The sequence below is a fragment of the Euprymna scolopes genome, chromosome 2 (assembly GCF_053919585.1).
Source record: "Euprymna scolopes isolate OS-2025 chromosome 2, ASM5391958v1, whole genome shotgun sequence".
Lineage (NCBI taxonomy): Eukaryota > Metazoa > Mollusca > Cephalopoda > Sepiida > Sepiolidae > Euprymna > Euprymna scolopes.
The window spans coordinates 203,958,341-204,080,236 of record NC_136483.1 but is presented as its reverse complement, the minus strand read 5'-3'; the positions used below and the strand labels follow the sequence as shown (position 1 = coordinate 204,080,236).

Sequence of the window (121,896 nt, the reverse complement as noted above, 5' to 3'; positions counted from 1 at the left end):
ATAATGCTAGAACTTTCAGATATTTATAGAAGCGACGGTCGTTCCACACGTAAGGCGTTTTCTAAACTCAAAAACTAAAACATTGAAGAGCTACGAAGAGAGGATTGATACTATTAAAATGAACGACTTTTTGTTCTCCAGAATTTATTTTTCTTGATAGTTATCACTATTCTCGATGCACTTTTACCAGCCTCTTTCGATGCCTCGATCGTAAAGTTCGGAGCGCGCGCTGTAATTCACATCTCACTGATCACTCTGAAATCGACGAACCCATTTCATAACTGTACTGATATCAACTGCTTCGATTTCGTAAATGTTCAACAAGCACCGGTAAATATTGATTGATTCAGCTTTTTCCTGCATGGAGGAATCTAAAGACGCATTTCTGCTTCTGGCGCACGTCCATGACGAGGATTGCTTTCTTAGAGTTGCTCTTCATATTTCCAGTGCTTTCCACCTCTTTCGATAATCTTGGCAAAATAACATAGCTGTTTACCATTGATTTCTCTCTGACACCAACGATTGGTCTTCACTAAAATTTCGGTGGCAATAAGCCTCCCCAATGCCAGTCTTCTTCACACTCAGCCAATGGAGATTTGTTAGTACTTCTTCTCTTGTTTTTCCATCTTCCTTGACCCTTCATGCCTATTTGGTGTGGTGCCAATTGATGCTGTTACTACATTGTTTGAAAGGAGAAGTTAATTTACAATTATACGGTTTCAATTTTCTTTATTTCATGTAGTATTCTATCCTTTTGTTTTATTTCTGTTACAGTTTCTTATAAAGTTTTTTTTATTACATTTTCCACCCCAAACAAGGCACATTGCCACTTTGATGTAGGGGGCTACTATCAAGAACCTAAGCTACAGGGATACTATGTAGGGAGTTGGGAAGCAAGATGTCAGTTCACGTTACACTTGAACTTCTGCCTGTTAGTACAATTAGGGAAGCAGGGACCCAGAAGGGAATTCCAAAGTTTAGCAGTTCTGGGGAAGAAACAACTGGAGTAGAAGGCTCTCTTACATCTAGAGATCTCTACTGTGAAGGAGTGGGATTAAGCTGCTTGTCGGGTTTGTCGGGAGTATTTACGTCGAGGGGGTACAAGTGCTTCCAGTTCGTCTGAGCATTCACCGTTAAAGTACTTGTAGAACAGGCAGAGGAATGCAACATTTCGTCGATGGGACAGAGGCTGAAGCTTAGATGACAGTTCAGAACCTATCAAGTTGGCGACTCTCTTTTGAACCTTGTCTAGGAGTGAGAGGTTTGTGGCCTTGTGTATTAATAACTGTATTCAAGAGTTTTCTTTAATATTTCAGCCGTTTACATTATTGTTATGCATTGTATCATCTCAAGCATACCCCTGGTTCAAATCTCTCACATTCTTTTTTCGTAGTTTCGGGATTGTTCCTTGTTCTCCTTGGAGTTATCTTGACTTTCTTCATCTTCCATATTAGTTCTCTAGACAGTTCTGCCTGTTTGTTTTGCTTCTCCATCTCCTCGATATTTACCATATGATCTGCTGGAACGGCGAAATCTACATTCTGGCAGGACTTTTCCTTCTTGTAAATTATTATGGCATCCAGTCTTCTTTTGGTACGGGTTTATCTGTTTGTATGTCCATGTCTCGCAGGATTTTGTAATTTTCGTTTTCAAGTACTGCTGCCGGTTTATGCTTGTATCATTTGTTTGGGTGTTCAACGTGCCGTTGTTTGCATAATTCCCAGTCTATTACCTTCCCCACTTCATCGTGTCTATTTTTTTTTTATATTCTTCATGGGCTAGTCTGCTACATTCACATATTATTTATTGTTTCCTTACTTTGTCCACAAACTCTGCATTTGCTGTTTTTCGTGTCTTGTTGATCTTTGCTTTGATATAGTTAGTTCTAATTGTGTTATCTTGTGCGACTTCTATTAGCGATTTAATTTCTATATTTAGTTATCCTTTTTGTAGCCATATCAAGTGTTTTCATGAATCTCATATTTTGTCATTCTTATGACCTGCCTATATAGCTGTTTCTCGTCCCAATTTTATTTTCTCTTTTTATCTCTTGCCTCTCTGTTCTGTGTCTTTTTGATTTTTTTATCATTTCTGTGCTCTGCATTATATATTTACTATTTCTTTTTTATGCCATTCACACGGTTTTCTACACGACCAGTTCTCTTCCTCCGTCTTTGTTTTTCTCGTAAGGCTCGTTAGCATCATACTTTGGGTGCATTGCATTGTGCATGATCATACGTTTCTTGATTTTCTGATCGAGATGCTTCAGTCCTTCTTTGGTTCGAAGTATTTTACAAGTAATCATGCCCATATATTTCTACTATGTGGTTTAGTTTCTAGTTTTCTTGTTCTTTTCTTCTCTTCATTTTTGTTGATTTGATGGTATCGTCTTTAGAAATTCCGAAATGTTTATAGGGGTGTCATGTTTACCTAGTGTCTTAATCTCTGCTTAGTTGAGTAGTTCCATACCTTCTCTTGCCTCAAGTTTTCCACTTGTTATAACTAGCAGTGCGCACTGTTCCATGCCGAATTCCATTCGGATATCTGACTGAACATTAGGTTGTGTTTATTAGCATCTCTAGTTCCTTCTTGTTTTTTTAAAATAGTTTCAGATCATCCATGTACATTAGGTGGTTTCATCTGTATTAGTAAACTTGTGTCAAGCTTAGTATTTCCTTAGTACATTGTTACGGACATCATGGCTATGATGAACAGAAATGGTGATAGTGAATCTCCTTAGAAGATACCTATTTGTAGTTTTTATTTCTTTTGTGTGTTATCTTTCGGCTGTCTGTTCAAGTCTCCATATTCTCATTGCCTTTTCAATCAAATTGATAGTCTTGTCTGGTATTTTTGTTCATTCTCAGACATTCTATTATCCGTGCTAGAGATATCCTGTCATATGCTTCCTTATAGTCGATCCATGTCATGGTTATAATATTATTTACTGACGAGGAATAGTCATACATATCATCATCAAAGATTTATCTTTAGGAAAAATCTATGGTGCTTTCTGGAGTCTAAGTGACAACAAGTCTCCCCAGATTTCCAGTACTCTCCATCTCTTTGGACAACCTTTGTAGACGAATTTGCGTCATCTTAACAGTTGTTTACCATTGATTTCTCATTGGTCTTCATTGGAATTTGGATGGCAATAAGTCTCCCCAAGGTTCCATTCCTTTTTGTATTCATCCAGTAGAGATCTGGTTAGTGCTTTCTCTCCTCAGTTTTTTCATTCTCCTTGATCCTCTACGACTATTTTGTGTGGTGTCAGTTGATGCGGACACTTTTTTAGGAGAGTTAACTTACAAGTATACAGTTTCAGTTTTCTTGATTCCCTGTGGTATTTCTTTGTGTCTCACTTCTGTAGCAGTTTCTATAAGTCCGGCTCGCAACTGTGTATTGGTCTCCGCATTCGGTTCTCCTTAATATTTCAGCTGTTTTCATTATCGTTATCCAGTATTATTATTATTATTATTATTATTATTATTATTATTATTATTATTATTATTATTATTATTATATTGTGAGACCAAGGCTGATTATGTGAAACGTATGGATAGAGAAAGGGCAGAGGAACTGGCTAGGAAGAAAATACATAGAAGGTTCTTCATGGATATAGCAGAAGTGGCTGATGAAAGATCATGGCAATAGCTTAGAGCTGGGTATCTGGCTAAGAGTACTGAAGCTTTTGTTTGTGCAGCACAAGAGCAGGCATTATGAACACGATTGTTCAAAAAAGTGGTTCTAGGAGGGAAGTTGCTGCAGTATGCCGGATTTGTGGTAAGACCTCAGAGTAAATTGCGCACCTTGCAGCAGGGTGTAGTGAACTGGCCCAGAGAGAGTACCGCAAAAGACACGATCGCATGGGACTCCGGATATATTGGGAGGTGTGTAAGAGGGTTGCGGTGAAGTGTGCTGGAAAATGGTTTGAGGAGGTGCCTGATGAAGTGAGAACAAGTGAGGATGGCAAGGTAGAGGTATGGTGGGACAAAAGTGTCATAACGACCAAACAATTTGAACATAATTGTCCGGATTTGGTCGTCATTGACAAGGTTTCAAAAAACTGGCAGATTGTAGACTTTTCAGTACCCTGGGACAGGAATGTGAGAGAGAAGTGGAGCAATTATGCTCCATTGGCTTTGAAGATAAGGCCTATACAAGGGGTTAAAACACAAATAATCCCGGTCATAGTTGGTACACTAGGAGTAGTATAAAGTCGCCTGAAAGGACAATTGAAAAAACTATAAATCCCCGATGTTTTAGGCGGCCTTAGGAAAACCCTTGATCTTTGAAGCTCCTGGTTTGAAGCAGGAATTAAGGGAAATCCTCTGGAAATGAATCCTAGAGAGACGTTGATAAACGAAATCAGAATTATTATTATATTTTTTTAGTAGTAGTAGTAGTAGTAGTAGTAGTAGTAGTAGTAGTAGTAGTAGTAGTATTAGTAGTTAAAGAATTTAGTGCAGCTCCGTGCAAGGAAATCCATATTATGCGTGTGTCGTATTTTCTTTCGCCGGGGAAGCCAATAAATGCCCTCTTTACCCACTCCTATAAACATGATCAGTTGCGGATGAAAGGTCGTCGATAAGACTGTAGCGTTTAATGTCTTATCTTGTTAGGTACATAATATCATTCCGATATGACCTTCATTTCAATAGCCAATGAAATAGATTCTTATAGTTCAAGCGATTTGTAGAACGAGCAACGCCCCCTTTTTTTTAGATTTGACCGAGCGAAACCGACTGCTGTGCTCTCTATTTTTATAAGAGGTGATTTATATTTACAAGTCGAGGTACGTAAAATCATTTCGTTATTTATGTCTTGTTCGCTGTCTAAAAGCGTGAATTTGTTCTCCCTTTCTTAGCTGTGTCCACGTATTTATTTGTTTTATTTGTCAATCAGTCTGACTGTCTGTCTGTCTGTCTGTCACGCTTCCATGTATTAGATGCGTCTTATAAGGAATGTGAAAGGCTCAGTCGGTCGGGCGATCATGCTTCAATCGAAAATAACATTTGCCCGTTTGGTACTCAGAATTGGATGACTCTGACGAGCAGGCTTATTCGACGTTCCAGATACAGAAGCAACAGATATGGGTTGAGCCAGCTTCCAGCTTCAAAGAGAAAGTTTCTAGGGAATAGTAATCAGGCAAACATCGCGTCGTCCTCTTACATAGAGTATCTAGTATTTCGAAATGGTCACCAGGCTGACCTCATTTGACCTCAGCGATCTAACGAGAATTTGTGTAAACGTGATATTGAAAGCGGTATCGTCTTTTCATTTCAACCAATAACATATAACATTATCATATGACCCTTTCTTTTTTAATCATTATTTGTAACATTTGATAATCATAATATTCAATGTTAAGGTGAAGCCAACGAATGTACTTTGCTTTGATTGGGTAGGAAAGGGCGTAAATAAAGCAAATAATTTTCAGTAAATTTAAAGTATCTTTCCCAATTATACTATTCTATATTCCGGGCATGTTATCGAGTCCGACAGAAAGATTCCCGAGTTTGACAAGATTGAAGTATGTCGAAAGTTAGATCGTCTGAAACGTTTCGAAAATAACGCTCCAGATTAAAACAATAGTCCAAATAATCTACATAATACAAATCTATAGTATTCCACACCTTTGAGGCACTCTGTGCATTCGTATTCAACCTTTGAAACCGTTATTAACTCTCACCTGATGATAATGTTCTGCTCTCTTTGATGAAACTGAAATACAAATATTCTGCGAAATGGTTATGGCGATATCACAAATTCTGAGAGAAGTACACAAACAAACAAACAAACATAGTGTTACTTTATATATTGAAGATTCACATGATCATTTCTTCTTTTTTTTCTTGTTTTTTTTTCTCTTTGCCAGTTTCAAGTTTGAAATAACACATGCATCAATAGTAACGTAGGTTTAATAGACGCGTCTTATGTTAATTGCGTCCAAGAACCTCGAAACTAGTTTTTATCCCAATATTTTCTGTTTATTTCATAGATATTCAGAATTATTATTATTATTATTATTATTATTATTATTATTATTATTATTATTATTATCTTGAATTTGTAGTCATGTTTAATTTCGGAAAAGTTTCCGACAGGTAACTATTCTATAATAGTCCTGAAGATTGAGAATTTTGTAGGCAGTTGTTCTTTTGGTAGCCAAAGCGTAAAATATCCTTCTCGTGTTGACACGAAAGAATTATGTGCTGGAATGCTAAAAGATTTAATTTTTATGAAGCAATTCTGGTTTCTGATTGGTTTACGAGGGGCGGGCAATAAGAAATGCCCCTGACCCACTTCCCATAGCAGTAGAGCTATGAAACTTAGCACAGTTATTAGTCTTTCTCTACATAGGAACCACCCAGAGTTATGCATTTTTACATTTGATACAGCTCTGGAGACTGTTTTTGTAGAACACCCCAGGTTGGTCCTCCAACCACGACGTGACTTCAGAAATCAAGGCTGCATCATATGGGAAACGCTTTCCATTCAAAAACAACTTCATGGCTGGGAAGAGGTGAAAGTCAGAGGGTGCAAGGTCAGGAGAGTAGGGAGGATGGGGAAGGATTTCATAACCACACGCCCGTGTTTCTGATCTGGTGACATGCAAGACCGGAGAGCTGTCCTGTAGGAGGAGGGTACCTTTGCTGATCTTGCCCCGCCTCTTAATTTTGATAGCTTCCCTTAATTTCCTCAAAAGTGAAGCATAATAGGCTCCTGTAATTGTGGTACCCTTTGCCAGGAAATCTGTCATCACTACTCCGTCCTGGTCCCAGAAGACTGTGAGCATGACCTTGCCAGCGGAGGGCTGCACCCTTGCCTTCTTTGGGGGTGGTGAGTCCAAGTGCTTCCACTGCATTGACTGGGCTTTGGTCTCTGGATCATAGTGATAGACCCAGGTTTCATCCTTTGTAATCAGTCTTTTGAAAAACTTTGACTCATCTTCTTGGCACATCTCCAAATTCATCCTCAAGCACTCAACGCGTTCTCGCTTCTGGGATGGTATGAGCAACCTGGGAATCCATCTGGCAGACACCTTATGCATATGCAAATGGTAACGAATGGTAGTTTCCACAAACCTTGTACTAATCTTGACATCTTGGGCTATTTGGCGAATAGTAATGCACCGATCTTCTAAAATGGCAGCCTCAACTTGACGGACAAATACCTCATCAATGGCAGAAGGAGGGCGACCAGGTCTGGGATCTGTTTCCACAGACTTTCGGCCATGTTTGAATTCACGATGCCAGCGTTTTACAAGGTCATATGATGGGGCATTATCACCATAAGTTTCTTTCATTTCATCAAAAGTCTCCTGTGGTGTGCGTCTTTTCAAATACAAAAATTGGATCACTACTCGACATTCAACAGGCTCCATTTCACACCTGACTCAGTTCAAACACCTGTAAAACAGAAACCACAATTAGTTCAGAGCTGTAATTTGCCACATAACCCGTAGAGATATAAATCATTGCACATGCAAAATTTCAGTTAGATCAGACAACTAGAATTGGATCACAGGCATTACTTATTGCACGTCCCTAGTATAACAGAAAGTAAATTGATTAAATTCGTCAGTTCCTATCGGCGGCATTTATAAATAGAATCTCGCATATTAGTTCATCTTCTTCATATCATGGATGTACATTTGTGAAATTAAACATGTTTGTGAATTTTACACATCGGATTATTTTTATTTTTTATTTGTCTGGAAAAGTAGGCTGGGCTGTTTTTATCATACCCAAGGAATATACTTCGATCGATTTTAATATTTAATTTGCTTTTCATATCTATAAATACAAAACAAGTTGAACCAAATACATGTATTCTGCTTGAATTTGGCTTTCTACCACAGAAAGCTTCATATGGGGTTCTAAATAATCTTTTGTTAAAGGTTTCGTACATATGAGCAGTCATTAGTGCGTACGTCCAGAAGTTTTGGGGGAGTTTTGATTCAATGAGTAGACATCTTGCCATTTCAAAACGTGTCTGCCATGATCTTTCCGCAGTTCCGTTTTGGTGAGGTGAATTAAGGGTCGATTTTTCATGTTTGATACGATGTTTAATTGATAAAAGTTCAAAGTTTTTATTAGTGAATTCTGTACCATTGTCAGAACGGATACACTTTACTGCACTGTGTGTGTGTGGGGGGGGGTATGTCAGCTAAGTATTTTTTGTTGCTAGCAAAGTATCAGATTTGTTTTTTGAAGAAATGCACCATTATTAAACTGGAATAATCGTCTACAAAATTTAATGAAGTTTTCACTGTTTATCGGTTCCACGGAACCGTTCAAGTCACAATATACCAGTGATAGGATTTTTATGTCTTTCTTATCTGCCATTTTGTTTTAATATTTTGCTATCTTTCCTTGTGTACAAACGTCGCAGTTTGTCAAATTTCTTGATGTTTTCATTTTCATTCAGCAACCGTTTCATTCGACAACTTTTTGCTATCTGGAATATTGCAGTGTCCAAGATTTTTTCCCTGTCTGTAAATCATGGCAGGTGGTTTTTGATGTGACTAAACTGTTTAAATAATATAGTCTTCCAATTTCGTTTATATCGAATAAAGTTCTATTCGATTACACCAGTTTTGATTTATTGGGGCTAAAATTCATATTTGCACCTTATTTAGTGGCGACTTCTACGGGATTAAAAGAGCGTATTCCAGAATACAGAAACAAGGTGCACCTTTATTATTCCTTACCGATATTTTAGCATCACCTTTCTTCAAAACGGTATCGTTTACTCGACTGCCGTTGGTTAGCTTTACAAAGTGACCCTGGGGGTTAAAGTTGGGATCAAAACTAAAAATTCCGAATTCTTCGTAATTGCATGTACCGTTCCACCATAACCTACGAGATCATTCGGCAACCTCTGAAGGACTATGGAGATTAACAGGCTGTCGCTAATAACTTCGCTAGATTTTTTAATGAATTTGCTGTTGTTTCAATCTTTATAATATAATCTGTAATCGTCTCGGCTCCCGTACGGTTTAGAGATGTCAGTTCAGTATATAAAGAGATAATTCCTTTCCTTTCGATAAATAATGCTCTTAATATGCTTAATTCTTTGCGCCCATCATCCAAGGCTTCTCGCATTACTAGAAATAGAATTAATTTTTTTTTGTTAAGTAAAATTAAAACAAAGCAAAAGGAGAAAATTGAAAATTTCCAGAAAATTAGAAAAAGAGTATTGTGTACAAAATATTAAGTCAATTTCAATTTATGCGCGCCATTAAATAAGCATGTTCGTATTGGAAGGAGCTGGGCCCATAACTTCTTTAATTGGAAGCCATGTTTAATTTCAGAAGTGTTTCTGATGGGCTATTTGGCAAATAGTAACGCGCCGATCTTCCAAAATGGCAGCCTCAACTTGACAGACAGATGCCTCATCAATAGAAGAAGGGGGCGACCAGGTCTGGGAGCTGTTTCTACAGACTTCCAGCCATGTTTGAATTCACGATGCCAGCGTTTTACAAGGTCATATGATGGGGAATTATCACCATAAGTGTCTTTCATTTCATCAAAAGTCTCCTGTGATGTGCGTCCTTATAAATACAAAAACCGGATCACTGCTCGATATTCAACAGGCTCCATTTCACACCTGACTCAGGTCAAACACCTGTAAAACAGAAACCACAATTAGTTCAGAGCTGTCATTTGCCACATAACCCGTAGAGATATAAATCATTGCACACGCAAAATTTCAGTTAGATCAGACAACTGGAATTGGGTCACAGGCATTACTTATTGCACGCTCCTCGTATAACAGAAAGAAATTGATTAAATTCGTCAGTTCCTATCGGCAGCATTTATAAATAGAATCTCGCATATTAGTTCATCTTCTTCATATCATGGATTTCCATTTTTGAAATTAAACATGTCTGTTAATTTTACACATCGGATTATTTTTATTTTTTATTTGTCTGGAAAATATACTAAGTAGGTTGGGCTGTTTTTATCATACCCAAGGAATATACTTCGACCGGTTTTAATATTTAATTTGCTTTTCATATCTATAAATACAAAACAAATTGAACCAAATGCATGCATTCTGCTTGAATTTGGCTTTCTACCACAGAAAGCTTCATATGGGGTTCTAAATAGTCTTTTGTTAAAGGTTGCGTATATATGAGCAGTCATTAGTGCGTACGTCCAGAAGTTTTGGGGAGTTTTGATTCAATGAGTAGACATCTTGCCATTTCAAAACGTGTCTGCCATGATCTTTATATACAAGTTTGTCATTATCATTATATACAAGTCCTGGAGATGAGGAATTTTCAGTGGGCAACTGTTTTGTAAAGGTTTTGGACTTTATAATTTTGAAGCTAAAGAGCAAAAGATCCTTCTCGTGTTGACAGGAAAAACGTACGTACCGGAATGTTCAAAGATTCAATATTTTTATGGATCAATTCTGGTTTCTAATTGGTTAATTTGATTCGTCAGTTCCTGTCAGCAGTGCTTATAAATAGAATCTCCGAATTTTCAGAGATTATATACCCATTACTATATAAAAAATATTGCAACATTATTATTATTATTACTATTATTATTATTATTATTATTATTATTACTATCATGTCAGCATTATCATCATCATCATCATCATCATCATTATTATTATTATAATCATCATCATCATTAATATCATTATATCATTATTATTATTATTATTATTATTATTATTATTATATTATCATTAGCATTATTATTATTTTATGATTATTATAATTAGAATAATTATTATTAATACAATCATTATTATCCTTTTTATTATTAATATTTTCATCATAAAGTTATTCTCATTATCATTGTTGCCATTATTATATTTTCATTATTATCAATAATATCATTATTATGATCATCATTATTACTATTATTATTATCATGATATCATTGCTATTATTATTATTATCATTATTATATTATTATTACCCTTATTATTATAATTATTATATCATTATTAAAATTATCATTATTATTATTATCATTATCATTTTATTATTACCATTATTATGATAATTATTATATCATTATTATTATTATCATTATTAATATATCATTATTATTATTATTACTATATCACTATTATCATTAGTATTATCATTATGTAATTATTGATGCCCCGATTTATTGCAGAGGGACCTATGTTTTCAGTGGCGTTCGTTCGTCCGTGCGTCCGTCCGTGCGTTCATTATTCCGGACGATTACCAGATAACCGTATATTAGTTTTTCCTGAAATTTTGCCACAAATTGTATTTCATTTAATAGATGTGCACTGTAAAACATTTTTTTTTTTTTGCGAAAATTCCCGTTGCGAACCCAGGGTCTCAAAAGAGGTCAAGAATGTCCCAAAATGGCCAAAATTTGCACATTTTGCCCCATGACTTTTGTTCCATCCATTAGATTTTTCTGAAACTTGGCCAAAATATGGAGCCCATTGTTCTTAATATAAATCCAGTATGGGTGACACTGGCAACATTCTGGTTCGCGTCTCCAGGAACTTTTAGTGCTAAAAATGCCCTTGATATGTCTGACTATATATTATTTATTTAACAGCGGTCAACTCAAATATACATGTGTTAAGGCCTGAAACTACACCGGTATCCATTTACACTGGGATTCGGCGTTCCCAGGGCTCAAAAGAGGTAAAAAAATATCCCTAAATGGCCCAAAATGACACTTTTTGCCCTATAGCGTTCGATCCATCAATTAGATTTTCCTGAAACTTGGCCAAAATGTGAAGGCGATTGTTCTAAATATAAATTCAGTATGGGTGACCCTGGCAAAATTCTGGTTCGCATTCATCTATGACTTTTAGGGCTAAAAAAAAAACGTGCCTTTTTTTTAGCTCTTTTTTCATATTACTCAAAAACTTGCTATGTTTTTTTTTGTTTTTTTTTTAATTCAATTTTCAACCCAAACAAGGCACAGTTCCACTTTGAAGCAGGGGGCTACTATCAGGGACTTAATTAGCAGGGTCAATTATGAAGGGAGATGAGTAGAAAGATGTTTGTTGACATTACACTTGAACTTCTGCATATCAGTGCAGTTGGGAAAGCAGAATCCCGGAAGGGAGTTCCAAAGACCCGCAGTTCTGAGGAAGAAACTATTGGAGTAAAAAGCTTTCTTGCACCTAGGGATCTCTACTGTAAAGGGATGAAACTTAGTAGCTTGTCGGGTTTGTCGGAGGTAGTTACGTCTGGGAGGTACAAGTGTTTGCAGTTCGTCAGAGCATTCACCATTAAAGTATTTGTAGAACAGGCAGAGGGATGCAACATCTCGTCGATGGGACAGAGGCTGAAGCCTAGATGATAGTTCAGGACCTATCAGATTGGCGACTATCTTTTGAACCCTGTCCAGGAGCGAGAGACAAGCAGCAGATGCACCAACCCAGATGTGACAACAGTACTCCATACACGGGCGAATGGAGGCCTTATAGAGGTATAGGATACTGTCAGGCGTAAGTAGTTTTCTAGCACGGTAGAGGGAGCCAACCTTTCTTGCAGCAGCCTTGGCAATAAGTACTTTCAGGCAATGTGTTCTTGGCCATTGCTATTGGTGGTAGAGAAGGTTTCTTGTAGTTATTGAAGGAAACAAGCTTAGTCTTGGCAGCATTGAATGTGACCATCCATTTTTGGCCCCATTCTACTACAGATTGGAGGTCATCCTCTAGTGTTTCTGCCATTTCCTTGGATATATGTTCATTTGTTTTCCCCTCATATCTGTTATAGAGAGTGGTGTCATCGGCAAATATACCCATCTCCGAAACAATTTTATCAGGGAGGTCATTTATGAATATCAGGAATAATAGAGGTCCAAGGATAGACCCCTGAGGTACTCCCGCATTTATGTCATATTGTTTAGATGTACGACCGTCGAGGACAACTTTGATTTTTCTCTTACTGAAGAAGGATTTAATTACATTATGAATTCTTCCAGTGATTCCATATGATCTAATTTTCCTTAGAAGACCATCGTGCCATACCCTGTAAAAAGCCTTAGATATATCAAGGGCTACCGCTCTACCCTCCCCTGTTTTGTCCAATGAACGGTATATACGTTCAGAAACTACAGTTAAGATATCTGCTGTTGAACGAGCGTGCCTGAATCCATATTGTTTGTCAGTCAGGAGTTTAGCGGCTATTAGGTGCTGGACTAGGGCTTGATTAACTAAGGACTTAAATATTTTGGCGAAAAGCGGGAGGAGTCTAATGGGGCGATGATTTAGTGGGTCAGTTCTTTCACCAGAATTCTTGAATGTTATATAGGGGTTTCATTAAAAGAGAGTCTTATTAAGAGGGATGTTGTTTAGAGACTTGGAGAGATGTTGTTGCGTTCTGTGTTCGTGTTATGACGCGATTCATATATATGAAAAATATTCATTACTTAGATGTGTTGAAGCTCTTAGAGTGAGGAAACAGTCTTCAGACAGTCTTAGTGTAGATATGAGATGTGTATGTCAAGACATTCTAAACCACATGATATACAAGACATATAATAACAATTTTCACTTTACCTTTTGGTAGAATTACAACACAAAGACGACGTTTATAAAAACACATGATGGGTTTATTTCTTCTCACGACCGGCCGTGGTTTTCTCATCAAGAATTCAAAGCTTCATTCTAAGTTTCAAAAGTGACCGTCTCGCTTCTAGACGTTCGAATCCCAAACTCACGACTATCGTATGTCGTCCTCAGACTCCCTCTGACTCTCCCCAGTTTCTCCTTGCTTAACTCTAAAGTTTTCTAACTATATCTAGAACTTCCCATTTTCCATGACGTCATACACATGTTAAAACATGTATCTTCTTTCACGTGTTCTGGACATGCGTGTCCAAAACTTTTTCTTTTGTTTACAAAAGGAATTTTAACCTATATTCCCAATAACCTATTTTTCCAATATGTTAAAAACATGTTTATTAAATTATCTTGTATAGTTGCATTCCTCAATTGAATTTTTCATAACAGACTTGTCAACTCACATTCTTTTCTTGAAACTATTTAATCTCTAAGCTAAACAATGGTTTGTTTTATATTCCATTTTCTAATTCTCTCTCGTAATCTATTTCTAAACCTAATTTACGAGGTTCGAATTTCGTCTATTCTATTTCATTTTCATTTTAACTAAATCTCTCTATTTTTATACTTACATGAAAAGGGGACAGCCCTTATCATGTAACATGAAGACTGGTACCACAGAGGCGGTTTTCCAGCAGTTGGGAAAGCAAGATTCGTTAAGGCATTTATTGTAAAGTTCGAAGAGAACAGGAGCAACCTCGGCAGAGCATTTTTTTAATAGCACAGCCGGGATGAGATCTGGTCCACATGCTTTTGAGGTGTCTAGGTGTTTTATAATAGCATGTACCTGAGAAGGGGTAATTTTAAAATCGTCTAGTGTGGCGTCTGTTCGCAGAGGAAAATCAGGGAGGGAGTGGTGTACCGAGTTCAGTGTGGAGTTTGAGGCAAACCGACTGGCAAGCAGATTAGCCTTGTCAGCTGCCGTGCAAGCAACCTGATGATTGTTTGATAGTGGGGGAATAATTGACTGTCCATTATTTACTACGCTGTTGTATATTTTCCAAAAATCCCGGGTTCCTAATTTCTGTGCTTCGATGCGTTTTCTGGTGGTTTCAGAATAATCTGTCTTAGCTGTCTCTATCACTTTCTTACAATTATTTCTAGCTTTTATAAACTTCTGTTTATTTGAGCTGGACTTATGTCGGTTGAATCTGCGGAACGCATGCTGCCTTTGACAAATGGCAGCTGCACAAGCAGAAGTAAACCATTGGGGAGAGTGAGGCTTGCTATAGAATTTCCGTGCGGGAACATGTGCTTCAATTGCAGTTTTTAACCATTCAGTCTCATTTGCACACTGTTCCGCTGGAAGAGTAAAGATAGTTTGCCATGGGGCATCTCTGATGAGTTCCTTGATGGCTTCCCAATCAGTCTTTTTGTAATACTTCGTTATTTTGAGTAGTGGGTCTTCAGTTTTAGGGCGAGAATTTAGACTGATTTCTACCATTATCACAACGTGATCAGCATTCCTGAGTGGGCTGTGGGCATTTGTTGTACAGTCATGTATGTCTATATAGTGGTTTCCCATGGTGCTGAATGCAAATATACATGTCTTAAGGCATGAAACTGCACCGTTTTTCCATTTTTGCTGGGATTCGGCATTACCTGGAGCTCAACAGCCCCCAAATTGCAAAAAAAAGTTACACTTTTTTACCCCATAACTTTTGTCCGATCCATTAGATTTTTCTGAAACTAGGCGAAAATGTGAAGGCAACGTTGGCCCTATACACTTTTCATATTAATCATTTCTTCACTATTTTTTTGTGGCGTCATTTTACATGCAGCAGCAGAGGGGGACCACGCACGCGCGACTTGTTATTACTATTATTATTACTATTATATCATTTTTATTACGATTATTATTATCATAATTGTTAAGTTTTCAGGTTGGAACAAGTAACGTAGAAAGCAATACAAATGACGACTCAACAAACAAAGGTAGATCAAATAAGAAGTGTATTAGGAAAAGGTATATTTACAGGATATTTACATAATGGTGTCAAATAAGAGAGTCTTTGCTGGAGAAACATATCTGCTCTCGGCGGCCTTCGGTGGCTTCTGGTGAACACACACCCAGACTAACTGAGTCTTCCTATTTATGTGTAATTACTATCCACATATGCAAATGAATGTGTGCCACCACAACAATAATTATTACTGTTATTCTTATTATTATGATTATTATTACTATTAATATAATTATTATCATTATTATAACTATTATTATATCATTATTATCATTATTATAACTATCATTATTATCAATATTGTAATTATTATTGCTATTATTATCATAAATATCATTAATATCAATATTATATATTGATATATCATTATTTTCTTTAGTATCATTATTATTACTATTATCATATTATCGTTATTATCATCATTATAATAATCATTACTATTATTGTTGTTAAAATGTTTTTGACTCCTTATGAGAGTATGACCACAAGGATTTGGACAATCTTATTTTTGACTTCGCGTTAGGACAATCCACCAAATGAGAAACCTCCGAGCTCATTACAAAAATATCGAATTTTGGATTCAAGTCACTTCGCTATCAGTCTCCGTCTTAACCACTGCTGACCCGGACTACAGTGATTCTTTGCTGATCTAATGCGCCATCTTTGTTCTAGAGAATTACTCAACACTCGAGATCGAGACTGCATTGATTCTTTACCGATTTGATGTACTACCGCCATTTTTCTTCAACGTAATGGCCCAACACTTACTAATTGTTATTATTATAATCATTAATACTATTATTGTTATTATTATAATTATTATTATTATTGTCTATAATTATTATATTTTTATTATCCTTATTATTATTATTATTATTATTATTATTATCCTTCTTCTTCTTCTTATTATTATTATTATTATTATTATTATTATTATTATTATCACTATTATTACGATTATTATTATCATTATTTTTACTACCATCATTATTTATTAATACCATTATTATCATTAATATTATTATATGAGAAGTCGTGTGACATTTTTATAGCAGAATTTATAAAACACACAATGGCGAGCATATTTCAGTTTAAAATTGTGTATTTCCTTATTTAGCATACAAACCTATTTTCCGTTAATGTAGATTACGTTTTTGTAAATCTTCTGCTTCCCTTTTTTTTAACTCTACTTAAATCTGGATAAAATATCTTGCTTATTTAATTTCCAGTCGATCAGAAAGCAATTTCACATACGGATATCCAACAGCATAAACATGTAGTGGCACAGGTATAACTACGAGTCTAAATTATTCTATTTATTTTTGTTATATTCATTGTTTCTTTTTTATTTCACAGAAATGATGAAGATCGTTTCGTTAATATTGGCTTTACTTTGCACGACGATTCTGGCCCAACATGACACCTCAGTATGCAAACCATACACGGATTCAGGTAAGGAAATGTGTTTTTATTATATTTCTCTTGGCTGTAAAAAAACTCTAACTCTAAATCTAACCCTAAATTACTGACTTAAATGGTTGCCTTAAATATGTTTATTTAATCATTTTACGATAACGCAATTTTAAAATCGTTAAAAAATTTAATAGACAATGATATATTGCTTTAGTTATATTTACTTTTAATGAATATATAATAAGCGTATAAATTTTAAAATGCAATCATTAAAGGTAATTGGATAAATTGTGAAATTGTATGGTTTTCGTTATTCTTTGATTACTTAACTTTCTCGACGAATCAAACTTGTGATTTTTGTTTCTATGAATTTATGACTGGTCATTATTAATGAATTGAGATTGTTACTAATAAAAAAATGTAGAGTTTTTATGTAACCTTTGTGACTTTATTGAAGAACTATTTTGTATTTAATCCACTATTCCTCTTATTAATAATCCAAGTTTTCGTTACAAACTATATATTATCGTAATAATTATTTTTGTTGCAATATTTTGGATATTTGAGGGTATGATCACTGAAAGTTGGGAGATTTTACTTACAGACACTGGCGATAGAAACTGACGAATCAAATTAAGGCACGTTCTGCTAGCAACTAATCAGAAACCAGAATTGCTTCATAAAAATTAAATTATTCTTTTTTGTTTTTACCCTTTCACCCCAAACAAGGCACATTGCCACTTTGATATAGGAGCCTACTATCAGGGACATAAGCTACAGGGGTACTATGTGGGGAGTTGGGCAGCAAGATGTCGATTCACGCTACACTTGGACTTCTGCACGTCAATACAATTGGGGAAGCAGGAACCCGGAAGGGAATTCCAAAGTCTAGCGGTTCTGGGGAAGAAACTATTGGAGTAGAAGGCTTTCTTACACCTAGGGATCTCTACTGAGTAGGGGTAGGATTTAGTTGCTTGTCGGGTTTGTCAGGGGTATTAACGTCGAGGGGGTACAAGTGCTTGCAGTTCGTCGGAGCATTCACCGTAAAAGTACTTTAAAGGCAGAGGGATGCAACATTTCGTCGATGTGACATAGGCTGAAGCTTAGATGACAGTTCAGGACCTATTAGGTTGGCGACTCTCTTTTGAACCTTGTTTAGGAACGAGAGACTAGTAGCAGATGCACCAGCCCAAATATGACAACAATACTCCATACATGGGCGAATGGTGGCCTTATAGAGGTACAGGATACTGTCAGTCGTTAGTAGCTTTCTAGCATGATAGAGAGAACCTACCTTTTTAGCAGCGTTCCTAGCAATGCTCTCAATGTAATTGTTCCAACTTATGTTTCCTGTGAACGTTAGGCCGAGGAGTTTAAAAGATATACTTTCAGATAAAGAGTCTTTGGCCATTGCTATTGGTGGTAGAGAAGGTTTCTTGTAGTTATTGAAGGAAACAAGCTTAGTCTTGGCAGCATTGAATGTGACCATCCATTTTTGTCCCCATTCCACTACAGATTGGAGGTCTTTTAGCATTCCAGCACACAATGTTTTCATATCAAGACGAGAAGAATCTTTTGCCCTTTGCCTTCGAAATGATAAAGTCCAAAACCTGTACAGAACAGTTACCTCCTGAAAATGTTTCATCTCCAGGACTTGTACAGAATTGCCATTCATCGGAAACTCTTCTGAAATTAAACATAGCTATCAATTCAAAGTTTTTAAGTAATGTTTAATTGTTTCAGACTATTAGTTGTATAGGCCGTTGATTCAAATAGCCTTTTGCATTAGCGACCTATAAAGTCAATTTAGCTATTAATTTTGTTGCAATATACAATCTAAATAAAATATAGAATCGTTTATATATGAAATATGTCAATCAAGAGTGTCGGCTCAGTATTTTACGTATTACTGCTCGAGAACTATATTTAAATTATGTCTCTTAAATGTAACTAACAATAAGAAAATGAACTCTCCAATCGTGAACTATAAAAACCACTTACTCTGTGCATATACGAGATTAGAAGTCGATGCTGACCCTATTTCGTGGCTGCGGTTTCAAGATGGATAAACGTGCTCCATCAGTTCATGGTTTGAAGACTGCCAAAATCATATTGCCCGATTTCGTTTCCGGGCAGTTTAGACGAGACTCGCAGACAGCTAACCCTTTCAGAATGACCCTTTTCTACTTATTGCAAAATATCCAGAAGAAATCAATTCGTTTTTACTTAGAAGAACTCATAAATTCTCTTTAATCTATAGCCTTGGAAATAGATTTCAACTATAGGGACTTATAACGTGGACTCTTCCGTTAAATTCTACGTAATTTTTAAAACTCGTTTCATTTCAGTTGCACACCTATATTTGAATTTTAACGGACATATTTTTTTCCAGAAAGAATATTAACTGTGTCATATCTTTTAAAAATATATTAACGGCTATATGACGTTATTAACCCTCCCCCTCTATTTAACAATGAAAGCTCCTCCCTCTTTTTGAATTTCCAACGTCTGTTTCCGTTTCTAAAACGGAACAGCGTCACACTTCTCACAAAAAAAAATGTCAAATATTTGTACTGGTGTTTTTATTTTCTTGATTTCATTCATCCAGAGGAAGTCTCGAAATAAAGACGAAACGTTGATGAAAAAGGAACAAACTCGGTTTGTTCCGTTTATTTCTCTGTTTCGTTCGAATACTATTTCCATTATTCTCTCATATATATATATATATATATATATATATATATATATATATATATTCCAAAATCGGAAGATGTATTAAATTCGCAATCATAATTTTTGTTCATTGTTTATAAAGTACGCCTTACACTTGTTTCGTTGAAGAGCAGAAGACCACTAAACAATTCCTCAGAGACAAATGTATGTTCCTAAAAAACTGTTGAAAAGCTTTTATATGTACTGAAAATGGGTTTCGAGAAGAATCGATAAAAGGAACTGAAGATACGTAAAGTATGCAAAACATAAGTTTGAAAACTTATTGTTGCGTTTATAGGCCCCCCCCCCAAAAAAAAAGGTGTTTCCACTATTTACCGAAAATATAAAAACTTATGGGTGTGACTCAAATACATTCCGTTTCGGAATTATAACTAACTAGCCTGGGTGCCCGAGTGTTTGGAGGTGTGTGTTGAGCATTTTCCCCACGAAAGCAAATTAGACACAAGGTCGTTTTTTAATGTGGGGGAAAACCAGCACCCCCAAAACGAGGCGCTTTGGCAGTGTCAAAATAGATAGTAATTATCTCGGTGTGAAGGATTTCCCCTAGATTGACCAAGGCCTAATTACTTAAGTGAAGCATCAGAACAGATACTACACTGTGATCTTGGACCGAAGGCTAGGTGTTGTATTTATTTGCTTCCCCACTGAGCAAATTAGGCACAAGGCCGTTTTTTAATGTGGAGAGAGAGAGAGGGTGAGGGGGAAGGGAAACGGGAACCAGCTCCCGAGAGGTGGGAAATGGAAGCTGGATAGTGATTTGCACACTGGCATGTAGGGTTGCCCTTACATGGACCAGAAGATTGCCACAAGGGCAATTGTCTTTGATTGCAGCATCTACCAGAACAGATACTACGCTTTGAGGTATTTATTTGCTCCCCCACTGAGCAAATTAGGCAGGAGTGAAGGGGAAATGGGAACCAACTCCCCGGGGAGTAGGGGAGCTGGATAGTGACAATTGGTATGAAGGGTTGCTCCTACATTGACTAAGGTCTTATATGTGGGATTGCTCCCACATATGTTCTTTCCTTACAGTATGTATTTATTTGCTTCCCCACTGAGCAAATTAGACACAAGGCCGTTTTTTAATGTGGAGAGAGAGGGAGGGGGAGGGAAAAGGGGACCAGCTCCCGATGGGTGGGAAATGGGAGCTGGATAGTGACAATTGATATGAAGGGTTGCCCCTACATTGACCAAGGTCTGATATGTGGAGTTACCCCGACATATGGTCTTTGCTTGCAGTATCTGCCGGAACAGATACTACGCTTTGATCTTGGCCCGAACGCCAGGTGGATATTTATTTGCTTCCTCACTGAGCAAATTAGGCGTTTTTTAATGTGGAGATAGGGGAAGGGGGAGGGAAAGGGGGATCCAGCTCCCGAGAGGTGGGAAGTGGGAGCTGGATTAGAAACTGTTGGTATGAAGGGTTGCCCCTTCAGTGACCAAGGTCAGATATGTGGAGTTACCCCCACATATGGTCTTTGCTAGTCATAGCTGGTCTTTGCTAGTCAAAGCTTGCAGTATCTGCCGGAACAGATGGTATTTATTTGCTCCCCCACCGAGCAAATTAGGCACAAGGCCGATTTTTAATGTGAGGAGTGAAGGGAGGGGGAAGGGAAAAAGGGGACCAGCTCCCGAGAGGTGGGAAGTGGGAGCTGGTTAATGGTCAGGCATGTGGGGTTGCCCCCACATCTGGTCTTTGCTAGTCATAGCTTGCAGTATCTGCCGGAACAGATGCTACGCTTTGATCTTGGCCCGAACGCCAGGTGGTTGCGTTCGAATAGTTTCGCTTTATTTATACCAAAAAGACAAACAAACACTGGATACGACGGCACGGTGTGAATTAAAAAATAATAATTGAAAAACAAAAAAGGAATCGTTGAAAATAAAGAAGTCATCGATCAAAAAAAAAAAAAAGAAGGATAGAAAGGATGTCCGTTTGCGAATGCAGGATATTACGATCTGGGAAGTATGTGAAAACTTCTCGCGAAATCTAACCGACGCAAGACGCCCGATGCAAAAAAGCTTTTCGTGGACATAAACAAACGCTTAGCCTATTTTGCCCTTTATATGATAGACTAGCGAAGGTACCTGGCTTTGCCCATGTGCGGTGAGGTGTGAGGGGGGATAGATCAAAACAATAATAAATTGGAAAATTAAAGAATAAAAAAAAATGAAATAAAAGAATACTTTATTTTCCATCACGTTCGCAATTTTTTTTTTCCAATTTTTAAAAATTTTTAACATTTAAACAGGGTTATTTCGTTCTTTTTATTCTTTAATTGAATTTAATGGAAAATAAAGTATTCTTTATTTTCCATTACGTTCGCTATTTTGTTGTTGTTGTTTGTTTGAAGGAAAAATGGCATAAATAATCCCGTTTAAATGTTAAAACTTCTTAAAATAATCGGAAAAAACAGCTAACGTGATGGAAAATAAAGTATGTATGGAGAATATAAAGGAAATATAAAGTATAAGTGAACGAAAAAAATGGCATAAACCTGTTTAAATATTAAAACTTTAAAAATAAAAAAAAAGTGCACTATGTTGGCGCGAATGTGCAACCTTAAGATAATGACGCCCTACAATCGCGTCAGCGAAGTAACGTCGTATTTTTTTCTTTTTAAGCTAATTCTAGAAAGAACGTTTTTTGCGCGTGTATACTTGGCTAAATTGTCATGAAGGAACAATTTTTCGCTGCCCTCCCGCATTGCAAACCTTTATTTCTATAGAGAAACCCGACGCAAAAGCCTTTCGTTGACACACAAACGCTCGCTTTCATTTTGCCCTTTATATAATAAACTAGCCTGGATGCCCGGCGTTGCCCGAATGTTTGGGGTGTGAGTTGAGCAAAAAAAGAAGTGATAGTAGGCAGACAGGCTCGAACCCATACCGCGAAGGATAAAAAGAAAGTAAAAAAAAAAACCGTTACGTCAAAATTCTCTCTCTCTCTCTCTCTCTCTCTCTCTCTCTCTCTATATATATATATATATATATATATATATATATATATATATATATATATACTAGCAGGGGTGCCCGGCGTTGCTCGGGTGTTTGGAGGTGTATGCTGTGCAAAAAAAGCAAAAAAACAAAAAAATGGTTAATTTTTTAAAACTTTGACCCCTATTATGACCCCTTAAAATTTATAGTTTCGGGCTCAAATCACTTTATTAAGTTAGATCTAGGTTTAAGGAACCTATATCTAAAATTTCAAGTGTCTAGACCCAAAATTGTCGGAGGAGTTTGGTAGAGTTCTTAAAGGTCAAATCGTTGAACTTTGACCCCTTAACAGCCAAATTTCTGGCTGACACCCGTCACATCGATTTTCCCAAATCTCAGTATCCGGTATTTCAAATTTCGAGTCTATAGACTAAAAATTGACAGAGTTATTGCGTAGGGAAATGTACACAGACAGACAGACAGACACACAGACAGACAGACAGACACGTTCACTTTTATATATATATATATATATATATATATATATATATATATATATATATATATATACTAGCAGTTCATCCCGGCTTTGCTCGGGCCCTATGTGCCCAAGCAAAGCCGGGCACATAGGGCCTCTTATAACTTTATGTGCATATATCTATATATATTAAAAAATTTGACTCATGTCCAGGTAACCTTAAATTTCAAGTGTTTGGACGCAAAATTGGCGGCGGAGTTTGGTAGAGTCTGCAAAGGTAAAGTCTTTCAACTTTGACCGCTTGGCAGCCTAATTGTCGCCCAAAAACTTATTAAAAAGCTTACTGCATGTCTGAATACCCTTTACATAAAATTTAAATATTTACACCCAAAATTGGCTGAATAGTTTGCTAGAGACCGCAGAGGTCAAAACTTTAATCCCTGGCAACAAAATTTTCGGCCAAAAACTGATTAAAAAGCTGGCCCTATGTCTGTTTTATGTAAAATTTCAAATGTTTTCACCAGAAATTGGCTAATTTGGTAAAGACCGTTTTTTAAACTTTGACCCCAATTTTGGCCCTTAACATTTATTGTTTTGGGCTCGAATGAAATTAAAAGTTTGGACCATGTCCAAGTAACCAACAACTTAAATTTCAAGTATTTAGATCCAAAATTGGCGGAGAAGTTTGGTAGAGTTTTCAAAGGTCAAATCGTTGAACTTTGACCCCATGAAAACGATTAAAAGATTTTCCCAAATCTCAATACGCCTTATGTCAACTTACAGTCAAAATTTCTCACCATTACGCTATACGGCTGATGCTGTGTGGGTAATGAATTAACGATGTTTTGACATCGTCCAAATGCCTCTGCTCGATTTGTTTACACAAAGAACGTCGCTTAATACACTAATGACAATTTGTATATCATTTCCCAATATGCTCAACCCCAGATAGGGAGCATTATTGTCATGCGGATTCATCACTTTATTATTATTATTATTATTATTATTATTATTATTACTATTATTATTATTATTATTATTATTATTATTATTATTATTATTATTATTATTTCTTCTTTGTCTTTTTCTCTTATATTTCGATCACGGGATAACTCAACATATTCAATATGGCGGTGGCCTGTGGAGAGGAAAAGTCTCAACACGTGCGTCGTTGTAAAAACGTATAAAATGGAATATAAAATATTAAAATTTTTAAATGTAATATTTCTACTCTATTTTACTTAACAGGAAAACAAATGCCGAAGTTACCCAATGGCTACTCTGTTCGAACTGAATGCAACATTGTGTCGGAAAATATGACTATCGAAGTTCATGAATATTATGACGGCTCCCAGAACATGTCGGCTTACGAGCAGGTTGAGCCCGATCTTGAGATATACGCCATCATGAATTTTAACACAAACCAGTTCATATACATTGAACCTGCAGAAGGTAAAGAATTTGTTATATACCATTTTTTATTATTCTTACATGCCATTAAAATCGCTGGGGAGCATTCCAGACGCTGATGTATTCGTGTAGCAAAATTATCTATCTATCTATCTATCTATCTATTCTCATAGTCTGGTTGACCTTAAAGGACGCCTTTGAAGAAACACGCATCAGCTCTCTTCAATCCCGTTTCTGCTATGCTATTGTGATAGTGCTGCTGAGCCTCATGCCCGTTCATTCCCTGATATTATTCTCCCATCTCTTCATCTGCCCTCCACGCCTTCTTTCTTCTCTTACTACCCACTGCATTATTGCTTTAGTAAGCTCTGTTGATCTCATTATATACCGCTGTAATTTGCGCTGTTTTATAGTGGCTAAAGGAAGCTTGCTTTATGCGGTTGGTTACTTCCTCATTTGTAATGTGGTATTTGTAGGAAATATCTAGTAACACCTCGTTCCAACTGCTTCTATCCTCTTTTAAGTCTGTGCTGTTAGGGTCTATGATTCACAAGCATATTATTATATTGGAGTTTGTAAAAATAATGTCAGAAACGGTATTTTTAATAGTAGCGGAAAATTCCATTAGAATTGAATAGTTTCAAATTTGGATTAGCTATACATCGACTGATGAAATCTCTTTAGTTTTTCTGGACTGCGAGAGTGACCGGTCGTGCGTTTGGAGAAGCTACTATCATTAACTGCGGGGAATGGAGATAAGAATGAGGGACGTTTGTACACTGTATACTAGAGAATGAAAGGAAAACTCTGAAAGTAATCAAAAACCCCACATGATTTTGCGCTGTTTTTGTCAATAACTGTTACAAACACTTTTATAAAAATAATACGAACACGATAAAGATGAAAGAACCAACTACTAGTATATATTACGTGTAATCTACACAACGAGAATTCAGCTGCGTACATAATAGGCTGCCGTCCGGATAATCCTTTAAGAGTTCAGGTTTGCTCATAGCGCAACAAGGTTTAGTTTGTTCGTAATATTTGCATTCTTCTTAAGTAAAACGATAGTCCGAAGAATCCAAAAAATATAAATACTCAATCTTAATCTAAAAATTCCAGAGAGATTTAGTTTTGTTATTTTCTTACTTAAAACGTTGTAAAAAGTCAATTTTTACAGTAACAACCCATTAAATACATTTTTAACAGTAACAACCTTTTAGATAAAACTTTTATAGCAACAACCAATTAAATATATATTAACAGAACTACCTATAAAATACAATTTTAATAATAACAACATATTAAATACCATTTATACAGTAAAAACCTATTAACTTCAATTTTAATAGTAACAACCTATTAAATTACATTTAACGGTAAACAACCTATGAAATGAAATTAAACGGCAACAACCTAAAAAATGACGTTTTAATTGTAACGAATCCTTAAATACAATAACACTAACAGCCTATAATATTAAATACAATAACAGTAACAATCTTTTAATACAATTTTAACTGTAACAATATATCAAATACAATTTTAATAGTAACGAACTATAACATAAAATGTAACAGTAACAACCTATACAGTTTATACAGTAACACCTTATGAAATATTATTAAACAGTTGTTATGTAATGGGTGCTATTATTAAGGAACGTATATTCTGTATTGTTGTTGTTGTTGTTGTTGTTGTTGTTGTTGTTGTTGTTGCTGTTGTTGTTGTTGTTGTTGTTGTTGTTGTTGTTGTTGTTGTGAGAGATTAGAGTCTTAGGAGTGTTCATGTGTTGAGTGTTCATATGTCTTAAGATGTTCATGCAGTAAGAGATAGCATATTGGAGACATAAACACGTATATATAAAGAGAGATACTGTTCTGTACGAACAGGAGTGTTTCTATAAATATTGATACATATATTTCTTACTTATATTTGAGATGATGATTTTCACAAAGTTCTTATAATATAAATGGACAATACATTTTCTGTTGAATCACAACACGAAGACGCAGATACACAAAGATGATGACGTCCTTTATTTCATGACCGGTCCATGATTTCGCTTGAGGAATTCAAAGTTTCTTTACATGGCTTTTTTTCTCTAACCTTTCGCTTCCAAGGTTTGACGTCAGCAGCTGCTTCTGACCTCTCTCTCTCTCTCTCTCTCTCTCTCTCTCTCTCTCTCTCTCGGCTCTTTCTCGCCGACTCTTCTCCTCTTCTCTTAGTCTGCATCTAAAAACTCTACCTATATTGAGAACTCGTCACGTCAACGCATGATTAAACATGTGCTCATAAAGCACGTTAGATGACATGCGTCACGTTGCCAAACTTGACATGACATCAAATAACCTCTTTACAAAATATGCTTACGATTTCAATTGACGATTAAATTCCTTATTTTAATGTTCACAGTGACAAATTTCATTATTACATTTCTTTTCCATATACAGATATGTAAGCTAAACAATTGCAATTCCACATTCTTTATTTCAATAACATTCTGTATTTATTTTAACTTATGATTGGAATTTTCAATTCCAAATCTAGCTTCGCAAGTTCGAATCCTTGACTATCCTATTCCATATTTATATTTAACTAATTCCCTATTTATTTACATGAAAAGGGGACAGCCCTTTATCATGTAATACAGTAACAATATATTAAATGCAATTTTAACAGAAATAACCTACTAAATACATTTTCATAGTAACACCCTAATTAATACAATGTTAATAGTAACAATCTATTAAGTACAATTTTAATAGCAACAATTTATTTCAAAAGAATTTTACAGTAACAACATATAAAATAGAATATTTATAGAAACAACCTATTGAATGCAATGTTTATATGAATAATCTATTAAATACAATTTTAATGGAAACAACCTACTTAATACAATTTTACAATGAAAACCTTTTATATAAAATTTTAATTGTAACAACCTATTAAATACAATTTTAACAATAACAACCTATTAAATGTATTTTTGATAGTAACAATCTATGTAACTGAATTTGAATTGTAACAAACTATTACATATAATTTTAATAGTAACAGCCTTTTATATACAATTTTAATAGAAACAATATATTTAATACAATTTTCATAGTAACAACATATTCAATGCCATTTTAATAGTAATAAGCTATTAAATATAATTTTTGTAGTAAAATTCTATGAAAACTGTTTAACAATAACAACTTATTACGTACAATTTTCAAAGTAACAACCTATTAAATACAGTTTTCAGAGTTACAACGTATAAAATACAATTTTAAAAAGAAATTTTATTCATACAATTATAAATTACCTTATATTAAATACAATTTTAATAGTAACAGCATATTAAATACAATTTAACAGTGACAATTTATTAAATAGAATTTTAATATAAACAACTTAGTAAACACAATTTACAATTTTAATTGTAACAATCTATTAAATACAATTTCACACAAGAACAACCTATTAAATACAATTATTACAGTGAGATTTGTAATAGTAACAGCCCGTTATATACTATTTTAATATTATCAACCTATTAAATACAATTTTAATAAGGAAAATATTTTAAATACGATTTTAATAGTAATATCCTGTAAAATGCAACTACAACATTAATAATTTATTAAATTCAATTTTAATAGTAACAACCTATTAATTACAAATTAACAGCTGAAATACAATTTTTACAGTTACATACTATTAATTACAGTTATGATAATAACAACATTTGAAATGTAATTTTAATAATAAAAATCTATTACACATAATTATCAACTTATTAAATACAATTTTAACAGTAACAATCTATTGAATACAGTTTAAACAGTAATAACCTATTAAATAGAGTTTTAATAGTTATGACCTATTAAAATTACTGTTGTGGTGGCACATATTCATTTGCATATGTGGATAATAATTACACATAAATAGGAAGACTCAGTTAGTCTGAGTGTGTGTTCACCAGAAGCCACCGAAGGCCGCCGAAAGCAGATATGTTTCTCCAGCAAAGACTCTCTTATTTGACACCATTATGTAAATATCCTGTAAATATACCTTTTCCTAATACACTTCTTATTTGGTCTACCTTTGTTTGTTGAGTCGTCATTTGTATTGCTTTCTACGTTACTTGTTTCAACCTGCAAACTTAACAATTACTATAACAGTTACAACTTATTAAATGCAATTTTTAAAGTAACAGACAATTAAATACACTTTTAATATTAAAAATCCTATTAAATACAATATTTATAGTAAAATACTGTTACATACAATTTTTATAGTAACATTTATTAAATACAATTTTATAGTAACAATAAATTAAATACAATTGAATTGTAACAACCAATTTACAATTTTAATAGTAACACCATATTAAATACAAGTTTATATATAACAACTTACTGAATACAATTTTTATATTAATAACCTACTTAACACTATTTAACAGTAACACGTCTTAAATACAATTTTAACAGTAACACCTTATAAAATACTATTTAACAGTAGTAATCTATTAAATACAATTTTAACAGTAACACCATATTAAATACAATTTTAATAGTAACAATCTATTAAATATATATTTAACAATAACAACTTATTAAATAAAATTATAATAGTAATAATCTATTAAATATATATTTAACAATAACAACTTATTAAATAAAATTATAATAGTAATAATCTATTAAATATATATTTAACAATAACAACTTATTAAATAAAATTATAATAGTAACAATCTATTAAATATATATTTAACAATAACAACTTATTAAATAAAATTATAATAGTAATAATCTATTAAATATATATTTAACAATAACAACTTATTAAATAAAATTATAATAGTAACAATCTATTAAATATATATTTAACAATAACAACTTATTAAATAAAATTATAATAGTAACAATCTATTAAATATATATTTAACAATAACAACTTATTAAATAAAATTATAATAGTAATAATCTATTAAATACAATTTTTATAGTAACAATCTATGAAATACAATTGTTACAGTAATAACCATTATATATAAGTTTTATAGTAACAACCTATTAAATAGAATTTCCATAGCAACAATCTAATAAGTAGAATTCAAACAACCTATTAGATGCGATTCACAAAAAAGTTATTGCACATATACGATATTCTTGCTCAAAAGGTCGTCAAGGTTTCATTTGCTGTTTTAATCATTATAATGCAAAATTTCCAAACATATATCTATATAATATATATGAACGTCTGGGTGTGGCTGTTATTTTGTCTGTACGTTAGTGATATACAGAGAACTTTATCAGAGCAGGTACTCAAGTTAAAAAATGCAAAACTATTGTAATGGTGGACTCAGATCCATAAGATATTCTTCTGAAAATGACAAACAGGAGTAAAAGCTTGGCCATCTTTAGCACCTCCTTCTACACGTTCCTGCTCTACATTTATAGGTAGAGTAAATCTTCGACGAAATTTAATTTATGAAATTTAAAACATAGTTTTATATAAAAGGGGTTGTTAGAAGCGTTAGACTTATTTTCAAAGGAAAAAAAAAAAAGCTAAACCTTGTGTCGGTATGATTAATCGGAATCGCATCGGGAATCGAAAAATCGGAACTTTTGGGGATATCGGAAAAATGTGTGTCTATTTTTGGATGCCAAAAACGATTATTTTAATTGTCCTTTTTTATTTGATTTTGTTTAAAGCAAAATCTTCCATTGCTGGTAACTTTAAAATGATAAATATATATATAGATATATAAATGTTAGGTTTTCTCTTATTTACTGTCTAAGCTTACGATTGTCCAACTCTGTATGTACTGAATGTTGATTTGTTTGTATATTTTATTTCAGAGGGCATTGCAAAGAAGTGTCAAATTACAGATCTAGACAAATTCGTGCCGAGATTTGACAAGCAAACAAAGGAATCGAACATTATTCGCCTCAGAGATTCATTGGAATACGGCAAAGGGAGCAATTTCTTATACAACGCAAACTCTGTTTTGCGCGGAGAGAAAGTACAGTCTTGGAAAGCGTGCGTTTACGACCAGGCATTGCAGTCGACGTTTGATGTCACTTGGTATTTCTCAGGTGAAGATTTTGGTATTCTCTTTCATTTGCATACGGATCCACTTGTATTGCCACAAACCGCTCGATTCTTTTGGACAGTAAAATTTGTGGAAGTTGGATTGTAATTGGTTAACATTCTAATTAATTTTTATTTCAATTTTTATCAAATATTTTTCTACTTTTGAAATATATTTCAAAGCTATGGACGCCATATTGAAAAATCACAAAGTTTAAAACTGGAAACTTTTGAAATGTTCTTCTTTACAGAGTAAAGGGTATTTTAAAACAAAATATGGTTTAGTGACTATTTTTGAAAAAATTAAAATCAACTCAGCAAGAAGTTGATATGGATGCTAATACCTTTCCGGGCTACACTGAATAGCACCGCTTGTATATATTAAATGAGAGTTGACATACATTTGGTCGTTTAAGGCTTTCTATATACTTTAATAACAAAAACTATGCTAAAATTCTGTTTTGTTTTAATTGGCTGTACTTTATAATTGACTGAACATCCATCTTTCTCCCTTAACTATCTAAGCATTTCTCTCAAAGTTTTCATTTTACATTCTACTCCTATCTGATATTTTTCATGTCTCTAATACGTGACCATCTGATTTACATAAGTGCATCTGCATACATCACAAACACGTACGTAAATTTACATGTCTCTTTATTTCTATATAAGAATAAAAAGGATTCTATACAATAATAATAATAATAATAATAATAATAATAATAATAATAATAATAACAACAACAACTTGCAAGACCTGGGGAAATTCCACAGCGGACTCATTCATATGTAATATATTGATGTTAACAATCTGTAGAGGTACAGTGTAAATGGAGACGCTCTGATATTATTGTACCCTTTTTGTTAAACTGCAAAAATATTTATCTAAACTTGTACGAACGCTCTGCAAAGCCCGGTCGTAAATTACGCTTAAATATGAGATTTAAATTATTGCAGATTTCGTATATATTATTACAGAGTTAATGTTCTATCGATATTTATATATTATAAAGTTTCGATTTCAAAAATAAGAAATATATCTATATGACTTGGGTTCATCAGCTTGAATCGAAACTAAATCAATAGCTTATATATATATATATATATATATATATATATATATATATATGTGTGTGTGTGTGTGTGTGTGTGTGTGTGTGTGTGTGTGTGTGTATACATATATATATATATATATATATATATATATAAAGGGGGTTACAACAGTAGTCTAAAGAGCAGAGTGTATTTTAATGTGATAGTAAAATTACTAATTTAATTAAAATACAAGAAGAAAAAAATGCTCGTTGTAATGCAGATATATAATAAGCTCGATAGGCAAATATCCTACTTTAATATTTAGTAACATGATTGATAATTTAAAATTAAAATTGAAATTAAAAAATTAAAAATCTGTTTCATAACTAGGAACACAACAAAGTCGATAATTTGTACGATCATTTCGGAAACGATGTTTTTATATATAAAAGGCACCATAAATACCTAGCAAGACCTGGGGAAATTCCACAGGAGACTCATTCATATGCAATATATTGATGTTGACAATCTGTAGAGGTGTAGTGTAAATGGAGACACGAAATATTCTGTGTAGCTTAATTGCCATATATATTTTATAACTTACTACCTAGCTCTACCTACGTATTGAGCACTGTTGAAGTAAATACTTAAAGTTTACGCAAGAATTCCAGATTTATTCTTAAGCAAGAATTCCAGATTTATTCTTGTTACAAAGAACACGATGCAATAATCATGGATGTTGTCGTTAAAAAAATGAATATCCGCTGTATTAACAGGAAACTGAGCTGTGAAACTTCTGAAATATTGTTGTTTTTACGCGCTGATGAAGCTCACGATGTGCAAATTTTAATTTGATGACCGAGTATACACTTATATTTCAACAATTGTACGCAAGGTATTACTCATAAAACACAAATTTTCTGAAAATGAGTAAACACTTGTGTTTCTATCATTTTAACGTAGTATCTCCATATATATATATATATATATATATATATATATATATATATATATATATATAACAATGCCGAATTTAGCACCACAATGCCTAATTTAGCCCAAAGAATATTAACATCTAATAACAAAAAAATTAAATCAGCCCCAAAAAACCTTTCCCAATTAAACCCAAAACTAACTGTAATTGTAATAACAAACATCTTTGCCCACTCAATAATGATTGCATCCATAAAGATGTTATATATTCATGCACAATTACTGAGCTCCTACGCAATCCTCCCATAACAGACACTAATATTTTATCTTCAAGTTATCCTTCTTCCCATCCTCCATCTGATAAAGTTACTAATCCAATATACCACTCGAGCAGCCACTCCATCTACAATCATACAACTAGCAATAATAATAATAATAATAATAATAATAATAATAATAATAATAATAATATTTCTCCTAACAGCCATCCTAACACTAACAACACTCATTATCTCCTCCGAAATAGTACTCATATAATCATTGTCCCACCCTTTGTTTAACACAATGAACAAAATTCCAACTATTTAACTAATACAAATCAGTAAATTAATATTAATATCAGACCTCGAGCTTTTAATAAAGTACATACATATATCGGCGCTACTTCAACATTAATTAAGAAAAGAATGTCAACCCACATTTCTTCTTTTAACAACCATAATTCTAATAATAACCAAGGAACTTCTCTAACCACTTTAATTAAAAACTCAACTCTAATAAATACCCCCTTCTCACTCAAATGGACTATCATAAAAAAGTTCAGTCTTATACTCCAGGCTCTAAGTCATGTCGCCTCTGCACAACCGGAGCTATAACTATAATTACTTCCTCTCAAAGTAACAATATAATGAATTCTAAAAACGAACTGATCTTTTTCTGTAAACATAAGTCCAAATTTAATTATGATAATTTTGAAATTACATAGTTATTACTTTAACCTTTTAGATAGATATAATTTTTCTTAAAAATTATGTATTGTTTTTTCCATACTTTCTTAATACTTTATAACTTAATAATCCTTTATTTTAATTCTTTATTTCTTCTTTGCTTGGCCGGTTTTTTATCTGCAATTTTCGTTTTAAATATTTCTATCAATCTATCTAGTATATCAATCTACCTACACATTCATATCCTGTATGTATATTTACTTATATTTTACTATATGCATTTACTTACATACTTACTTGTTTTATCCGGAATTTGCAGATACCAGCTATCCTCTCCCCTTTATTTTTTTATATATTTTTTACTTTATTTTTTATCTTTTATTATTTATTTATTTATTAATTTATTTATTTATTCCAGTTAGTGTCTTTAAATAACTCTTGCTGACATTTTCTTAAGTAATAACCTGTACATTTTAGTTGACCTCTTTTTGCCCTATATTTTTCGCGCCTTAACGTCATTTTGTCTGGTTCATTTTGACATTTGCTTTGCTAATTAATATTTAATTATATCACCATTTAATTTTTTTTTCTTCATTGATTTTCTCTCTTCTTCACTGATTGTTCTTAATTACATTTTGTCTCGGCAGCCGTGTTAAACGCATATCTTGTTTTTATTTTATTAATTTTATTGGAATTTTCACCCTTTTCCTTGTATATATTTGTGAATTATTCCATGGATTTCGGCCTTTTGGATTATTTTGGATCATCTTCCAATTAGATGATTTCCTTGGACTTTACTTGTGCGAATGGAAATTTAATTAACTTCTTTAGATCTACATTTTTGGATTTTACCATCATTGGATTATTTACCTTTCACCAGAGTATCCATTCACGTGAAATCACGTTTTTCTTCAACATATTCCCTCTGCTCCACTTTTTGTTATCAAGTAAGATATTTTACTTACTTGCAGTTTTATCAAATACTGTTGTTTGCAAAATCCGATCCAGCATTTTGCTAATTCCTACCCTCTGATGAGAAGGAAAGTATTTCTTCGAAACTCCGCAGATACAGGACTTATTAAGTGTTTCCTTTTCAGATTAAATATGTTTTTCACTCTTTTTCAAAGTGTTTTTTTAACATATTAACTATTTGCTCTTATATATATCTATATATATATATATATATATATATATATATATATATATATATATAAGAGAGAGAAAGAAAATAAGTAAGTTGACCTTATTAAGTGTTTCCTTTTCAGATTAAATATGTTTTTCACTCTTTTTCAAAGTGTTTTTTTAACATATTAACTATTTGCTCTTATATATATCTATATATATATATATATATATATATATATATATATATATATATATATATATATATATATATATATATATATATATATATATCAAAATTTATTCTTTGACTGAATACTCCAAAACCAATTTACAATTCCGCGGAATTTCAAAGAATGCTATTCTTGCTATTCTTCTCATCAGACGACAGAAAGAAGTCAACAAATTATATTTGTAGCAATGCTAGAATTTTCTAGTTATGACATTAAGTGAAACCGCAATTTATTGTAGTCAGAAATTGCAATGAAAAACAAGTGAAAAAATGTTGGATATGCAAAAAAAAATATATATATATAAATAAACCTCGCATAATATTTCAGCTTGCATGAAAATTATTTCAAGATAATCCGAAAGGCGAAAATATTTTCGCCTTTCGGATTACCTTAAAGGAGTTTTTTTGAATATTCAGTCGAACAATATATTAGAGGGTATACTTGGTAAAAAAAAACAGTGGAAAATATGCTCAATACGTTAGTAGAGCTAAATATATTTTTATCATTTCAACCTCGGGGATTTTTACTTAAATCGTTACAGCTTGTTTCAATAGACAGGACAATAAGGTATAATTTATATATCGGATAATTTATTATACTGTCTATTGAAACAACTTATAATGATTTAAGTAAAAATCCCCGAGATTGAAATAATAGACACACACACACACACACACACACACACACACACACATATATATATATATATATATATATATATATATATATATATATATATATATATATATATATATGGCAATTAAGCTACACTGAATATTCCGCGTTTCATCCACTCTAGGACTCTTCAGGCTTATGCGCGAATTCTGAAGAGTCCTAGAGTGGATGAAACGCGGAATATTCAGTGTAGCTTAATCGCCATATATATTTTATAAATTACTAACTAGCTCTACCTACGTATTGAGCACTTTTGAAGTAAACACTTAAAGTTTACGCATAAATCTATACTTTCGTATATTAATTTTATGTGAGTAAATTAAGTAGTTATATATATATATATATATATATATATATATATATATATATATATATATATATATATATATACGAGCAAACAGTTAATAAAACATGAAAAAAAACACTTTGAAATGAGTTAAAAACATATTTAATCTGAAAAGGAAACACTAGATAAGTGGATAGTCCTTAATCCGTGGAGTTTCGAAGAAATACTTTCCTTCTCATCAGAGGGTAGGAATTAGCAAAATGCGGGATCGGATTTTGCATGCAAAAGTATTTTATGAAACAACAAGTAAGTCAAAGATCTTACTTTAAAACTAAAAAAAGTGAAGCAGAGGGAATATGGTGAAGAAAAAGGTGATTACTCATGAATGGATACTCTGGTGGAAGATAAAAAATCCAGTGACGGTAAAATCCCAATATATAACTTCAAAAAAGTTAATTGAATTTCCATTTGCACAAGTAAAATCCAAGGAAATCCCGTAATTCGAAGAAGATGGTCCATAATAATCCAAAGGCAGAAATCCATGGAAAAATTCACAAAAATGTGTACAAGGAAAAGAGGAAAAAATTCCAATAATATTAATAAAAGTAAAATAAGATATGCTTTTCACTCTACTGCCGAGATATAAATATAAATAAGAAAGATCAAGGAAGAAAAAGAGGAGAAAAAATGGTGATAGAGTTAAATATAAAAAATAGAGAAACAAGTGTCAAAATGACCCAGACAGAAAATGTTAAAGGCGCGAAAAAAATATATAGGGCAAAATAATATAGGTCAACTGAAATGTACAGGTCATCACTTAAAAAAGGTCAGAAAGAGTTGTTAGAAGACACTAAATGGAAAATAAATAAATCAATCAATAAATAAATACAAAATAAATAATAAATAAACAATAAATAAATAAAAATAAAAAATAAAAAATAAAAATAAAATATAAAAAACAATCTTTTATTTTATTTTATATATATATATATATATATATATATATATATATATATAAGTACATTTGTGTGCGTGTGCCTGTGTGAGCTCCTTCCTCATAGGTTCTGAAACGGCTGAACCTCTTTATTGTAAAATTCATACAAAGCTAATTCATATCTCTGATAGTGTTCTTAGATATGTTTTGTACAGAAATTCATTCGATAAGTATCGAAAATCGGAAAAATCCCACCCTAAAAATAGTTTTTCTTTCTTATAGATAACAAATAATTTTTACGGGGAATATTTTACGTTACACCGGTCAAGGGAGATAATTCTCAGCAAATCAAGGGAGATTCACTTTTCAGAACACCATTTCTTCTTTAAAAAAACCCAGACTATTGTAATCTGAAGATATATTACACCCAAGTATCAGCTGACGTGACATTGTAAACAAACACAGAGGGAATTTGATGAACGATATTATAATTATTATTTATTTATTCATTCGAATTAGTCCACCGGACAAATTAGTCTTCGTAATATATAATAATCAAGAGAAGATTGATTCTATAATAATACATGCGCAATCTGCACAAATTAAAATATCATGTTTAAGCGTACCGTATGACCGAGCAACGCCGGGCGTCCAGCTTAATGTTTTATTTGTTTTTCAGCTGACGGATGGGAGACTAGTTCTGGGACGGAAGCTGTCCCGATTCGAATGCATCTTGTCGGCAACACAAAAGACGACAAAGGCAAAACGGTGAAACATGAAAGAGTCTATGACTTTTCCGAATACGACCCGAAAGTCCCAAATTATAAGGTTTTTGAGGTACGGATCTTAATTGTCATTCGAAAATTGTAAGGATAGGAAAATGAAAAATAAGAAATCAGTTTTAATACATGTTTTGTTATTTTAATCCATTGTCATAACAGAAAAACAATTAAGCGTAGCAGCTTGCCTTTTTATTACTCCTTAACTTACAAGTTTTATCATTAAATTCACTTGCCAACACACACACACACACACATATACATATACATATATATATATATATCTATATATATATATATATATATATATAGATATATATATATATATATATAGTGCAAAATTTTGTTGAAAATTCAAAGACTCACGTTTTCTTTTTTATAACCTTCGTTTATTTTCTGGATTTTTCCATTACAACTGTTTCATTAATGAGTTCGCAATTTTACGATTTATTTTTCCGTAAAAGTATCCTGTCCTTACCAACTTCTTCAGATGTTTATCCATTAGATTTTTACAACAAATGGTATATTTGAAACATGCTGGAGATCGTATTCGGGTAAATAGATTACCACAGCCATGCTTCCTCACTTCCTCCATCTTTTTGTGTTATGTAAAGATATTTTTCCGTTGTAACCCGTTCTTTCGTATTTTTATTTTTTATTTATTAATTATTTATTTTTGTTTTAATCGTCCCTGTTTTTCCTATTTGTTTTTTTTTCCAATTATCATATAATTTTATATAATTTTATTGCTATATTTATGCGTGTTTATTTTAATATTGTTTATTTTTTTGCTTAGTGTTTGAATTCGTATTATATTACGCGATACAGGGGAGGTCACTCTCGTGGTATCATTTTTTTATCTAGGATTACCTCCCTTACATTTTTCCTAATCTGCTCTAGTGCGTGAAATTAAATATTTGTTTCTGTGCAAACACCCGTGGATTACATGTAGTTTTTTGTTTAATAATTTTTCTTTTTATATTAGTATATGGTAATATATATATATATATATATATATATATATATATATATATATATATATATATATGAACACAGACATGACAGAAAATACTAGACAACTATAGAAAAAGTTTATTTTAAAACCATGTAATTTATAGAACTAAATCAAAAATAAATGGTCAGAAATTTAATAACTAATACTTGGTTGATATTCCTTTTGCTGTTTTTAATACTAGGACCCTTCTAGGCATAACGTTGATCAGCTGATGAATATCATCTTTGAGAATTTCTCGCCATGTTTGACGCAATAATACTTAAAGTCCAGGCTTAGAAGATGGCTTCCTTTTCTTTTTGCGAAGGTTCCGATCTAATATTTTCCAAAGGTTTTCAATTGGGTTCATATCCAGGGACTGACTTGGCCATGGAACTTTATTAATCCAATTTTGGCTCAACAAATGTTGTGTCGCCTTATCAGAGTGACAAGAAGCTCCGTCTTCTATAAATATGGAGTTAACTTGGTTTATTTTACCATTTGAGAATATTAGTAGGAGTCTTTTTATGTAATGTTGAAACATATTTAGTAGAATTGATGTTTCCTTTACACTTCACCAGGTCTGAGCGACCATAACTCTAAATTGCACCTGGTACCATAACCCAAAAATCTCCATGCTTCAGCGTAGGCTGCTGCCTTTTTAAGTCAAACTTAAGCCTCGATATTAATACCCTTCCACTGTCGGAAAATAATGAAAATCGTGACTCATCGTAAAAATTACATTGGTTCAAAATGTTATAGGTATATCCGTCTTCTCACGAGGTAAATCTTTTCAGCGCTTAATATTGTCAGGATGGAGAAGAGATTTCCTCCTCGCAGCTCCACCATAGTAGCCCATCTTGTGAAGATACCTGATAGTTGTTCTGGGACTGACATCAGCTTGTTTTGCAATGTCAGAGGCTTTGCATCGTGGATCCTTTTCAACATTTCTTTTCATAAGTGACACAAAGTTCTTTCAGAGGGCCTTTTGTGCACTCCTTGTCCTCTCTTGTGAATTGTACGATTACTCTATCAAATGTAGAAAAGTGTATTGAAAGATTTCCTGCTATTTTGCGTTGACTAAGAGCACCTTCATGTTAACCCACGATTTGTCCTCGCAGAAATTCCGGAAGGTCTGATTCTCCTTTGGTTCGTGACATTGCTTCTCATTAAAATTGTATCCAAGTTATTTTAGCACTATTCTTATCTATAAATATAAATAACTATACATTAATCTTAGGAAAAATATTTATCTTAGTGTTTATTCTTTTTTGTTATGCCTATATATATATATATATATATATATATATATATATATATATATATATATATATATAATGCTCTCTATCTTGGGTTGAGCATCTTGGGAAGTGATATACAAACTGCTATTAGCGTATTAAGCGACGCTCTTTGTGTAAACAAATCGAGCGGAGGCATTTGGACGATGTCAAAACATCGTTAATTCACGACCCACACAGCATCAGCTGTATAGCGCAATGGTGAGAACCTTGACTGACATTTGGGCGGTCAGGTTTCGATGTTGGCTTGAGGCAGTTGCCTGTCTATGTGGATGACTATATATATATATATATATATATATATATATATATATAGTCATCCACAACAGTACAGTATAATGTACTGTTGTGAATGACTATATATATATATATATATATATATATATATATATATATATATATATATATATATAGTCATCCACAACAGTACAGTTTCGCTGTTTCACAGATCATCAGTATATATATATGTATGTATATTTGAAAGTGTTATATTTAGGTAGCTTTTTCATTTAAACAAATGTTATTAAATACAGCAGAGATACTTTTCATTATGATTTTTTCCCGATTTTCCGTATAATATTTTTATATCAAAATCGAAAATAATAATGAAATTCCATAGCTATCATTATAAGTTATTAAGGTCTAATTTTGCGCTTGCGCAAAAGTAACACCTTGAGCAATATTTTATTCGAATTAACCTGCTATGGCCAACTGTTTTGTTTACAATTTTCGCAGTCAAAAGATTCAAATATGTTATATATCAAATTTCAACCCTTTAGACCAAATATTACGAGAGGGTTTTGGTAGAGCCTTTTCACACACATATCAACAAGGTCGCTTAAATATATAAGTGATATATATATATATATATATATATATGTGTGTGTGTGTGTGTATGTGTGTGTGTGTGTGCGCGCGCACGCGCGTGTGTAAGAATAATGAACACAGCTCTAATTTAGAACATATGAGTGTTCAATGAGATTGTTTCTTTTCCCATTTTCCCTTTTTTTGTCTTTGACTAGCTCCCTCGTAATTTATGTTCTTTTGACTACGTTTTTAAACAATGTTACGCTCGTTGCCGACGTTTATTTTGAAAAGTCGGCTGAAAGACGTCTTAATAGAATTTTTTCTACTCCACTCTTTATTTATCCTCCTTTTGTCTAATTTGTATTTTTTAAACATTGAATAAGAGTTTAAGAGAAAAATTTTTTTAGACGTATATTGTAGTTTCTGTTCACATTTTTTTTTTATTTATTTGATAACATTTGTTGAAACTATAAAAACACTGAAACAATTAATAATGATGGCACTGGGCCAGCATTATTCAAATGTTTAATATATATATTGTGTGTGTGTGTGTGTGTGCGTATGTGTGTGTATGTATGTGTGTGTGTGTGTTAGAATGTTATTATCTTAAATTCTAAGGCATGTTTGCTTTCATGCACCCGTGCATTCTATTTTTACACTCGCACGCGAAATTGCGTATTGTTTACACTGGTCGCCATGTTTGTTTTTGAATGCGCGTGCATTCAATTTCTGCGTGTTTATACATTAACTCTCTATACTCACTATTCCATAGTTAGCTACAACATATATTGACCCAACGGGTCACGAGTAGTCTAGTCTACACACACACACGCACACACACACACACACACACACACACACATATATATATATATATATATATATATATATATATAGTCTGTTTATTATACAAACATTATTGATCACATATAGCGTCAGTGAAATTCGGAATTAAAGAGACCACTTCATCAGGCAGAAAAGGAGCGATATAGAAACGAGAGTCAAGTAAAGAGTACATTCGATTTTTATAAGATGTTCCGGTATGGTTTACACTGTGGAATAAAGTGGGGCGTATACTTTGTGAATGTGAGAAGTTGGGCTTTTGGAGGGAAGTGTGATGAAAGAAGGGAGTAGGGGTGAGGAGTGAAGGAAGAGGAGGGAAGTACGATCCTATGTGGTCAAGCTGTAGCAGCGAGTATGTATTGGTATAATTTTAACTCATCGGTTGTTTATTGGCCTAAATTTTCGCTTTGATCTGAAGTAATATTATACCCTCATAGCCATTACTTCCCTATCGTATGCTTCTATGGTTGTTTTTCTTTTCTGGTGGCAACTTCATTATGCATCTATTTTATTGATAAGCTCTATTTATTTATTTATTTATTTTCTTCCTTGCTTTTCTATCCGTTTCTTTGTTTCTTGTTTTCAAATTATTTATTTACTTTTTTAAGTGTAGTATCTGTTCTTCAGATGCTACACTTAAATTTCTTGTTGTCTGTCAGTGGAGAGGAAATCCTTCACGTCTGTGACAATTTTTACTTTTTGTTCCTTCCTTCACATTAAAAAACGACCCTAGTGTCTAAATCCGTCCCGTGGAGAGGCAAAGTAAATAGGAACCCGAATATATCGTTCTCCCTTGCTAAACTTTCACTGAAAACACTCAACTATCTACAACCACTATATACGATTTCCCCCATTCTCTAACTGTACTTAAATCTAAACGCAGATTTCATAAAAAAGTTTATTTCCCAGAACTGCCCGTCTGTGGAACATTATTCCGCTGGCCTACTTCCCGGTTGAATACAACATGATAGACTTCAAGTCCAATGTAAACAAGTTCTTGTTAAGCCGTCCCCATAAATAATTAAATTCTACCCAATTTACACAACGATTACTGCAGTACACTTTGCATTCATTAATTCTTACCCTCGAGTGTCTTCGGGCCTTGGCTATTGGTGACTTCTAAGTAGAACAAAAACTTCGCCATAATATTTGTTCTTACATTTTCTTTTCTTCTGGAACTTACATTCACTCCAGATCTTAAATGGAAGACAATAAGTTTTTAAATTGGTGAGAAAATGATTTGATAACCCAAGAAAGTGCCTGAATTCTTGATGCAATCCTCTATCTATATAAGAGTCGGGTAATCATAAGATGGAGTACAGCTGCTACATCTGGAATGTACCACACAGAGTACTCTTTCTTGCCTTGATAAACTCGTGAAGATCTCGCTTTTTCTCTACGAACTCTATCTTACAGAAGGAACGTCACTAGTCTTTCTCTTCTTTATTGTTTTTATGTGGAAAATTCTCGACTGTTTACTTTTTGTAAGACAAACACGTGTAAGCCAATCAGGCCGACAGGTTATAACACAGTTGTTCATTTTACACTCTATACATTGTAATATGGAACAAGCCCAAAAACCTACCATTTGTGATAGGATCAACTTGCCTAATAAAAAAGAATCTTCAGAAATACTTAGAAGCAATCCTTGGAAGATCGAACTGTAACGAAATACAGATAGCAAACATAAAGGGAACAATATCTATCCTGAAAAGAGTCCTCGGATATAACTTTTAAATCTTAATGATTTCTTAAAACCAATTGAAGTAAAACCAATTGGAAGATTAATTATACCTCCCTGCAGTGACTTAGTCGACAATACATTGTAGTTTACATTGCCCTGTGGAGAACTATTATTGCTTTTATGAAATTATCTTTATATAATAATTGAATTAATGTTTAAAATGCAAAAGTCAATTATCATCGTTTAATTGTGCTCTAAACAAAAACATTCATTTCGAACGCGCCTCTGTCTTATTAAAGAGTCTTCTGTCGATTTTATACGCAAGGCATCTCTGTAGATACATCAAGTACATTTATGTGAAATTAAAAAAAATCTGACCCGGTCATTTCAGAATCCACAGGGAACGGACTCACACATATACATATGCACAAAGTGCCTTTTTATATATAACTAGAGATTATTAATACTATAACAACACTAATAAAATTAATTAAATGAAATGACTAAACATGAATAATTTTGTTATTTCAACACTTTTCCTGTTGTTTTAATAAACGTGTTTGTATTAATTCATTGTTTAGATTTGTGTGAATGAATACTGTTATGTATTATGTATGTATTATATATTCTATTCCAACCATAGATGAAATCTTGACAGGTCCTACCACTCCATATTCTGTTGGACACGGAAGTGATGGTATTAGCGCTAAATGCTCACTCGCGTTCTCCATATATTACAAATATGATCCTCATCACTGGTTGCAGGGACTAGCAACGTGGATGTGCCGTTCGAATCTAGTTTGTTTCACAGGAACGCTTTCATTTAGGGACATGGACAACCTTCATGTGGCACATCTTGTATTTTTCTAGAAAGAATCTTTAATAGAAAGATATCGGGGAAACGAACGCCAACTGTATCATCATATTCAACAACATCGAACGCAGTTCCCTGTCATATCAAGACGACAATCAAAATGAAAGCATCTTTACAGCAGATGTGTTTCTATCTTGTATCGACCATGAATTCATTAGCTTAAGATGGCAAAACCGTTTTCTTTCTTTTCTAGAAGTTTAACCAAACATCGTTCCAGTTCACGTTTCACATTTTCTTTTCAGCTTCACTCTGGTACTTACTGTAAAGACATAAAACAGAAGCAATCTATTCCAGAGACTCCGATCAGTTTTTCGTATGGATTGGAAGCAGTATCCCTGGGAGATGGTGGAAACATTAGAAGTGATCTTTACGTAAGTACAAACACGAGTCTTCTTTTCTTTTTCTTCTTTTTGTTCTCTTCTTCTTCTTCTGTTTGTAGATCTTAATGTAACTATTACTAAATTAACCATAAAACTTGCGTCGATTTTAAAAACTTTCGTTAAGGGAGCAAGATGATCTACACTACAAGTATAGTTAAGTAATTTAACATATTATCTGTCGGTTTGTTGATAATTCCAAAGCAAAATGCCAGATTAACACAAACTGTGTCATGTAAAGAAGAAAGCGATACTACTACTACTACTACTACTACTACTACTACTACTACTGCTACTACTACAACAAGCGCTTATAAGTCTTTTCACATTCGTGAGTTCAATTAATGCTTTATTACTTCTAATAACAATAAACACGATCAAAATAATGAAAATAATAACTATAATAATAATAAAAATAAATAATAATTATAATAATTATCAAAGATTCACAACCCTAAATGAAAGACTAACGCAAAAACTGAGAAGATGTGTCCATGCAATAGGCACGCTAGAATCATTAGTAATTACAAACAAATAACTTGTTTTTTAATCTTGTGAAAATCATGATGGCACAACTGAGAAAACATATCTACCAATCCTTAATAATCCTGAACTATTCCCTAAGAAATGGAAATGCTAGTAGAAAGGGAAAATAGGGCGAATAACCTGTTATCCATAAATCAAAGGATCCCGAAGGAATTAAAAATCGGGGAAAAAAACATATTTCACAACTACAAGAATGTCTGCGACAGGTTACTGATAAAATTTATTAATTCATAATGCACAAAGTATATGACAAGAAACAAATAGGAGCATGGAGACTAGAACTGACAGTTGAAAGATAACACCTGACCGAAATAAAAATACTGAATATTCCAAGGAGCCTCTATCACTACTACTGTTTATAATAGTTATGATGTTGGACTAGAAGGTATGATTCGCGTAAGCGACCGCATCTCCGTTTCGCCTGTCGGGTGACGGGATCGGGAAGTGAAGGAAGAAGGAAAAAAGAAAAACGCAATTTTGTAGATGGATTTTTTTGTTATTGTTTTTTTTTGGGGGGGGGTAGATAGTAACACACGTACCAGTAATTTGGATATGCGGCGACATGTTTGTCGATTAAAGGGACGAATTAGCGAGAAAAAATAACTCGAGTTTGAGACAAACAAGAAAGAGCAGAGACACCGGTTTACGTTGGAAAGAGTTAGTTCTGAATTCTGAAATTTTCGTGTCTGTTTGTGCTTTTTGGCATCGTTTCGTTCTTTCCGTGCGAGTTTACGATCAAATGAAAGAAAAGAAATGAAGAGTGCTGCAGACTAAGTGAATAAGCAAACGTTTCGTCGTGGGAGAAACATGACCACAACCTCGACGCCTTTTGTTCTCAACGCGAAAGAATTTACATGACTAAAATAAGAATTACTTAGAAGAAATATCGCTCGGATACGAAAAACTATAGACAATCTTTCAATTTCCCCGATATTTTTCTTGTCAGAATTCTTCTAGAAAGACATCAGGGATTACGGGATGGACCATATAAATGTTGCCAACTTCCTAAGTGAAAGCGATTTTGTAGAACAAACTAGATTCGAACTTGGGACACCCAGCTCGTCAGACAGTGCCGTAAACCACTAGACAGCAGTTATCCCCCCCCCCCAAAAAAAATGTTAAAAGCACTAAACATCTATTGAAGTAATCTTTTATGTATTTTTTCTTTTTAGATTTATTATGATTCCGAGAAGAAGTTGTTTCGAATGGATTATGTAGAACCTGATAAGGGAGCACCTGGTTATGGCAAGGGCCCCCTCTCTCAAATTCATGATTTTAACACGGGTAAGTCATTCTTTTTTTCGCATGAGTCAACATAGATGAAATATTATTCATTTGGGGCCATTATTATATCAGTTCTTGTATATGGAAGTATCACCCGGGCTTTCACCAAAATATTGGATATGAAAATTGACACTGTATACACAAAAAGTGCTAAAAGCTGTTCTTAATATCTGAAGACAACACTCAACAAGAGAGTAAGTCACCTTGATCAGATCTCAGCTTAAATCGCAAAGAAAAGAACCATATTTGATGGACACTACTTGAGGGCTAAAGTCGAAATCACCAGGGGTGTAACTCCTGGTGAAATAGCACACAACCTACATCAGCAACTAGCAGAATAGTCAGAATGCACTTATAAAGACCAACAAGGCATGGAAGATAAAGCGAACTTACGTGAGTCAGTCACAAGAATCCATAATAATACAACTGATGGTGATGCCCTAACGGTTTTTTTTTCTTTTACTAGATTTTTACCATATGATTTTATTTTCAAGAATTTTCTTGTTTTTCTCGATTATTTTTAAAGATTAATTTTTTTCATTTTTGTAAATTTAATTGAGTCTTCTTCCACAACTCCGAAATACCATGTTCATCAATCATTCTTATCTCTTCTTTGTTGGATAGTCCCATGCTCCTTACTGTCTCCAGTTTCAATTTTTCATCTCTAGCGATGCACACTTTTCCATTACGAATTTTATTTGAATGTTCTTGATAAAGATTCTAGTTGTCTTCATCAATTTTTTTTCAGTTCATTTTTGCCTTTTGCAAATATTTTAGGTCGTCCCTGGTTTATTCTTGTTCTGTGTATCCAAACTTTATAGGGCGTTTAATTTCATTGGTATGTAGTTAATCGGTATCATGGCTATAATAAACAGTACTGCTTATTTCGAATGTCCTTGAGAAAGCTTCTCTCTATTATTCTTTCGGCCAGGTGTTGTCATCCAATTGTCAGTTACAGTCTCCATTAATAATCTTGTTGGCTATACTGTACATTCTTAATCATTAAACTATTCACACCTGAGGGATGCTGTCATTTGTAGTCAATCTATTTCATGGTTATGTTCTTTTTCTGATTTTCACCGCCTTCAGGGTATTACGAACTATGTATAACAGATCATTCGTCCTTCTTTCCTCTTTCCAGCATCCTTTTTTGTTTCTAAGGAAGCACCCTACTATTGTTAGGGTAGTGATAGATGTCTTCTTTTAGTTATCCCGTTAATAAACAGTCTGTACCTTTTTACTATTTGGATTGTTTGAACTATTGGTTGTTTTTCTCAGAACGTTTCGACGATGTAACCTCCGACTATCTTCAGGTGTATACCCACACTAGATGTTATAGGTGAATGGTGAGAAATGTGTTTTTGTTTTTGTTTTGAAACGAATATAGTAGTTAGAATTCAAAACGCAAATAACGTGTCGGCAGATGTAGCCCCCGACCATGTTTGTTTCTGTATAAATCTCAAAAATGTGCAAACATCATACCACACAGTCTATAATTGCTTGCCATTTTTAGTGTCTTTTTGTATTAGCGTAGTCCTTCTATTGGCCATCCATCCTGATGTGTATGCTTTATGAATACGTCATGTCAGCATTTGCGTTAGTGTTTCATTTAGTTTGGTTCATTTTGAAACCTGCATGAATTCCTTTGTTGCCTTGCATTTTTCGGTTACCATTTTCCTTAGGCATGCCTTAATTGTTTCTTTATTAAGTTCTGTTCCTACCTTAACTTTCTAAAGTTCTTCTTTAATGTTTTTCAGAAATTTATAATTTCTGTTGTAGGTTTTCTTCTATCTTGCCTGGAAATTGTTTTGCTTTTGTCAAACCCGATTGTTCTACGCTTGTTCTTTTTCTATTTGCATTTTGGTAAAATTATTCTTCATTTTTTATGAAGTTTTTGTGTTGTTGCATTAATCAGCTTTGTATATGTATGGTGTTAATTTTCTTTCTTTTACTGCTAGTGTTGTATTTTACGACTCCTGAGCGTTATTGAAATGAAATATTTCAAGAGACTGTTGGAATTTGAGAAAACTGGAGTGATATCTCAATATGTATACAAGAATTTTAACTTAAGAAAGTAAGCTTTACTTAACAATAATAAATAAAATTTAGTTATCAAAACAACGATCGGGAATAAGGACAAACCTCGTTGTGTGACGTCAGAAGGTTAACTAACAAAGGAAGAATTTTCATATATTTGTAGAACAGAGCAGTGGGAGTTTAGGGTGAGATTCGGAGTTATCAGTCAGGGAAGCATTCGGCTGGGAAATTAGAGAGATGTAATCACCAAAAGAAACAGCGTGCACTCTGAGAGCAAAAAAAGGCGTAACAATGAAAATAAATGTTTTGTGTGAAATATAATTTGGTTTTCGCAGTAATAATGGTTTGCATTTTCATGAGCACATCAAAGAACGATAAGTCAAAGTGTTGCGACTCAGAAGGAGGCATGTGTCTTTTTGTTCGATGTGTAGGGATTGTGAAAAAGTATGTTTCTTCATTGTTTGGTGGCAAACAGACAAAGATGTTTATTCGTCCCGTTAAAGAACTGTCTCGTATTAAATGAATTCTATTTAACGTGTAAGCACCGACACCCACTCATTATGCATGCATGGGTTCTCGTTATATAGACGATACACTCAATTACATAAGCACGTAGAATACATGGTCTGTTATGTACACACTTATGCAACATATAAGTTTTTGATCCGCGTTACATATACATATAATTTCATATAATTTATACGTTTTGTTTTGGTTCTTCATGTTTCTCGCTTGACATTTTCTAATGAATCACATTTCTCCTCTTCCATTGTTTCATTTTCTCTTTCACTCTACGGTTTTATCGTTTGTTTCTAAATTTGGGGATACGAGTTTTCACATCTGATGCCCATCCGCGTTTGTTTGGTTTATTCAGTTTTTCTTTCTAATGTTTAGCTTCCTACTACTTACTGATTTGATCCGTGCATACATTAAGTTGTTAAAATTTTACACTTGTATCAATTGAGATGAATCCAAGATGTCTGTATACTTTTTCTACTTCGAATTTTATTATTATTTCTAATTTTAGGAATATTATCAAACAACTTGAGAATGGGAAGTTTTTTGTCTTCGTTCATAAATTGTTTAAGGTTTTCCGTTTCTCATGTTTCTTTCACGGTGAGTTTTGTGATTTCAAAGTTTTTGGTTTCTTCAGTTTGAGTGTTTATGCTTTGCAGGCTTGTTGGTTTTTGTTAGGTGCTATTTCTTGATCTGTTACATCATTTATTTTGTTCCAACGTTGAGAACCAACCTTTCTTGCATGACCTGCAAAATTATAATTTATATTCACTAAGAGTTCTCATACAAATCATCATCAGAAAATACACATTAACAACAACTGGTTATGTTTATTATAGTCTGGATGGCAACAAGTCTCCTCAAATTTCAAATACTCTTCATCTATTTCGATAACCTTTGCAAATGATTTTGCATTAACGCAAGAGACTCTTACCATTTATGTTTTGCTGATAATGATCAATGGTTTTCACTGGAATTTGAACGGCAATAAGCCCTCACAAGGATCCAGTTCTCTTTGCACGTATCCAGTGGAGGTTTGGTTAATGCTTTCTTTCCTCGGTCTCCTTCACCCTTCGACTATTTTGTGTGGTGCTAGCCAATGCTAGATTTACAGGGGTTTGGGGGGGGACGGTAATCAATTTACAACTTGGCGATTTGAGTTTTTTTGGTTACATTTTTTTTTATTTCACTTCTTGACATCTATGCTGATGACACGACCATCTATGGCAACACATCAAAGGTCGTAAATGACAAAGTTCTCCCTGATTCTCTCTCCTCTGATCTTGAGCGCGTGGTACAGTGGGGGAAAGTGGTGGCTGGCTACTTTTAATGCATCCAAAACCAAGCTTCTATCTTTACATCATCAACGCTCTAATCCCCATCTGGCATCAATTGAAATGGATGTCTCTCGACTAGGGAAAGCTCCATGCTTTGATAAGCTTCTGGGCTTAACGTTTACTCCTGACCTGAAATGGAACACGTACATCAAGTCTATTGCCAAGGTCGCTGGAAAAATAGTAGGCTCCTTGTACAGCTACAGAAGATATCTCACTGCTGAAGCAATTCTCTCTATATATAAAAGCCAAGTACGTCCAGGGATGGAGGACTGTTGCCACATTCTATCCTGCCTTGACAGAGTACAAAATAGATTTCGTGGCTTAGTGGGGATGCCCTTTTCTCTTCCCTGCAACCGCTCTCCCACAGGAGAGACGTTGCGAGCCTGTCTTTGTTTTATCCTTACTTCCATGGCAGGCGCTCGTCTGAGCTCCAATCCCTTGTCCCCCCTCGCCGATCTTTCACGAAAAACACCCGTCTAGCTGTAACCAGTGTCAAACATTTTCCCCATTCTTTATCTGTGTCAAAAGCAAAACGTAGATTCCATGAACAAAGCTTCTTTCTTAGAAGTGCACGCCCGTGGAACTCTCTTCCGTCTGCTTGTTTCCCACCTGACTACAACTTGGATGTCTTCAAGTCCAACATAAACAACTTCCTGATGAACCGCCCCTTAATAAGACACTTTATTAAATCTCAACATTAACGTACCGTACACGCAATAATCCTTATCCCCAAGTGGATTCCGGGCTTTGATAAGTGGTGACTACCTTGTAAAAAAAAAAGTTTCTCGTTAGCGTTTGTCGCCCATGTGGATTCATTTTCGAACTCGGGTGTTTTCCTTAAGATTTTGGTTGTTTTCGGCTTTATCGTTCGTTACATAGCATCAGTCCCGCCAATTACGATTTCTCCTAGCTTTTTATTTCAAATTCTTTGGGGCTGCTCCTAGTGCTCCTAGAGTTATTGGTATGATATTGATTTTCTTCATGTTCCATATTTCTTTTAATTTTCTGGCAAGTTCCGTATATTTGTTTTGATTTTCTGTCTCTTTGATCTTCGCCCTGTAGTCTATCGGGACTTCAAAATCTACAATTTGTCAGTTTCTTTCCCTCTTGTTAATTATAATAACGCCCAGTCTTCTTGCTTATATGAATGTGACTGTTTGTATCTCCATGTCCCAAAGGCTTTTGTGGTTTTCGTTTTCCTGTACTGTTTATGTTCGAACCATTTATCCGTATTTTGGAGGTGTAGTCGTCTGCATAGCTCCCAGTGTACTTCATTTCCCATGCAGTTGTATTTGTTTTAGTCTACTTTGCTGCATTCACTTATTATGTGGTCTATTGTTTCGTCTCTTTGTCTACAGAGTCTGCACTTACAGTTTTCTTGTGTTTTATCTATTTTAGCTTTAATGTGCTTGGGTCTAATCGCATTGTTCTGTGCAGCTGTTTGTAGTGATTCTGTTTCTCTGTTCATGTGTCCTTTTTTTAGTTACATCCAGGTATTTTCATGATTCTCTTCTTTTGTTATTCTGATGAATCTCCGATGTAGCTAAAGCTTCACTAAAAATGTGTCTATGATTTAAAAGTATAATAAATAGACGTTAATAAAACAAATATACATGTATGATGATTCAATTTCAATGATTTTACTTCAAATATTTAATCATTATTTTCAAGTTTTGTACCGAGATTTGAATTACTTTTTATTTCTAAAGAAAGTATTCGAAAAATAGATATAAAATCATATTAATGAATTTCCCAATAAACACAATCATTCAATTAATTCAAATTGTAACAAAAATTAATTTATCTCATTCGGATTCCTCTTTATCAACGACTTGTGCTTTGTTCTCCTGATTCTGGGATATTCACATTTTCATCGGCACAATGTACTGCAGCGCACAAGCGTAAAATTCGTGACAACATTTTGGCTGTCGTTGTAAATTCTGGGCCATTGCGGCATCATCATAATGAACTGGCTGATGTCCAAACCAAGAATGGGTCTGCTACAGACCCGACTAAATTCGACTACTATTATGAATTGCTCAAAGCGGTCATAATGATTCTAATGATTCGTCCGTATAGTTGTTTATCTTCCTACGTTTTTATTGTCTTATTGTTTCTGGTTTCATCGTTTTGTGTTGTTCTTGACGCTGCTCTCGCTGCGGTCATCACTCTTTCTGTATTCTGACTTGTCCCCTTTTCAGTATCTTTTTGTATTAACGTAGTTCTTTCTTTGGCTATCCATTCTGATACTTCCGCTTTGCAGTTACATATTCTCAGGCATTACAGTAGTCTATTATGTAGTGTTGTGAATTTTTCGAACCAGTATGCATATGTTTCGGTGCCGTCTGGTGCTTTCTAATTTGTCATTTTCCTTGTGGTCGTCTTGAGTGTTTCTTCATTAATTTCGGTTCGTCTTTTCTTTTTTTCTTTTTTTCAATTTCCTAGAGTTCATTTTTCATGTCATTCAGCCATTTGGTGTTTCTAATGTGGTCTTCGTCATATCTAGCTCCAGGCGTGTTTGGTTTCTGTTGGGTTTGGTTGTTCAGTTTTTGTTATTCTTCCGTTCACGTCTTCATAGAATTGTCTTTATTATTATTTCACTCACTAGGAGTTCTCACACATGTCATTATCAGAGATCGCTCACTTACAAAAACCGGTGATGTTCCCTGGAGTCTGGGTGGCAACAGTTTCGCCAGATTTCCAGTAATCCTGGCCTGTTTCGACAACCTTTATAAATAAATTTGCACCATCGCAACAGTCGTTTGCCGTTGATTTCTCACTGACAATGATCATTGGAATTCACTGGAATTTGGGTGACAATAAGCCTCTCAATCGTCCCAGTCTCCTCCGCATAGTGGAGGTCTGGTAAGTGCTTCCACTCCTCGATCTTTCCATCCTCCTTGGCCCTTCGACTACTTGGTGTAGTACCAGCTGATGAGGCACTATTATTATTATTATTATTATTATTATTATTATTATTATTATTATTATTACTACTACTACTATTACTATTATTATTATTATTATTATTATTATTATTTAGGTGTCGCCTACTTAGTGTACAAAAACAGAGGCTATTGCGCAGATCCGTTTCAAATCGGCGAGATTGGAGATGACATGATGGCAGTAGATTCCACACATGTTCGAATGAAAACCAGCAAAGAATTTTTCTGGTTAAACAAAAAGGGCATGATGTACCAAGGAGAGGTGAGTTGCTGTTTGTTTATTTGATTCGGTATTTCCTCTTTCTCAGCTTTCCATATTATTCATATCAAACAGTTGACAGGACTGACATGCTTTTGTGCCAGTCTCTTTCAACGCCTTGAATTTCATAAAGAAGTGTGTAATATCGCTCATATGCTAAACGAGATAAGGCTAACTGATCAAAGGCTTTTATAGAAAGATCATATCAATTTGGGATTGTTTTTATAGTGATATGCCACAGCAAAATGTATCCATCGTTGACTTATTCATCAAGCACACAGAACTTGTGTCTGTATAAAACACATAAATTGATTTACGTTTCTGATTTTTTTTTTTTTAGATGAGGATTGATTATTTGTATGATTTGGATTCTTCTGACTACTGTTCTCATGTTGGGTGTTATTTTCACAACCTTTCGGTCGATTTAAACTGTGACAGGCCTCAAGGATTCGTGACATAGTAGATAGAGCACTTGGTCGAATTAAGTTGTAAAAGTTACACATCTGAAAGTTGAAGTTTTTATCCTCAGTGCGAGCAACATTTTAGATACAATATGACTTCTACCCAGTTATGGCTGATGGAATGAGAACACGCTACTCTGTCGATTAAATACGCGGTTCCGTTCGAAATTCCGTGCATAATACCGAGTTCGGCAGCAAGATTCCTGAGTTCGGCAAGATCCACCTGAAGAAAGTTAAAAGGTTACATGGACCTAAACGACCAAGATGAGAACGGTAGTTTGAATAATGCAAATCATACGAAAGTAAATTAAATTTCACAAATTACGTTTTCAACGATCTATAACAGCCACACAATTTCGTGCGGCCTATTGTGGCCTACTACCTGCAGTTACATATTCAAATAGTAATTTTAAATATGGACGTTAATTGACACATGAATAACGAAATAACTTGTGGTTACGTCACCCGATAAATTCTTCCTGCCTCTGACGCAGTAGTGAATACATAATATTACCGTTTTCAATTACCCTCCAGCAGGAAACTAGTGGGTACTATAATATAATACAACTGCCTTTTCTTAAACAAATATATATCCAATTAATTCATTAAAAAAAGATATATTCAAAGTGGAGGATAATTATTATAATAAAATGGGATAGACAGTGGAAAGGAAGACATGTGCCGCCGTTACAGTTAAAATAATTGACGGTTAAAAGATAACTAACTTAACGTAGAAATGGTGGATTTATTAATAGATTATAATAAGAAACTTTTACTCTCGCCGGCAAAAGTCTCTTTATATATTTATTTGCATATGTATATATTAGTGACCCCCTGCCCAATAAACTGAAAACAAATCATCTTTACAAACGCAGTAATTCGCACTAACTCTGTAATCCCTAAAGGAAAATTGGCAAAATTCCTCTTCATTTTAACGGTAATTCACAACACCAACTCTCAACTAAGATATTTTTTCTCAGCTGTCAAAAACTCAACTGCTTGTCCTCCCCAATTCATCTTTCTTAAAGTAACTCTTCCTTTCATATGCAAATTAATGCCATATATAAAAAAGAATTCATCTACAAACTCATTTTTTGAAAGAAATTCACTGTTTGAAACACTCGATAATAGGTGGAACTCTGTTCCGTCTGCCTGCTTCCCACCTGACTACAACTTGGATGTCTTCAAGTCCAACGTTAACAAATTCCTAATGAACCGCCCCCTTAAGTAAACACTTCACCAAATCTCCACACTAACGTACTGTACTTGCAATAACCCTTATCCCTGAGTGGCTTCCAGACCTTGATAAGTGGTGACCACCGTGTAAAAAAAAAATATATGCAATAGTGCCTTTTTATTACAGACGCGTTCGACAGCCGCCGAAAAGTTGTAATCAAACAAACATCATTTTGACTTAACTCCAAACAGCTCAAGTCATGTCAGGGCTTAGCACCAGCAGTGTATCCAAGAGGAACAAAAACAAAAATAACAAGAAAAAAAAAAGAACAATTGTTCAATTTCCTGAAGATGAATATTTCACTATTAAAAAAAGTGAAAGAAAAAAATTTCGCTTCTATTTTTTATAAATAGCAATATTTACTAAAACAATTTCACACTCGTTTGGTCTTTCCGACCATTTAATAATAACAGATATATTATTAGATTGGATATAAGAAGTGTCGGACAAAGCATTCGGTCACGAAAGAGGATTACAATCTAACACGTCTGCCAAAAGATTAAAAGAACGATTAGAGCAGACAGCACGGCGATAAACAAACCTAAAATATTGATTAAATGCTTCAAATTATGTGAATTATTTCTTTGTTTTAATCTATTATCATTAAATCATATTGTAGACTTTAGATTATATGAAACATAAGTTTCGTTATTCTTTTTATACCACAATGATTGTTCATTGTTGTGAGCCAATTAATAAGGCAGAATAAATCGAATTAACGTTTTTAAAATGTGGGTAATAAAGTTGTTTTTTTAATTCAAGAATATTGAACGATTTGTAACAATTAGTAACAATGTGCGTGAGAAAATATCAGCAGGAGCTGCAAGATAGCTGCCTTGCAAGAATATTAGCAGCAGTAGCCGAAAAAGCACATACGCAAATTAGAAATGTGTACGTCGTTGTATTGTTAATAAAATGTGACGTTAAAAATGTACACATAATATTATTAATAAAATGAGACTTTACAAATATACACATGAACGTTACAAATATACACATGGACGTTACAAATGTACGCATGGTATTGTTAAAAAATGTGACATTACAAATGTACACGTGGTATTGTTAATAAAATCCGACGTTACAAATGTACACATGGTATTGATAAAAATATGAGATGTTACAAATGTACACGTGGTATTGTTAATAAAATGTAACGTTACAAATATTCACGTGGTATTATTAATAAAATGTGATGTTACAAATGTACACGTGGTATTATTAATAAAATATAACGTTACAAATGTACACGTGATATTGTTAATAAAATACAACGTTACAAATGTACACAAGGTATTGTGCATAAAATACTCAATATTTTCTGCAATTCAATAACATTCAGTATAAACTAACAAGCTGCCCGACTTTGTCCGAGATTGAATGAAGATCACTTTCCTTTACTTTTATTGTCCTGTAAATTGATGAAACGCCCATGTTTTCAATACAAACAGATCGATGCTCTTCTCTAGTAGGGATCCACCTCGGTGGACTGAGTGAAAGCTTCATATGCCTCTACATAGGGACTTAGTTCATAATACATTGTAAACTAAACTGCACTGTAGATAACCTAACTTTATTAAATTATTTTTATTTAGAGGAATATCCGTGGTATCGACTGTGACGTTTGGATTGATTCAAGAACTAATTGGCCACAAAATAATTCCGATGAATCCATTTGGGAATGGACGTTTTCTACGGTAAGTATTCTTTTAATTAATTTGACATCGACAACAAAAAAAAAACGTAGGAATAAAACAATTACTTTTAAAGATACATAGTTTATGAATTTAGTTGTTGATTGTAGAAAGATGAAAGAATGACGTATATTCTGTATATATAAATAGGTTTTATGTATAAATTGAAGAGGGATTATAGAAAAGTAGAAAATAAATCGTCTTAAGTATTTATTGCTTGTATTTTAAGTTTAAAAATAAATCTGAAGCATCAGGTTGCTACTATCTCAAGCCAGGAAACTCGATCGGCTAGGTGACAGCCAGCGATCCTCACCATTACGCTATTTGGCTGCTGCAAAATTACATTCTTTAAACATTGATCAAACGCCTAAGCTATATTTGTTTACACAAACACCATTGCTTCAGGTTCAAATCTTTCGACCGACAGTAAATATCATTTGCGACACTGAAGATTGTGTATTATAAAATAGGTTTAAAACATAAATCTTTAAATATATATATATATATATATATATATATGTGTGTGTGTGTGTGTGTGTGTGTGTGTGTGTGTGTGTGTGTGTGTGTGTGTGTGTGTGTTAGGAGAGAACCTCGGCAGAGTGTTCGATTATTAAGAAAAAGAATTAAATAAAAGCGTAATATTTATTTATAGATGTATTAGAGCAAAATCAGAACATCAGCACCGTCGCGTTCAAATCCAAATGAATGGGGCCTTTATATATAGTTTATATTTAAGTTAAAAGAGAGATATGTTGTTATTAAAAGCATGTGGTTTGTCGGTCGTTGAGAAGGTTTCTTGTAATTCCTTTATGATTTCTATTTCCAATTTCTTTGAGTTGTTGACTTTTGTGCACATTTTGTGATGAAATGCTTTTTTTTTTTAATTTGTTTGCGTTTGACATTTGTGCAAGTAACAAAAGTTACGAGGTCTACTGGCATCATGACAATCGTCTGATCGTAGAAATTAATTGTTAAAATTCTATTAATTTATATTTTATAAACAACAAATGTGCTTTTATCATTTTTGCTGAGTCATGTTTGCAATAAAACAGATCCTCCCACACGTTATTATAAAATCGTTTGCAATAAAACAGATCCTCCCACACGTTATTATAAAATCGTTTGCAATAAAACAGATCCTCCCACACGTTATTATAAAATCGTTTGCAATAAAACACACCCTCCCACACGTTATTATAAAATCGTTTGCAATAAAACAGATCCTCCCACACGTTATTATAAAATCGTTTGCAATAAAACAGATCCTCCCACACGTTATTATAAAATCGTTTGCAATAAAACACACCCTCCCACACGTTATTATAAAATCGTTTGCAATAAAACACACCCTCCCACACGTTATTATAAAATCGTTTGCAATAAAACAGATCCTCCCACACGTTATTATAAAATCGTTTGCAATAAAACACACCCTCCCACACGTTATTATAAAATCGTTTGCAATAAAACACACCCTCCCACACGTTATTATAAAATCGTTTGCAATAAAACAGACCCTCCCACACGTTATTATAAAATCGTTTGCAATAAAACAGATCCTCCCACACGTTATTATAAAATCGTTTGCAATAAAACAGATCCTCCCACACGTTATTATAAAATCGTTTGCAATAAAACAGATCCTCCCACACGTTATTATAAAATCGTTTGCAATAAAACAGATCCTCCCACACGTTATTATAAAATCGTTTGCAATAAAACACACCCTCCCACACGTTATTATAAAATCGTTTGCAATAAAACAGATCCTCCCACACGTTATTATAAAATCGTTTGCAATAAAACAGATCCTCCCACACGTTATTATAAAATCGTTTGCAATAAAACACACCCTCCCACACGTTATTATAAAATCGTTTGCAATAAAACACACCCTCCCACACGTTATTATAAAATCGTTTGCAATAAAACAGATCCTCCCACACGTTATTATAAAATCGTTTGCAATAAAACACACCCTCCCACACGTTATTATAAAATCGTTTGCAATAAAACACACCCTCCCACACGTTATTATTAAATCGTTTGCAATAAAACAGACCCTCCCACACGTTATTATAAAATCGTTTGCAATAAAACAGATCCTCCCACACGTTATTATAAAATCTTTTGCAATAAAACAGATCCTCCCACACGTTATTATAAAATCGTTTGCAATAAAACAGACCCTCCCACACGTTATTATAAAATCGTTTGCAATAAAACAGATCCTCCCACACGTTATTATAAAATCGTTTGCAATAAAACAGATCCTCCCACACGTTATTATAAAATCGTTTGCAATAAAACAGACCCTCCCACACGTTATTATAAAATCGTTTGCAATAAAATAGATCCTCCCACACGTTATTATAAAATCGTTTGCAATAAAACAGATCCTCCCACACGTTATTATAAAATCGTTTGCAATAAAACAGACCCTCCCACACGTTATTATAAAATCGTTTGCAATAAAACAGATCCTCCCACACGTTATTATAAAATCGTTTGCAATTAAACAGATCCTCCCACACGTTATTATAAAATCGTTTGCAATAAAACAGACCCTCCCACACGTTATTATAAAATCGTTTGCAATAAAACAGATCCTCCCACACGTTATTATAAAATCGTTTGCAATAAAACAGATCCTCCCACACGTTATTATAAAATCGTTTGCAATAAAACAGATCCTTCAACACGTTATTATAAAGTCGTTTGCAATAAAACAGATCCTCCCACACGTTATTATAAAATCGTTTGCAATAAAACAGATCCTCCCACTCGTTATTATAAAATCGTTTGCAATAAAACAGATCCTCCCACTCGTTATTATAAAGTCGTTTGCAATAAAACAGATCCTCCCACACGTTATTATAAAGTCGTTTGCAATAAAACAGATCCTCCCACTCGTTATTATAAAATCGTTTGCAATAAAACAGATCCTCCCACACGTTATTATAAAGTCGTTTGCAATAAAACAGATCCTCCCACACGTTATTATAAAGTTGTTTGCAATAAAACAGATCCTCCCACACGTTATTATAAAATCGTTTGCAATAAAACAGATCCTCCCACTCGTTATTATAAAATCGTTTGCAATAAAACAGATCCTCCCACACGTTATTATAAAGTCGTTTGCAATAAAACAGATCCTCCCACTCGTTATTATAAAATCGTTTGCAATAAAACAGATCCTCCCACACGTTATTATAAAGTCGTTTGCAATAAAACAGATCCTCCCACACGTTATTATAAAGTCGTTTGCAATAAAGCAGATCCTCCCACACGTTATTATAAAATCGTTTGCAATAAAACAGATCCTCCCACTCGTTATTATAAAATCGTTTGCAATAAAACAGATCCTCCCACACGTTATTATAAAATCGTTTGCAATAAAACAGATCCTCCCACACGTTATTATAAAATCGTTTGCAATAAAACAGATCCTCCCACACGTTATTATAAAATCGTTTGCAATAAAACAGATCCTCCCACTCGTTATTATAAAATCGTTTGCAATAAAACAGATCCTCCCACTCGTTATTATAAAATCGTTTGCAATAAAACAGATCCTCCCACTCGTTATTATAAAATCGTTTGCAATAAAACAGATCCTCCCACACGTTATTATAAAATCGTTTGCAATAAAACAGATCCTCCCACACGTTATTATAAAATCGTTTGCAATAAAACAGATCCTCCCACTCGTTATTATAAAATCGTTTGCAATAAAACAGATCCTCCCACACGTTATTATAAAGTCGTTTGCAATAAAACAGATCCTCCCACTCGTTATTATAAAATCGTTTGCAATAAAACAGATCCTCCCACACGTTATTATAAAGTCGTTTGCAATAAAACAGATCCTCCCACTCGTTATTATAAAATCGTTTGCAATAAAACAGATCCTCCCACACGTTATTATAAAGTCGTTTGCAATAAAACAGATCCTCCCACACGTTATTATAAAGTCGTTTGCAATAAAACAGATCCTCCCACACGTTATTATAAAATCGTTTGCAATAAAACAGATCCTCCCACTCGTTATTATAAAATCGTTTGCAATAAAACAGATCCTCCCACACGTTATTATAAAATCGTTTGCAATAAAACAGATCCTCCCACACGTTATTATAAAATCGTTTGCAATAAAACAGATCCTCCCACACGTTATTATAAAATCGTTTGCAATAAAACAGATCCTTCAACACGTTATTATAAAGTCGTTTGCAATAAAACAGATCCTCCCACACGTTATTATAAAATCGTTTGCAATAAAACAGATCCTCCCACACGTTATTATAAAATCGTTTGCGATAAAACAGATCCTCCCACACGTTATTATAAAATCGTTTGCAATAAAACAGATCCTCCCACACGTTATTATAAAATCGTTTGCAATAAAACAGATCCTCCCACACGTTATTATAAAATCGTTTGCAATAAAACAGATCCTCCCACACGTTATTATAAAATCGTTTGCAATAAAACAGATCCTCCCACTCGTTATTATAAAATCGTTTGCAATAAAACAGATCCTCCCACACGTTATTATAAAATCGTTTGCAATAAAACAGATCCTCCCACTCGTTATTATAAAATCGTTTGCAATAAAACAGATCCTCCCACACGTTATTATAAAATCGTTTGCAATAAAACAGATCCTTCCACACGTTATTATAAAATCGTTTGCAATAAAACAGATCCTCCCACTCGTTATTATAAAATCGTTTGCAATAAAACAGATCCTCCCACACGTTATTATAAAGTCGTTTGCAATAAAACAGATCCTCCCACTCGTTATTATAAAATCGTTTGCAATAAAACAGATCCTCCCACACGTTATTATAAAGTCGTTTGCAATAAAACAGATCCTCCCACACGTTATTATAAAGTCGTTTGCAATAAAACAGATCCTCCCACACGTTATTATAAAATCGTTTGCAATAAAACAGATCCTCCCACTCGTTATTATAAAATCGTTTGCAATAAAACAGATCCTCCCACACGTTATTATAAAATCGTTTGCAATAAAACAGATCCTCCCACACGTTATTATAAAATCGTTTGCAATAAAACAGATCCTCCCACACGTTATTATAAAATCGTTTGCAATAAAACAGATCCTTCAACACGTTATTATAAAGTCGTTTGCAATAAAACAGATCCTCCCACACGTTATTATAAAATCGTTTGCAATAAAACAGATCCTCCCACACGTTATTATAAAATCGTTTGCGATAAAACAGATCCTCCCACACGTTATTATAAAATCGTTTGCAATAAAACAGATCCTCCCACACGTTATTATAAAATCGTTTGCAATAAAACAGATCCTCCCACACGTTATTATAAAATCGTTTGCAATAAAACAGATCCTCCCACACGTTATTATAAAATCGTTTGCAATAAAACAGATCCTCCCACTCGTTATTATAAAATCGTTTGCAATAAAACAGATCCTCCCACACGTTATTATAAAATCGTTTGCAATAAAACAGATCCTCCCACTCGTTATTATAAAATCGTTTGCAATAAAACAGATCCTCCCACACGTTATTATAAAATCGTTTGCAATAAAACAGATCCTTCCACACGTTATTATAAAATCGTTTGCAATAAAACAGATCCTCCCACTCGTTATTATAAAATCGTTTGCAATAAAACAGATCCTCCCACACGTTATTATAAAGTCGTTTGCAATAAAACAGATCCTCCCACTCGTTATTATAAAATCGTTTGCAATAAAACAGATCCTCCCACACGTTATTATAAAGTCGTTTGCAATAAAACAGATCCTCCCACACGTTATTATAAAGTCGTTTGCAATAAAACAGATCCTCCCACACGTTATTATAAAATCGTTTGCAATAAAACAGATCCTCCCACTCGTTATTATAAAATCGTTTGCAATAAAACAGATCCTCCCACACGTTATTATAAAATCGTTTGCAATAAAACAGATCCTCCCACACGTTATTATAAAATCGTTTGCAATAAAACAGATCCTCCCACACGTTATTATAAAATCGTTTGCAATAAAACAGATCCTTCAACACGTTATTATAAAGTCGTTTGCAATAAAACAGATCCTCCCACACGTTATTATAAAATCGTTTGCAATAAAACAGATCCTCCCACACGTTATTATAAAATCGTTTGCGATAAAACAGATCCTCCCACACGTTATTATAAAATCGTTTGCAATAAAACAGATCCTCCCACACGTTATTATAAAATCGTTTGCAATAAAACAGATCCTCCCACACGTTTTTATAAAATCGTTTGCAATAAAACAGATCCTCCCACACGTTATTATAAAATCGTTTGCAATAAAACAGATCCTCCCACTCGTTATTATAAAATCGTTTGCAATAAAACAGATCCTCCCACACGTTATTATAAAATCGTTTGCAATAAAACAGATCCTTCCACACGTTATTATAAAATCGTTTGCAATAAAACAGATCCTCCCACTCGTTATTATAAAATCGTTTGCAATAAAACAGATCCTCCCACACGTTATTATAAAATCGTTTGCAATAAAACAGATCCTCCCACACGTTTTTATAAAATCGTTTGCAATAAAACAGATCCTCCCACACGTTATTATAAAATCGTTTGCAATAAAACAGATCCTCCCACTCGTTATTATAAAATCGTTTGCAATAAAACAGATCCTCCCACACGTTATTATAAAATCGTTTGCAATAAAACAGATCCTCCCACACGTTATTATAAAATCGTTTGCAATAAAACAGATCCTCCCACATGTTATTATAAAATCGTTTGCAATAAAACAGATCCTCCCACTCGTTATAATAAAATCGTTTGCAATAAAACAGATCCTCCCACACGTTATTATAAAATCGTTTGCAATAAAACAGATCCTCCCACACGTTATTATAAAATCGTTTGCAATAAAACAGATCCTCCCACTCGTTATTATAAAATCGTTTGCAATAAAACAGATCCTCCCACACGTTATTATAAAATCGTTTGCAATAAAACAGATCCTCCCACTCGTTATTATAAAATCGTTTGCAATAAAACAGATCCTCCCACACGTTATTATAAAATCGTTTGCAATAAAACAGATCCTCCCACACGTTATTATAAAATCGTTTGCAATAAAACAGATCCTCCCACACGTTATTATAAAATCGTTTGCAATAAAACAGATCCTCCCACACGTTATTATAAAATCGTTTGCAATAAAACAGATCCTCCCACACGTTATTATAAAATCGTTTGCAATAAAACAGACCCTCCCACACGTTATTATAAAATCGTTTGCAATAAAACAGATCCTCCCACACGTTATTATAAAATCGTTTGCAATAAAACAGATCCTCCCACACGTTATTATAAAATCGTTTGCAATAAAACAGATCCTCCCACTCGTTATTATAAAATCGTTTGCAATAAAACAGATCCTCCCACACGTTATTATAAAATCGTTTGCAATAAAACAGATCCTCCCACACGTTATTATAAAATCGTTTGCAATAAAACAGATCCTCCCACACGTTATTATAAAATCGTTTGCAATAAAACAGATCCTCCCACACGTTATTATAAAATCGTTTGCAATAAAACAGATCCTCCCACACGTTATTATAAAATCGTTTGCAATAAAACAGATCCTCCCACACGTTATTATAAAATCGTTTGCAATAAAACAGATCCTCCCACACGTTATTATAAAATCGTTTGCAATAAAACAGATCCTTCAACACGTTATTATAAAGTCGTTTGCAATAAAACAGATCCTCCAACACGTTATTATAAAATCGTTTGCAATAAAACAGATCCTCCCACACGTTATTATAAAATCGTTTGCAATAAAACAGATCCTCCCACTCGTTATTATAAAATCGTTTGCAATAAAACAGATCCTCCAACACGTTATTATAAAATCGTTTGCAATAAAACAGATCCTCCCACACGTTATTATAAAATCGTTTGCAATAAAACAGATCCTCCCACACGTTATTATAAAATCGTTTGCAATAAAACAGATCCTCCCACTCGTTATTATAAAATCGTTTGCAATAAAACAGATCCTCCCACACGTTATTATAAAATCGTTTGCAATAAAACAGATCCTCCCACACGTTATTATAAAATCGTTTGCAATAAAACAGATCCTCCAACACGTTATTATAAAATCTTTTGCAATAAAACAGATCCTCCCACACGTTATTATAAAATCGTTTGCAATAAAACAGATCCTCCAACACGTTATTATAAAATCGTTTGCAATAAAACAGATCCTCCCACACGTTATTATAAAATCGTTTGCAATAAAACAGATCCTCCAACACGTTATTATAAAATCTTTTGCAATAAAACAGATCCTCCCACACGTTATTATAAAATCGTTTGCAATAAAACAGATCCTCCAACACGTTATTATAAAATCGTTTGCAATAAAACAGATCCTCCCACACGTTATTATAAAATCGTTTGCAATAAAACAGATCCTCCCACACGTTATTATAAAATCGTTTGCAATAAAACAGATCCTCCAACACGTTATTATAAAATCGTTTGCAATAAAACAGATCCTCCCACATGTTATTATAAAATCGTTTGCAATAAAACAGATCCTCCCACACGTTATTATAAAATCATTTGCAATAAAACAGATCCTTCAACACGTTATTATAAAATCGTTGGCAATAAAACAGACCCTCCCACACGTTATTATAAAATCGTTTGCAATAAAACAGATCCTCCCACACGTTATTATAAAATCGTTTGCAATAAAACAGATCCTCCCACACGTTATTATAAAATCGTTTGCAATAAAACAAACCCTCGCACACGTTATTATTAAATCGTTTGCAATAAAACAGATCCTCCCACACGTTATTATATAATCGTTTGCAATAAAACAGATCCTTCCACACGTTATTATAAAATCGTTTGCAATAAAACAGATCCTCCCACTCGTTATTATAAAATCGTTTGCAATAAAACAGATCCTCCCACACGTTATTATAAAATCGTTTGCAATAAAACAGATCCTCCCACACGTTATTATAAAATCGTTTGCAATAAAACAGATCCTCCCACACGTTATTATAAAATCGTTTGCAATAAAACAAATCCTCCCACACGTTATTATAAAATCTTTTGCAATAAAACAGATCCTCCCACACGTTATTATAAAATCGTTTGCAATAAAACAGATCCTCCCACACGTTATTATAAAGTCGTTTGCAATAAAACAGATCCTCCAACACGTTATTATAAAATCTTTTGCAATAAAACAGATCCTCCCACACGTTATTATAAAATCGTTTGCAATAAAACAGATCCTCCAACACGTTATTATAAAATCGTTTGCAATAAAACAGATCCTCCCACATGTTATTATAAAATCGTTTGCAATAAAACAGATCCTCCCACACGTTATTATAAAATCATTTGCAATAAAACAGATCCTTCAACACGTTATTATAAAATCGTTGGCAATAAAACAGACCCTCCCACACGTTATTATAAAATCGTTTGCAATAAAACAGATCCTCCCACACGTTATTATAAAATCGTTTGCAATAAAACAGATCCTCCCACACGTTATTATAAAATCGTTTGCAATAAAACAAACCCTCGCACACGTTATTATTAAATCGTTTGCAATAAAACAGATCCTCCCACACGTTATTATATAATCGTTTGCAATAAAACAGATCCTTCCACACGTTATTATAAAATCGTTTGCAATAAAACAGACCCTCCAACACGTTATTATAAAATCGTTTGCAATAAAACAGATCCTCCAACACTTTATTTTATAATCGTTTGCAATAAAACAGACCCTCCCACACGTTATTATAAAATCGTTTGCAATAAAACAGATCCTCCCACACGTTATTATAAAATCGTTTGCAATAAAACAGATCCCCCAACACGTTATTATAAAGTCGTTTGCAATCCTCCCACACGTTATTATAAAATCGTTTGCAATAAAACAGATCCGCCCACACGTTATTATAAAATCGTTGACAATAAAACAGATCCTCCCACACGTTATTATAAAATCGTTTGCAATAAAACAGATCCTCCCACATGTTATTATAAAATCGTTTGCAATAAAACAGATCCCCCAACACGTTATTATAAAATCGTTTGCAATAAAACAGATCCCCCAACACGTTATTATAAAATCGTTGGCAATAAAACAGACCCTCCCACACGTTATTATAAAATCGTTTGCAATAAAACAGATCCTCCCACACGTTATTATAAAATCGTTTGCAATAAAACAGATCCTCCCACACGTTATTATAAAATCGTTTGCAATAAAACAGATCCTCCCACACGTTATTATAAAATCGTTTGCAATAAAACAGATCCCCCAACACGTTATTATAAAGTCGTTTGCAATAAAACAGATCCTCCCACACGTTATTATAAAATCGTTTGCAATAAAACAGATCCGCCCACACGTTATTATAAAATCGTTTGCAATAAAACAGACCCTCCCACACGTTATTATAAAATCGTTTGCAATAAAACAGATCCCCCAACACGTTATTATAAAATCGTTTGCAATAAAACAGATCCTTCAACACGTTATTATAAAATCGTTTGCAATAAAACAGATCCTCCCACACGTTATTATAAAATCGTTTGCAATAAAACAGATCCTCCCACATGTTATTATAAAATCGTTTGCAATAAAACAGATCCTCCCACACGTTATTATAAAATCGTTTGCAATAAAACAGATCCTCCCACACGTTATTATAAAGTCGTTTGCAATAAAACAGATCCTCCCACACGTTATTATAAAATCGTTTGCAATAAAACAGATCCTTCAACACGTTATTATAAAATCGTTTGCAATAAAACAGTTGTTTCCACAAGTTATTATAAAATCGTTTGCAATAAAACAGATCCTCCCACACGTTATTATAAAATCGTTTGCAATAAAACAGATCCTTCAACACGTTATTATAAAGTCGTTTGCAATAAAACAGATCCTCCCACACGTTATTATAAAATCGTTTGCAATAAAACAGACCCTCCCACACGTTATTATAAAATCGTTTGCAATAAAACAGATCCTCCTACACTTTATTATAAAATCGTTTGCAATAAAACAGTTGTTCCCACACGTTATTATAAAGTCGTTTACGACAAAATCAATGCAACTAGGAAGTTTCTTAGGAAAAGCAAAGCAAAACATTTTTTTTCAATTTCTTTGTGTGTGTATTAAAACTCCATGGAATAAGGATATAATTCATTTTATCTTCTATTCCATGTTTTTGAACAATAAATTTTGTAAAAGTTAATTTGCATAATTTAATTCCCATCACATTCATACTATATTATTGTATTATATATGTTTATATTATTGAGATTTCGTCTGTGGCTGTAAACGTTACCAGACGTGATTTTACTAGTCTCAGTCTTTTCTACAAATATTATTATGGTATGTTTTCATTAGATTTTCTGATCTATTTTCTGCTTCCTTTGTTCCAGCTCGTTTTGACTCATCGGTCTAGTAATCTCCATCAAATCGCGGTTCTGATACCTAATTGTAATACAGCTTTCTATTCCAGTAGCTTCTTTCCATGAACTGCAAGAATGTGACACTCCCTTCCTCCTCACTGTTTTCATCCTGCTTACAGCTTTGGTCTTTTCAAGACTAAGGTCAATAGACATCTTCTGTCTTTGCAATAAACATCTTTCGTTCTTGTTAGATCCTTGCATTAAGTGGCTTCATATCTTGTCGCGAGCAATTTCTAAAAAATGAAACATATTTGGAATGAGAACTAACATCACAATAAGAAAAAAGAACCGGAAACATCTTTTGAAATTGAAGTAATTTTATATCATGTACGGCGGAGTAAACGGTAGAGAAATGTGTTGTTGCAATTAATTAGTTTTGCCAAACTTAACTGTTTATGTTTCCAAAAATCCAAAGGAAGAAGAAAACAATAACTCAACATGCAGGCGCTCGTCGGCTGAACGTCTATTAATAAGCAGTCTGTAATTGTTTCTTTTCCAATGTACCATAAACATCACTAAAACCTTGTTCAAAAGGGGATAACTCTAATGTCTTAAAAGTTTTTTCGAACAGATTTGATAGATAAAATAGTAATTCTCTATATTTGTGCATGCATATATGTACGTGTATGCGCTTACCTTAATCTATTCATATTTTTCTATCTAACTAATTTTCTAAATTTTATAATAATTAGCAAAAACACATTTTACTAATTTAATAAATTGTATTTGTTAGTCGTTTAATTGGCAAAATACAGTTTTACAAACTTCTGTTTATGCCTTAAAGTGATAGTGTGTACACGTTATTATGTAAACGTGTCTCAAATACAAACGAAGTATCTGTTTGAGAATTGATGATTGCGTGTAGTTATAATAGAAATAGTCATCTTAGTTTAATAAAGTAAGATTAAACGGTTATTTCTTCTGGTAACAGAAAAAAATATGTCAAATGAAGACACATAAGCGATTCATCATGATGACTGCTTAGATCCCAATTAAATGATTTTTATAATTTTCTTATAGAGTCCAGGAGCGTATTGCTAATCTTATTAAGTTATCATAGTGAAAAAAAAAAACAACTAATATTTAAACGAAGGAATTTGATTGGTTGTAAATTACGAAAATAAATTTAAATGTTGCCTGATTGTGGAAACTTGTTGACATATTGTTTTGAATTAAACATAATATTTTAGGGTGAAAAATTATTGGTTTTCTATATTCTGATTTATTCATTTGTTCTTTCAGAACGAAGTATTAGCCAATTCAGGAGCGAATACCGAATCGAGCTTCCCTGTATCACTTGAAATAAACCAACCGGCGGTCAGTACATATTGATTTTTATTCGGTGATTTCTTTTTGCTGCTTAGGCTTCTTTTATTTCTATAAAACAATCTCATAATAACAAAAATCTCATCATCTTTTCTACCAATAAAAGAAAATATATCGTTATGTTTATGATTTACACAAAGAAAACTGTCTTCTCAAGCATTACCAAACGTGAATGGGAGAAGAATGTGTACATTGACATTCGTCTGAGGTGGGATCACTAGTGAGGGAGAGCTGACATAACTAATTATTAGCTTATTCACAAAAATGACGCTTTTAATACACAACTTTTATAAATAATATAAAACATGTGATAGCAACAAAAATTAGCATACATAATTATATGGATCCAAGGTTGGGACCACGGAAGGAAAACACGGAACACGGATTAGGCGTAAGAAAGATATATTAACCGCAAAGGTTACAAAGATAAAGAGTAAACGGAGCTTACTATTCGATGGTGTCCATTATTGGTAGTCGTATCTCACATTGTAATATCGTATTGGAAGAGTATTTGATGCAGGTAATTTTCGGTCTCACAATACATAAATTTGTGATTTGCTGTTTTGTTAATTTGATTTTGATGGGACACTTCGTTGAACATGTATCATCAAGGAATGAAAATTTTCGCCGATTGTTTACCTTCTTCGCTCAATTATTTAATGAAACAATCGCAATCGATAAGCGTTTACTGCGACGTTAGTTTTCAGTTTGTACATGTAAAACTATTGACATTCTGAACTCACAATTAAATTAAGCTGATTCTGTGACAATAAGATAACGGTAAGACGAGTTGTAATCGAAACTCTTAAATCAATCAGATAAAATTTAGAATTACCTGAACAAACTTCGAACGTTACAAAATATTACTAAATTACAAAAATCGACATTACTCCGAACATATTGCATTCTGTGTTGTCTGAGGTTGTGAATACTTGATGCGATATAAAACATGTATACTACTACTACTACTACTACTACTACTACTACTACTACTACTACGAATAATAATAATAATAATAATAATAATAATAATAATAATAATAATAATAAGTACATATTAAACACACAGACAAATGTTACAAGCACAAACCGGTAGCAGTACTTTAAAACGGAAGTCACAAAATCCTATGGAACATGGACGTACACACAGATAAACCAATCCATTCAAGAAGATCGGGTGCCACAATAATTAATAAGAAGGAAATTCAGATCGTAGATTTCGCCGTTACATTAGACTTGAGTGTGAATAGCAAGGCGATTGAGAAGCGGAGCAAATACACGGAACTGGTCAGGGAGCTCAAAGGTATATGGAAGATGAAGAAAGTCAAAAGATAACACCAATAATAGGACATAGAAGCATTAGGAACAATACGGACATTTTTTTTTAAAGAATGGAAGAAAGTAGAATCAGAAGTATGGCTGAGAAGATACAACGGATAACAATGATGAATGAGTGCGAAGAGGATTGGGACATTGGGGAGGTTTATTGCCACTCAAACTCCAGCGAAGATTAATGGTCGTTGATAATGAGAAATCAAAAGTAAACGCCTGTAGTGATTACGAAAATTCATTTGCAAATTTTATCGAAAGAGGTGAAGAGCACTGGAAATCTGGGTAGACTTATTGTCAGTCAGACTCCAGGGAACACCATACATTGTGCTTGAAAAAATCTTTTATGATGGTCTGTGTGAAAACTTCTAGTGACTAATAATAAGATATGTATCGTGATTGGCAGATGCTCCCTCGTTGTCTATACATCTTTAAGTTTATAAGTTGCATGAAGGAAACTAGCGTTCTAGGCATTACGTAATTCGAATTCGAAAGGAATGTGTACATTGGCATTAACCTGACTTTATGCTTCTCACGAGGAAAGGCCGACAGAGTTAATTATTAGATTATCCAGAGAGTAATAGCGCTTTTAAGGTTCAACTTTTATGATTTGGCTTCAGCCAAGTGACAGTAAGATTTAAAAAATAGAACCCATAAATTTCTGACTTGCTGTTCTGTTGATTTCTAGAAGCATATGTCAATAGGAGGGGGATATTTTCGGTGGTCTTTTGCCTTCTTCACTTGTACTGAATGTACTTTTAATCATAGTTATATCGTTAGTTAAATCTATATTGAACTGATATATTTTATTTTTCCGATCAACTTAAATATCCAGAGCTCGTGCATCAAATTTTATCTTAATTCCTAACATCACTTTGAATCATACTATAACAGTTTATCCTATTCTCAAAATAATATATGGACAATATTTTTATCATATAATTTATTCCTCTCTTTAATCAGCCAGATTCAAATCTAAATGCTTCCACAGCATGTTTTTTTGCTTACCCGCTCGTTTCCATTAACAATGAAATGGAAAGCATAGTAAAATCCTTTTCAATTATTTAGAGAGGTGTAACCTTTCAGTAGATATATAACCTTTAGTACTAACTCAATTATTTATAACTATCCATTCAGGGTCGCAGAAATACTTGGTTTAGAACTCAGACGCGGGACTAATCTTCTTACTGATGATGGACCCGTAGATCTTCTCAGGTACTCCATTGGGGAGAAGAAAAGCTATGAAGTTAAACCTGTGCTACTGACTTCATACTTCTTGGCACTAAATAAAAGGGAAGGGATGCCTCTTCAGTCCTGTTCGACAACCTTCCTAGAGCCGGTGAATCGAACAAATTACCGGTTTGCAAATCTAAACTGCTTAAGGAGTAGATAAGTTCTGTCTATCGCCCGGCTTTCATACTCCTTTTTTTTGCCTATTAGACAGGCGCAGAGGTGCGATCACAGAGACTCGATAGAAACACCCAATGTTTGACCTTGTTTCTTGACTAGGGAAATGAACACCGTTCCTCACGCCCGTCTCCTTTCCATCCCCTCAAACAGAGCATTTTGTGAGTGCTCGAGTACCATATATTCCAATGCAATTGGACGATACTGCCTTTATTTTTACTGGTTGAGGGTACTGGTTTGACAGTTTGTTTGGCTGCTGTATTCCGACTGACAGTACAGGATCCCCAAATTCTTTAGTAGAGATTAAAGCGGTTGCTCCATTATCAGATGTATAACATGAAGATGGTTGTAGTGACATGTCGTGTGTGGAAAAGAGCCCTGCACCCATCTACGATGGGGTTTCCCGAAGTCACAATCCTGTAGAAGAAAAGGCGGCTGATGGTCTACTTGTGTTGTGTGTTTGGTTTTCTACACATTCACTTTGTCTAGTACCTCTCACACTAAAACTGAAACTCTTAAAAAAAAATAAAACAGCTCCTCTTCTTTGCCAAAATCTTTGAGTTCTTAATCAATCAAGCACTAGTCTGCCACCTCATCGGCAATAAACTTTTATCCGACAGACAGTATGGAGTTAGACAAGCATGTTTTACTGCAGATATATTAACTGTAATCTCTGAACGTATATACCAAGCACTAGATAAGGCAAGTGAAGCTAGGTGAGTAGCCCTAGACTATCTAATCATTTGACAGGATATGACACAATGGTATTCTCTTGAAAATCAAATCGTATGGTATTGCTGGGCATATACTCAACATAATCACATCCTTCTTAAATAACAGAAAAATCCAAGTTGTCCTCGATAGCCGTACATCAAAACAATGTAATATATATGCAGGACTGCCACAGGGGTTTGTCCTTGGACCTTTATTATTCCTCTGTGATGTAAAGATTTCTACTTGAATAGCTTTTTCCTTCGGATTGCTGCACTTTGGAATTCCCTCCCGGGGCCCTGCTTCCCTTACTGTACTGATATGAAGAAATGCAAGTGTAATGTGAACAGACATCTCGATGCCTAACTCCCTAAATAGTATCCTTCCAAATCTGGTCCTCACGGCTAAGTGGCTCTGTGCCTTGTTAGGAGTGAAAAAAAAGAACCGATAAAAGTTTACAACGACATTGATTTCATGATTGTATGTGTAAAACTATTGACATTTTGTGAGTTACTTGAACAAACGTGAGATATCACAAAATATTAACAAATTACAAAAATCGGCATTACTCGGAACAGATAATATTCTGCGAAAAGTGTCATCAATTTAACGTTGTAAATACTTGATGGGATATAAAACTCATTTTATTACTACAATATTACTATGATAATATCATTCGCCGTCGTCTTTTTTTTTCTTCTTCTTCTTCTTCTTCTTCTTATTATTATTATTATTATTATTATTATTATTATTGTTTATTTTTATAATTACTATTATTATTATTTATTGTTATTGCTATTATCATTATTATTATTACTGTTATTATTATTATTGTTGTTGTTGTTGTTGTTTTTGTTGTTGTTATAGCAACAACAACGCAACAACGCGAAAATTTTACTTTGCCTATGAACTAAAAAAAAATTACAATTGAACAAAGATTCACATATTGAAAGACACGTCTGCTTTATTTAAAGTAAAAAAAAATGACTTTTAAATCAAACAAACATATCTTAACGTAATAAGTTTTATTGCATGAATATTAGTGTTACGTCAACTTCAAATACAATAGAAAGAGGTCATAAACACAAATTCTTAAAAATCACTTTGGATGGAAATTTGAAACACTATCTGAAAAGGTGAGTGAAAGTCGGTTAGACAGTTTACATCATTATTTAATGATTCATGGAACTTTTATTGTTCTCTGTTTTGACATCAGCTCATCAAAAACAGGTTTTATTTTCTCCATACATATGTATGCATGAATTAAGTGTGCCCAATCGTCTGTGCTTTTTGTATCCATACAGTTTACCAATGAAAATTACTTCTTTTACTACGTCGACAAAATCAGCCAACGATGCAGTATTTTTTGTGATGTCTTTTCCAAATTCTACAAAAATTACGACGCTGGAGTTGCTCCTTCGTTCTTTAGAGAAACGCAACCGATGCTCAACTTTCATATTTTACAAGACGATGTTCACTGAGTTTTAAGTCTCTAAATGCAAATAAAAGTCCTGGTTCAGACGGTTTTCAGCCGAAAATATCGCAGGCGCTCGCTCCATCCATTGCTGGTTCTCTTGGCTCCTTAACCTATTCATTAAAACTGATGACGATCTTAAAGATCGGAAAACAATGGCTATTTATTTCATGTTTTTTAAGTGACTATATTAATTGCATGCCGGTTTCACTCACCCCTGCCTGTAGTCTACAAGGTTTTGAAAACGTCCTCAAGTCAGCCATGATGTCCCATTCTCCTGAGCACAGCATTAGGGAGAAGACAGTGGCTAAATGGTCAATGACACAGACTGATAACTTAGGCGTGCCAAATTCAAATCCAGTTCCTTCCACAAAAAAAACTTTCACATGGATGTTGACAACCTTCAGGCAGTCTTTTCCCTAAGTACACGATGTCTTTGTAGAAAAGAATTATAATCAGAAAGATGTCGAGGCAACAAATGCCAACAATAATTATTTGATTTATATGAAATTAATTAATGATGCTCAACAACAACCTTAGCATAAATCTCTCAAATCCAACATGGTTTCGTACCGTAGAGATGCTGGTCGATTAATCTCCTGATTATGAAGGAGCAGGTCATCAAAATCAAGAATGATGGAGATGCGCCTGACATTGACTTGCTTGATATTGCCAAAGCCTTTGACTACAAGCTCCGGGTTTCACATGTAAACACAAGTAGTGGCTTGTATCGTAATCTAGTTTGTATGCTTAGCTTTCGATTGCATGTAAGGAACTCACAAACCTTTTTTTTAAATATTTATGTACGTTTTTTGTGCAAGACAAAAAATGTCAAATGTTAACTTTTTGGGAAAATTTAACATTTAAAATTTAATTAAAAATAGTAGAAAAAGTTTTACATTATTCTGTTTTCTATATGATAAAATTCAGGGTTTTATTTTTCTGGAAAAAAAGTTACTCAGAAATAATGGATTTTAATAAATGTAATTTCGTTTTAAAAAAACAACAACAACTTGATTTTTCGGCCATTTTGGCGGTGCCTAGATTGAACGATTGTTTATAAAGTCAGGGACTATTGTTTAGTTTGAATATTTCCTATGTTTGTAGGTCAACCTGCATATGACAATGTGAACCATCTCTCGCAGTCTTGTTGCAATGGATACAAAAAATAACAGAAATTAAAAACAAGATTCATCGATAAAGACTATATTTATGCTATCTTTTTTTATTTTGTGTTACTTTCAGACTGGAGTTCATTTAATGCACAACATTTACGGCATAGAAGAGTCGCAACAGGATTTCGAAAAATTTGACATCAGCCTATGTTTTGCTGATTTACACCGGCTCGACGCTCAGTTCGCTATCCACGGTAATTTTTTAATTCGATTATATTTTACTCTTATTCACGTGAAACAAAACACATTGCCACTGAAACGTAAGAGGAGACTATGGTTAGGGACTATTTTAATAGGGCACATTCTAAATAGGGAGTTATGCAGCAAGATGTCTGTTCACATTTTATCAAATTTATACAGTCAGGGAAACAGGGGTCGAGGAGGGAATTTCAAAATCACGGGCTTCAAATAAATAAATAATTAGAAAACTTTCCGGCATCTGTGAACCTCTATAGTGAAGGGGTGTGATTTTCGTATAAGCCAAGGTGATCTGGGATCTTTACTTTGAGGTGCAGTAAGCTTTTCGAAACAGTTTCTGTTTAAGTACTTGTAAAACAAGCACAGGACTCAATATTGCAATATTCAAGCGATGAGGCAGGGGTTAGAGCTTAGATAGTGCGGAACCTATTAGGTTAAAGACTCTTTTTTCATCCTTCCAAGAGTAAGATACGAGTGGCTGGTGTACTAGCCTTATTTATGGCAACAATACTTCATACATGGCGAATGGTGGCTTTGTAGAGATAAAGGATATGAAAAATGTGAACATTTTTAGTCCAATATATGGAACACAGTTTCTTTAAAAAAAAAAAAAAAGCAAGCTTGGTAGACTCTTCTATGTATGTGTTCATATATGTGGATATCAGAGAAAATTGAATCGGAAAACTCTTCATGGATCTTCAAAGCTCACCACTGATATATTAGGAAAATCGCCTACTTTTTAAAATTTTTATTTAGCCTACGGTTGAGTACTGTTGCCACATCTGGAGGGGTGTCACTAAGAGCACACTTTCTTTCGTCTTCGACAAAGTTTAAAATCGACTTCACAATCCAGTGGGGGTTCGCTTCTGTTCTATATAGTTCATTCCTCGCATAAGAGAAATAGTTATTCTTTCTATACTCGATCGTTATTTCCATAGAAAGTGTTCGACAACTTCCATCTCTGCTTCATCCTTATAAGACATTCACGGCAAGAACTCATCCCCCTACCACCACTGCAAAAAAAAAATAGCCGTTATTTATGTGTAACTAATATTCAACAGAATTCTTACAAACAGTGTTTCTTTCTAATAACATCGTATCGGTAGAACAATGCCAGATGTTTGCTACAGCGGTTAAAACATGTTTATAGTCAAAGTGTCTATAAAAATTGTCATAAATCGTCCTATAAAATTTTATTCATTCCCTTCATCATTTTCAATCTTCTCATAATATTCTTCATTATTCAATTTTCAATCTAACGAATTCATTAAGTTTTATCCTCGAGTAGATTTTTCCTTGATAAGTGCTGACTCATTATTTTTTTTATTTATACATAAAAACAGCTTCTGTGTGTAAGTTCGTACCCTATGTACTCTTAAACGGCTGCGTAGACTTTTACGAAATGTACTTTATGTGTCTGGGAGTATTCTTATATAGATTTTGCATAGGAATGCTTCCGATAAGTATAAAAAATCGATAATCAAAAAATCCAATTAAAGAAGGAACAGCCTGATTTTAACCAAAGTTAACACTTTTATACAGCTTAACATCGGAAGTGCATTTGAGGTTTTATCAGCACACAAGTAGAAATGGTCAGTGTATAAAATCAATAATAGGTTCTTTCATAAGACAGAGGCGCGTTCGAAATGAATCTTTCTGTTTAGATCACAATCGAACGCTGATACTTAACTTTTGCATTTTTAACTTTAATTCAAGTCATTATAGAAAAATAATTTCATGAAATTAACAATAGGTTCTCTACATTTCAATGTAGACTACAATATATTGTTTATAAAGTCACTGCATGGAAGCATGTGAGCTTCCTCCTGTTATATAGGGGGTTTCATTGAGAGAGTTTTATTAAAAGATGAGTCTTAGAGAGAGATGTGTTGTAAGAGTTCTAGAGAGGCTTGTTGGAAGAGACTTAGAGAGATTGTTCATGTTACTAGAGATTCTTATATATTAAAAGTTCATTCCTTAATTGTGTTGAATGGAAGAAGAAGAAGAAGAAGAAGAAGAAGAAGAAGAAGAAGAAGAAGAAGAAGAAGAAGAAAGCTCTTTGAGTGAGGACATATAGTGTTCAGACAGTTCGGACATGATGATGTTGAGACGTGTATGTAAAGACATATAACACAAATATATAATACAATTCCACTTTACCTTTTTGTAAGAATCATAAGACAAGACAAGCTTTACAAAAAACACTTGATGGTTTATTCTTCACACGGCCGTGATTCCATTATCAAGAATTCAAAGTTTCACATTTTTTTCTTGAAGTGACGTCTCGCTCCTAGACGCCTGACTAGACGACTGACTCCCTCTGAGTTTTCTCACTGACTGACTAACTCTAAAGTTTTTCTCTATTCCTAGAACTTTCTATTTTTCCGTGACGTCATACATATGTTAAAACATGTGCCTTCTTTCACGTGTCCTGGACATACGTGTCCAAAACTTTTCCTATTTCCCAGTAACCTATTTATCCAATATGTTAAAAACATTATCTTATAATCTGCATTCTTTCAATTTAAAATTTCATAACAAACTTGATAGTTAACATTCTTTCCTTGAAATATTTATCTATATTCTAAACAAATGTTTGTTTTACATTTTTAAATTCTCACACGTAATCTATTTCTAAACTAAATTACGAGGTTCGAATTTGTCTATTGCTATTTCATTTTCATTTTAAACTAAATTCTCCATTTTTATACTTACATGAAAAGGGGGCAGCCCTTATCATGTAACACTCCCGGTGCACCGCGGTGGGTTCCTGGCTAGAGAAGGCAGTCGATTTGATTAACGAATGGGCGATTTCACCGATTTTGATGTCAATAAAAGTATTTGGAATGTGGAACATTTGTTGATCCTCATTCAATTCCGGACGACGTCGGGTTTCCCTGCTTGTATTTTACAAAATTCAATAATATCATAAGCATAACAAGTTTTTGTCTAGTATTATTAGCATCAAAAACTAACTAATATTATTTTTTAAATAATAACCGCTGTAAACTGATTTTCTCCTGATTAAGCAAAAAGAAAACTTATTCATAACGAGTAACAGATTATTATATATTCTTTATGTATTAATTGTTAGAATATGAACGTTGGGTTTTCACATGAATCAGATGATTATTGTTGGCATTCGTTTCCTTGATATCTTTCTAGTTATAATATTTCCTCATTATTAGTACTGCAAACATTTACAATATTTTTTTCTGTTGGTCTTGTGTAACCACAAGCAAATAGATATTCACCTTCATCTTCTTTCTTTCACCTGCCCTGTGACCGGTTGCCGTTGGAGCGCTACCGATGGCTATCAACCAGTCCTCTTCATCCTTCCCTGTCCTCCGCACGTTTCAATCCTGTTCATTCTGTGATGTTGTCTTCTAGTCTCTACTTCTGTCTTCCTCTCTTTCTTCCTCCTTCTATCTCATTTCTGGGGTCTGAATCCTCTTCTCTAATTATGCTGTAAGGGTCCATGTTTCACAAGGATACAGGAAAACTGATTGGACAAGGAAACGCATGAGTTTTATCTTTGAGCTGAACTTGATTGTCTTGCCCTTCCAAATGATGATCAACTTAGCCAGTTCGCTACATTCTGAACAAGATTGCTGTTGACTAACCTTTCAAAAACTTTTGCTAATAACAGAGAGGAGACTAACAGGGTGATACTTAGTTAAATCACTCCGATCACTAGCATTTTTATAGAGACAACAGAGAACCCTTTATAAGAAGAGAGACAGGGATGAGACAGAGATTGAGTAATTTAGAGGATAGAACAAAGTTCAGGAGCAGGACATTTGAGAAGAACAGGAATTGAATCCAAAGCGGAAGCTTAAATTGGTCAGGGTCAGTAAGAACACTAGGAACCATTTTGGGAGTGATAATTACAGAATCGAGAGACTGGTCAGTTGTCAATAGAAAATTAGAAAGAACATCACAAGAATCATGAAAATAAAAAATGAGCTTCTCTGTATAAATTGATATTAGAGTAGTTTTATTATAACCAGCTCGGTGTTATACTCAATCAGAATATGTAAAGTAAAGTGAGATTTATTGGTTTTGAACTAGGCAAACGTACAGATATAAAATACAACATTCTGTAATAGATTACCCACGTAATTAAATGTTCGTTTTGGTTCATATTTTAAATTATAGACATTTAAAAAGTAAAATGGATATAATCAATACAGAAAACATATAAATTAAATATATTATTGTTATGTGATCGAAAAAAAAACTTGCAAAGACAATGGCGTTATCTTCTACAAATCGTTTCAGGAAGTTACAAATCGGTCGTACGGAATCAAGAAGAGAAACTCAAATCTATTATTCGCATGACATTGGCGATATACGCTGGAGTTTCTCCCATCAGAATTTCAAATATTAAAGTAAGTGCCCTTTTGTATAATTTTATATATGTATAAATATATATATATGTGTGTGTGTGTGTGTGTGTGTGTGTGTGTGTGTGTGTGTGTGTGTGTGTGTGTGTGTGTTATTGTTGTTGTGTGAGAACTTGGAATTGTTATACTTGCCGAGGGTGGGTAAGAGGGGCAGTAAGACACTCTCATGTGTGCGCAACGCTGGACCGTTTCTCTGTAATAAAAACCCGTGTTTTCTGATTTGATGTCTTATATAGACACTCTAGTCTCGTCAAATCTCGCTGAACGAGAGGTTGAGTGCATAAAATGTGCTACACACGGTGTCGTTGGTAATTAATGATCGTTTTTTAGAGAAGACATCAGTGTCTACGTTACCAGTTTGGTATTTGTAAAAGAAAAGATTGCTTGTAAGCAACGACGCCATTCCTTTGCAAGCCTTAACGTCTTTTTCTTTCTCCCCCGTACTCGTCGGTAAGATGATTCTGACAATTGTTTAAAAGTTGTAGTATAAATAGTAATAATAGTAATAATAGTAATAGTGATCTATAATAATGAGTAGTAATGTTGTACTTCTAAAAACAAAAATAGGTTTCAGGTTTCTAAAATTTATACTAGAATTGTCCACAAAGATAGTGGCGTAATGGATAAAGTACTAGATAAAATTCAGTTTTAAGTTACAGTCCCGCCTAGGTTGAGGGTTCAATCCTCAGCGCAGGCAACAACAAAATACAATTACGAATTACTTAGCATTCTAGCCGAACATGGCTGATGGAATGAGAGCATACTACCCACGTGAGTAGCATAATCTCGTTCCATTATGTAGCAAATAGAGCTCTGTTCAAAATTCCGTCCAGATTCCCGAGTTCGATAAAAAAAATCCATAGGTTGACAAGATACAGATGAAGAAGGTCGGAGATTGCATTGTCCAAAATGTTCTAAAAATAAAGTGTTTGTTATTTATTTTTTTTTATTTTTTATTTTTTTGCATTACTATTTCGATTGGACAAAGAATATTCAGATTATTAGAATTTTTTATAAACTTACTGTTTAATTTTTAGATCCGGGTGTTCAGTTTACTGCGAACGTTGAATGCAAAATGATCACTCTGAACTTTCGTAATGCAAGGGAAAAATGCAAAGCAGAGTTCGCAAAGTTACTTTTCTCTGTTTTTTTTTTTTTTTCGTCCGATCTCTCTCTCTCTCTCTCTCTCTCTCTCTCTCTCTCTCTCTCGCCTGAAAAGTGGAGAGTCCGAATAAAATTCCTTTTCTCAGAAAAAGTTGTAATCTCCTCCTCCTCCTCCTCCTCCTCTTCTTCTTCTTCTTCTTCTTCTTCTTCTTCTTCTTCTTCTTCTTGAATTAAAATTCATTTTCTCTGAAAAGGTTGTCAAGCTTCTTTTTCATCTGGAAACCTTTCCTCGAAAGGAGGATAAAGAAATAAAATTAATGTTGACGAATCTCTCTGTCAACGGTTTGGAAAAGGGAGAGATACAAATGTCCATGCTTTTTTCCTTTTCAATGAATGGTGTATTTCAGAACACCAATTTCAACCCGCTCCAATAGGGCTCTCTACCCTTAATAAAGTGGTTGAATGAATTTATATCATACAGTCTCCTACACGACGGAATCCCGGAAAACAAGTATTGCTCTCAAGAAATCTTAACTGGAACTGATTCGAAGGACGCGCGCGCAAAAAAAACAAAACAAAAAAAAAACAGGATTTCTAGGACTGTTTCCAAAACAGCCAATCATTAACAAGCTTCTTCCACTTTTCAGGGATCAACACACGGCAATTATCCGCGAGCGAAATATATATATATATATATATATATATATATATATATATATATATATATATATATATAAATGACCGCGAAGACTTAAAAGAGAAAAAAGGGAGAGAAAGAGAGAGAGTGACGCGCGCAGACACCCACAACAGGCCACAGAAAGGCCCTTCAGTTCATACAACGACTGCTGGACGAAACGGGGCCAAGAGAGAAGGAACGGGGTAACATAAAAGCCACAGGCTAACCAAAACTGCTGACCTCCCACCTCCCTTTGCACTGCTGAAGGCGACATATCGATATGAAAAATAAAATTTTAATAATAAAGACCAATTGAAAAAAATCAAGTCGATTGTCAACTTTACACTCTACTTACGAAAATAAACCCCTCTTGTAAATAATGAAACGAAATTTATTTTTATAATCGAAAACAAATTGGAACAACTGGATAATTCTGGTAAAAATAACCAATATATACAAAATGACGTTTCTGAATTTTTCTAGATGAAGATTGATTATTCCTATTATTTGGAGTTTTCGGACTACTGTTCTCAACTTGAGTGCTATTTCGGTCGATGTAAATTTCGACCTTCTTCAGGTGCATCTTGCCGAATTTGGGAATCTTTCTATCGAAGTCGAGAATCTTCGTTTATTTTCTAACGAAATGCTTTGTTTAATCCATGGGAATTACATGCGCGTTCTGTCAGTCATGACTAGGCAGAGGTCATATATAATTCGCAATTGTATTTTCAGTGTCGCTCGCACTGAGGATTGAACCTTTAATCTCGAAAAGAATGTAACTTCACAATTGAACTTTACCAAGTACTCTATCCACTATACCACGGGTTCTTTCGGGCAATTCAAGTTTGAATTTTAGGATTCTTAAACCTATTTACGACTTATACAGAATAGAGGCCGAGTTCCTTTTATATAGGATTTTCAAGTAAAATTCAATTTTTCGGGCTCTTTTGTTTATTAAATTGTTACGAGAAAGTACAAAATAGTTTAAAAAAAAAAAACTTCCCGTGTTACAAATAGGTTTCTAAATAATAACTCTATTCCAGATAAGTGCCAAATAACTATGTTGTAAAACTAAGTTGACCATAATTTATCCAGGATTATCATTCCGAAATAATAATTTATTCAAATGATATTTTTCTATTCTTTACGAATTTCGTATGATTTGTGGTCAGACACATCCGCCATTTTTTTTTTCTTTTCAGCTCGATTACGATTCGGAAGATGTTTTGGTTTCATTCACTTTACTTGATCTTCCGGCCATAAAAGGTGACATCAAAGTCGCGCTTATAGGAAACAATCTACAAGACGCCGCCGAAAAAATTGTCTTGGGCATCTCAAATCATGGACTTACGATCGATCTTGGCGTAACGTTTTTTTTGTTTTGTTTTTTTTCTGGCAAATTTTTGGTTGCTTTACTGAAATTTTGTTGACTTTTTTAGTTGATATTTTTTCATTTAAATTTGATTCTTTTTAATCTAAAGTTTTTTGGGGGGTTTTTCTTAATGTTTGGTTGATCTTTTAACTTGAACTTTTTGGCACTTGGGCACTTTAGATTTTTACTGATAATTATTTATCTTCAGTTTATGAAAAGTTCTACACAGAAAAAGGGGAGACGATCTATAATGTTAATGATTTTCAGCGGAATTTTATAGGTAAATTTACGGAAAACAAATTACTAGAAAAGTTATTGAATTAAATTAATTTAATCGTTTAAAAAGAAACAGAAAATAAATAAATTTCAAAATATACTAAATTGACTGTTATATTTCATGATTTGGAAATATTAATTTATTTAGAAGTGTTAGTCTTACATGTATTTTTTTTAATAAAGAAACTGTTGATGTTTTTTAAAAAATGAAAACAAAATTGATTTAATTTAATAAATCTTTCAGTAATTAATGTTTTCCATTGTATTACTGTGTTAATTTTATGAAAAACCTTTCGCTGAAAAATCATACAACTTCTGTATTGTCTCCCCTTTCTCGCGCAGAACTTTCCTGAAATTAGAAATCAATAATGAGCATTGGAAATCTAAAGCTCACAAATGTCCGTTTTTAAATTTAAAGTAAATTCTTTTTAATCATGGCAAGTGCTCGTCTAAGCCTCAACCTATGGTTCCCTCATAACAAACTTTCACAAAAAGCACTTGTCTAGCTATAACCACCATCAACAAAGTGTCTCAACCTAAACGCCAGTTCCTTGAACAAAGTTTCTTTCCTAGAACTAGCCTCCTGTGGAACCCTGTTCCGCTAGCTTGCTTTCCGATTGACTGCAAGATGGTTGTTTTCAAATCCAATGTAAACAAATTCTTGTTGAGTAGTCAACTAATATAGTCAACTTCTATCCAATTTCCATCACCGTACACACACTAACATTTATTCTTGAGTGGCCTTCGGGCCTTGATAAGTGGTTACTTCTCTGTAAAAAAATAAAGTTAATAACATTTTATGTGAAAATAACATTTTTTTATGTACTTGCACTATTTTGGTTTTATTTTATTTTTTTATTTTTTTAGGATGGAAAGCCGATACCCGTAAAAGACAGGAGCTTTCATAAAGTTAACAAGATCCCTGCCAAAGCCAGAGGAAAATACAGACCTGGTAAGATTCCACGATACTTTAGATGACGAACCTTTTATTAATGTTAGAAAATCCAAATTATGTTGTAATTTTACAAATATTTTAATAGCATATTTAGCAAAGTTTACATTATGCTGTCAAAATTTTAACGATATTATCGATCACTTGTAACTACTTTTTATTTCAAACTAGATGGGGGTGTCGTAAAATGCGCTTAAATATATTTTCATTCATGCAAATTTCGTCTTTATTATTACAGAGTAAATTGTCTATCGAATGTTATATTATACTTAATATATAGTAGTGATTTCAAAAGTTAAAAAATGGCTTGCGTGCTATCAACTACAATCGAAACTAAAACATTGAGATGCGTTCCCTATCAATGTACTTATCGAGAGATAGGTAGGAAAGCTTTAATATGAAACGACTTGAAGAAATGAACTGGATTTGAGCATGCGCAAAAAGAAATAGACATATGCCGGCAAGTTGAAATGAACATTTTACATTTCAACTTGCTGAATTTTGTACGCATTATTCATTTATCCAAACAAAGATTTTATTTGTTACTAGTAAGACCCGTTTACTGGCGTTGCCCGGTGGAAGTATGCCCTTCACCCCACCCGTAAAAAAAATTAAAGTACGGTTGTTAGTGGGAGCCACTGCCAGCCCAATAAAATAGTGGGCACTGGCGCCCGGGGAACAAAATTAATGTACCGTGCTGAAGTAACAACGGTAGTATCTATAAACCCATTCTTAACATAGGGATTTGATTATGTGCTGTACTTTCACCTAACGTGTCAACATTGAAACAGCCAAGAAACACTGCTGCAGACCTGAGTAATGATTCCCCTAGCCTTTAATTTTTTCCTATCATCGAGTACAGGCTTAATTTTTAGATTAAAAAAAGAAATTTAAGGTAGTATTTTTAATAAATATAATAGCCGGGGATCTATTTGTAATAATAACGTTCTAATAAATAGAACACACACTTATTTTGCCACGTCGGTTATTAATGCTGCCCCTAGCTGTTAAATGTTTCCCTTTTCTGTTGGTAAGATGTATACAATATTTCCAAGGTATTTTGTTCATGTGAAAGCTAAGTGTGTAATCTATGATAAGCGCTCTTGAAATGGTCGAAAAATTGAAAAGAAATAATGTAAATGCTAGTTGCAGCATTAACAATGGAAGTTGGTGTTCACTGTAGTAGAACGTTATAATTCCAAATATAAGCTTGTAAGGGCTAATAATCGCTAGGATAATTTACGGAGAAGTGAAAAAGTAAAAAAAAAAAAATTAAATAGTAGGGGCAGCATTGTTCAGATCCACCATTTTTTTTTTTTTTTAATTATTTTGCAATCTGAAAGTTATGTGTCTGTTAAAGGTTTTAAAAGGGTAAACATGCCTAATAGCTGATCCATGAAGCCAAATATTTCAGAAAAAGGCCAAAAAGGCTAAATTGATAATTATAGCCAGATTTACACAAATAAAAAACTAAAAATGTAAAACAAAGCGTGTGTGCGTAAATATGTAAACAGTTATGTATTTTACACGTCATTATTGTTAATTTTTTGTGCTTGTGTAGATGAGTGGGATTAAAAACTGATGTATTTCATATATATTTATATATTGAAGAGTTTAGCTTCCAAATAATCGCGTCTTATTTATTACGATTAGTTATGAAATTATGATATTTTATTAAAAACAATATGTTGCGGAAAAATTGTTTGCAAAAAATGAGTTCGTGGAATTTCGTTTAATAAACTTCCAGATTTTTTTTCGGTATAACAATTTAATAAACGCAAATATTTGGGAGTTAACCTCTTCAATTTAGTAGAGAGTCAACATCTTCAATATAGCTGTAATGTCTGGCTAGCATTAATAAAGGTAATGTTCAAGTTTAAAAAAAAATGTTAAATTGGTTGTTTCTCACCGCCTTTCACATTCACAATAATATTAGGTTGGTGCAAAAACAATATCGTTTTCTCACATATGTTACTTTTATATATGATTTCTGAGTTAATTCATTGGTATATATAGCTATGTTATATATCATTTTGAAGCGCATTTTTCGCTCTATTTAATCGTGTTATTCGTTACCGTTCTCAATCTCTCCATTTATTTTTTAGCGGGCTTTTTGACAGCATGGACAAAATTCAAATCCGCACGATTTTCTTGTTCCATTTCAAAATAGGCCAAATAACTGGCGAGACAGCTCGTGATATCAATGATGCATTTGGCTCAGGAACCACTAACCAACGTGTGGCACAACAGTAGTTCAAGAAATTTCGCAATGGTGACGAAAACATCGAAGATGAAGACTGTCGGGGCCGGCCGACTGCGATTGATAGCGTACATTTGAAAGCCTTAATTGAAGCCGATTCTCGCAAAACCACACGAGAAATTAGTGTTGAACTCGAGGTCGACCACTTAACAGTCAGTCGCCATTTAAAGCAAAGAGAGAAATCAAAAATGTTGGATAAATGGGTGTCGCATGAATTGAGCGATAATTAAAAAAAAAAACGTCGTTTTGAGGTGTCTTCTATGCTTCTTCTACGCAATAAAAGCGACCCATTTCTCGAATTGTGACGTGTGATGAGAAGTGGATCTTCTACGACAACCGGCGACGTTCAACACAATAGTTGGATGCCAGAGAAGCCTCACAACACTCCCCGAAGCCGGAATTGCACAAAAAAGGTTATGGCGACTATTTGGCGGTCTACGACCGGTCTTATCCATCACAGCTTCTTGAATCCAGGTGAAACGATTACGACGGATAAGTACTGTCGACAAATTGACGAAATGCACCAGATGCTCCAAAGTATGTACCCGAGTTTGGTCAATATAAAGGGACCAATTCTCCTCCATGACAATTTTGCTCAACTGATCCTGCAGAAGCTGAAAGAATTGGGCTACGAGACTCTGTATTATCCGCCATATTCACCGGACCTCTCGCCTACTGATAGTTACTTTTTCAAACATCTCGATAACTTCCTGCGCTAAAAATGCTTCAAATACCAAGATGATGCCGAATCGGCCTTCAATGACTTCATCGCTTCCAGAACTCCGGATTTCTTTGCTAATGGGATAAATAAACTTGTTTCTCTTAGCAAAAATGTGTCGATTCTAATGGTTCTTATTTCGATTAATGAAGTTTATTATGAAAAGAGTTAGGATCTTTTGAAGTTGAAAAAAAAAACGATATTATTTTTGCAACAAGTTAATATGACGACATTTCTAGGTCTTCGGGTAATTGGTAAACGAATAACAAGAATTTAATTTCCCAAATTTCATATTTTGCTTCATCTCCGTCGAATAATAATCTGCTCCAGCGGTTTCTATTATCTTTACTGGGCACATAAATTGTTTCGAGTTGCATTATGAGTGGAAGGGATTAAGAAATAAACAGAAATTCCAGAAATGAAATTTACGACATGCATAAACGGATAGAGAGAAGATTATTTTTTTAACCACAGCAAAGGATTATGGGATATTTACAAACAAAGGGAGATAATAAAAAGAGAAGCATCATCGGACTTTCAACTCTAAAACTACAATTGTGTATTACTTCTACTCAGGGTTTCGTTCGAAATTCCGTGCAGATTCCTGAGTTCGGCTGAAAAATTCCCGAGTTCAACAAGATACACCTGAAGACGGTTCAAGGTTACATCGACCTAAACGTTGTGAAAATAGCACTGAGGATGAGAAGAGTAGTCGGAAGTATCCAAATAATATAAATTATCAATCCTCATCTAAAAAATTCAGAAACGTAAAAGTATAATTTAGATTAAAAAAAAAACACAAATTACAGGAAACAACATCACGTGTGTTGCCGATATAAACTGCGTCACAGTCTCCGATGTAAGTAATAAAAGTACCAAATAATTAACAAAAGTGCAGAAATTGTATGCGAAAACAACAAATTCAGTAATATTTAATTACCAACCGACCTGTATACTTTTAAAGTGTTGAAACTGTCATGAAGATTATTTCACACTTTTTTACGATACACGAGAAGAAATAACGGCTTCTTGCTTAACTGTTAATCAGCTTCATCGTTGAATAAAATAGCAAAAAATTTATTATCCTACCACTAACCTTATTCAGAGATAGCCTTGCCACTCGGATTTAGAGAATGATAGGATAGTTCTGTTTTTAGCAATAGTAAAGCAAAACGAAATAAAATTCTGAAATAAGAAAAACTTACCCTACCACTAACCCTAAGCTCGAGTGGTGAGAAATTACGATTAGTAATAGGATAAATTATTTTTATAACGCAGCCCCCAACTGTTGAGTGACAACCGCTATTTTTTTCTCATATGTTGTGAAAACAACTTAAAAAAATCAAATAAAAATAAAGCTTAAAACAGTTTCAGCGCGTTAAAATTATACAGGTCGGTAGATAGTTAAATTCTTTTGTGTTTGATATAAGTTATTTGTTGTTTTTTTTATTTGGGCTTATTATTATTCGAATTTTCAATGTATAAATGAAATAAAATAAAATAACACGTTTTTACTGTTTATGTTCGTGTGTATAGAAATAAACAAAGTCGACTATTAATTAGAACAGGAAAAAATGAGCATAAAAATATGCTTATATCGATTCGATATTTCGTTTCATTTACGGAATGAAATATTTATTTTACTGAAGTCAGTTTAAATGTAAAAACATTGAAAGAGATAGGGGAAGGGGGTGTTTTAATCGGTAGTGAAGGGTTTGGTTGGTTGTAAATGTGAGGATGGAGATGTTGGAACGTGATTGGTTGATTTCAAAAAAACTAAGCAATATCAAAAACGCCTTCAGCGACTTCATCTGCATCAAAACGCAAGATTTTTCGTTACTGACATAAATACAATTGTTTTGCGTTGGCAAAAGTGTGTTTATTCTGATAGGGCTTATTTCGATCAATAAATTTTTGTTTAAGCCGAGATATTTAAAAGTTTAAAACTGCAAAAACTTTCTTGTCAATCCGATATTTTTTATTGAAGTCAGTTGATATAGGAATATATATATATATATATATATATATATATATATATATATATATATATATTCCTATAAATTCATTTTTCTTTTGTGTGTATTGATATTCATATTAAAAAAACACCTCTTTTCTATTTATTTAAAAAGAAAATACAATTTTCTTATATATGGGTTGTGGAATTGCATTCACTAGCAAAAGATCTAGCTAATTTGGATATTCTTTTAAACATTCATTTAAATTAATTCTCTATTAGTTTTTTCGGTTTTCTTATGGTATGATCATATTTAGTAAACTATTACGTGTAATTATATTCATGCAGTTATTCTACATGATTTATACTTGCATAATATTTGCGTAAAAAGTTTACAGTAAACACAAAATTGTTTCCATATATATTTATGTATATATGTGTGTGTGTGTGTGTGTGTGTGTGTGTGTTTAATCTATAAAAGTGAACGTTTCTGTGTGTCTGCGTGTCTGTATGTGTACATTTTCCTACGCTATAACTCTGCCAATTTTCAGTTTACAGACTAGAAATTTGATATACAGGGTACTGAGATTTGGGAAAATCTTTGTAATCCGTGTTCGGCCAGAAATTTGGCTGTTAAGGGGGGGAGGGGGTAAAAGTTCAACGATTTAACCTTTGCAAACTCTACCAAACTCCTCCGCCAATTTTGGGTCTAAACACTTGAAATTTTAGATATAGGTTCCTTGGACATGGATAAAACTTAATAACTTAATTTGAGTCCAAAATAATAAATGTTAAGGGGTCATAATAGTGGTCAAAGTTTAAAAATTGACCGCTTTTTTATGCTCAACATACACATCCAAAAACCCGGGCAACGCCGGGCTGAAATGCTAGTATATATATATATATATATATATATATATATATAGAGAGAGAGAGAGAGAGAGAGAGAGAGAGAGAGAGAGAGTGAGAGAGAGAGAGAGAGTTTTAAAAATAATAGGCGGAAGTTTCTCGAGAGCTCTTTCGGCTATCATCTCGTCAGGAGAAAATCGATAGCGAACAAAATAATATTGTGTCGAAAAATAAAGAGTTCTAATGGGGAACTTATTAAATGTGCAAAAAGTACGGGGACACTAATTAAATTTATTTACGTTTAAACACGATTATTTTTCGACACAATATTATTTAGTTCGCTATCGATTTTCTCCTGATGAGATGATAGCCGAAAGAGCTCTCGAGAAACTTCCGCCTATTATTTTTAAAACTATATATAAATTCTGTACCTCTAAACATTTATATATATATATACATATATATATATATATATATATATATATATATATATATATATATATATATATATATATATATATAATATTGGAAGAGATAGAGTAAAAAAATATTTTAGTCGGTAGTGAAGGGCTTGAGGATGGAGATGTTGGAACGTGATTGGTTGAAGCATAACTGGTGACTGTGTGAAAGGGAGGGGCGAGGTACTATTGGCCAATACGATCGCCAATAGCCATCGTATTATTGGAAAAAACACATTTTTAACCACTTTATTTTTATTTTTTCCTTTTTAGGAGATATGGCTGGCGTGGGTCTTGGCATGTTGCTGGTTGGAATCCTCGCTGGCGGATTACTGACGACATATGTCATCAAAAAGAAATTGAACGATTCATTCAAAGCGGTAAAGTTTGATGCCACTATGGAATAAACTGTCAAATCTAACTTTTCAGAAAAAATTTAAATATTCACTATATAAACAACGATTCGAAGTTTTGTGTTTCTGGAGGGTTTTTTTAATGGCGTCTCGTTACTTTAACTTTCGTTGAGGAGAATTGTTTAAAAATACAGACAATTAAAAACTTTTACTCTAAAATATATTTTTGTTCAAATGTTCATTTTGTTTTTCATTTCAAAATAAATATTTTATATTTTTTCACTGATTTAGTTTTAATATATTATTATTTTTTTTTAATATTTGAGTTTCTTTAAATGTGGTTGAATATTAACGCTTCAAAAAGTCAAATCTATTATTTAAAATGCTAAAAATTCAAAAATTTAATGATAAAGACAATCCGCTGGATTTAATTTGGTACATTATGCAATCTCAAAGGAATTTAAAACTGTATGGCCAACGTTCGTTTGCAAGTTTATTAAAGGAAACGAATTATTGTTCTTCCAGTTATTTTAAAAAATACTTAAACCTGGTTTATCCGAACACGGTTTTGATAAAATTCCGAAAATTCTCTATTTTACCCATCATATAAGGACGGATGCTTTACAAAGTACATTGGAGCAATTATTAAAATTGCAAATTGAGCAACAGCAATAACATCAACAACAATTATTAAACACACAACAACAATTATTTGAACACCAGAAACGCTCAGATGAAAGACAACAACAACTAATGAGGTTAATAAAGGCCCAGCAATGTGAAAATCAACAGCACACGAAAGAGCTGCTTACTCAAGTCATAAAAATAATACGTCCACCGATAATAATAATAATAATAATAATAATAATAATAATAATAATAATAATAATAATAATAATAATAATAATATCGGATTTTCACCAGACTCAATATGGAATTCGATTGACATTTTCTATTATGGATTTGAAGAAGGTAAATTTTTTAAGCTTATTTTCATCGGCATGAAATTTGTTTTCGTATTGACTGTAAACAGTCGTCGGACCAGAAAAAAGTTTGTTTACTATAACGGAAACTAGAGACGGCCGAGCATAACAAGTTTATGGATTTTATTTTACCACGTAAAACGCTGGAATTATCTTTCGTTGGGAAGTTACGATGGAAAGTCTATTTATTCTACAAGCATTGGTCATGTCAGGATTTGTAGAAGAATTACGACGATGGTTTCGCAACGTACGCAACTATGGTAAATAAACAATGCGACGAATTCAAACTTGCAGACCTCTGTGCAGACAATTTTAAATGTTTAGTATTTGCACAAGGACTGACTTCTAGTCGAGATGCAGAAATTAGGAGGCGTGTCCTAGCAAAATTAGAAAATGAACCAAACCTAACCCTATAAAAGTTAATAAAAGACTGCCAGAAAATAGAAATTATTAAAAAAAAAATGATTCGATGGATATCGAAGCTGTGGTCGCACAGATAAAAAAGCAGACAAACAATTAACAAAATACGTAAAAAATAAAACACAAGTCAAGCAAAAGGAGCGCACATATCGACACATAGGTAAGAAAGAATTTGAAGAAAATAAATCCCATCTCCGTGTAATCGATGTGATAATTTGCATTAGGTTAATGACTCTTCATGTTTATCAAGAAAATATTTAATATGTAAAAAAATAATAATAAAACACAAATGTACTCATTGCAGAAATAAAATTAAATACAAAGCCCGAGTGTGTTTGGCGAAGACTGAAAATAACGAAGAAGAGTTGCGAAAATATGTGACTAAAAATTTTGTGATAAAAAAATAAAAATGCAACTTGATTCGGGTTCAGACCTTTCGATAGTAAATTTGAATATCTGGAAAAAACTGAATAAACCCACAATGCTGAGAACACGTAAAACCGCAAAGGTTAACGGTACGCAAATTAACTTCAAAGATGAATTTTTAGCGAAAGTGACATTATTGGGAATGACTGGATTGATGAATTAAATTATGGAACCAGCCAATACATATTTTTTGCAAAACGAAAATATAAAGTCAACAGACGCATATGCCTTGAAACACAAATTAAAGGAAACTTTACTTATTTTAGGAAAACGCAAACAAACTGGCACGATTGTAGAAAAAGTAGTTCTCCCGTAACGAGAACAGCGACTGATAAAAAACATAAAATCAAAATCAGGCAGAGTACTCTATCGCTAGTCCTAAAGTGATGACACAGTCGCCAACCGACTCTGTCGTAAATTTCTGTGACTGCGGGCGATTTTCCACCGTATACGAAAACTTCAGCCACACCGCAACAGGTACTAATCGTAACACTATTTTTCCTAGTATTGGAACATTATTTACCGAGAATCAACGTCACTCAAAGATATTACATACGGCAAAATAATAGCACTCAATCTGTTTTTCCACAATATGGAAGAACTGCCGGACCGTTTAACCCGGCGTCTTTTTAAAATAGACAGTTCAACAGGTTAACGGCACTAATGAAAACCCATGGGATAATATCACCTCTGGTCTGATAGATTATTTCAAATGGGGTACTAGATGAGGTTTATTGCCCCTTAATTACTTGTGACGGAGTCTACCCACGCAATTAATCAATTGTTTTGTTTTTTTTTTCAATTCCAACGATTAATACATGGGAAAATGGCAATAAAACGTTTTTCCTGCAGGTCAAAAGAAAAAACTTCGCTCTGAACAATGAATTACCCAAGAAGTAGAGGCTACTGAAACCGTCTACGACACATTTGATATTGAGCCTCCCCACACTAAATCACACTGGAACCACCATGTTCGGGAAAGAAAAAGTAAATCACAGAGTCGATCATGGTCCGCCCAAAGAGGAAACTATACGAATACATCGTCCGGAGTTATCAGCTTAGGGGGGGGTTATGGCGGAACTAACCTATGTTACCTACTAATAGACTATTCCAATACAATAAATACCGGAAAACTAAGCTGTAAGGTATGAGTCGATATCCGGTTGATCAACCAAGGTCATTCGTCGTAGCCGTCGAACAACCTACCTATTGTATGCTTTGCAATACATGTTAACTTATTTTGGCGTTCTGTTTTTCTTTGCAACTCTTTAACATGACTATAACATTCATATAACTAGTTTTCGATAGAAATTTCATGTTTATACATAACTACATAGTATGAAGTCAGGGGAAATAACTGCGGTCCATTTAGTTATAACTAAAGGTGAATGTTATACATTAAGTGTGAAAGTACATGTTTTATATAACAAAGCCGATAGCCATTAGTCGCGTGCTCTCATGTAATGAATGAATGCGTGGATGTAGGATTGACATGAAAATGGGCTGAAATGACTTAAATAAATAAAAAGTAAATGACTTAGAATGACTTTAATGAACTTAAGGATGAATTGAATGACCTTAAGAATGACTTGAATGCTTAAAAAATAACTGGAATCCTTCAAAAACAACTTGAATGATCTGGAGAATGACTTGAATGGCTTTGAGACTGACTGGTTGTAAAGTGGGTGATCATTTTACATTAAATTAATAAAGAAAAGTGATCCCAACTTTATATCACAAAGTTACAAACATAAGTACAGCATGTAGTAAGAACAGATATAACACTTTGATCTTGGCCAAAAGGCCAAGAAAAGGGTTGGTATTTATTTGCTCCCCCACCGAGCAAATTAGGCACAAGCCCGATTTTTAATGTGAGGAGTGAAAGGGAAATGGGGACCAACTCCCCGGGGAGTAGGGGAGCTGGATAGTGACAATTGGTATGAAGGGTTGCCCCTACATTGACCAAGGTCTTATATGTGGAGTTGTATTTATTTGCTTCCCCACTGAGCAAATTAGGCACAAGGCCGTTTTTTAATGTGGAGAGAGAGCGAGGGGAAGGGGGAGGGAAAGGGGGACCAGCTCCCGAGAGGTGGGAAATGGGAGCTGGATAGTAACTGCTGGTCTGTAGGGTGATCCTTACATTGACCAAGGTCTGATATGTGGGGTTACCCCCACATATGGTCTTCGCTTGCAGTATCTGTCGGAACAGATACTAGACTTTGATCAACCAAAAGGCCAAGAAACAGCATCTATTAACAACAAACCTTTGATCTTAACCAAAAAAACGAGCACAAAAGTGTTACGGACAGACCGACCGACCGACTAATAATGGAGTAATATTTAACAATTAAGTAGATATTGCTTTTAGTTGAAACCGACAAAAAAGTAGTAGATATTAATGTTTTTAATGAAAATTCATTTTTTTTTTCGATTCTCAAAGAAGCGCCAAATCTTTCATAATGGTAGAAAACAATACCAGATATTTCTCTAGTAATTTTGGAATTTTACCTTTGATGATCTGACTATCTCATTTTTGTAGTGAGTTTTAAAGGTTATATCATGCGAAAAATGAAGTGGCTTGGTGAGACGATTTCTTTAGTTCAATTCAACATATTTGCTCGTGAGGGAAATAGCCCATGTTACACACCCTCACATCCAGCTGTGTTCTAAAAATCATAATAATCTATTAATTAGTTTAGGCGTACCGGTGTTGCCCGGTGGAAGTTTTTTTTTATTATTGCATTTTCACACCAAACAAGTCACAGTACCACTTTTGAGTTTACATTACACTTGAACTTCTGCATGTCTGTACAGTTGGGGAAGTAGGAACCTGGAAGAGAATTCCAAAGTCTAGCAGTTCTGGACAAGAAACTATTACAGTAGAAGACTTTCTGGGATCGGAAGATCTCTACTGCGTAAGGGTGGGATTTTGCTGCTTCTCGGGCTTATCGAGGGGGTTACGTGGAAGGGGTCCAAGAACTTATAGTGCATCGGAGAATATACCATTAAAATACTTGTAAAACAGGCAGAGGAATGCAACATTTCGTCGAGGGGACAGAGGCTGAAGCCTAGCTGATAGTTCGGGATCTATTAGGTTTGGTACTCGTTTTTGAATCTTGTTCAGGGTGAGAGACTAGTAGTACATACACCAGCCCACATATGACAGCAATACTCCATACATGGGAGAATGGCGGTCTTGTAGAGATAAAAGATACTTTCAGGCGTAAAAAGATAATTTCTAGCACAGTAAAGAGATCCCACCTTCCTCGCAGCAGCAGCGGCAATGCCCTCAGTGTATATGTTGCAGCTCATGTTCCCTATGAACGTTAGCCGAGAAGTTAGAACCAAGAACTTTCAGGTAATGTATCATTAGCTGTTGGTGGTTCAAAAAGTTTCTTGTAATTATTAAAGGAAATAAGCTTAGTCTTGGTAGCGTTGAATGTTATCATCCATTTTTGTCCTCATTCCACTACAGATTGGACGTCTTCCTCTGGAGTTTCCGCTATTGCTTTAGATATGTCTTTATTCGTTTTACCCTCGTGCTTGCCATAGAGCGCGGTGTCATCGACAAATATCCCTATCTCAGAGACAATTTTATCAGGGAGATAATTTAGGAATATCAGGAATAATAAAGGTCCAAGGATAAACCCCTGAGGTATACCCGCATTTATATCATTTTGCTTTGACATGTGTCAATCGAGGATAACCTGGATCTTCTCTTACTTAAGAAGGATTTAATTAAATTAAATATTCGTCCAGTAATACCATATGATTTGATTTTCCTGAAAAAACCATCGTGCCATACTCTGTCAAAAGCCTTAGATATATCTAGAGCCACTGCCCTACCTTCCACTGCTTTATCCAGTGCATTAAAAATACATTCAGAGATTACAGTTAGGGTATTTGCAGTAGAAAGGACTTGCCTTAATCCATATTGTTGGTCGGACAGAAGTTTAGCAGCTGTAAGGTGGTGGAATAAAGCTTGATTAATTATAGATGCAAATATTTTAGCGAAAAGAGGGAGGAGGCTAATGGGGCGATAATTTAATAGGTCATATCTTTCGCCAGGATTCTTATAAAATGGTACCACAGAAGCAGCTTTCCAGCAGTCAATAAAGCAAGATTCGTTAAGGCATTTGTTGAAAAGCTTGGATAGCAACCATGAGCGGAGCATTTTTTAATAGTACAGCCGGGATGAGATCATATCCCCAGATGCTTTGAGGTGTTTAGGCTTTTTATGATATCATTTACTTGAGAAGAGGTGATGTTTAAATCATTTAGTGTGGTTTCTGTCTGCAAAGGAAAACCAGGGAGGGAGTAGTTTGTTGGGGCCAATGTAAAGTTGGAGGAAAACCGACTGGCAAGCAGGTTAGCCTTCTCGGTTGCCGTGCAAGCAACCTCATGATTGTTGGATAGTGGGGAAATTGTTGGTTACCCATTATTGATTATACTTTTGTAGATTTTCCAGAAATCACAAGTTCCTAATGCGTTTTCTGATGATTTTAGTGTGTATTCTCTTAGCTGTCGCTTTTTCTCTCTTGCAATTACTTCTGGCTTCTATAAACTTTTGTCTATTTGTACTTGACTTATGTCGGATAAATCTGCAGTATGCATGCTGTCTTTGAGCAAAGGCAGCTGTGCGAGTAGAAGTAAACTATTGGACTGAATGGGATTTGCTATAGAATTTCCGTGTGAGAATATGTGCTCAATTTCTACCATTATCAAAGCGTGATCCGCATCATCGAGTGGCCTATTAGCATTTCTTACACAATCTTCGGAAACTGTGTTATGCACTGTCATCCAATGATGGACAATATTGATCACTGGCGGTTATGACGGTAATTGACTGTGATTTTACGTGGGTGTTGTTACTTCTTGATAGGAGCGGACACTGGCGCGAACTGGCAGGCAAATCGCCTGTCTTCAATTGTCGAGCACTGTCATCGAGTGGTGGTAACCGTTATGCATGGTGGTCATTGCTCTTTTAAGTTGGCTATTGAGACCTAATGGTACTGACGAGCATTCGCGGACACTAGCGAGCACTGGCGGGTACTGGCTGACACTGGCCGGTACTACTGTTTCCAGTCTATTACTGCTGTTTTAAGGCGGTAACTACTGCTTTGAGGTGGTCACTTGCGATTATTGGCGTTTACCTGCGAACAATGGAATTATAAGAATTTATAACAAATGAATGCGACTAATGATATGCGCAAAACTGACACTAGATATTGGCTAATCGTCTGACCATATTTAATTTATATTTAGTGTCTACTTTGCAAAACTATACTATTTTTCCTTCATTTTGTTAGATATAGACATATGCACATGGCCAGCTTTATATAAAAAGAGATAAAAAGACACCAAAATTAATTCTTTATTTCCTTTCCGTTTTTCTTTGTTTTTATTTTTATAGCTTTCCTTCTTGTCAATTCTTATAAATAATTATCTAAAGAACAGATTCATTTCACTTCAGATGACGTCATATGAACAAAATGAAGCCTATTTCACTTCAGAAGATTTTTCCGCCATTATTTCATCTTTTTATATATTTTTCTTTTCAAAAGAATATATATATATATATATATATATATATATATATATATATATATATATATATATATATATATATATATATATTATCTTATTTAATAGAAATGTCCGCTATCTACAAATGCATAATTGTATACAAGATAAACCTAATCTCCTTAATGTTTTAAGAGATTATCAATATATTAAGCGCTGGATTATACTGTTAATCCGTAAATATTATCTTTTCCGACTTGTGTATTTGTTTCATTCGTATTTGACACATGAATTGGTTCTAAAAATATTTTCGTTAAATTAAAATAACAACTTGTAACATTTATTTCCTGTAAAGTTTAAAGAATTTTGCATCAGAATACAACTAGTAGTAGTAGTAGTAGTAGTAGTAGTAGTAGTAGTAGGACGATAGAGACAGATAAAGCACTTTAGGTTTAGTCCCGAGAAACAATGAAGACTCATTTACAGGGTTTATGAGCAGTAAATCTCTACTGAAGCTATGGTTACGCAATCTTCAACTGCACCTCTCTTTAATCGACATTTCTTGAGACCAGTTTCGAGGAGATATCCAAGCCGACTTAATAAGTAGAGAAATATTAATGTCATTTAATACATGAATTATACATTTTCCAAGGGTATTAATGAAAATGATGAAGTCGCTCTGAAACTTGGCACACAGACATCACAGTTCGCACCATTAAGAATTGCATTACTCTACTTTCAGACATGCATATATAATCGAGGTGGCTTCAATAAGTTTACAGACTTTTTATACAGACGTTTAAAATTATCGTAGACCCTTGAGAATTTATTCTGTTATTGCTATGCATCTTATGAGATGACTGGCCAATTTTCATGATTTCGGGTTTGAATGAACAGCTATAGCAGGAATTGAAATACACCCTACAAAAGTCTGAGGGTTAGACTTTGTGAATTTCAAAGTCTGGGCATAAGGACACTTTAGAAGAAGGATATGCAATAAAATTCGGTTTTAAACTTGGGAAAAATGACACAGAAACGTATGGACTGCTTTAGAGTGATTTTGGAGCATCTTGCATGAATCAATCATACACATATATATATATATATATATATATATATATATATATACAGCGAACAGTACTGTATGTGGATGGCACTATATATATATATATATATATATATATATATATATATATAGTCATTCACATACAGTACTGTTCGCTGCATATATATATATATATATATATATATATAATAGGTTATATATAATAGGTTATATATAATAGGTTATATATATATATATATATATATATATATGGGTTATATATATATGTGTGTGCGTGTGCGTGCGTGCGTGCGTGCGTGCGTGCGTGCGTGCGTGCGTGTGTGTGTATGACCTAATAGGTTATATATATATATATATATAGCTTTCAGCTAACACCGTTATATCATCTGAAATTATATATATATATATATATATATATATATATATATATATATATATGAGTATATTTGTATATTTCGAGCGTAGAGGATGACATCTGTAAGTCACTTCAACATATTCTTCGATGAAATTTTTGCTTCCTTTTCCATGTATATATATATATATATATATATATATATATATATATATATATACGTCTGCGAAGAATGTGTTGAAGTGACTTACAGATGTCATCCTCTACGCTCAAAATATACTCATCAGAGGTCGATTCTTTTTAAACCGAATCTAAGAGGACACACTTAATAACATCATCTTCAGGGATGAAAAGTTAATCTCACTTCAACAGTTCAACAATCATCATAATGATAGTCTTTGCGAGAAGTCGTGAGACAATACCTGATATAGCAGGAAAGGTTTTCAGAACGCCGAAACCATTATCAATAATGATCTGGGCGGTCATTTCAGAGAGAGAGAAATCTTCACTTGTTTTTCTCCCTTAACGGGTCAAGATTAACAAAGAACGTTACATTGAGGACATTATTGAAAGTGTACTGACCCTATTGTCTAATTCTAACTAATATAACATAGCATTGGTGTAAAGAAAATACCCTTAGATTTTGTGCGTGTGGCTACAGATTATTTTCACAAAACACTTAATAGTGTAGTGAAGGCTCAAGGGAAACAATTTAAAAAATACTTATTGTATTTATTTGCTTCCCCACCAAAGAAAATAAGGCACAAGGCCGTTTTTAATGTGGGGTAAAAACCAGCTCCCCTAAAAGTAGGCAAAAAGGGGGCACTCTGGTTACCAAAAATAATAATTGTCCCAGTATAGAGGGTTTCCCCTCCATTGACTGGTACAAATTATCTTAAGTGCAGCATCTGCAGAACAGATACTGCCCTTTGATGTATTTATTTGCTCCCCCACAGAGCAAATTAGGCAGCACAGAGCTGATTTTTAATATAAGGAGTGAAGGGGGGATGGGGACCAACTCTCCGGGGAGTAGGGGAGCTGGATAGTCCCAATTGGTATGAAGGGTTTCCGCTACATTGACCAAGGTCTTATCTGTGGGGTCGCCCCCACATAGGGTCTTTGCTTGCAGTATCTGCCGGAACAGATGGTATTTATTTGCTCCCCCACCGAGCAAATTAGGCACAAGGCTGATTTTTAATGTGAGGAGTGAAGGGGAAATGGGGACCAACTCCCCGGGGAGTAGGGGGGCTGAATAGTGACAATTGGTATGAAGGGTTGCCCCTACATTGACCAAGGTCTTATCTGTGGAGTCGCCCCCACATAGGGTCTTTGCCTGCAGTATCTGCTGGAACAGATGGTATTTATTTGCTCCCCCACCGAGCAAATTAGGCACAAGGCCAATTTTTAATGTGAGGAGTGAAGGGAGGGGGAAGGGGAAAAGGGGACCAGCTCCCGAGAGGTGGGAAATGGGAGCTGGTTAAAGGTCAGACATGTGGGGTTGCCCCCACATCTGGTCTTTGCTAGTCATAGCTAGTCATAGCTTGCAGTATCTGCCGGAACAAATGGTATTTATTTGCTCCCCCACCGAGCAAATTAGGCACAAGGCCGATTTTTAATGTGAGGAGTGAAGGGAGGGGGAAGGGGAAAAGGGGACCAGCTCCCGAGAGGTGGGGAATGGGAGCTGGTTAAAGGTCAGGCATGTTGGGTTGCCCCCACATCTGGTCTTTGCTAGTCATAGCTAGTCATAGCTTGCAGTATCTGCCGGAACAGATGGTATTTATTTGCTCCCCCACCGAGCAAATTAGGTACAAGGCCGATTTTTAATGTGAGGAGTGAAGGGAGGGGGAAGGGAAAAAGGGGACCAGCTCCCGAGAGGTGGGAAATGGGAGCTGGTTAATGGTCAGGCATGTGGGGTTGCCCCCACATCTGGTCTTTGCTAGTCATAGCTAGTCATAGCTTTCAGTATCTGTCAGAACAGATGGTATTTATTTGCTCCCCCACCGAGCAAATTAGGCACAAGGCCAATTTTTAATGTGAGGAGTGAAGGGAGGGGGAAGGGAAAAAGGGGACCAGCTCCCGAGAGGTGGGAAATGGGAGCTGGTTAAAGGTCAGGCATGTGGGGTTGCCCCCACATCTGGTCTTTGCTAGTCATAGCTAGTCATAGCTTGCAGTATCTGTCAGAACAGATGGTATTTATTTGCTCCCCCACCGAGCAAATTAGGCACAAGGCCGATTTTTAATGTGAGGAGTGAAGGGAGGGGGAAGGGAAAAAGGGGACCAGCTCCCGAGAGGTGGGAAATGGGAGCTGGTTAAAGGTCAGGCATGTTGGGTTGCCCCCACATCTGGTCTTTGCTAGTCATAGCTAGTCATAGCTTGCAGTATCTGTCAGAACAGATGGTATTTATTTGCTCCCCCACTGAGCAAATTAGGCACAAGGCCGTTTTTAATGTGAGGTAAAAACCAGCTCCCCTAAAAGTAGGCAAAAAGGGGGCACTCTGGTTACCAAAAATAATAATTGTCCCAGTATAGAGGGTCTCCCCTCCATTGACTGGTACAAATCATCTTAAGTGCAGTATCTGTCAGAACAGATGGTATTTATTTGCTCCCCCACCGAGCAAATTAGGCACAAGGCCGATTTTTAATGTGAGGAGTGAAGGGAGGGGGAAGGGAAAAGGAGGACCAGCTCCCGAGAGGTGGGAAATGGGAGCTGGTTAATGGTCAGGCATGTGGGGTTTCCCCCACATCTGGTCTTTGCTAGTCAAAGCTAGTCATAGCTAGTCATAGCCTGCAGCATCTGCCGGACAGATACTACACTTTGATCGCGGCCCGAAGGCCAAGAACAACAGAAAAAAGGCAGAAAAAATACTTATGCCATATTGTTCCTTCAGTATTTGTCAATCATTTTCTGTAATTAGATTTTGTAATAAATTATTTTGTTGGGATGAATATGCGTTTTATTTTGTAACAATATTTAGGCCCAACCCTGTATATATATAAATGTGTGTGTTGACTTATTTTCCATAGATTATCGTAACCTGTTACCTAGTTCCTCTCGCCTATTGAGCACTGCTAAACTAAATACTGAAAATCAATGCATAAAATATACTTTCACATAATATTTTCTGTGGACACAGGAAAGGATAACATTAAGCACTCGTATGGTAGGAGCATTCTGATTGAGGAAATGGTGGTTTCCACTTAGCGTAGAAACAATTGTGTTTCATGAATAGAATTGACTACTTTCAGATATAAGTATCGTAAGAATGTAAATAAGTGAATAGCTCCATTTATAATTCCTTCCACTTTCAATATTGTTTGCTCGGTCGGTAGAGTATCGGACGATAAACCCTAGGGGTCTCGATTTAGAATCTCACTATCCAAACTGATTAGTCGTAGAGTTGACGAAACGCTTGTAGGTGTATGTGTGTGCGTGCGTTTATCATTTATTCATTGTTAACAGTGTCCGATAAGCAGTCAATCGTTATGACAATTACTATTTAAAGCCGTTTGCTTTTATCTTTGTCACTCTCTCACTCTCTTTTTCTCACTCTCTCTCTCTATATATATATCTATATTTTTCTCTCTTTTCCACTGTCTCACTCATTCTCTCCCCTTCTCTCTTACTATCTCTCTCTCTTTCCCCTCTCTCTATTTATCTATCTTTTGCTTCTCTTTTTCTCATAAAGACACACACTCTTTATCACCCACTCTCCTTCATAATCTCTAGTGAGTATCCAATCCATACAAAGAGAAAATAGGCCCATCGACCAGGTATATCCTACCTTCGGGCAGGTAACCACACCTTCGCTCTATTCATTTCAAGGCAAGTTAACTGGTCGTTACACAGCGACACCTGGAGGGCTTATACACACGGCTTGTTCCATAACTTGGTAAGTCCGTACACACACGCACATTTGTGTGTGCGTAAGTTGTGTTATAAATTTGTAATATTATCTCCGACGTGAAAACATATCCTCAATTGTTTTTGTAAATCTGAAAAATTACACTGTATAGGGAAATGTTATATGGACTAAATAAAGCCGTTTTTACATTCCAAATTTTATAGATATTTCATAATACACACATTCGATACGCGCGTATATAATATGTATAATTCTTTCTTCTATATATATATTTTTTTGTGTGTGCGTGTATTGATATTCATATAAAAACCCTTTTTTTCTATCTATTCAGTTAAAAAGAAAATACAACTTTGTTATATATGGGTCGTGGACTTGCATTCATCAGCAAAAGATCTAGCTAATTTGCATATTCTTTTAAACAATCATTTTAATTAATTCCCTATTAGTTTTTTTCGGTTTTCTTATGGGACGGTCATCTTTAATTAACTATTACGTGTAATTATATTCATGCAGATATTCTATATGATTTATACGTGTGTAATATTTGCATAAAAAGCTTATAGTAAACGCAAACCTCTTTCTATATATATATATATGTATGCGTATATATATTTGTTTAAAAATGTCGCCTACCAAACTCCTCTGTCAGTTTTTCGTCTACAGACATAAAACTTAACATAGAAGATATTCGAACCCATGACAAAATTTTATAATTGGGTTTTAGTCAGGGAAAATCGGTACAAAAGTGTGAAAATTAAAAATGGAATTTGCCAGGTAAAGGTCGAACGACAGCATTGCGAATATGCATGCCTAACATAGTAGCTATCGGTTCATGTTTTAATTTTTAGCCTGGCAGTAAACATGTCTTCATAGCTCAGGCATTAACGTCAAGGAAAAAAGTAAATTGCAAGCTAAACTGTTTGGTTTCGATTCATGGTGGTGGCGCACGAGTCATTTGTTTTTATCTTTTTAAATTATTGGGTCCACTATAATATAATAAGAAATAAGAAATATATATATATATATATATATATATATATATATATATATATATATATATATATATATACAGGGTGTCCACAAAGTCTCGCTACATTATGTAGCCAGACTTTGTGGACACCCTGTATATATATATATATATATATATATGAGATAATAGACTACTTGAATGTACCTATTTACTATGCCTCCCCACGGGACAGAGTTAGACACCAGGGTCGTTTTTTAACGTGGAGAAAAGGTACTAAAATAAAAATTGTTTCAGTCGTGAAGGATTTCTCCTCCACCGAAAGAGAACAAGAAATGGAAGTGCAGCATCTGAAGAACAGATACTACACTTTGATCTTGACCAAAACATTTCTTACTACCCCTCTCTCTTTATCTCTCTCTCTCTCTCTCTCTCTCTCTCTATATATATATATATATATATATATATATATATATATATATATATATATATATATGCCTAAACATGTATATTTATGCACACACACAGACACACACGTGTGCGTGTTCGTGTGTGTGTGTCTTGGAAGTATTTTTCTCTTCCAAACTATATATAAACATTTTTAGTCCTTCGTTGAGAAATTATTTGGCTGGTAATTAATTTATTAATTTTAAAGTAATATCAGAAAGCTTTCTGCTCTAATAGTCGCCCCCCCCCCCTCGAACATGTAGACTTGAAATTCCTTTCCTGCAACTTGCTTCCCTGACTGTATTGAAAGTCAGAAGTTTGATTGTAACATAAACCAACAACTTTCATAGGCATAGTCCCAAATAGTAGCTCCTTATGTCCAAGTTCCACAGGAGATGTCTGTCACATTATACTTGATTTTCTGTATGTTAGTACAGTCAGGGAAGCCTGGGCACCGGAGGGAATTCCAAAGTGCAGCAGTCAGAGGGGAAAAGCTATTCGAGTAGAATACTTTACGGCAATTAGGGATCTCTACAGTATAGAGGTGGCATTTTGATGCTTGTCGGGTTTGTCGATGGTACTATTGTCAAGGGGGTACTAGTGCTCGGAGTTCGTCAGAGCACTTGCCATTGAAATATTTGTAAAACAGGCACAAGTATATATATATATATATGTGTGTGTGTGTGTGTGTGTGTGTGTGTGTGTGTGTGTGTGTGTGTGTGAAAGAGAGTAAGTATATATGTATACATATATATATACATATATATATATATATATATATATATATATATATATTACCAATAAAAGAATAATATTTTGAAAAATGAACATTAAGAGGGGTTGTCCCTCATTAAGTGGTAGCATTTAAGAAGTATTATTGCTCTAGTACTGCACTATTGAGCTATCCCAGTTGAAACTTCGTGTTATTTACTTCTATATTACAATCATAATTAGTAAAATTGCATATAGAAAACAATTATATATGTCACTTTGTGTGTGTGTGCAAAGAAAATAAGGCACAAGGCCGTTTTTAATGTGGGGTAAAAACCAGCTCCCCTAAAAGTAGGCAAAAAGGGGGCACTCTGGTTACCAAAAATAATAATTGTCCCAGTATAGAGGGTTTCCCCTCCATTGACTGGTACAAATTATCTTAAGTGCAGCATCTGCAGAACAGATACTGCCCTTTGATGTATTTATTTGCTCCCCCACAGAGCAAATTAGGCAGCACAGAGCTGATTTTTAATATAAGGAGTGAAGGGGGGATGGGGACCAACTCTCCGGGGAGTAGGGGAGCTGGATAGTCCCAATTGGTATGAAGGGTTTCCGCTACATTGACCAAGGTCTTATCTGTGGGGTCGCCCCCACATAGGGTCTTTGCTTGCAGTATCTGCCGGAACAGATGGTATTTATTTGCTCCCCCACCGAGCAAATTAGGCACAAGGCTGATTTTTAATGTGAGGAGTGAAGGGGAAATGGGGACCAACTCCCCGGGGAGTAGGGGGGCTGAATAGTGACAATTGGTATGAAGGGTTGCCCCTACATTGACCAAGGTCTTATCTGTGGAGTCGCCCCCACATAGGGTCTTTGCCTGCAGTATCTGCTGGAACAGATGGTATTTATTTGCTCCCCCACCGAGCAAATTAGGCACAAGGCCAATTTTTAATGTGAGGAGTGAAGGGAGGGGGAAGGGGAAAAGGGGACCAGCTCCCGAGAGGTGGGAAATGGGAGCTGGTTAAAGGTCAGACATGTGGGGTTGCCCCCACATCTGGTCTTTGCTAGTCATAGCTAGTCATAGCTTGCAGTATCTGCCGGAACAAATGGTATTTATTTGCTCCCCCACCGAGCAAATTAGGCACAAGGCCGATTTTTAATGTGAGGAGTGAAGGGAGGGGGAAGGGGAAAAGGGGACCAGCTCCCGAGAGGTGGGGAATGGGAGCTGGTTAAAGGTCAGGCATGTTGGGTTGCCCCCACATCTGGTCTTTGCTAGTCATAGCTAGTCATAGCTTGCAGTATCTGCCGGAACAGATGGTATTTATTTGCTCCCCCACCGAGCAAATTAGGTACAAGGCCGATTTTTAATGTGAGGAGTGAAGGGAGGGGGAAGGGAAAAAGGGGACCAGCTCCCGAGAGGTGGGAAATGGGAGCTGGTTAATGGTCAGGCATGTGGGGTTGCCCCCACATCTGGTCTTTGCTAGTCATAGCTAGTCATAGCTTTCAGTATCTGTCAGAACAGATGGTATTTATTTGCTCCCCCACCGAGCAAATTAGGCACAAGGCCAATTTTTAATGTGAGGAGTGAAGGGAGGGGGAAGGGAAAAAGGGGACCAGCTCCCGAGAGGTGGGAAATGGGAGCTGGTTAAAGGTCAGGCATGTGGGGTTGCCCCCACATCTGGTCTTTGCTAGTCATAGCTAGTCATAGCTTGCAGTATCTGTCAGAACAGATGGTATTTATTTGCTCCCCCACCGAGCAAATTAGGCACAAGGCCGATTTTTAATGTGAGGAGTGAAGGGAGGGGGAAGGGAAAAAGGGGACCAGCTCCCGAGAGGTGGGAAATGGGAGCTGGTTAAAGGTCAGGCATGTTGGGTTGCCCCCACATCTGGTCTTTGCTAGTCATAGCTAGTCATAGCTTGCAGTATCTGTCAGAACAGATGGTATTTATTTGCTCCCCCACTGAGCAAATTAGGCACAAGGCCGTTTTTAATGTGAGGTAAAAACCAGCTCCCCTAAAAGTAGGCAAAAAGGGGGCACTCTGGTTACCAAAAATAATAATTGTCCCAGTATAGAGGGTCTCCCCTCCATTGACTGGTACAAATCATCTTAAGTGCAGTATCTGTCAGAACAGATGGTATTTATTTGCTCCCCCACCGAGCAAATTAGGCACAAGGCCGATTTTTAATGTGAGGAGTGAAGGGAGGGGGAAGGGAAAAGGAGGACCAGCTCCCGAGAGGTGGGAAATGGGAGCTGGTTAATGGTCAGGCATGTGGGGTTTCCCCCACATCTGGTCTTTGCTAGTCAAAGCTAGTCATAGCTAGTCATAGCCTGCAGCATCTGCCGGACAGATACTACACTTTGATCGCGGCCCGAAGGCCAAGAACAACAGAAAAAAGGCAGAAAAAATACTTATGCCATATTGTTCCTTCAGTATTTGTCAATCATTTTCTGTAATTAGATTTTGTAATAAATTATTTTGTTGGGATGAATATGCGTTTTATTTTGTAACAATATTTAGGCCCAACCCTGTATATATATAAATGTGTGTGTTGACTTATTTTCCATAGATTATCGTAACCTGTTACCTAGTTCCTCTCGCCTATTGAGCACTGCTAAACTAAATACTGAAAATCAATGCATAAAATATACTTTCACATAATATTTTCTGTGGACACAGGAAAGGATAACATTAAGCACTCGTATGGTAGGAGCATTCTGATTGAGGAAATGGTGGTTTCCACTTAGCGTAGAAACAATTGTGTTTCATGAATAGAATTGACTACTTTCAGATATAAGTATCGTAAGAATGTAAATAAGTGAATAGCTCCATTTATAATTCCTTCCACTTTCAATATTGTTTGCTCGGTCGGTAGAGTATCGGACGATAAACCCTAGGGGTCTCGATTTAGAATCTCACTATCCAAACTGATTAGTCGTAGAGTTGACGAAACGCTTGTAGGTGTATGTGTGTGCGTGCGTTTATCATTTATTCATTGTTAACAGTGTCCGATAAGCAGTCAATCGTTATGACAATTACTATTTAAAGCCGTTTGCTTTTATCTTTGTCACTCTCTCACTCTCTTTTTCTCACTCTCTCTCTCTCTCTATATATATATATTTTTCTCTCTTTTCCACTGTCTCACTCATTCTCTCCCCTTCTCTCTTACTATCTCTCTCTCTTTCCCCTCTCTCTATTTATCTATCTTTTGCTTCTCTTTTTCTCATAAAGACACACACTCTTTATCACCCACTCTCCTTCATAATCTCTAGTGAGTATCCAATCCATACAAAGAGAAAATAGGCCCATCGACCAGGTATATCCTACCTTCGGGCAGGTAACCACACCTTCGCTCTATTCATTTCAAGGCAAGTTAACTGGTCGTTACACAGCGACACCTGGAGGGCTTATACACACGGCTTGTTCCATAACTTGGTAAGTCCGTACACACACGCACATTTGTGTGTGCGTAAGTTGTGTTATAAATTTGTAATATTATCTCCGACGTGAAAACATATCCTCAATTGTTTTTGTAAATCTGAAAAATTACACTGTATAGGGAAATGTTATATGGACTAAATAAAGCCGTTTTTACATTCCAAATTTTATAGATATTTCATAATACACACATTCGATACGCGCGTATATAATATGTATAATTCTTTCTTCTATATATATTTTTTTTTTGTGTGTGTGTGTATTGATATTCATATAAAACCCCTTTTTTTCTATCTATTCAGTTAAAAAGAAAATACAACTTTGTTATATATGGGTCGCGGACTTGCATTCATCAGCAAAAGATCTAGCTAATTTGCATATTCTTTTAAACAATCATTTTAATTAATTCCCTATTAGTTTTTTTTTTTCGGTTTTCTTATGGGATGGTCATCTTTATTTAACTATTACGTGTAATTATATTCATGTAGATATTCTATATGATTTATACGTGTGTAATATTTGCATAAAAAGCTTATAGTAAACGCAAACCTCTTTCTATATATATTTATGTATGCGTATATATATTTGTTTAAAAATGTCCCCTACCAAACTCCTCTGTCAGTTTTTCGTCTACAGACATAAAACTTAACATAGAAGATATTCGAACCCATGACAAAATTTTATAATTGGGTTTTAGTCAGGGAAAATCGGTACAAAAGTGTGAAAATTAAAAATGGAATTTGCCAGGTAAAGGTCGAACGACAGCATTGCGAATATGCATGCGTAACATAATAGCTATCGGTTCATGTTTTAATTTTTAGCCTGGCAGTAAACATGTCTTCATAGCTCAGGCATTAACGTCAAGGAAAAAAGTAAATTGCAAGCTAAACTGTTTGGTTTCGATTCTCGGTGGTGGCGGACGAGTCATTTGTTTTTATCTTTTTAAAATATTGGGTCCACTATAATATAATAAGAAATAAGAAATCTTTATTAATAAAAAAAAAATCATATTTAAGCGTATTTTACGACCGGACAATGCCGGGCGGCCTGCTAGTATATATATATATATATATATATATATATATATATATATATATATATATGTAGTAAGTTATAAAAATGTATATAGCAATTAAATTACACAGAATATTCCGCGTTTCATCCTCGTGAGAGTTCGTCAGCCTGACTTACTACATAGCTCTACCTATGTATTGAGCACTGTTGGAGTAAATACTGAAAAATTACGCATAAAATTATATTCATATATTAATTTATGTGATTAAATGAAGTAATTATATATATATATATATATATATATATATATATATATATATATATATACAGGGTGTCCACAAAGTCTCGCTACATTATGTAGCCAGACTTTGTGGACACCCTATATATATATATATATATATATATATATATATATATATATATATATATATATATATATATATATATATATGAGATAATAGACTACTTGAATGTAACTGCAACTCTGAGTATGAATAAATATATACATTTCTTACTACCCCTCTCTCTTTATCTCTCTCTCTCTCTCTCTCTCTCTCTCTATATATATATATATATATATATATATATATATATATATATATGCCTAAACATGTATATTTATGCACACACACAGACACACACATGTGCGTGTTCGTGTGTGTGTGTGTGTCTTGGAAGTATTTTTCTCTTCCAAACTATATATAAACATTTTTAGTCCTTCGTTGAGAAATTATTTGGCTGGTAATTAATTTATTAATTTTAAAGTAATATCAGAAAGCTTTCTGCTCTAATAGTCCCCCCCCCTCGAACATGTAGACTTGAAATTCCTTTCCTGCAACTTGCTTCCCTGATTGTATTGAAAGTCAGAAGTTTGATTGTAACATAAACCAACAACTTTCATAGGCATAGTCCCAAATAGTAGCTCCTTATGTCCAAGTTCCACAGGAGATGTCTGTCACATTATACTTGATTTTCTGTATGTTAGTACAGTCAGGGAAGCCTGGGCACCGGAGGGAATTCCAAAGTGCAGCAGTCAGAGGAGAAAAGCTATTCGAGTAGAATACTTTACGGCAATTAGGGATCTCTACAGTATAGAGGTGGCATTTTGATGCTTGTCGGGTTTGTCGAGGGTACTATTGTCAAGGGGGTACTAGTGCTCGGAGTTCGTCAGAGCACTTGCCATTGAAATATTTGTAAAACAGGCACAAGTATATATATATATACATATGTGTGTGTGTGTGTGTGTGTGTGTGTGAAAGAGAGTAAGTATATATGTATACATATATACATATATATACATATATATATATGTATATATTACCAATAAAAGAATAATATTTTGAAAAATGAACATTAAGAGGGGTTGTCCCTCATTAAGTGGTAGCATTTAAGAAGTATTATTGCTCTAGTACTGCACTATTGAGCTATCCCAGTTGAAACTTCGTGTTATTTACTTCTATGTGAGTATTACAATCATAATTAGTAAAATTGCATATAGAAAACAATTATATATGTCAATTTGTGTGTGTGTGCGTGTCTGTTCCTCATAGGTTCCAAAGCCTATCTTTTGCAAATTTCACACAAAGGTAATTTATATTTCCGGCAGTGTTCTTAGATATGTTTTGTACATAAATTCATCTGATAAGTATTGAAAGTCGAAAAAATCCGATTCTAAAAATAGTCATCCTTTCTTACGGATAAAAAAGAATTTTCACGTGGTAATATTTTACGTTGCACCGGCCAAGGGAGATAATTTTCAACAAATAAAAGGAGATTCGGTTCTCAGCAAATGATTTCTTCTTTTAAAAAAAGCAGAACTACTGTCATCTGAAGAAATATCTCAGGGATGGGGCATTCGACTACGGATCGAATGATTCCCTGTTCAAGCCTGGGTCTATCTGACCTCTTTATTTTATTTTTTTTTATTATTAATGAGTTCATTTTACGATAAAATACTAGGTGACATTTAAAATCGCCGCAAATCATTTCTTCGTTTGCATATTTTAAAACTAAACATTAATCAGAAGTGACTTTTCCAGGGAATTCATCGTCAAGCCCAAATATTAGCTGACGTGATATTGTAAAAACACACAGATGAACCACATTATCATTATTATTTTTTATTTCTTTCTTTTTTTTTTTTTTTTTTGCGAATTAGTCCACCGAGCAAATTATACCTCGTAATATATAATAATCAATAGATTATTGATTCTTAAATTATACGCAATCTGCATAAATTAAAATATCATGTTTAGCCTATTGCTCGACCTGGCAACGCCATGTGTACAGCTAGTACACACACGCACGCACACACACACACACACACACGCACACACACATGCACACACACACACACACACACGTTTCAAGCGTATAAAAAAATCAAAAAAATACCAAAATATTGGTTTTATGTTTTCAGCAAGATACAAATCTTTCTGGCATATTTCAGGAATGTTTACAGGGATTTGGGGATTGGAAAAATATACTGATGCAAGACTATTTCTGATCTCCCTTTCCAGCACACGTTATATCTAGATAATTCAGTTACATTATATTATAATATGTTCTCAGTAATAAAGTATATGTTATTTATTTAGAATTACACTTGACCAAAAAAAACAAAAAATGCAGAAAAATCTTGGAACAATGATTCAAATAAATGACAAGATGCATGTTGTTAGAAAATACCAAAAATTGATAAAAACGTAAGATTGTAAAGAAGAAAAAGAAACGATTAAAAAGTGTGCCTGTTTACTTTTCTTATGAACCATTTAGTATCAAGGTTAGCAGGCAAAACGAACAAGATTATGGATGATTCAGGTGCAGCTTACCTGAATAACTTATTACAGGATACATAGCATCTACGTGAGTATTTTAATAAATAAATACAAAATGAAAGCATATAATCAATCTAACGTAAACAAAAATATAATAGTTTTTCTATACTAACTGTAGTATATGTAATTATAGTTTTTCAATGCTGTATATTGCTAAGTACTACGATTATACATCTAATACCCAAAATGCGTTTAAAGTTCCCAGAATTCATCCTAAAATTGTCCGCAAGGAGCCCTAGTGTAACGTATAAAGTATTACGTAACTTTAGTTGTAAGTTACACTATTCTGGAGGTTGAAGGTTCAAACATCAATGTGGGTGATACTAGAGAAGACAAGACTTTTATGGTCATGGTGGACGGAATGAGATTTCGTATGAAATTCCGTGCAGATTCCTGAATTCGGTGAGAGACACCTGAAAAAGATCGGAGTTCATATCGGCCGAAATATTGTGAAAATGACACTCCAAATGAGAACAGTAACCTAAATAATACAAAATATATCTTTTTTTTTTTTTAAGTGGAGAGATTACATTCTCCGCTTTTCGGACTATTGTACTCATCAAACAATATTTGTAGTTCTACAATTTGGCCGATATGTGCTCCTGCCTTTTTCAGGCATTTAGTCTATTCATATTTTAATACAAAAAAAAACATGATCATAAATTAACAGTATTCCTAAAGAATATCTACGTTTACGGGGACAACAACAAAGTACAGATATACGTATCTTATTTTAATATATCGTCATAGAACTTCAGCAGATTTCAAATATTACTAATCGAAATTCAATGAAATCATAGACATTTTGATTGGCGACGTAGGTGGGTAGTGAGGTAGCTACGAAGTCATGTAAGTAGTGTCGTGTATATAAGTGATTATTAAGTAGAAATTTTTCATCTAAATATAATCCATCGAGATTAATAATAATGGCAACACCTCAAACAAAAGTGCTTATTTTTTTAGCTAAGATTATCAAGCAGATGCGTCAGCTTTCATGTTCAATTTCAAATGCATGCATATATATATATATATATATATATATATATATATATATATATATATATGCATATATATATATATATATATATATATATATATATTAAGTAATGTGATTTATAATTTAAAATTTAAAAATCAAATTTTAATTAAATTAAAAATCAGTTTCATAAGAAGGAACAACAACAAAATCAATTATCTGTACGATTGTTTCGGAAAACAATGCTTTTATTGTGGTATATATCAAGTTATGTAGAATAATTATATATATAGCAAACATCTAAATGACTACTTTAACCACAGTTCCTGATTTCAAAAAAAGAAAAATTAAAAGATTCATCTGCCTTACTTTTAATGCTAGGTTTATTTATGGTGTCTTTTAAATTCAATAAAAACCCTCTTAAATTTGCTGATGAGGAGACCTTGCTTACCAAAAAACTATATATAATTATTCTACATAACTTGATGTATACCACAATAAAAAGCATTGTTTTCCGAAACGATCGTACAGATAATTGATTTTGTTGTTGTTCCTTCTTATGAAACTGATTTTTAATTTAATTAAAATTTGATTTTTAAATTTTAAATTATAAATCACATTACTTAATATTGAATTAGCTCTAGGACATTTAACTATCGAGCTTATTATATATCTAAATTACAACGAGCACTTTCTATTTCCTGTATTTTAATTAAACTAGTAATTTCACTGTTACATTAAAATACACTCAGCTCTTTAGACTATTGTTCTAATCTCCTTTAAATTATATATATATATATATATGAGATAACTTGAATGCCTACTAGAGACTATCCTCGAGTGTTTACGGCCTCTATTTATCAGGAAAACCTGGCATGAGGATACTTTTCCCTACAAGTAAACGTTGACTAAATATTCAAGATCAAATAGTATTCGCAGCTCAGAAAAACTCCTCAGTATTGCTAACCCATACCGGCTTTTACGGGGAATTTTGCACCTTTTTCAAGTGATGTTATCTCAGGTAACAGCACGAAGCTGGGTACTCCAGACTAATGAAGTCTTTTCTTGGAATCCATTAAGACCAAGCGACTACAAGAAGATATAGTATAACATATTTCAATGATTAATTGGGAGAACAAATTATGTTCCCAACTTCTTTACTAACTCGGTGTTGAATTGTAAATGAGAATTTTAATGGAATATTCCAATATTTATGTACCTCATATAGAGATCATGTGTTATCCCAAGGGAGGAAGGCCCTTGATTTTTTACAACTTTGACTGAAGTAATGGTACATATATATATATATATATATATATATATATATATATATATATATATATATGAAATAAAATGGAGGTGGAAGGATCTGGATACTCAACGTTTCGCCCGATTTATGCGGGCTTCTTCAAGAGGGATGGTCATTGAAGAAGCACGCATAAATCGGGCGAAACGTTGAGTATCCAGGTCCTTCCACCTCCATTTTATTTCATATCGTCGGATTTAATCCAGCTCAACAATCATATATATATATATATATATATATATATACACACATATATATATATTTATATATATTTAACCACTTTTTTTAACAGTCGTGTTCCTAATGCTTGCTCTTGTGCTGCACAAACAAAAGCTTCAGTACTCTTAGCCAGATACCCAGCTCTAAGCCATTGACATGATCTTTCGTCAGCCACATCCGCTATATCCTGGAAGAACTTTCCGTGCATTTTCTTCCTAGCCAGTTCCTTTGCCCTTTCTCTGTCCATACGTTTCACGTACTCAGCTTTGCTAACATACCTCCACTTCAATGGCCACAACCTTGAGCATCTACTCCTCACTTCTAACCAAATCCCCCTTCAACGACATCTCCTCAGTTGTAACACAATCTTTTACACTTTTCAATCCTCTCTCACCGTCTTTCCTTTTTTTGATACAGTCTCGTTCCGCTTCTTCTAATGTGGAATATACAAAACATTGCTAAAACTTTGATATAATAATAATAATAATAATAATAATAATAATAATAATAATAATAATAATAATAATAATAATAATAATAATACGTGACTAACAGTCATAAAGTTTTACTTGCAGTAGTGGCGAAAGAGGAAGAGCTAGATAAAGAATCACTGGAAGATAAGCATAAGTACGGGGAAAGAATCGAAGCAGAAAAGTTGACTGAAATGGTAAAAGTGAAACTGTATGGTTAGTTTGAGATACTAAAGTGTTAAAATGTCAGGACACGTGGAATTTTCTGTCTAAAGTTGACTTGAAAATAGAGATAGAAAAGTTTTTATTTGCTGCTCGGAAACAGGCACTAAATACAAATTCAATCAATAAACATTTTTGGGAATGACTGCTTTGATAAGTGCATGTTGTGTGGTGTAACTCTTGAAACAGTGTCACACTGTCAGTGCATGTTCTACAAATAGTATAAACGACGCCATGACAAAATACGTGAAAATCTGCATTGGAGTTTGTGTCAAGTTTGCAATCCAAATGACGGACAAGTAGTTCTCACAACACCCAAAAGCGGTGATGTAAAATGAGGACATTAAGATTCTCTGGGATTTTATGGTTCGGTGTGACCAAGAGATTGGTCACAGGGAACCGGATATTGTAGTTGTAAACAAAAAGATCAATGAATGCCAAATTATTGATGTGACTTGCCCAAACGACATCAACTATATTATATAGAGAGATAAAACAGCAAACAAAACTTCATAAATGAGCAGTGGAAAAAAATTAAAGTCAGGAGGCATCCAGGGCGCTACTGAAAGCACGGAATAAATTAAAATGGCTCCCAGATCACTACTAAAACCAAAGTTTTTTACCCCCAATCCAGAGGAGAAATATTTTTTTCTTAGTGAACAGTGGAAAAATCCCACAAGAGGCCTCTAAAATGCTACTGAAAGCACTAATTAAAATTAAAAAGGCACACATTTTGTTTGTTTTTTGTATAAGTAGAATTTTGGACAAGTACCTTGTTTCTAATCTACATAAAGCTGAGTATTCCATCGCACATACATTGATATTAAAAGCCTATTTTTCTATTAAACAATTATTAAACCAGACTTCTTAATATAATCAGTCATGAATATGTGTACAACTAAATAAAGTTTAACTAATTTGTATATTCTATGAAAAATAACTTTCATTTGTGACGTTCTTAGGTGCCTTCAGGTGCAGCTGGCTGGTAGCGTCTCCCTTTCTCTAGCTTTTGGAAAAGATTATTCAATTATTAACTTTACGTCCGCTTAGTATATTTACTTTTGGAAGTTTGGGACGATTTAATTGTTTTTTAATATATTATTATGGTGGTCCTAGGAAAGGGTCATAAAGAAAAACTCGAACAACGGATTCAGTAGAAAAGAATACATTGTACGAAAAATGAAAACACAGAAAAGATTGTCGGTATGTTCTGACAGTAAAGTTAGACAGTCTGTAGTCTGTAGTTTCGCATTGGATCGCGATAATTCCCAACAAAGTATTACTTTCAGGGTTTTTATAATGATTAGAAGAGTTCATTACGAGTGAACGGATAACTCCCCATAACAATTATTCGCTAAGATATTGTTTATTTAACTTTGTATTTGTTTCTTTGAAAATAAGGAAATCTACTTTTTAAAACATTATTTTTTACGTTTTTATATATTTAAGTTATTTTCATGAACTAATCCATAATTACTCATGGTGACTCTAGATGGAATCGAAGAAAAATTCCAATGGTGTCATTAGATTCCTTTAAAGATTAAACCCTTATTGAAACTTAATTAAATATGCTAACTATTAACATATTGGTTTCTGTAACACACACAAACACTTAATTATATGTGTGTCATATGTGTTTATGTATATTTAAAATATGAAAGAGAAACAGCACGGAAATACTTTTAATGTATGAACACATTTTTAAACCAACCGACAATTGAATGAGTTTTGCTTTAACAAAGAATCTACGATTAAAGTCGTAAACACAAAACTTGATTAAGGGAATGGGTGATTACATACAAGAAAAACGAGAAATTGTTTTACAATACACATTGGTGGGAAAAAGTGGTCAGAATCAAACATATAACAAATAAATGTTATCAGCAGCAAGATAAGTTATTATTTTATCTATCTGAGATTTTTTAGTGTTTTAACTTACATTAAAACATTTATTTATTCCGAAAAAAACAAACACTGTTCAGCGTTAGTTGAGAACAAGAAAAATGGCCGCGAATTGACACTTAAATATTTAAAGTTTCGATAATGACTAACAAATAAAAACTATACAAAACGCTGTTAGAAAATCACCCAATATATATGTCACGATAACATTTATTGAGTTTCTAACAGTATTTTGTTTTATTTTTAAGTCAAAGAAATATTTGGGTGTCTATTCACGGCCATTTTTCTTGTTCTCACATAACGCTAGACACTTTGATTTTCAAACATAATAAACGTTTTAAAGTGGGTAAAACCGCTAAAAACTTTTCCAGATAGGAAGAAGAGTAACTTATATTGCCTTCACTAACCTTTATTTGTTATATGTTTGATATTTTTGTACTATTTTTTCGTACGAATGTTTACTGTAAAACAAACCCCGAAACGAAATACGTTCGACTTTTGTTAAAACTTGTAAATAAAACACCGGAATCATTGATGTTGACAAAAAATCATTTATTTTGCATAAAAACGTTTGAATTATGATTTTGTGAAAAGAAAAGAATATTTTGTACGCTGAACTCAACCGATTTATCGTCCGCAACGTATAGAGTCACTCGGTGTGACATTGGAAAGGCTAGAAAAATAAACCACACCTCACTAGATCGGGAGGGGCTTCTTTTACGCGGTGGATCATTTAATTTAATCATTTTATTTCCTTAAAAACAGAATTAACCGGCGTTTCCCGGTAGCATGGATAACAAAACGGAAGAGTTAAAACAGTTAAAAATATTTTTTCGCTTTCTTTTATTTTATAGATATATAACTTATTCTTCTCGTTCATATTTTGATTTCTTAGACAATTCTAATATATATATATATATATATATATATATATATATATATACATATACATATATATAATTACAATAAGTTTACCAAGTTAATCAAAATGGTAAACTTAAAATATATTATAAATATTAAAGAGTTAATATTTACAAGTAAAGTAATCTCAACCAGATGTAAAAGCTCAATAAAACCGAAAAGGAAATAGAGCTTTTAACATGTTTTATTAATCATTTGTTCATATATAAATATATATATATATATATATATATATATATATTGCTGATTTTTTTAAACGACTGAAATACATAAGGTCCAGGGTTCGAATCCTAACAATAGTCAAGCCACGCTGATGAGGAGTCGGGCCCCCGAAACACGCGTGTACGTAGATTACTGTTTTTCAAAATAATAAATAAATACGCCCAAATAAAAAGATGGCGACTTTCTAAGAAAACACCGGATCTCCAAGGTGGAGGCAGTAACATTAATATCGTTTAAAAAATCAACAACAAAACTACGTAAATAGATAAACGATAAAAACGAAGCAGTGAATTGTCTATGTCATCATAGTGTGATGGATTAAAACGTAGGACTGAAATACATACGGTCCGGGGTTCGAGCCCTAACAACAGTCAAGCTACGCTGGTGAGGGGTAGGACTCCGAAACACGCGTGTACGTAGATTACTGTTTTACAAAATAATATATATATTACAAAATAATATATATATATATATATATATATATATATATATATGTATATTGTTGTTGTTGTTTAAACGTTCACAATAAACACTCGTCTAGGTAAAACTACAGGTGGTACTATAGTAATCGTTAATGGTGTTAACATTTGATTTGAAGGCTACACTTTTGTATTCAGCTGGGAAGCAGGACAGCGGAACAGTGTTCCATAGGTGGGCAGTTCTGAGAAAGAAGCCTTGTTTATGGAATCTGCGTTTAGATTTAGGCACTGATAGAGAGTGGGTGAAATCCTATGCAGTGATTGTAGCTAACGGAGTGATTTTTATGAAAGTTTGGCAATGGGGGAGGGGTATAGATTGAAGTTCAGTCGGGCAATTTTATGAAAATAACGATAGAGCAGAGACAGGATACCAACGTCTCTTCTGTGAGAAAGAGGTTGCAGAGAAGAGAAAAGGACATCACCTGCTAGGTTTCAAAGTCGGTTTTTAACTATTAAGAGTGGATAGGGCGCGCCGACCAGCTCCTGCCCAGGTGTGGCAACAGTACTCCATGTTAGGGTATACCTGGCTTGTATATAGATCAAATTATCGCCCCATCAGCCTCCTCGCACTTTTCGCAAAAATATTTGAGACCATAATTAACCATGCTCTAGTCCGGCACCTTTCAGATGCTAAACTTCTGACTGACAAACAATATGGACTTAGAGAAGCCTGTTTCACAGCTGACATCCTCACTATAATATCTGAACGTATTTACCATTCACTGGACAAAGCGGGGGAGGGCAGAGCGGTAGCTCTAGATATATCTAAGGCTTTTGACAGCTTATGGCATGAGGGTCTCCTCAGGAAAATTAAATCATACGGTACCAATGGTAGAATACTTAACATAATTAAATCCTTCTTAGATAAGAGAAAAATCTAGGTTGTCCTCGACAGTCGTACGTCTAAACAGTGTGATATAAATGCGGGAGGCCTCAGGGGTCTATCCTTGGACCTCTATTGTTCCTAATATTTATTAATAACCTCCCCGACAAAACTGCCTCTGAGATGGGTATCTATGCTGATGACACTGCACTCTATAACAGGTATGACAGGAAAACAAATGAACACATAACTAAAGAAATGGCAAAAACACTAGAAGATGACCTCCAATCTGTAGTGGAATGGGGACATAAATGGATGGTCACATTCAATGCTGCCAACACTAAACTGGTTTCCTTCAATAATTACAAGAAACCTTCTCTGCCACCAATAGCAATGGCCGGTGACTTCCTGTCTGAGAGTACATCTTTCAAACTCCTTGGCCTAACGTTCACAGGAAACATGAGTTGGAACAATTATATTGAAAACATTGCCAGGGCCGCTGCGAAAAAGGTAGGCTCTCTCTACCGTGCTAGAAAACTACTGACACTTGAAAGTATCCTGTACCTCTATAAGGCCACCATTCGCCCATGTATGGAGTATTGCTGTCTCATTTGGGCTGGTGCATCTGCTGCTAGTCTCTCGCTCCTAGACAAGGTTCAAAAGAGAGTCGCCAATCTGATAGGCCCTGAACTGGCATCTAAGCTTCAGCCTCTGTCCCATCGACGAAACGTTGCATCCCTCTGCCTGTTCTACAAGTATTTTAATGGTGAATGCTCTGACGAACTGCAGACATTTGTGTCCCACGACGTAGACACCATCGACAAACCTGACAGGCAGCTAAATCCCACCCCCACACAGTAGAGATCCCTAGATGTAAAAGATCTTTCTACTCCAGTAGTTTCTTCCCCAGAACCGCTAGACTCTGGAATTCCATTCCAGGTCCCTGCTTCCCTAACTGTACAGACATGCAGAAGTTCAAGTGTAACGTGAGCCGACATCTTGCTGCCCAAATCCCAACA

General features: G+C 34.2%; 1 protein-coding gene and 1 pseudogene across 1 annotated transcript; one reads left to right on the top strand and one right to left on the bottom strand.

The window, feature by feature from the left end:
• Positions 1 to 4,676: 4,676 nt before the first annotated feature.
• On the top strand, positions 4,677 to 91,577 carry LOC145241629 (uncharacterized). Its single transcript, XM_080104713.1, has 15 exons — positions 4,677 to 4,795; positions 16,914 to 17,009; positions 24,370 to 24,573; positions 30,396 to 30,632; positions 37,472 to 37,629; positions 44,311 to 44,439; positions 46,164 to 46,275; positions 53,209 to 53,372; positions 56,663 to 56,764; positions 69,536 to 69,610; positions 75,786 to 75,909; positions 80,195 to 80,304; positions 83,302 to 83,463; positions 84,615 to 84,699; positions 91,212 to 91,577. Exons 2-15 carry the CDS (start codon positions 16,916 to 16,918, stop codon positions 91,343 to 91,345), a joined length of 1,890 nt encoding a protein of 629 aa, XP_079960839.1. The 5' UTR covers positions 4,677 to 4,795; positions 16,914 to 16,915; the 3' UTR covers positions 91,346 to 91,577.
• Positions 91,578 to 94,800: 3,223 nt separating this feature from the next.
• On the bottom strand, positions 94,801 to 94,937 carry LOC145243088 (U2 spliceosomal RNA; annotated as a pseudogene).
• Positions 94,938 to 121,896: the final 26,959 nt, after the last annotated feature.

What these genes read in the sequence shown, in the direction of transcription:
- LOC145241629 (XM_080104713.1), top strand. Translation starts at nt 16,916, where the DNA reads ATGATGAAGATCGTTTCGTTAATATTGGCTTTACTTTGCACGACGATT. An exon ending in ATACATTGAACCTGCAGAAG is followed by an intron (nt 24,574 to 30,395) that starts GTAAAGAATTTG and finishes ATTTTATTTCAG; the next exon opens with AGGGCATTGCAAAGAAGTGT. An exon ending in AATTCATGATTTTAACACGG is followed by an intron (nt 46,276 to 53,208) that starts GTAAGTCATTCT and finishes ATTATTATTTAG; the next exon opens with GTGTCGCCTACTTAGTGTAC.